The sequence below is a fragment of the Prionailurus bengalensis genome, chromosome A3 (assembly GCF_016509475.1).
Source record: "Prionailurus bengalensis isolate Pbe53 chromosome A3, Fcat_Pben_1.1_paternal_pri, whole genome shotgun sequence".
NCBI classification, from domain to species: Eukaryota; Metazoa; Chordata; class Mammalia; order Carnivora; family Felidae; genus Prionailurus; species Prionailurus bengalensis.
The window spans coordinates 25007870-25151643 of record NC_057354.1 but is presented as its reverse complement, the minus strand read 5'-3'; the positions used below and the strand labels follow the sequence as shown (position 1 = coordinate 25151643).

The window sequence follows — 143774 nt, the reverse complement described above, 5'->3', positions numbered from 1 at the left end:
GAATTGACATCTTTACTACATTGAGTCTTCTGACCCATGAATATGGAATGTCCCTGCAATTATTTAAACACTGGCTATCTTTCATCAGCATTTTATAATTTTTAAAAAATTTGATGATTATTTATTTTTGAGAGAGACAGAGAGAGAAAGACAGACAGACAGACAGAGCATGAGTGGGGGAGGGGCAGAGAGAGAGGGAGACACAGAACCCAAAGCAGGCTCCAGGCTCTGAACTGTCAGCACAGAGCCTGATGTGGGGCTCAAACTCATGGACCATGAGATCATGACCTGAGCCAAAGTCAGACGCTTAACCAACTGAGCCACCCAGGCGCCCCATAATTTTGTAATTTTATAATACAGATCTTGCATATCTTTTGTTAAGTTTTAACCTAATTCTTTAATTATATTTGGAGTTATACTAAATGGTATTGTGTTTTTAATTTCAGTTTCTACATGTTTGTTATTAGTTTACACAAACATATTGATATCTGTGTGTTGATCTGTGTGTTGATATCTGTGTGTATGACCTTGTTGAACTTGTTTATTAGTTCTAGGAGGTTTTGTATTTTTTGTTTGTTTGTTTTTTATATTTTTAGATTCCTTGGTGTTTTCTATATAAGGGACCATGTCATATGCAAATAGATGTGATTTTTTTCTTCCTATCTTTTTTTAAATTTTTTCTTGCCTTATTGCACTGGCTATAACTTCTAGCAGTGAGAACAGACATCCTTGGCTTGTTCCTAATCATAGAGAGAAATATTCAGTCTTTCATTATTAAGTATGATATTAGCTATAGGTTTTTTGATAGATGTTCTTTATCAAGTTGAAGTAGTTTCCCTCTATTCCCAGTTTGCTGAGAGGTTTTTTTTTTTTTTTTTATCATGAATAGGTGTATTTTGTCAATGCTTTGTCCACATCAATTGATCATATCACTTCTCTTTAACCTGTTGATATGTTGAACTGACTTGTTATTCCAATGTGTGTGTGTGTGTGTGTGTGTGTGTGGTCGGAGGGAGTTTTCCCCATACCAAAAAGCAATTCTCCCACACCAGCTGAGTGTCATACAGTTCATCTCAATTCTTTAAAAAAAATTTTTTTTAACATTTATTTTGAGAGACAGAGCAAGACAGAGCACAAGTGGGGGAGAGTCAGAGAGAGAAGGGAGACACAGAATCTGAAGCAGGCCCCAGGCTCTAAGCTGTCAGCCCAGAGCCGGATGCAGGGCTCGGACTCACGGACCACGAGATTGTGACCTGAGCCGAAGTTGGCTGCTCAACCAATTGAGCCACCCAGGCGCCCCTCAATTCTTTTTTTAAAAAATGTCTATTTATTTATTTTTGAGAGAGAGAGAGAGAGAGAGAGAGAGAGAACATGTGCATGCCAGTGGGGGAGAGGCAGAGAGAGAGGGAGATAGAGAATCCCAAGCAGGCTCTGCACTATCAGTGCAGAGCCTGACAGGGGGCTTGAACTCACAAACTGTGAGATCGTCACCTGAGCCTAAATGAAGAGTTGGACGCTTAACAAATTGAGCCACCCAGGTGCCCCTCAACTCAATTCTAACACTATCTGGAGATCATATCAGATTCCACCGGTTAAGTGTTCAGTCCCACAAGATTGCCTTCCATTTCAGATCCAGTCACAAACCCAGGTTGTTAATCTGTGTTTCTGTTTCTGACCAACTGTCTGTAAATCAGTGGTTCCTATGACCCCTCCGTAGGGTTGATTAATTTGTTACAGTGGTTTACGGAACTCAGGAAACCCATTTATGCAATGGATTACTGACTTATTGCAAATTATATTAAAAGATACAAACCAACAGCCAGAAGAGACTTGTTGAGTTTGGAGTCTGGAATGGTGGCATGTGGAAGCCTTTTGTTCACCAACCTGGACGCTCTCCAAGCCTCATCCTTTTGGGTTTTTATGGAGGCGTTACAAAGGCATTATAGGTTAAATCATTGGCTCTTGGTGATTGAATTCTCCAACGCTTCTACCTTAGAAGGTAGATCTCTTCTATCCCAGAGATCAGGGGGGTAGAACTGAGTGTTCCAATCCTCTAAGCACATGGTTAGTTTTCCTGACAGCTAGCTCCCACCTTAGGTGCTTTCCAAAAGTTACCTCATTAAGATAACAAAAGTTACCTTTATGACTCTCCTCACAGGAAATTCCAAGGGTTTTAGAAGCTCTGTGCCAGAAACTGGGAGGAAGATCCAATATATATTTCTTATTATAAATTAGGATACCACAATTGCATACCTGTGAGGAGGAGCAAAATACTGACCCAAAATATGACATGCGGATTATTTTGAGCTTAAGGCAATCCAGACCCAGCAAACTCAAGACAAACTCTTACCTCTCTCTTAACTACCTGAAAGTATTTAGACAGGGGGCCTGGTCAAGAAAGAGAGCTATTACCGGAGAGAATTTTTATCTGAAAGACCTGTCTGTATGGCAGGGCAAACATCAACCAAACATCTGTTCTAATTGTCCTGTAAATTATCCTCCTTCCCTTTGAAGCCCCAGATCCTTATCCCATTCCTTAGCTCAGGATGGCATATAAGCCTCAACTGACCAACTTGTCCCTTGGGTCTCATATTTCTTCCTGTATGTATGTAATTAAATTTGTTTTTCTCCTGTGAATACACCTTGCGTTGATTTGATTAGTAGACTAACCAAAAGAAACCAGAAGGATAGAATAAAATTTTTTCTTCCCCTATACCTCAAATAAATCCCAGTTGGGCATGGTATATAATTATTTTTAAACACTGCTGGATTTGATTTGCTAATATTTTGTTGAAGATTTTTGCATCTAAATTCATGACAGCTATTGGTTTGTAATGTATCTTCTCCTTTCCATCCTTCAGAGTCTTCTTATGCTTGTTGTTGTGTCATGTCCAGGGTTTTTTAGTTAAGCAAGAAGACTAGGAGAAATGAGGCTGTTTCATTTTGGTGGAGTCAGAAGTCCCACTCCTTCCTTTTTATAATTGTGTACCATTGTTTATATACTGTAAATTATTTAACCAGTTTGTTAATGAACATTTAGATTCTTTCTAATCATATGCTGTTATGAACAATACTGCAGCAAATAACCTTGTGCATTCAGCATTTCACGCTTACTGGTAAATGTTGCTGTTATAAATTCTCAGAAATGGAGTTTTGGGGTCAAAGGGTATATGTATTTTAAATTTTGGCATTTCCAATTGCGCTCGATAGGGGTTGTACCAATTTATGTTGTTCATTAACTTTACCACAGATGAATGAGACTGCTGTGGGCTCACTAAGAGTGTCATGTTAAGGTTTTTGCCAATCTGTTGGTAAAAATAGCAGATCAGTGTGTTTTGCACTTTTCTTACTCTGGGTTAATTTGAACATCTCTTCATGCACTTCCTTTGTTGATGAATTATCCATTTTTATCCTTGCCCATTTTAATATTTGGTTGTTTTTCTTTTTGCTTCCCAGAGCTCTTTGCATATCAAGGAATTAGCCCTTTGTCTGTGATATGAGTTACAGAAAAAATTTTTCCCAATATATTGTTTGCTTTTTAAATTTGATTCCGCGGGTGCCTGGATGGCTAAGTCGGTCCAACTTCAGCTCAGGTCATGATCTCGCTGTTCAGAGTTCAAACCCCACATCGGGCTCCATGCTGACAGCTCAGTGGCTGCAACCTATTTCAGATTCTGTCTGTCTGTCTGTCTGTCTGTCTCTCTCTTTCTGCCCCTCCCCCATCTGTGCTCGCTTGCTCTCTCTCCCTCCCTCTCAAAAATAGATAAACATTGAAAAAAATTAAAAAAAAATTGATTCTGGTATTTTTGCCATGTAGAAGTCTTTTTCCCTTTCTTTCTCCCCCCTCATCTTTCTTTCTTTCTTCTTTTTTCTTTCTTTCTTTCTTTCTTTCTTTCTTTCTTTCTTTCTTTTTATGTCTGCTGTCAAACTTCTTTGGAATTTTAGTCATGATTAGAGAAGACTTTTTCATGCCAACGAAATAAAGGAATTTATGTTTTCTCCTAGTATCTTTATTTTTTAACTTAAATTTTGATTCATGTTGAAATTATCTTGAAGAAGAGAGTGAAGAATGGATCTTTTTTTTTTCCCCCACGTGGGCTACCTTGCTGTCCCATCAACTCTCTTGAAATAGTCTCTTTTTTCTCCTCTTGTGTGAGATGCCACCATTATCATATACTTAATTCCTTGTATTTTGGGTGTATTCTGGACTTTCTCTTCTGTCCAAGTAGTTACTCCCTATCTATTCATGTGACGTAGCTGCACTGTCTTGTTGTGGTTATGTAATAAGTTTGAATGTCTGATGCAGCTGGTTTTTCTCATTCTATTTTTCAGAGTTTTACCAGATATTCCTATTTGCTTATTTTTATTTTCTTCTTTTCTTTTTAGAGAGAGAGACCACGAGTGGGAGAGGGGCAGAGGGAGAGAGAGAGAGAGAGAAAGAGAGAGAGAGAATCTTAAGCAGGCTCCATGCTCAGCACAGAGCCCAACATGGGGCTCGATACCACGGCCCTGGAGTCGTGACCTAAGCCAAAATAGGAGTTGGAAGCTCCTATTTGTTTATTTTTCCTATGGAATTTAGAATCACCTTGTTTAGTTTTTAAAAATAACTTTGTTGGTATTTCTAGTGGCATTAGGATAAATGTAAATATAGTAAAAATGACATCTTCGTGTTATTGAGTCATTTTATACAAGAACATGTTTTTCTATTCAAATCTTTGATGTTCTTTGCTTAAATAGATAGATGGTATAGATATATATTTTAAGTTTATTTATTTGTTATTTTGAGAGAGAGAGAGAGAGAGAGGATGCAAATGGGGAGGGGGCAGAGAGGGAGAGAGAGAGAATCCCAAGCAGTCTCTGCACTGTCAGCATGGAGCCTGATGCAGGGCTCAAACTCATGAACTGTGAGAGTATGACCTGAGCTGACGTTGGGTGCTTAACCAACAGAGCCATGCAGGTGCCCCTGCTAATATATCTTTTTAATGTTTATTTGTTTTGAGAGAGAGAGAGAGAGAGGGAGGGAGCACATGAGCAGGGGAAGGGCAGAAAGAGAGAGGGAGAGAGAGAATCCCAAGTAGGCTCCATGCTGTAAGCGTGGAGCCTGATGTGGGGCTTGATTTTATGAACTGTGAGATCATGACCTGAGCTGAAATCAAGATTTGGACACTTAACTGACTGAGCCACCCTGGTGCTCCTCTTTGGTAATATTTTAACATTTTCTGCATATAGGTCTTTTGTAAAGAAATGATTAAATAATTCCTAGGTATTTTATAAAGAAATTATTAAATCTCTTTACAAAATGAATCCTTTTACATCTTTTTTGTTGCTATTATAAATAGGATATTTTTTTCCATTAGGTCTTCTACCTGGTTGATGTTTGCATATATGAAAGCAGTGGCTGTTTATTAATTCTTTACCATATTATTCTGCAGAATTCTTTTATTGTTTGCAACAGTTTCTCAGTTCATTCTCTTGGTGTTTCCAACTACATACTCCTTTTCTTCAAATAGTGATAGGTTTATTTCCCTCTTTTCCAATTTATACCTAATAAGATGGCCTAATAAAAAGATACCTTGGTTCTCTACCTTTGTAATTCACCTAGGAAAGAGATATCTCAAAAATTTAACGGTAATGAAACATACAAAATGCAGAATCAAGATAAGGAACTCAGGTGTCTGGAATCCCAGTCCAGGTTCATTTACAGTTTACTGTTCAGCCTCCCAAGTGAAGGCCCTGTCTGCCTTATCATAAGTGTTACTTCTCAAATAGCCAGCTCAGAACTGCCTCTCAAAACCCAGCCATGATTTGTCCAGATTGGGCTGAACCAATTTAAGTAAAACTCTAATTTAGTAGGGAGGGGATGAGAGGAAGGGTTAAAATGCTGGCTTTCTTGCTTTTGCATGGTGGCTTCTGTCTGAAAAAAATTTTTTTTAAGTTTATTTATCTTTGGTAGAGAGGGTGAGACAGAACATGAGCAGGGGAGGGGCAGAGAGAGAGGGAGACAGAGAATCCGAAGCAGGCTCCAGGCTCTGAGCTGTCAGCACAGAGCCCGATACGGGGCTCAAACTTAACAAATCGTGAGATCGTGACCTGAGCCAAAGTCAGATGCTAAACTGACTGAGCCACCCAGGTGCCCACTGCCTGAATCTTTACACTAGAACTTGCCCCACTTTCCAGGGCATCAAGAGCTAGGAAAATCCAACAGAAAGATCCAGAACTTTTGCTGCAATATATGGCCAAGGTATATTGTTAAATAAAATGTTTTTGTTACAAAACAATATACCTGGGGCACCTGGGTGGCTCAGTCTGTTAGGTGTACAACTCTCGATTTTCGCTCAGGTCATGATCCCAGGGTCATGGGATTGAGCCCTGCATCAGGCTCTGTGCTGAGCATGGAGCCTGCTCAAGATTCTCTCTTCCTCTGTCCCTCTCCCCTGCTTGCTCATGTGCTCTAAGATAAAAACAAAACAAAACAATGTACCAAATGTGCCTGTTTTGATTTTTTTTAAGTATGTGCATAGAGAAAGAGATCTAGGGGAATAGTCACTATGAGTATGTTAACAGCAGTTATTTCTAGAAGTTGAGGCTATGAAGAATATTTATTTTCCAAGTTATTTGTGTGTAATGTCAGGCTTCTTTATGACAACCAGGTATTGATTTTGTCATTTAATAAAAGGGGTAAGGGTGCCTGGATGACTCAGTCAGTTAAGCATCCGACTTCAGCTCGGGTCATGATCTCATGGTTCGTGAGTTCATGCCCTGCATCAGGCTCTCTGTTGTCAGCACAGAGGCTGCTTCAGATCCTCTGTCCTCCCTCTCTCTGCCCCTCCCCTGCTGATGTTCTCTCTCAAAAATAAATAAACATTAAAAATTTTTTTAAATAAAAAAATGGATAACTCTAATACATACTAGAATGTTTGCTAATGAAATGATATGATGTCTGGGTTTTGCTTCAAAATAATTTGGGAGCAGGGTGCCTGGGTGGCTCAGTCAGTAGAACATGCAACTCTCAATCTCAGGGTTGTGTCCCTGAGTTCAAGAACTCATGAGTTCAAGCTCCATGTTGGGCATGGGGCCTACTGTATAAATAGATGATAGATAGATAGATAGATAGATAGATTCATAGATAGATAGATAGAAGGTGGATGTTGGCAGAGATGAAACTAGACTGTCCATAAGTTGGTAATCTTTGGAGTTGGGTGATGGGCACATGGGACTTTGTTAAATGATTTCTTCTACTTTTGTATATGTCTCAAATTTTCCACAATAAAAAGTTTTTAAAAAGAGATCATTTTATAGACACAGATGTAAAGAGATATCCGTCTGTGTTGTAGTTTTTTAAAATTTACAGAAATGTGTGTATAATGTTTTATCTGTGTGCCATGATACTTATATATTTATGTGAGTTGGTATATGTGGGGAAAAATCTGGAAGACTCAAGTAATAATAACAAGCACATATACTGAACACTTGAGTGTGTCAGCAGCATCTTAAGTATAGACACCTCTAGTTTCTTTTTTAAAATGATATATTTAAAGCCACCAGCTGTAGGTCTTTTGGAATTTAAGTATTTACTAGCTCTATAAATTCTTTGACATATCATCCATTAAGAGGTCATTTCTACATCCTTTCTTTTTGAGCCTGGGTGGACTTGAGTACAGCAGAAGTGATTCAAGGTGATTTCAGAGGCTGGGTCACCAAAGACCCTATAGCTGCTGTCTTATTGCCTGAAACACTTGCTCTTGGCATCGTGAGCCACTATGTAAGAAGGTGATTACACTAAGTCTGCCATGTTATAAGGAAGCCCAAGCCACATAGAGGAGCCATGTGTAGGTGCTGTGGTCAACAGCCCCTAGTGAGTTCAGCCTTTGAGTCATGCCAGCCTAGGTGCCAGACATGTGAGGAGAGAAGCCTTCAGATGATTTCAGCCTCTGCCAATTGAGTCACCTCCAACATTTAGAGTCTCCTTGATAAGTAAGGCCCTAAACATTGTGGCACAGAGAGAAATCATCCCCACTGTGCCCTGTATGAATTCCTGATCCTTAAAATCTGTGAGCATATGTCATTAAGTGGGAAGCTTTGTTATACAGCAATAGAAAACTGGAACATCCAGACTTTCCATTATGTGAGATCATTACATTTGGTTCTTAGGGTTTAAGTTACTATAAAGATTTTTTTTTCTTAGTTCCAGTTAATCACATCTAACTTATACATACTTGTAATCTTGTTTAAGTATATTTTTAAGTTAGCCTATTCTTTTTCTTTAGATATGTCTTTAAAGAGGAAAACCTTTTTTCTAACACACATTAGAAATAATTGCCACTAAAATTTAAAATAATGCTCTTTCACATATCATCTGAAATCATCTTGTGACCCACCAGTGATACGGCCTACTTTCTAGGAATCCCTGCACTAAGCTTTTCTTCTGATCACAAGGCTTCCTTCTAGCCTTTACATTTGAGAATTTATGAAGTTCCCTTTCCCAGGTTGGTGCCTCATATTTCCCCAGGGGGCCCCTGCTCTCTGGAGGAGTTCACACACTTCATTCCTGTGCAGTGCAGGGGACAGGTAACATTCATGGGAGGTGACCCATGTCAGGAGCTGGGAAGGGACTGAGATTTGACCCTACTTACAAGCTGAGAAGTTAGGTGCTGGCTGAAGACAGGCTCCTGGGGCAGAGACAGGAACAGAGAGAGAGGGTGTAGCCAGAATGTCAGGCTTCCACTGATTCCCCATGTCTCCTAAGTCCCAAGGAGGTGATACAGATAGGCTTGTGCACACAATGACTTGTGTTTATAGGAGAAGAACATTGCGCTTGGAGAATGTACTGCTTTTACAGTGAGCAGTAACAGGCCTGCACTTTGTTGGAGAGAAAGACATCACTTCATCCTTCAAGGTTGCTTGCCTTCAACTCAACCCTGAAAATGGCCTGGATAAAGGGTAATCAGGGCCTGCATTCTTGGCATATCCAGTAAGAACATGCATGAGTGCTCAGGGCTCATGGTAGATTCCCTCTTCCAGCAAATCACACCTATGGATATCCCAATAACAAGCCCCATGACTCTGATCAGATAGGTTAGGAGGTGCTATGAGGTCTCAGAGCTGAAACTCCACCATTCTTTCTCCAATTCCTGAAACCATAGCATAAGGTCAGTGAGTTGTGGGGGCAGGGGAGGGTAATTATATTATAGTGTTCAGCTTGATTCTTAATCAGTAATAATAAAATCAGTTATAATAAAAGGTTAAAGATTCACTCTATTTAGGTATTTGACTTTTATTAGTAAAATAACCCAAATGTTACCTGGGTTTGCCAGTTTGTATGTTTCAGGGAATTCACACTAACGCCTTGAATCAATTAGCTATTGCTATAGTAATGTCACACAACATCAACCTCAAATACCTGGTGGCATATGATATTTGGCTTTTAGTTTTTAGTTTCCTGGTCAGCTGGACATCTCTCTTTCACTCAAAAGTTGGCTTGGGTGGCTCTACTCCCATGTGTCAATCATTCTAGAACCAGAGGGCTAACTGCAACATATTTCTCCCTTGGTGAGGACTAAATTGCAAGAGAGCATGCCCAACTACCCAAATATATTTTAAGCCCATTAGCCAAAGGGAGTGTAATGGCCAAGCCCAAAGTCAAAGTGGTGAGGAAGTAAAGTCCACCCATGGAGGTGGAGGGAAAGGGAGGAGATATTCCTGACAGCAATCTAATCTATCATCTATCAAAAGCCTATGGTTCCTCTTGTCATTTTTTATTCACATGGGACCTCAAGCCCTCTTTGCAAAGCCTTCCCCATATTCTCCCTTCAACCCCAAAGTATCAAAATACAATTAAGCCTCAAATGATAAACATTCACACAGTAGGTTCCTCCCCCACCTTCCAGAACAGGGCTTTAAGGAAACTTACATTCACTTTTCTCAATTAACCAACATTTCTTCCCAGTAATAAAAAAGAAATAAAACATTGGTGCCAAGTTTATGTTTCTAAGCTCCCTTCTCTGCCCACCAGGCTGGGGCCTGTTCTTGGAGGAATTGACAAATAACACCAGTGCTTTATGTTGAAGCTTTTACACACACACACACAAGGCCTTCTGTTTGAGAGGAGATACACATTGTGCAATTCCTCATAAAGAATGGATCTGTTCTAGTTTTTATGGCTATTTAAAGTTATAAAAGGCAATACATTAATTTAGAAATAATTCATAAAAGAGAGAGAGAATAAGAGTCAGAACAGTGCTAATGTGTCCAGTTTCTTTGCTGCCTCATGTAGTTAGAACATACCTAGAGTCTGGGCTTTATGAAGAACTTAAATAATAAGTTCCTGACTCAGAGTGTTCTGTTATGGCAACACTTTTTCTTTAAAGCTCTTTTCCCCCTTTATCCCTGGTGTGTGTGTGTGTGTGTGTGTGTGTGTGTGTGTTCCCCAGAAGGTATTTCCTATATGCTTAAGTCCTAGCTATTGGCAGTCATCTCTATGTGGCCACTCCTCTGTTGTCCCAGCCCCTGACTGTGAGCATTTGTTGCCTGGGAGGCTACTTGAAAGTTCCTCACTCTTTTCCATTGCTAGGGATATTTGCATTAGTTAAAGATTCTTTGCTGGAAATTATAGAAACCCAGCTCTAACTAGTTTGAGCACAAAAGGGGATTTATTGGCTCACATAACCAAACTATGGACAGCACAGGGTAGAACTGATCCTAGTGGATTCAGATATCCAAATGCTGTCAGGCTCTTCTCTGTTTTACTTTTCTCTGCTGCTCTTTGCCTGTTGGGGCCATTCTTGCTTATCACAGATGGTCTTTTTCCCCAGGGAGGGGAATGTGGCCTCTAGCAACTCTAGAAGCCTTTCAGCTTCAGCAACTCCTGAAGAGAGCAACTCCTGAAGGGAGAAAAACTCTCCCTTAGCTCTGGTGGGTGAAATTCCAGGAGATGTCTCTAACTGGCCTAATTTGAGTCACATGCTCATGGCAACCATCAGGACTTCATTTCCAGAATAAAGGTGGGAAGCACTGGCATGGCCATTGGGGAAACCATTGGGAACCATGAAACCTCTTTAGTTTACTTGAACTATAGTGCTCCTTATGAGAACTAAGAAGTTGGTACTAGACCCTTTTCCCAGTCTGTACCTTAGGAGGCCCATCTATACACTGGCAGGGGGTGGGGTGATCTGGGAGACTTCCCATATGGATGTCCTGTGATCCCATTATAAAATAACACAATATTCTGGGAGGGAGTTCCCTCTCACACTCTCTTTGGGGGCCCTCTGGATTTGGTCTCTGTGGGTTACTGGGTGGGGCAGGTTCAATGCCACCGGGGTAGCTGTCCTGCTACATGAAACTGGATTGGACAGCAGTTGCCCACCTATTTGGGGCAGTAGGGCTGGGAAATATGGTTGCCCACTGTTCCTGGGCCCCTGGGAGGGCTGGTTCCTGGCTAGCTTCACCACAATTGTGACTGCTTGAAGCTTGGGGCATTTTGACCTTAACATGAGGGTTGGAACTCACAGCCTTGCATTCTAGAGCTGCCTCTGCCATGCCATCAATTAATTCCCTTCTATTATCCCCTTGCCTCTTCAAGTTCTCTTCAGGTATATCTCTACTCACCTAGAAGCTTTAGGGAGTAATGTCGAATTTTCTGAAAATTGGTCCTCTGTCAAAAGATTGGCATCTAACTGTACATTTATTTTAAAGTAAATGAAAATGTTTGAGATACATATGCATCATATATTATTAATTAATCCATATTTGGACTAATATATATATTAAAAATTTTTAATGTTTATTTATTTATTTATTAAAAAAATTTTTTTTCCAACGTTTATTTATTTTTTGGGACAGAGAGAGACAGAGCATGAACGGGGGAGGGGCAGAGAGAGAGGGAGACACAGAATCGGAAACAGGCTCCAGGCTCTGAGCCATCAGCCCAGAGCCTGACGGGGGGCTCGAACTCACGGACCGCAAGATCGTGACCTGGCTGAAGTTGGACGCCTAACCGACTGCGCCACCCAGGTGCCCCTTAATGTTTATTTTTAAGAGAGACAGACAGAGCATGAGTGGGAGAGGGGCAGAGAGAAGGAGACACAGAATCTGAAGCAGGCTCCAGGCTCTGAGCTGTCAGCACAAACCCTGAGGTGGGCTCAAACCCATGAACCGTGAGATCATGACCTGAGATGAAATCAGACACTCAACTAACTGAGCCACCCAAGCATCCCTGGACTAATATATTTTTTTAAATGTTTATTTATTTTTGAGAGAGAGAGAAAGAGAGCATGAGCAGGGGAGGGGAAGAGAGAGAGGGGGACAGAGGATTAGAAGCAGGCTCTGTGCTGACAGCAGATAGCCCAATGTGGGGCCCAAACTCATGAACTGCGAGATCATGACCTGAGGTGAAGTCGGATGCTTAACCAACTGAGCCACACAGGTACCCCTGGACTAATATTTTTGATGCACTGATCAAATATCTGTCTGGATAGCATGAGATTAAGGGGCTTCTACCATATTTGCTTATTGTTTATCATCACCCAATATGACATTTAAAAACTATTAAATGGATGATGTCTTAGGGTTTGCTCAGTTGCAGACCTTAGGGCAAGAATTTGAGACCAAATAGTTAATTTAGAGGATGATCCCAAGAAACATTGTTAGTAGGGTGAGCAAGGCAGCAAAGGAGAGGATGCCAATAAATTATGTGTGACTATGTAATTTAATTTACCACTGTGGGTAACTGGAGCTGATCCCACTGGGGAACTCTGGGAGACAAGAACACCCTTCTGAGTTATACAATGGGTGAGGACACTGGGGTAGTCATCAATTTCCCATCTGTAATTGGTCGAAAGATATTTCTGTGGGCATCATTGCTAGTAATTCTGCATTGTCTAATGCATGGGCCAAACATGATCCTGTGGCTGAGTCTTTCGGGTCATAGCTGTAGTAACCATCTTGGAGCATGGAAGTGAGTGCTGAGGAGATATGGGAGGGCTCTGGCTTTTGACTACAGATGGGTCTTCCTTTCCCTAAGCCATGATTTCCATTGAATCAGTGGGGAGGGGAGGGTGGTCCACATATGGGTCCACATGCTATTCCCCGACTTCTTGAGTAGCTGTCCTAGAGTGCAGCACAAGGATCCATGTGTGGAGTAGCTGACACTTAGATATAACCTTGAGTTGAGGAAGGGATGGGGGCCAAAGAAAGATGAGTTTTTAACTCAAAAGATACTAAATACCTACATGAGATTGTTTTCAACTGGCAGAGACTAAGTCACTGCTACTAATCAGGTTTATATTTTTCTCTCTTAATAATAGATAATAATAATAGATATTAAGTCACTTATAAAAAGTAACCTATACATTTTTGTGTGTGTGCCTATGAGTTGTAGGGGGTAGACTTCAATCCTCCCATAAATACAGTCCCCATGAAGGCAGGGCCTTTACCTGCTTTGGTCTTCACCATATTCATAGTCCATGCCATTGTGCTCAGCACATAAAAATGCTGATGAAATATTTGTTGCATGAATATATACTCTATACTTCCCTACCAGTGTCCCCTTCCCTTCTGAGATCCAAGCCATTTCATTTCAATTAGTTTATCGCTTCACCCAGAACTGGGCAGGAGTGCTGGTATTTTCTCTCGGACAATTAAGCTCTTTAGTAGAGAGCCAGGGTGTGAGGGGATGCTCTCTGCACCCCATGCAAGCATAGTGGGACTTCTAGAGAATAGTGAGGCTGCCAGAGCACTGGTTGGTAACTGAAGGACTATTTTGTGTCCCTTCAATTTAATGCCCTCTTAATTGATATAAATAATGGCTCAGTTGTCACTTGCTGCCACTACATTTCTGTCTCTGAAGCTCATTATGATCAGGGATGAACAGCCCTTCTCCATCCTCTATGTCCCCATAGTCATAGAGTAGAGCTCCATGGATCCCAGGCCCAGCACTGCCCCTTTATAGTTGGATGAACTTGGACAAGTTGTGTTCCCTCTCTGAGCCTTGGATTCTTTATCTGGATGGGGCAGCAGCCTTGAGGATGGTCCTAGGCTCTTCCCTTTACATAGCCTCTCATCATGATGCAAATATATGTGACTCTTCAACATTGAGGTCACACACCTCTTCACCAGCAGGGATCCCCTTAATGATATGGGTCTGAAGTCAGCCAGATCCTAATCCTGGATTCATATTTACCACCTCTTCCTAGCTGTGTGGCTTTAGACAAGTCACAACTTCTATGAGCTGCATTCTTTTTTCCAATTAAAACACACACACACACACACACACACACACACACATCCTCAGATGCCAGGCACTATCCTAAGACTGCTGAGGTCAAATCCTGGATCTGCTACTTGGTAACTATATGACCTTGGGCAAGTCTCTTAACCTCTTTGCTCTCAGTTTCCTCATCTGTTAGGTGGGAGTAATAATAATAACATTTTCCTCCAGGGATGCTGTAAGGAGTAAGTGAGTTAATACATATGAAGCACTTAGAACTGTGCCAGGAACATAGCAAATGCTGATAAATGTTTGCTGTTATTATGGCTACCCATCTCACTGAAACTTTATAACCCACTCTAGGAAGAGGTCTGACTTTCCCCACTCTAAATTGAGGGTAATAATACTCACAGCATAGGTGGTTATGATTATGAAAAGTAACATAGGCAAAATAACACTAGGTCATATTTATCAAGTACTATGATGAACCAGATATTATGCTGTATGAGTCAGAAATGTGCTTGGCAGCAAGAAGCATAAATTGAAAGTAACAGTGGCACAAATATATAGAGCTTCATTTATGTCACATAAGAAGTCTGGAGGAATCCAGGCTCTTTCTGTCTTTCTGCTTTACCATTCTTATCAAGTTAATCTTTGTTCTCAGGATTTCAAGATGGCTGCTATGCCTCTGTGCATCACATCTGTGTTACAGACAGAACACAGGGGGAAGTACAAAAGGCTGAAGGAGGCGAGTTGTCTGTCTCTAAAAACAAAACAAAACAAAACAAAACAAAACACCCCAAAAAGACCTTTTCTGGAGGTACATTTATTATGATGAGCACTAAGTAATGTATAGAACTGTTGAATCTTATATTGTGTACTTGAAACTAATATAATATTCCATGTTAATGACATTTAAATTAAAAAAACACTTATCTGGTAAGTAACACCCAGCAAATAACTTAAAAAAAATTTTTTTAATCTTTATTTATTTTTGAGAGAGAGAGAGACAGAGAGTGAGCAGGGGAGGAACAGAGAGAGAAGGAGACAAAGAATCCAAAGTCAGCTCCAGGCTCTGAGCTGTCAGCACAGAGCCTGACATGGGGCTCGAACCCACGAACTGCGAGATCATGACCTGAGCCGAAGTCAGAAGCTTAACCGACTGAGCCACCCAGGTGCCACCCAGCAAATAACTTTTTTAAAAAAATGTTTATTTATTGGGACACCTGGGTGGCTCAGTCAGTTGGGTGTCCAGCTCTTGAAATCAGCTCAGGTCATGATCTTACAGTTCATGAGTTCAAGTCCCACATCAGGCTCTGTGCTGACAGTGCAGAGCCTGCTTGGAATTCTCTCTCTCTCTCTCTCTCTGCCCCTCTCCTGTGTGCTCTCTCTCTCCTTCTCTTTCTCAAAATAAATAAACTTTAAAAAATGTTCATTTTCAGGGGCGCCTGGGTGGCGCAGTCAGTTAAGCGTCCGACTTCAGCCAGGTCACGATCTCGCAGTCCGTGAGTTCGAGCCCCGCGTCGGGCTCTGGGCTGATGGCTCAGAGCCTGGAGCCTGTTTCCGATTCTGTGTCTCCCTCTCTCTCTGCCCCTCCCCCGTTCATGCTCTGTCTCTCTCTGTCCCAAAAATAAATAAAAAAAACATTGAAAAAAAATTAAAAAAAAAATGTTCATTTTCAATGTGAGAGCCAGTGAGCAAGTGAGGGAGGGGCAGAGAGAGAGGGAGAGAGAGAACCCCAAGTAGGCTCTGTGCTGTCAGCGCAGAGCCCAACTCAGGGCTCAATCTCACGAATGGTGAAATCATGACCTGAGCCGAAATCAGGAGTCAGACACTTAAACAACTGAACAACCCAGGCATCCCTATACCCAGCAACTTTCACTTCATGTGAACTACCTTCATGGTGAGGTAGGCTGTAAACAATTGGGGGTAGCCAATTCACAATATCTGTCACATATACATTTTTCTGTTTAATTCCCAACAAAGAGACTGGAAACATTAAGATTTGTTTTAAAAAGATGAGTAAAGTAAACTGAGGCCAGGAGAGGCAAGGGACAAACCCAAGGATACGTAATTCACAAGTGGAAGAGTTAGGAGTCAAACCCAGGTCTATCTGGCTGGAAGGTCTGAGCTCTTCACTATGTGATACCATGAAGTGTCTACTCAGTAGGTACTGAGATATTATTTCCCTTCCACTCCTGGCCCTCTGATGAGGTTCCATTAACTTTGGGCATTTGAGGCTAAACCTTTGCACCCCTTTCCCTGCAGCAGAAGTGTGGGCAGGCTGGACTCCATGGAAAAACATGGTGGCTATGCCCAAGGCTTCCTTGCTATTCAGGCTCTATGACCTGAGTGGGATAGATGGAACTGTTATGTGTGTGTAGGACAGAGGTAGGACAGGTAGGCATCCTTATTTGATGACAGTGTAAGCTCTGGCAGAGAATTTTGAAATAATGTGGTCAAAAGGTTTCAAAACAGCAGTCTGAAGACTAAATGGATGTAATTTTTTTGTCCCACACAGTATTTTTTTAATTCAAATGAATTCATCACATTTTAACATTGGGGAACTTCATATTATAACCTATGTTTCCAGCCTCTCCAAGGGAAAAAAAAAAATCAGACAATCCAGCCATGCTGGGCCCAGATTCCACATGGTGATACCCCATTAGATGGGTGTGTGCCCACCCACCACCACAGCCTTCCCCTAACTGGCCTGCTTCCCTTGTTAGTTATTTGCCCGGTTCCCATGAGCTTCTGAGTTTGTTTCCCCTTTACTGAAACGTTGGAAAGACTGAGACTTAGAGGGGGAAGTGGTTAGAGTTGTCTAAGCTCATATAGCCAAGAAATGGCCAATTTCAAACGGGGCCACTGTGACTCCCAGTCCAGTGCTCCTCCTATATGACACCTCCTTCTGCTGCTGTTTACAAATTTATTCCCCTGGATGGAAGCCATTGCAGTGGAAGATGCAGTGGAAGGAGCCAATTCAGAAGTGTAAGAGTGGGGAAGCTAGGCTTCTGCTTGGCTGAGGATATAGTTTCCCTTTTTTGGGTCTCTGCTTTCTCATCTATAAAATAAGGATAATAACAATCCAACTCTCTGAGGTGTGGGAAGGCTTTGGGAATTGTATGGAGCTAGGAAAGGTTATTGAACATTATTGCTGTTTTTTAAAATTTTTCTTTTTTTTTTTTAATTTATCAGTTTATTATTATTTTTTTTAACGTTTATTTATTTTTGAGACAGAGAGAGACAGAGCATGAACAGGGGAGGGTCAGAGAGAGGGAGACACAGAATCTGAAACAGGTTCCAGGCTCTGAGCTGTCAGCACAGAGCCCAACGCGGGGCTCGAACTCACGGACCGCGAGATCATGACCTGAGCTGAAGTCGGCTGCTTAACCGACTGAGCCACCCAGGTGCCCCTGTTTTTTAAAATTTTTCAATGTTTATTTTTGAGAGAGAGCAAGAGAGAGCGAGAGTGAGCATGAGCGGGGAGGGGCAGATAGAGGGGGAAACACAGAATCTGAAGCAGGATCCAGGCTCTGAGCTGTCAGCACAGAGCCCAACACAGGGCTAGAACTCACAAACTGCAAGATTATGACCTGAGCCAAAGACAGATAGCTTAACCAACCCAGCCACCCATGCGCCCCATTATTGCTGTTTTGATTGTCCATTGCTATGTAAAAATGCACCCCTAAACCTAATAGTTTAAGACAACCATTTTATTTGTTCATGATTGTGCAATTTAGGCTGGACTCAAGTAGGTGGTTTTTCTACACTTCTTGCTGGTGATCATTCCGGTGGTTGTATTCAGCTGGCAAGTTGGTGGATGGCTAGGATTCTGACTCTTCATTTGGTCTCTAGACATTCTTCTTACATGGTTGTTCAGGACCCCCAGGAATGAGCATTCCAAGAGGATAAGCTAGTGTGTAAGCATCTATTAAGTCTCTGCTTGCATCATACTTGCTAATGTCCCATTGGCCAAAGTTGGTCACATGGCCAAGCCCAGTGTCAGTGTGGGAAAAGACTACATAAGAATGACTATTGGGAAGTTTGGCTCATTGGGGGCCTTAAAGTAATGGCATAGCACAATTATTTCATGGTGTCTGACCAATGGCTAGAATAAGGCAAGTGTGCCTTCACCTGCAGCATGAAATTTGATGGTCCATGAATCTCCCTACTCAGAATTCTCTCTCCTGATGAACTGGCCCAGAATCTGATGTTACCTTTGCTTTGCAGCTTTGGCCTGGCAAGACTAGGCTTTCAGAAACCAGATTAGGTTTTAAACTGTGGTACTAATCCAAGTGGTTGATATGGCTGTCCATATGTGGAGGATTCCATAGTGGGCAGGGGGACAGAATGTCCTGATTGGGCAGGCCAGGGTCGGGTGCCATCAACAGAGCCAGAGGAATGGAGTCAGACCATTCTAAACTTATAATAGTAATATATATATATAATATATATATACATATATATAATATATACATATAATATAATATATATATTTATAAACATTTATATAATATATATTTATATTTATAAATATATTACAAACATTTTATATTTATAAAATATTATTTATATTTATAATAATATTTATAATAAATAATATATATATATATTTTAATGCTTATTTTTGAGAGAGCGCAACAAAGCATAAATAGGGAGGGGCAGAGAGAGAGGGAGAATCTGAAGCAGGCTCCAGGCTCTGTGCTGTGAGCTGTCAGCACAAAGCTTGACGCTGGGCTCAAACTCACGAGTCATGAGACCATGACCTGAGCTGAAGTCGGACACTTAATCAACTTAGCCACCCAGACACCCCTATGATAGTAATATTAATAAGAAATGACTGTAGTGAGTGTTTACTATGTGCCAAGCACTCTTCTAAACACCTTAAGTAAATTAACTTATGTAACTCTCCAACAATTATATGAAGTAGATATTATTCTCTGTATTTCTTGTATGAGGCACAGAGAGGCTAAGAAACTTGCCCAGGTTCACACAGCTAATAAAGAGCCAGGATTTAAACCCAGGCAGTCTGACTTTAGAAACCACACTCTCTATGGCCTAGATCAAGAATGGGAGTGGAGGTTCATAGGAAAGACAGGTGCTGATATCAAGAAAAGGGGAAATGATACTGTGCAGGCAAAAATAGTATCTATAATCTACACCACCCATTAATACCCATAAAAAGATAATGTGCCATTTAGAGCACAATTTAAAGAACACTTTGTGTTCTTTATGCAGATACCTGAGAACTTGAATATCTTCCTGTCTCCTCCATTGTGATTCTTTAAGTCTCAGGGTCCCCTGGTTGGATCCCAGCTAAATTCTTGGGCCACCTGGTCAAGAATTCCTGAGGTACAGCAGCAAATAAAAACATCTGATCGAGAACTCTTTTTTTTTTTTTTAAACTCATTTTAAATTTTGCCACTTTATTTTTTATTTATTTTTTTTTCTGAAATTTATTGACAAATTGGTTTCCATACAACACCCAGTGCTCATCCCAAAAGGTGCCCTCCTCAATACCCATCACCCACCCTCTCCTCCCTCCCACCCCCCATCAACCCTCAGTTTGTTCTCAGTTTTTAACAGTCTCTTGTGCTTTGGCTCTCTCCCATTCTAGCCTCTTTTTTTTTTTCCTTCCCCTCCCCCATGGGTTCCTGTTAAGTTTCTCAGGATCCACATAAGAGTGAAACCATATGGTATCTGTCTTTCTCTGTATGGCTTATTTCACTTAGCATCACACTCTCCAGTTCCATCCATGTTGCTACAAAAGGCCATATTTCATTTTTTCTCATTGCCACGTAATATTCCATTGTGTATATAAACCACAATTTCTTTATCCATTCATCAGTTGATGGACATGATCGAGAACTCTTAAAAGAATATGGAGAAGTGGATTTTGAGAAATAGATGGAGAACATGAAGGGGAATGTAGTGGATGACTCCTACAGAAATACACATGGGAGGCAAGGGCTGAAGCAAGGTCGATGGGAAAGTCTTGGGAAGTGTGTGTGACTCTTCTGAATATTGGGGTTGGGAAAGGGGGTGGCATGTATCTGCCATTTCCTGGGCATTCAATCTTTTTTGAATAAGATGCTCTAGAGATGGCTTTTCTTGTTAGAACAAATGTCACAGACACAAAACCTTTCTTGTTTATATTTCTTCTAATGTGCTTCTGCTTGAGCAAGAGAGCCCCTAATGTCAATTTCTTTAAAAAAAATTTTTTTTTTCAACGTTTATTTATTTTTGGGACAGAGAGAGACAGAGCATGAACAGGGGAGGGGCAGAGAGAGAGGGAGACACAGAATCGGAAACAGGCTCCAGGCTCTGAGCCATCAGCCCAGAGCCTGACGCGGGGCTCGAACTCACGGACCGGACCGCGAGATCGTGACCTGGTTGAAGTCGGATGCTTAACCGACTGCGCCACCCAGGCACCCCTCTAATGTCAATTTCAATTAATGTCGCTGCATCTGATCTTGGTGTTGCAGCTCATGGATGCAATGGTGAGGGTGGAACTGGGGTGGTGGTGGAGAAGGTCACTGGGAAGTGGGAGGAGGTGTCCTCTCTTGTTAGGAGGCTAGAAGTCCCTGATGAAGGAGGCATTGGGAGGGAAGGTATGGAATGATTTGCTTCCTACTTAATGAAGATCATACTTTAAAGATGCCAGCCCGTTTACTATTGATAAATTTGGAGACCCAGTAGTGAGGAAAAGAGGAGAGATAGGGCTCTAGGGCTGAGCCAGTGAAGAATGAGACAAACAACCTTCTGTTGACCTATGAGAGCTTCCCCCATTACCTTCAGCCACCAGTAGCAGGGGTGGGGGCCATATGTTCCAGCCCTGCTATCTGCTGTCATGGTGGCGGGGCGGGGGGGGGGGGGGGGGGCGGAATCCTGATTCTGCTGCATGTACTTCCCCTCTCCCAGCTAGGATGGCTCAAAGCTGGTGGTCTCACAACAGCACTTATGTGACCTGAGCTCAACACTGCAGTGGGATGGAACAGAGTTTGGGGTAGAGGAAGGGCAAAGTTCAGGGGAAGGTAGAGACAGTGATAGCTTGCCCCCTCTCCCTCCTTCTCTTCCTTTCTTTCTTCCTTCCTAACAAAGGAGAATCTTTTGTTCGGGAAAGATACAGATTTATGTTCTCCAAGAGAAGAGCCTCAGGAACAATTTTTTTTCCTTTGAGAAGGCAGAGTTCTTGTTTTTTATCCTTTTTATCATCAACAATAATCATTAGAAGAGCTTACTATTTTTTGAGGACCTTCTGTGTGTCAGGGACACTATACACATTGTTAGTCTTCCCAACTTTCAAGGTAAATGTAATTTATGCCTATTTTACAGAGGAGAAAATTGGGGCTTAGAGAGCTTGAGAACTTGTCCAGTAAGAGGCAAGGTTGGGTTGGAACTGAGGCCTGTTCATTCGATTTCTGACTCTGATGTCATCAATTACTCTACACTTGGGAGGTTTGGGCTCCTGGCTAAGATTTGCCAATAGGGGTACATCCAAAATGAGAAATGTCCTCTATTAGTCTCAGATGTCCATACTGGTAAGGATTAAACACAGAGTTTAACCTGCCCTGGACTAGAAGTCAAGATGAGAGGTCTCCCTGACCTGGTTCTGCAACTCTTCTGATGGGCAGTTTTCAGCTTTCATGACATAGGAGTTACCCTCTCTAGGTCTCATTTATTTGTAAAATGGGCGAGTTGGACTAAATACCTACAAGGATCCGTTCAGTCCAATCCAATCGGATAGCACTTATGGGGGCTTCTTGTTTGGGTGTGCCGGAAGGATACAAAGACTGACAAGACATGCCTCCATTCTCTAGGTAAGCCAGATGCGTGTTCTCTAATAGCTATAAATAAAGGGCAACAAAGCATGGAGAGTGGAGCCTTTCATTTAAACTTAGCTAGTGGCAAGTGCGCTAGGGGCAAGTGTGTGTGGCGGGGGAGAGGAGATAAACTTCCTGAGAGAAATGCTCCTCCCCTTCTTTGACCCTGTGGTTCCAATGCCATCTTTGTATCCGTCCCACATCCTTATTGACAACGATTGATTACAGATTGGGCACCTGGCTCAAGCTGGGCCAGTCACAGTAACTGACCCCAGCAGCAGTGGACAATTGGTCCAAGGATGAGCATGCACTCATGTTGGGTCAAAGTTCTTCCCTGAAATTCTGTCATTAAGACCAGAAACAGAAAGCTTCAGGCTCTCTGGTGGAGCAGCTAAGAGTTGAATGCTGAGCTGCTGCAGCTGAGTGTCCAGCCTGGAGGAGAAAAGCTTACTTGCAGAGAGAAGGAGAGTCAAGGGCTAGGGAGGGTCCTAGCTACATCTAAGTCTCTGACCCTGTCACTTAAGTTCTCTGACCTCCCAATACCTTCCAGATAGATTCCTTTTCTACTTCTGTAGGTCTAAGTTCAATTTCTCCCCCTTATTGGTCACTGAGAATCCTATCTCTATGCCGGGATGGGGAGGGAGATTTGGGTCAATGCTAGGGGGGGCTACTCCTCACCCCAATCAGGGAAGGACCAAGAGAGAGTTTATTCTCAACCTGGTGGACAGGAAGGAGGGAATGCCATTCCCACTGTAAAGTGCATTAGTGTGGGAGGCAGGAATCCCTTCCTGTCACTGAACCTTCGGGAAATTTCTGTGCCTTTCTGAGCCTCAGAAACTGAGGCTGTAAAAACAGATTTTACACATCTGTAAAATGGGACCTGGAATATAATGATGATTCTCAAATTGTGTTCTGCAACACCCTGGAATTTTGTGGAGGGACTACAGCTTAAGGAGGGTAGTTTGTGGCTGGTGGGGGTGGGTGGGTGGTGAGGCCTAGTAGGCTGGACTCTGGGTTCCCCTTTCCTACTTCAAACAAAGCCACCTCTCTCCCCTGTTTTATGCATTGCCTTTCTGTGAAAGGTCTGGCTTAAAAGAAGGCTCTATAGCTTAACTGGTTTGAAACCCCCTGGATGAGATGTCTTTGAAGACCTTTCTAGTTCTAGTTCATGATTTCATGGGTTACAGGAAAAAGAATAACTCTCATACTGATGATAAAACTATTTTGAGTGTTTGTTGTACGTCAGGCACTGTGCTAAGTGCCTTACGTGCATTTATTTATTTATTGATTGATTGATTTATAGTTTATTTATTTTGAGAGAGAGAGTGTTCTTGAGCATGAGTGGGGGAGGGACAGAGATAGAGGGAGAGAGAGAATTTCAAGCAGGCTCGGCACTGACAGTGTGGAGCTACACGACGGGCTTGATCTCACAAACTGTGAGATCATGACCTGAGCCGAAATCAAGAGTTGGATGCTTAACAGACTGAGCCACCCAGGTGCTGCTACATGCATTTATTTTTAAAAATCCTTACAGCAACTCTATAATGTGGGGAATTAATTATCCCCATTTTGCAGATAAGAACCTGAGACTTGAGAGGTGGGGTAAATTGCTTAAAAACACACAGCTGATAAGTAGTGATGGGAGGTTTGGACCCAAATTGATTAGAAGGCACAAACTAGCAATCACAGGCCAAATTCGGCCCTATGAGGTATGTCTTTTGGCCAGGGCAGTGCTCTTGTTTTAAAGAATTTGACTTAGTTGCCAGCACTTAAAAACCAGATGATTTTGTATAAAACTTTGAACTTAGAGCTTTCCTTTTTTTTTCTTTTAAGACCTGGCAAATGGCAATACTGGGCACCTCTATCCCATATGAGTAGTAGCTGCCTCCTCTAGAGGGAGCATGAACTTGCTACAGGCCCTATTACTCATTATCTTATACCTAACCCACTTTGCTCATTTACTGTACCTGCTTGGTCCTGAGGCATCTGATTTTTCAACCTCTGTTCTAATGACAAGTCTTCCTCAATGACTTCTTACATCCCTCCATTTCCATCTGCTCCTTCTATGGGTCCTGCTAATTGTCCCCTGCCATCTCTCCCTCATCTGCTCATTCCTCTTCATTCACCTGCCTTCCTCACCTGCCTTCCTTCCGTGCCTCCAATGAAGACACCTGTTAGGTCATTCTGCCCTCCTCTTCTACATCCATCTTCCTAATCCTAGCTGAGGTAGCTTTATAAACATCATTGTCAAATTTTGAAGAGGGAGTCTCCTATTCAGGGTGAGCTCACAGGGCAGAAATAATTCCAATGGTGGGGAGAAGATGTGGTTGAATGTATGCCTTGGGGCTCAGAAGGCCTTGGGTTCAAACCCTGATTCCTTTGCCTACCATCTGTGAGACATTGGGTATGTTAAATTTTTTCATCTGTGAAATGAAGACAAAACGGACCCCAAAGTTGGACCAGATTACTTCTAAAGTTTCTTCCAACCTTGACACTTTATCTAAATGTTTATTTATTTTTGAGAGAGAAAACACAAGTTGGGGAGGGGTGGAGAGAGAGGGGGACAGAGGATCGATCTGAAGTGGGCTCTGTGCTGACAGCAGCAAGCCTGACACGGGGCTCAAACTCACGAACCGGGAGATCAAGACCTGAGCTGAAGCTGGATGCTCAACTGAGTAAGCCACCCAGATGCCCTTACACTTTATCATTTTAAAGCAACCTCTGCTCAAAACTTTTCAGTGCTTACCACAGTCTACTAAGTTGAGGGTAGATACCAATTCCTCCAGATCCTAGTTCTAGTCTACCTTTTATATCTTAACTTTCCCACCTCAGCTCATACCTTATGCTGCAGAAACCCCAAGCTCTTACATTAATTCCTGCCTTTATGTTTGCTATAATGTGAGGCATTATACCTCCAACTATTGAACCCTACTCATCTGTTAGGAAATCTGTTTTCTTCTTCTTCTTCTTCTTCTTCTTCTTCTTCATCTTCATCTTCTTCTTCTTTGAGAGAGAGAGAGAGAGAGGGAGAAAGCGAGCACAAGCAGGGGAGGGGCAGAGGGAGAGGGAGAATCTTAAGGAGGCTCCATGCCCAGTGAGGAGCTAGATCTCATGACCATGAGATCATGACCTGAGTCCAAATCAAGAGCTGGACACTTAACTGACTGAGCCACCCAGGTATCCAGGAAATCTGTTTTTCGTTGTAAGTTACAAAAACACCAATTAAAACTATTCAAACTATAAAGACATGTTGGTTCATGGAAAAGTCCAGAAGTAGGTCAAGTTTCAGGTATGTTTTTAGCAGGTTTCTGACTCATTTCTTCTATAGAGTTTTCTTAGTCCTGCCTTCCTCCACGTGATGGCTTTACTTCTTTGGCTGACTTTCCCTCTTGGTGGCTTTGATGGTCAATTTTGTGTGTCAACTTGACTGGGCTAAGGTATGCCCAGATAGCTGGTAAAACATTTCTGGGTGTGTCTGTGAGGGTGTTTCTGGAAGAGACGAGCATTTGAATTGGTACCCTAAGATCACCCTCAACAATGCAGGTGGGTATCACCCAATCTGTCGAAGACCAAATAGAATAAAAATGCAGAGGAGGGCAAACTTGCTCTTAGCTGAACTGAGACATCCATCTTCTCTTTCCCAGGACATTGGACATCACCAATCCTGGTTCTTAGGCTTTTGTACTTGGACTGAATTATACCACTGGCTTTACTGATTCTCTAGCTTACAGATGTCAGATCATGGGACTTCCTGGCCTCTATAACCATGTGAGCCATTTCCTATCATCTATCCCTATCTATATCTATATATCATATTGGTTCTGTTTCTCTGGAGAACCCTAATACAGTGGTTAAGAAAAAATTCTGCCACAACTCCAGGCATCATAGCCTATACCATATGTCCTGAAGGCGACAGAATGTTTCTGCTTCATTCTTCTTCTTTATTGGACCAACAAGAGTAGGTCCTTGATAATTAGGAGACAGGTTAGTATAGTGTTCAGTATGCAGGCTCGAAAACTGGACTCTAGCACTTAGTAGCTGTGTGACCTTGGGAAAGTTAACCTCTGTGCCACAGTCTTCTCGTCTGTACAGTAGGGATTATAATAGTACCTACCTTGAGGGCTGCTGTGGGAATTAAATACGTTTGAAAAGTGCTTAGCACATTTCCTGGCAACTAGTAAATACACTACATTAGCTCGTGTTGCCAGTGTATTCTTCAGAAACATCTCCCTTCATACTGTAAGCTTCAAGGATTCTTCTGGACAACACAGAGTATTCCTAACACGTCTCTGTTTAATTCATAGCCATCCATTCAACAAATATTAGTTCTAGGGACTGAGGAATGAGCAAAATGGACAAAATCCTGTCTTTGTGAAGTTCACAAAAAAAAGTAGTAGAAGGTGGGGATGGGAGAGGGACAACAAACAAATAAACAGTATTTAAGGTGGTAATGAATGGTACGGAGAAAAATACAGCAGGAAAGAGCACAGAGAAGTAGGGTGTTGCTATTTTTTTTATTTTATTAAAAAAATTTTTTTTAAATGTTTATTTATTTTTGAGACAGAGAGAGACAGAGCATGAACGGGGGAGGGGCAGAGAGAGAGGGAGACACAGAATCGGAAGCAGGCTCCAGGCTCTGAGCTCTGAGCCATTAGCCCAGAGCCCGACGCGGGGCTCGAACTCACGGACCGCGAGATCGTGACCTGAGCTGAAGTCGGATGCTTAACCGACTGAGCCACCCAGGCGCCCCAGGGTGTTGCTATTTTAAGTGTGGGCCAGGGAAGGCTTCTCTGAGGAAGTGACATTTGAATGGAAACCTGAAGGAGTGAGCCATGCCCACATCTGGGAGGAGGGCATTTGAGGCAGACACAACAGCAAGTAACAGAGGTCTTGCGGTTAGCAGAATGCTTGGTGTGTCAAAAGAACAGCAAGGAGGCACATAAGGCTGGAGCAGAGTGAGAGGAGGTGCAAGCAATACAATAGGGGATAAGTTTAGAAAAGTAGCAGAGAGTAGATCACACAGGACCTTTGAAACCATGAATATAATCCTCAGTGCCAGCAGAAAGAGGATTAACACCTGCACAGGGAGGGTGCAGCACCACAGCCAGCACCTGGTGGTGGGGCTGATGGGAGGGCAGAGAAAGCCTCTCAGAAGAGGTAGGTGTTCCTGAGTTGAGTTTTGAAGGATGAACAGGAAGTATCTAGGCAGAAGAGGAGGTGCAGTCCAAGTGGAGAATGTGCTACAGCAGAGGGTGCTGAGAGATTGTGGTGTATTCAAGTGCACATGGTAAGGCCAGTACAAAGGGAGGGAGGTGAGGAGCCAGGAATGGCCAGAAACAGAGCAGAGGAGATTGGCAGGGACCAGTTCCTTAATTGGTTGGTTGACTGATTAATTCACTCAAGTGTTTACTGAACATCAGGTCTATACCAGACATTGCACTAGGTAACAATTGCATCGTTAGCAGACAATGATGTACCCAAGCAGTCAAAGATGCTTGGTCTCACGGAACTTACCTTCTAGTGGGGAGACAGACAAAAAACGCACAAATAAATGACAAGACTAAGAAATACCATGAAGGAAATGAATAAGAGACTAAACTAGAGAACATCTTTAGCTGGGGTGGGAAAGGCCTCTCTGCGGTGATATTTAAACAGAGACTTGAGGCAGAAGAAGGAACCAGGAGTTAGAACATGTGGAGGAAGAACGTTCTTGTCCTTGGTCTCAGTATCACTATTTCTCCAATTGGACTTCTCTTCCTTTGAAGGGAGACACGGCGTCATCAAATAATACAAACGGAGCTATAATTGCTGGTTTCGCAGGGCGAGGATTCCATTCAAACTCTGCCCTGTTAGGACTCCCGTTCTTAGGTGGGTTCTGGGGCAAGCTATGTGAAAAACACGATCATGAAATCACAGGTCTGCCTCAAGATTTTGGACAATTCTCACCCTTTAGGGAAGTATAGCTGAGGACAGAAGGGCAACCTTCTCCTGTGCTCTTTGAAGGCCCCTCCGCCTGTTCCGTGGAGGCTTGAACACTGATTTGGGTGAGAGTTTACGACAGGAGAAATACTCAGGAGAGAGGACCACCACCCAGATCAAGTTATCTATCAAACGTTTCCCGCACCCTAGAAGGGTAAACGTACTTCAATTTAACCTCCTTTGTAGGTGGGAGTGGCGCCTCCTCTCCAAACCCAACCCAACTGCTGCCTCTCCGCCCCGTCCTAGCCTAGGCTGAGAGGAACTATCCTCGTCCTGTCCACGCACCTGGTTCGCTGAAAGTGAAAGGACCTAGGGCTCCTCCCTACGCCATCTCTTCCGCACCCTTCGGTACGGCCCCCCGCCAACTTGTTTGGGCCCTGTCTCCAGACCCCGCCCATCTTCAGCACCAGCCAGCCGCTTTTGCTTTGGGTCACGCCTCCTTCCGGCTCTTCCCCGGAGTGGCCACCTTTGAGCCCCCACCTCCCTGCTCGGCTTCCGGGCACGCCTCCTTCTGTCCCGCTTCAATTTTTCCTCCCTCCTGGGTTTCTCTTCAGCCACGCCTCCGGCCCCCTCTGCTAAGAGTGCCACTTCGCCCAGCCTCGCCTCGGTCTCCCTCCACCTTTGACTCCTCCTACGGGCACGGCCTCCCTTTAGCTCCACCCACGTCCCCTCCTTTCAAGCACGGCCCTGGCTCCCGGCTCGGCGCGGCCTCCACGGTCTTCCGTACCTGCCTTGCGCTTCTCTCCTCTCCGGCCTCACCACCCTCTCAGCCCTGCCCCGCCTTCGGCTCGCTTATTGGTGTAGCAGAGTCTCTCTCTTCTAGTCCTTAGCTCCGCCTCTCCAGCCTCCCTCCTCGGTCCCTCCTCCCTCAGTCAGGTCCCGCCCTGGCTCCGCCTGCCTCTTCTCCCCGCCGAAGCTCTGGACCTTTCTAAAGCGAGGCTGAGGGGGTGGGGAAAGCCCATGCGCCCGGGAAGCCGGGCTGTGTCAGGGTGGGGCTGCGGACTCAGCGCTTGGGTCTCGGTGTCCTTTCCTGGAGAAAGAGGCAGGAGCGTGGAGGGAAGGCCCAGGGCCAGGGCTGGAGCGGCGGGTGGGGCCAAGCTTAGGGAAACCGTTCAGGGCACCCCCACTCCCGCGCGCTTCAGTGGTGCCGGCCGAGGGAAGGACTCGCGGCTGCGGGGCTCGCGCCGCTGTCAGTGCGGCGGGGCGCGCGAGCGGCGCGGGCGCAGGGCGGGCTGAGCCGGGAGAAGCTGAGGGGGCGGTAGCGGCGGCGGGGGCGACTCCCGCGCGTGTGCTCAGCTCCTCACGCCGCGGCCGGAGCCGCCTTCTTCCTCCTTCGCTCCCTCCCTTCCGCCCCCGAGTGCGGCGGCACCGCCTCCTTCCGCGCCGCGCGGCTTCCTCCAGACCTCTTGGCGCGGGTGAGTGGGGGCCACGGGCGTCTCCTTAAGGGTGCGGGGGAGTGTTCCTCTTTCCTTTTCGGCCGCCCACCTCTTCACTCGAGTTCCTGCCTATTTTTAGAAACTCTTTTTTCGGCCATTCTGGGCGTCCCAGGAGCGGGAGTAACTCCCGGCCCCCTCCGCCCGCACCTCCTCCCCATCCCCGGGCCCGCCGCCCCGGGTCGCTAGCCCGGCCCATCCTCGCCTGCCCCCGGCCGCACGGCGTTCCCCGGCCGATTCCCCCTTGCGGGCCGGGCCTGGGTCAAGAGTTGGCGGGGTGGGCCCGCGCCCGCTCGGAAGTTGGAGTCTTTGTGCTCGCGCCCCGCCCCACCCGGCGAGGGGAGGAGGGAAGGGAGCGGAGGCCGCGCCGGGGAGGCCTGGGCGGGCTCGGTCCCGGCTCCGGCCCCGGCTTCTTCCGGCTCTCCTGCCCGATCCGGCTGGGTCTGCGGGCTCCCCGAGGTGCGCAGAACTGGCCCTGCCTCGCTCCCCCCCGGGCTTGAGCGCCGCCGCGGCCCCCGCCGCTGCCGTTCCTGGGCTCCTTGCACACCTTGGGGCTCGGAGAGGAGCAACAACCGGTCCTCGAGCTGGGGCAGTGTTCCGCAATTCACGCAGCCCTCTGTGCAGCCGAGCTTTAGTTTGTCCCTCCGTAAAATTTGGGAAAGAAAGTCGCCTCGCAGCATGTTTGTGGATTTAGGAAACTAATATGTGAGAGAAGTGTTTAATACCAACAGGTAACATTTAATGGACTTGACTAGGAACTTTGTCAGCCCTATTTCATTTAATGCTCATGACGGCCTTCTGGGGTTATCCCCCTTTCCAAAAGCAAAAAACAAGGCTCAGGGAGGTGAAATAATGTGCTGCAAATCATAGTAGTCATAGAAGTGTAAAGTCTTGGTACTAGTACCTGTTACTTATTTCTTAAGTGTGAGCTTGTGTAATCTCTTAGTGCAGAGAGGATTTTGACTTACCCTTGGGTCACATCGTTGGAGACGTAACTCCGTTTTCCCTGACTTCTAGGCTAGTGTCCACTATGCTATGGATGAAATCCCATTCTGGGGATATGAGGGGTCGGAGGGAAAGGAAATTACTGTGGATTTCTTGCTAGTATTGCCCGTTAGAATTTGATGAAGGTAGGGGACTCCAGATCTCAGGTACAACTGAAATTCTCTGGGATTTTGGCGCAAGGAAGGCTTGAGTCATTATAACAGTGAGGGCTATCCATTTTGTTTATAGTATGTTCCTCCCCCCAAACCTTGAGTGTTCTCCATAGTGTTTAGATTTATAGCTCCTGGTTGGGGGAGGGGAAGCAGGAAGTGGCTCAAGTCAAGTGCTTCAACTCTCTGCCTTCAAATAGGGTTTTATTTTCCCTATTTTCAGGTGAGACCAAGAGGGATAAAAGCGAACTAAAATTAACTTTGACTAGTGTTCTAGTTTTCCTGTGTGTTTGATCCTGGTGTGGGAAGTGTCAAAATCAGGTAGGCCACATTTTGAAAGAGCCTCCTGATGTTTGCATTAATTCTTGAGAGTCTGGAGGTCTGTTGTGCCCTCCTTTTTCCAAAATTCTGGATTTAGAACTTGTGGTATGTAGGAGCTGGAAGGGGTCTTACTATCTGGTCTAACTTTTTTGTTTGCCTTGTCCCTCTTCCCTGTTAATTGAACACTGAAAGGGGAAGTAAGTTGTCTAAATTCACAGACTGCCTTAGTGACAAATCGGAACTAGAATTCCCAGTCCAGTAGTAGTTATATTTCTACAATCCCTTGCCACCTTTTAAAAGAGCAGTAAATTACATAGGCAAGCCTTAAGACCAGGAATCCTGAGTAAATTGAAATCACGAGGAAGTTGTTTAGTTCCAGCCACTCTCCATGCCTCAGGTTTTGCATTGAAAGGAGGTCAGGTTTTGTGCACAGGTGTACCAGTTCTCATTACTTTTATTGTGTGGTACTTTATGGTTTATAGTACTCTTCTGGAATCATCTGATTTCATTTCTAATCAGTTCTGTGAGGGAGTTCTTAGAATTTGCTTTACATCTCCATTTTACAGCTGTAATTGAGAATGGAGACACAGCAAGGTTGGGGTACTTGCCTTTCTTATAATCACCAGATTAACAAGTGGTAAGGACAGGACACCTTTCATGGGCAGAGGATTTGATGTGGCATAATAAATTGAGGCACTTACTGTGACTCTGTGAACCTGTTTCCTTTTCTGTAAACTCAACAGGCTTGTGTGGGAGCTGTGAGAAATGGCCGTGAAAGTCTATTGCAGTAGTAGAAATAATAGCTAACATTAAGTACTTACCATATACCAGGTACTGGACTAAGGACTTTCTGTGGGGTATCTCATTTATTCCTCAGAGCAATTTTATGAATTAGGTATTATCCCTGATTTACAGAGGAAGAAATAGGCTTTAGAGAGGTTATATGACTTGCTCAGGATCATGTAATTGATAACTGCAGACAGTATAACTTTAAAGCCAGTGTGGGTGTTTTTTTGTTTTTTGTAAAAATACACGGGACATAAAATTAACCATTTTAACCAGTTTAAAATGGACAGTTCTCTGGCATTAAGTGCATTCACACTGTTATGCAGCCATCACCACTATCCTTACCTAGAAATTTTTGTCTTCCCCAACTGAAACTGTATCCATTAAACACTAACTGCCTATTCCCATCTCCCCCCAGCCCCTGGCAACCACCATACTATTTTGTGTGTCTGAATTTGACTATTCTAAGTACCATATGTAAGTGGGATTATACATATTTTGTCCTTTTGTGACTGGCAAAGTTGGCACTCTTTGTGCCTCCCTTGACCTCAGGGTGCTTTGTAAATGCAAAATGATCAGCCCTGATTGGCAGTAGGGTGTGGTATGCATCCCCAGAGTGGGAACAGAAGCCTGATTGTACCTTTGGTTAAGCTCCTTCCCCCCTTTTCCTCTATCACTGAAGCCTGTTTTGGAGATCTGTGCTAGCCTCTTTTGTGTCTTCCAAAGTGACCTCTTACCCTTGAAATAGAACCCAGAGGGCTCTCCACTTGCCTTGTTTGCACCTGCCTTTGTGACTATACAGGGTTTGGGCATATCAGGCTGCAGTGATCAAGAATAGCAGCGCTATGACAGCAGCTCGGATCAGAACTACTCAGAGGATGATTAAATGGATTACCTTTATGAAATGTTCTCTCTCTTTGCCCTCCTCTTTGTATATAGTCACACAAGAGGGATTAGCTTTGGTTTCCTAGAGGGTGTTTATGGATACTCCTTGTTTGCAGGTAGTTAAGATGGAGTTAAATGCATTTAGCCTTTCAGAATTCTCTTTGGTTTGACCTTTTCCCGTTCTATGTGTTTGGGAGATGGTGGGGTGGTAGAATGTGGTGTTTGTGAAGGGTAGTTGGAATTTTGTCCTGATATCTACAGGGGGTGGGAGTGGGAGGTGTTCCAGAGATGGGTTTAATAGGGCAGCAAACAGATCTGAGCATGTTGCACTTTCCTTAAAGATCTGATGGTTTAGCATTGCCTATGTATTAAGTCCAAACCCCTGAGTGTGATAATGTCAGAATGTGCTGAATTGTTTATTGGGTAGGATCTTGTAGTTGAGGAACTTTAAAGTCCCGTTCTGGCTACCTGTTGAGATTCGGTTTCATTGGACACTTCATTATCGGAAAATTTTTCATTTACAGGAAAATTATTAAGCATCTGCCATGCACAGTCCTAACCTTGGGGATTTGGGTCTATATAGTGTCGTGGGGAAGACAGGCAAGGAAACAGGCCGTGTGAGAAGTATTGTGAATAGGATAAACACTATGAGAGCATAGAGAAATGGTTACTTACCCAGCCTTGGAGGCTTCTTCAGATCTCAAGAAAAACAGAGAGACCTGAGGCAGGAGGAAACGAGATTTGGAGAGTTGAGGAGAGAAGATAAGACTAGGCAGAAGGAATTGCAAGTTTAGAGATGGTGGTGGTAATAGGTAAGACTTTTGGCCATTTACTGTATCTGTCAGGTACTATACTCTTAAGCATTTAACATGTGTTACTCCTTCCTATAACCACCTTGAGAAGTATATTATTATTCCCACTCCATAGGTGAGGAACAGACCCAGAGGGGTTAAATACATCTCTCAGTTTTCTCAAGATTCTTGAATGGATCATAAAACAAAAGATGGGTGGATGTGACCCGAGATGAGAGGAGACTGGTACAGTAGGTAGAGCAGAAGCCAAGTCATGAAAGGGGCTTGTTGCCTAGGTTGAGGAGTTTGAACTTTAAACTGAGATGAGGGGGGCCATGCTCCCCTGGGCATTTTAGAAGGCTCTCTGGCTACCTGTTTGGGGACTGGATTGGAGGGTTAGAGTACCATGGGCAAAAAAGACCAGTTAGGAGGAGGCTGTTATGGTACATACAGGTAGGAGATGATGATGTTTCCAATGAAGGGTGTGTGTGTGTGTGGAAGGAATTGTGAATGAGACACAAAGATGATTGGTGTGGAGAGTAAGCAAGAAATCAGGGATGACTTCTAGATTTCTACTTGGTGCAGTTGTACAGATGAGGATGCTTATTGTTGAGGTGCAGACACAAGAGAGAGGGTGGATTTCTCATGCAGGGTCCTACATCTGCTTTCATTTACCTTCTAGTTACTGATCCTAGTTCTCCATGGGGAGGGTGGGAGTGGGGGCATGGGTGAGGGAGAGATATTTCGCAACACATCTGGTAACTATTCCTGACTAAACTGGGTGATGTAAACGCTAGTTTCTTTTTTTTCTATTTTTTTTTAAATGTATTTATTTTGAGTGAGAGGGAGAGAGAATCCCAAGCACCCTCAGTGCTCTTAGTGCAGAGCCAGATGCAGGGCCTGAATTATGAACCATGGGATCATGACCTGAGCCAAAATCAAGAGTTGGATGAGCCACGCAGGTGCCCCAACACTAGTTTAGAAAAGGGGGAAATATTAAGATATCAGACACCCAGGCCCTCCGTAACCCTGAAGGTTGCTTATGTTAAGCCAAGAACAGCTTACATTTTCTTTAGACAATGTCCTTTGGTACTGCTCTGTCCATGTGCTACTGTGGCCCTCTCTAAGTCACTTGTGTTTACTACCTGCTAGGCACTGGGAAAACAAAGTTGAGTAAAACAGGAGCTTGCATCCAGAAAGGCAGCAGGTCTCAGTAGTTTAGCTAACAGTGGTGGAGGCAGAGGGTAGGGTGAGGCTGGTCAGGGTGGGACCAGATGCCGAGGGACCAAGAGCGATTTTTGTTACGATTCTAGATGATGATTTAGATAATATATCTCTTGGAGAGAGGCATTTTCTTTCTTCTCTCCCATTTCTTAGGCAGTGGGGGGGGGGGGGGGCTGGTAAGAGTAAAGATAGGAGGGTTTTCATATGAATGTCTATAAAAACTTTTTTTTTTCAATTTTATCTTGAGGTATAAAAGGTACAACTGGAGTGGGGAAGATGACAGCAGTAATGTTAATCTGCTGACTTACAACTGCCCATTAGGTGTTATAAGGAAAGTTTCAGACCTGAGATGGGGTACTGCTCTTAGACTCTCAGGATTAGAGAGAGGGGACAGTGGGATAAACTGGGAGCCTAATCATGAGCCCAAAGCTTATTCATTCTGGTCCCTGCTGTTAATTCAGCTTGCGGTCTTGCCTTTCCTTTTCTGGTGCCATTTCATCATAAAATAATCTCAGAGCTCCCTGAAATTCTGTAAAGACCCAAAGGGTGGGAGCTGGGGGCAAAAATTAATTTTGAGGTCCTTCTCTGGTCACCTTCCCCACCCTGCTTAAATGAATAACTAGACATAGGCATCTGTCCAAGTATCATTAGTTATCTTTTCCATTTCTATAACCCTCCCTTTTTTTTTCCTTCAGTTTTATTATCTTTCACTTCTTAAGGACCTTCATGTGGATAAATGGCCATAGCTCATTGGAGGATGGGGGGAAGTGTGGAATATATCACTAGGTTCTATTCTATATCTCCAGAAGGTCATTTAGGCTGTCCACTGCTCTTTCTACAGGGTTAGGGGTGGGGAGATTGTGGTTGAATACTTATAGTTTCTTTCTTTCTTTGATTTTTTTTAAATTTTATTTTATTTTTTTAATTTACATCCAAATTAGCATATAGTACAACAATGATTTCAGGAGTAGATTCCTTAATGCCCTTTTAGCCCATCCCTCTTCCCACAACCCCTCCAGTAACCTTCTGTTTGTTATCCATATTTAAGAGTCTCTTATGTTTTGTCCCCCTCCCTGTTTTTATATTATTTTTGCTTCCCTTCCCTTGTGTTCATCTGTTCTGTGTCTTAAAGTCCTCATATCAGTGAAGCCCTATGATATTTGTCTTTCTCTGACTGACTAATTTCGCTTAGCATAATACCCTCTAGTTCCATCCATGTAGTTGCAAATGGCAAGATTTCATTCTTTTTGATTGCCGGGTAATACTTCATTGTATGTATGTATATATATATATATATATATATATATATATATACACATATATATGTGTATATATATGTATATATATATATATATATATATATGTATATACCACATCTTTATCCATTCATCCATCGATGGACATTTGGGCTCTTTCTATACTTTGGTTATTGTTGATAGTGCTGCTGTAAACATTGGAGTGCATGTGTCCCTTTGAAACAGCATACCTGTATCCCTTGGATAAATACCTAATAGTGCAATTGCTGGGTTGTAGGGTAGTTCTATTTTTAACTTTTTGAGGAACCTCCGTACTGTTTTCCAGAGTGGCTGCCCCAGTTTGCATTCCCACCAGCAGTACAAAAGAGATCCTCTTTCTCTGCATCCTCGCCAACATCTGTTGTTGCCTGAGTTGTTAATATTAGCCATTCTGACAAGTGTGAGGTGGTATTACATTGTGGTTTTGATTTGTATTTCCCTGATGATGAGTGATGTTGAGCATGTTTTCATGCATCAGTTGGCCATCCCGGATGTCGTCTTTGGAGAAGTGTCTATTCATGTCTTTTGCCCATTTCTTCACTGGATCATTTGTTTTTTGGGTGTTGAGTTCGATAAGTTCTTTATAGATTTTGGATACTGACCCTTTTTCTGATATGTCATTTGCAATATCTTCTCCCATTCTGTTGGTTACCTTTTAGTTTTGCTGATTGTTTCCTTCGCTGTGCAGAAAGAAGCTTTTAATTTTGATGAGGTCCCAATAGTTTATTTTTGCTTTGGTTTCCCTTGCCTCCGGAGACGTGTTGAGTAAGAAGTTGCTGCGGCCAAGATCAAAGAGGTTTTTGCCTGCTTTCTCCTCAAGGATTTTGATGGCTTTTTGTCTTACATTTAGGTCTTTCATCCATCTTGAGTTTATTTTTGTGTAGGGTGTAAGAAAGTGGTCCAGGTTCATTTTTCTGCATGTTGCTGTCCAGTTTTCCCAGCACCACTTGCTGAAGAGACTGTCTTTATTCCATTGACTATTCTTTCCTGCTTTGTCAAAGATTAGTTGGCCATATGTTTGTGGGTCCGTTTCTGGGTTTTCTATTCTGTTCCATTAATCTGAGTGTATGTTTTTGTGCCATCTTTCTTTCTTTCTTAATGTTTATTCATTTATCTTAGAGGGAGAAGGAGAGGGAGAGGGAGAGCGCGCACATGTGACTGGGGAGGGGACAGAGAGAGAGAGAGAGAGAGAGAAAGCGCGCGCGTCCCAAGCAGGCTCCATGCTGCCAGCACAGAGCTTGATGCAAGGCTTGAACCCATGAACTGCGAGACCATGACCTGAGCCAAAACCAAGAGTTGAATGCCCAACCGACTGAGCCACTCAGGTACCCCAAATACTTAGAGTTTCTGAGGCTCCGACATATGTATTTGAAGTGCTCCACTGACTAAAGTGCACATCTGGCTATTCTTCTGACACGCCCAGTGTTGCTCCACTGGGGGAAATAGGCTTTTTGATGCTTGCCAAAGTCATGTAACTTGTAATTACCTGATATTCTCTGGGATCTGTCTTCCTGTCTAAAACAAGGGGGTTAGGGCGCCTGGGTGGCTCAGTCGGTTGAGCGTCCGACTTCAGCTCAGGTCACGATCTCGCAGTCCGTGAGTTCGAGCCCCGCGTCGGGCTCTGGGCTGATGGCTCAGAGCCTGGAGCCTGTTTCCGATTCTGTGTCTCCCTCTCTCTCTGCCCCTCCCCTGTTCATGCTCTGTCTCTCTCTGTCTCAAAAATAAATAAAACGTTAAAAAAAAAAATTAAAAAAAAAAATAAAACAAGGGGGTTGGACTAGATAATCTTGAATGATATTTTTACCTCTTAATAGTATGAATTTCTGGTTTTATGGAAGTGACTTAAGAATTCATTTCTGGAAGGAGAAACAGTTTTGTTAGAGCATTGAGAGTATGTCGGAGGGTTAAATTCCAAGTTCACGGGTACCTTTCAGTATATAAACAGATGGATATTGCTTTTTAGAGTGGACAGATTGCTGAAAGATTGCTTGTGAGATGAATTTATCAGATTGTCTAAGCAGCTCCATTATAAACTTGGAGCTGTTGTCCCATGGACAAACTTGGAGTCTAAGGACTATAAAAAATTATATTTAAATGTTTGGCAAACTGTTTAAAATCATAGAATAAAGACAGATAAAAACAGTATAAGATTCTCAAACAGTACTAGGACTGGAAAAACACTATACCCGGAATTTGCATTTCCTTAGAGCTTTAGCTTTATGAGGTAGATGCCTCTACTGAGGTTACCTGTCCCTTGAAATGCCATCTGTAGAGACTGAATAGTTCTGTTTGTTAAGGTAAGAGTCATTGCTTTATTCCAAGTAAGTATTCTCTTTTAGAAGGCCAGGTTAATACGTTTAATGTTATTGGCCAGGTTTTCTTCATTCTAGAGGTATTTATCTGGTATTTAGCGGTCTCCTGTTTGTTTTATTAAGGATTTTTTTTTTGTAATTTATTGTCAAATTGGTTTCCATACAACACCCAGGGCTCATCCCAAAGGGTGCCCTCCTCAATACCCATCACCCACCCTCCCCTCCCTCCCACCCCCAATTAAGGATTTTACTAAACCTAGTTAAAGGTACTGTTTGCATGGTGTCTGTTGATCTGTTTGTCTAGTTTCCTTTGTAATTCTTTGTGCTAGTGAAAGCAAGCTCAGCAGTAGATTTAAAAGAATCATTTCTATAACTCATTATTTCTCTAGATCTGGGTTTCCTTTCTGGAAGTAGGATCATGCTATACTGAGAGGTCAAATGTTGCCTGCTTACATGGACCTTTAGGACTTTGTTCTTCCAGATAGCTGTAAGCTGGCAATGAGGAATGGTATTGTCAGTATAGTAATAATAGTGATGCCTGAATCAGAATCAGTTGAACACAAGAATAACTTTTCTTAAGGCCTTAAAGACTCACCTTAAATTGGTTTTCACATAAATTAAAATAAGCTCTTGATAAAATTAGGGTCTTAGTAGAGTTACCATACTGAGTAGGCTACCTAGCTGTGATAGCATCATTATATTTATGCAGCTGCCTTTCATCCCAAAGTTCAGTCATTCTTTTCCAGGAATTTGGAGTACCTGCTATGTGTTCTGTCTATGGAGAACATAAAAACAAAGCAAGACCTGATTGCTGCCCTCAAATTACTTTCAGTTTTGAGAGAAGTACAGTGGATCCTAGTTTCTGCTTACTCCTGCTGCCCTGGCCCAAATATTTGGGTTGAGGATTCAGACTAGAAATAGCAGAATTGATGGATGTATCACTAGGCAAGGAGACCTTTTTGAAGATCTGACTTCCAGTGTTTGCATATATTTTTGCCCCCCTTTATCTATTGGTGAGGTGCCCCACACACAGTGTGTAAAGTCAAGAACATTAGGGTAGGGGACAACATTGTCCTTCAGGCTTGGGTGTCCAGACATCTGTCTAGTGCTTTTCCTAATCTCCTCACATCAGTTCTCTGGCTGGCTTCCAGAAAGATTTGATACTGTCTAGCTTCTTATTTAGGAAGTAAGAAAATGAAGTTTCATATTGAATTATTTGAAGTTTTATTATACTCAGTTTTGAAATAGCTCTCTATTTTGCTTGAAAGTGAATTATATGAAGTGTGGTTTCTGGCATTTGCTCAATTTGTGACTTATTAATTGTGATTAAATTGTGGTTCTTGAAGCCCACCACCACTGTCTCTGCCAGTCTTCTTTGAACACTTTGCAGCATGGAGCCCTAAGGAAATGGAGGGAACGTTGAGCTTACCCTGATCTTGAAGGGCTCTTCCTCTTTTCTGGTTTCTACACTCAAAAAAGAAAGGTTTTTTGGATGTTGTGTTGTGTTCCAACAATTTAGCATTGCCTGTGAGGTTTAGAAGAAGAGAAAATATGCCTGTGCCTGTCCTTGAAGGTTGGAGATAATATTGAAATCAGTCATCCAAACTGTATGGAGCCCATTGAATGCCTTCTTGGTGCTGTGAGGGATGTAAACATGTATAGCATATTCTTGACTTCAGGGAACCTATGGTCTCTTTGGGGAGAGAAGATGTGTATCTGACAATAAGGCAGTTTGGTGTAGATAGCTTTGTTTGGATGACTAAGGTCTACTCTGTTCTTTGGCACTAATTTGGCCAGGTAAACTGAAATAAGTCATTTTTCCTCTTGGACCTCCATTTTGTCATCTATAAAATGGGGTTAATATTCCATATCTTAACTTCTTCACAATATTATTGTGAGGAACAAGTTAATTTTACTAAAAATACAAATGATACATTATAAAACCAGATGATGCAATTTATATGTGAATTTATATATGAACTTTATATATAAATGTATTATACATGAAGAACACATGAGCTGTTTGTCAGAGTTAATGGGTAAATGGCAGTGTTTTCCATAGAAGGAGAGATCTCTTTGGGCTGGAGTGATCAGAAAGAGCGGTCTGAATCAGCCTCTAGGACTGGAGAAAGAATGATGGAAGCATTTAGACAGGGGCATTGATGAGGCAAAAGACTAGGAAAAACTTAAGGGGAGCAGGTTAGTGTTTTCCAGCCTCAAGTCACAGGGTAGGTGTATATTCAGCATTAGTTACCAGTTTTCGAAGGCATACCAGATTACACTCTTGTTAGTGGTATAGGAGAGATTCCTGTTGCTTCGCATTCGGGTCAACACTTAGCATTGTCTTTTTCATTTTAAGTCCTGTTGGTTGATAGTTACAGAACTGAGTTTAATGAACGTAATATGAACTCTCAGGTAGCAATGCCATGAAAAAGTAAGATTGGGATTTGTGGTGTGTGGTGCCCAGGGAGCATTTATGGTGGAGTGAGCATTTCACTGGGCTTTGTAGGATAAAGATAGTGACCATATATTATCTGGGACCACTTCAGTTTCTCATGTTCTGTCTGGTTGTGCTTAATAAATTATGAAACACCAGTATTTCTGTGTCAGGACTCTATCTCCTTGATACCCTGAAATCTCTTCTCAATTGCTGTGCCCCACTCCCTTTCCCTACCCCATTTTCCCAGAAAGTACGGTCACAGGAGATTTTAGGCTATGGAGATGGAGAGAGGACATTCTGTTGAACAGAAACACATGAATGACTAAATTGAATGGCATCCCTATTCTTGCTAATGAGCTGAAGAGGGGAGGATGTGTCCATACTTCAAGGGGTGGATGGTGATGCCTTCTCATAGCCCTCTGGAGCAGGTGGAAAATGTCTACTGTTCCCAAGCCAATTGTATTTAAACTGGATAGAATGAGAATGACCTCTTTGCCTGAAATTACATCATTTCAGGAAATAAATTAATCCAGCAGTAATACTTGAAATATATCAAAAGAGAGTTTGTCTTTTAAAAGAAGGGGGAGGTGGCAAGAGGGAATACCAAAACCTAAAGAGCTTAGTCTCTCAAAGCTCATCTATTACTTGTATATTTGCTCAGGGAAAAATTGCCATTTCTTTATCAGCTTTCATCCTGCTGGGTGGACCCTAGCTGGGTGTTTATTTTCTGTAGTTTTACCAAATCACTTTGAAGGCTGGTGTGAACATTGATCATTTCTTAGAGCCTTTCCTCTTTGTTCTGTCAGCAAATATTAGAAAATGTACCTTAAATTACCTGGTTGGGGGAAATGAGGTGGCCCTGCCTGCTCCCAGAGAGCAGTACTTCCATGTTAAACATTAGTTAGGTCCTGATCCTGTTTCAGGTCTGGGGTATTTGTCAGGAGAGACTGACACTGATGCCACTGAGGACATATACTAGAGGGTATTTAGGCCTTCTGTCAAGTAGACTAGTTGAGTACTTGATTAAAAATCTGATCTCGGTTCTAAACCTAACTCTGTGTTTGTTATTAATAGTTGCTGCCCTGTATCGGGTGCCCACTGTGTTGAGATACCATGCTTGGTACCTTGGTTCAAACTAATAGGGCTGATGTTTATTTAAAATTACTGTGTGCTAATAAGCTCTTTGTGTATGTATAGAAATCTTTATAAATCCTATAGTACAAGACCTATATAAGTAAATTTATGTATCATTTACATATGTTATATAAATCTTGTATATCATGCGTAAGTCTGTCTATATATAAAAATCATTTATTCTTACCTCAACCTTAAGAAGTAGGTTCTGTTGATCCTTATCATATAGATAGGAAACTGAGATGCCAGGAGGTTAAGAAATATATTGTCACACTGCCAGTAAATGAAGTTGCCAGGAGTTAAACCTAACCAGTTATTTATTTTTAATATGAAAAACTTTATTTTTTTTTATTTTTATTTTTTTCAACATTTATTTATTTTTGGGAGAGAGAGAGACAGAGCATGAACGGGGGAGGGGCAGAGAGAGAGGGAGACACAGAATCGGAAACAGGCTCCAGGCTCTGAGCCATCAGCCCAGAGCCTGACGCGGGGCTCGAACTCACGGGCCGCGAGATCGTGACCTGGCTGAAGTCGGACGCTTAACCGACTGCGCCACCCAGGCGCCCCAATATGAAAAACTTTAAACATACCCAAAATAGAATAGATTAATGAAGCCTGATTCATTACTGTACCTATCACTCAGCTTCAATTCATGGTCAGTCATATTTCACATAACCCACCCCTACCTACTTCTCATAGTATGCTTTGAAGAAAATCTCAGCTATCATATTTTGTCCTTAAATATTTCACAACATATTTCTAAAGGATGATTTAAAAAATAAAACTTCAGGGGCACCTGGGTGGTTCACTTGGTTAAGTGTCCGACTTCGGCTCAGGTCCTGATCTTGTGTTTCATGAGTTCAAGCCCTGCATCGGGCTCTGTGCTGACAGCTCAGAGCCTGGAGCCTGCTTCAGATTCTGTGTCTCCCCCTCTCTCTGCCCCTCCCCTGCTTGTGCTCTCTCTCTCTGTCTCTCAAAAAATAAATGTTAAAAAAAAATTAAAAAAACTGCAGTGGTGCCTGATTGGCTCAGTTGGTACGGCATGCAACTCTTGATCTCAGGATTGTGAGTTCCAGCCCCACACTGGGGGAAGAGTTTACTTAAACAAAACAAAATACAAAACACAACTACAGTGCCATTTTCATACCTTGTAAAATTTAACAACTCCTTAATACCATCAAAATTCAGATTGTGTTCAAATTTCCAGTTATCTCATAAATGTCAAAATCTTATTTTTACAGTTTGTTTGACTTAGGATTTGTATAAGATCCACATTTTAATTGGTTCCATCTTTTAAGTCTCTCTCTCTCTTTTTTTAAGTTTATTTCTTTATTTTGAGAGAGAGCATGCATGAGCAAGCAGGGGAGGGGCAGAGAGAGAGAGGGAAGGAGAGAGAATCCCAAGCAGGCTCCGCACTGTCAGCCCAGAGCCTGATGTGAGGTCTCATCCCATCAACCATGAGATCATGACCCGACCTGAAATCAAGAGTCTTATCCTTCAACTGACTGACCACCCAGGCGCCCCCTAAGTCTCTTTTAATTTGTAGTTCACCCCTGTGTGGTTTTTGTGTTACCTTTATTTGTTGAAGTAACTGGATTGTTTTCCTTGTAGAGTTTTCCATGTTCTGAATTGTCTATAAATTGCTGGTTGTATCTAGGGGGCAAATATGTCTTAATCCTCATGGCAACTACAAAAAATAGGTATTTTTGTTTTGCAGATGAGAAAACAGACTGAGAAAGATTGGGTGACTTGTCTAGAGCCTCCCAGCAACCTTGGATTTAAGCACAGACCATTTTGTCTCCAAAGCCTTTGTTCTTTGCTTTTTTCCACTCCCCCATTCTGTGAGCTTGGGCAAATCATTTTAAGTTCTCTGGGCCTTAGTTTCTTTGATACATACACTGATGAATCTTATAGGAGTAGTAGTTTATGTGTCGATGACCATTTGAATGCCTACCATGTGATGGCATGGTACTAGATGCTGTGGATGATACTCAGGTGAATATGTCTTCAGTGAGCAGGTGGTCAGCCAGGGACTGTAGGACTATACCCTGTTTCAGACATGGAGACTGTTTTGGACATGATGGGGCTATAGGAGCTTCCTAACTAACCTTTCTGTCTTGTCCTCTTTCATGCCATACTCCTCCCTGCTGCCAGGTGCCTTTTTCTAAAAACCATTTTTGTTGTGTACTCCCCTGCTTATAAATCTAATTTGAGGACTTGGTAAATAAGAAACAAAGTTTTTCCAGCAATAAACCTTCCCTCCTTGGATTGAGTTACTATTTCAAGGGCAGCTGGGGTTTTTTTTTCCCTTTTGTTTGGCAAAGGTGTTATTGCTTTTATGGAAATGCTGAGGGAATCTGGAGATGATAGAAAAATGGTGGAATAAAGCATGGGAATGCCATCTTGATTCAGGGGAGAGCATACATTTAGCATTGTACTGTTGACTCTCAAGGACATCTGACTGTAATGGAGCAGTTGTGCTCTTTTGCAAAGAAAAGGTACTTTTAGTTACGAAGTTTAGGGACAAAAGTTTTAAAGATATTCCTTTAAGGGGAACCAAGCTGCTGAACTTTCATTTTACTGGCTAGCCAAACCATTAAAATGGATGCAGTATATAGAATTGAAGTCATGTAGAACAGTGGTTTGGGTCTGTAATTTGGGTAGCAGGCAGTCAGCACTGGGGTCCAGGCCAACATACAACTATAAGTAGTAAAAGTCCAAAGTCCAGAGTAGTAAGTCTCAGGGCATTTGTATCCCTAGAGCGCCTTGTATGTAATAGGTACCTAATATCATTAAATCTTTCTTAAAAAATATTTTTAACAGTGGATTAAGCTAAAGAAGGTATGGAATCGTGGGTTCTATTTAAGTTCATTTTGATTTATTTTGAGGGAGTGTGAGGGTGCAAGTGGGGGAGGAGTGGAGAGAGAATCCCAAGCAGGCTCCACACCCTCAGTGCAGATCCTGATGTAGGGCTTGAACTCGTGAACTGTTGAGATCATGACTTGAGCCAAGAGTCCGATGCTTAACTGAACTACCCAGGCTCCCCTGGAATCATGGGTTCTAAAGCTCAGGAGCCAAGTGGTCCAGAACTCTGGATAGCTCCTTGGAAAAACAGTTCCTCTGACAAAAGTTAGAAGTCCTTAGGGGACTCCTAAATCCTTTCTGTTCAGAAGTATTCAGAAGATCTTACCCTCTAGATCAGGGATTGCAAACTGGCAGCCCCTTGGGTTGACTCTGGCCTGCATACATATTTTGTTTGACTTTACCTGTACTGTTTTTCTGTTTTGTTTTGAGTTGGACCCCAGCCTGGGGAGATTGGGGCTGCCTTTCAGTGGAGATATCTTGTATGAGATCAGAGATCCTGGCATGTGGGCTATGAGGGTGACTGATTTCTCCTGAAGAGGGAATAGCCCCCTGCTGTTCTGTAGACGGCTTTAGTCCCTGAGCCCTCTACCAGGGACTCCCTGTATTATGATTCCTTGTGCACTGCCTGTTTAAAATTTTTTTTTTCAATGTTTATTTATTTTTGGGACAGAGAGAGAGCATGAACAGGGGAGGGGCAGAGAGAGGGGGAGACACAGAATCGGAAACAGGCTCCAGGCTCCGAGCCATCAGCCCAGAGCCTGACGCGGGGCTCGAACTCACAGACCGCGAGATCGTGACCTGGCTGAAGTCGGACGCTTAACCGACTGCGCCACCCAGGCGCCCCTTGATATATTTTTTAAAGTTTATTCATTTTGAGAAAGAGAGAGTGAGGGCAAGTAGGGGAGGGGCAGAGAGCAGGAGAGGGAGAATCCCAAGTAGGCTGTGCACTACTGGGGCTCTATCTCACCACCGTGAGCTCATGATCTGAGCCAAAATCCAGAGTTGGACGCTTAACCAACTGAGCCACCCAGGTGCCCCTAGAAAACTAATTTTTTTAAAAACATGAGATCTGATTTGAAATGCTAACAGTTAATTCAGAGGTTTTTTTTTTTTAATTTTTTTTTTTAACGTTTTATTTATTTTTGAGACAGGGAGAGACAGAGCATGAACAGGGGAGGATCAGAGAGAGGGAGACACAGAATCTGAAACAGGCTCCAGGCTCTGAGCTGTCAGCACAGAGCCCAACGCGGGGCTCGAGCTCACGGACCGTGAGATTGTGACCTGAGCTGAAGTCGGCCGCTCAACTGACTGAGCCACCCAGGTGCCCCAATTCAGAGGTTTTTAAACAAATTTGTGTGGGTAAGACAAAACACATCCTTGGCTTGAGCATTTGTTTGTGACCTAGTAGGTAAACAGGTCTGGGGAGCAACTAGACTTTGGATAGGGTCAAATAGAACTGTGTCAGGGACAGCTGCCATTTTGGGCCTGGCTTCTTGGCTTCAAACTGGCCATAGTTTGGAGTGGAAAGAATGAAGTTACAACTTGATAGGTTAGGAAAATTCTCACATTAAATATCACCGTCTGGGAGGCTCTGTCATTTGAGCATCTGATTTCAACTCAGGTCATGATCTCATGGTTTGTGAGTTCGTGCCCCACGTTGGGCTTTGTGCTGACAGGTCAGAGCCTGGAGCCTACTTCAGAGTCTGTATCTCCCTCTCTCTCTGCCCTCCCCTGCTTGCACTCTGTCTCTCAAAAATAAATAAACATTAAAAAATTTTTAAATTCTCTGTGGGAAGCAGCTTCTATAAAGCTATCTCAGCCCTTAAGAGAGCTTCACCTTTACTCCCCTTGTTTTGCAGTTGAAACTGAGGCCCAGGGAAGAAAGCAGAGCTTTTCTTTAGGAACCTAAGCAGCAGCCATAGGTCCTGGGCAGACCCCGCTTCAAACTGCAGATCTTTGTTGGGTGCTCCTGCCTCACACACTCTTAGGGCATGAGACGAGGTGTTTTGGCATACTTTGGGATGGTTGGTAGAGCTAGGCAAACTCTGTTTCTTGGCATAGCCCTATCATCCTGAGCAAAGGGAGGGTTGAGGTGGCAGTTAGTAATGTGCTTAGTTTCATCTTAGCCCAAAGGGTCTATTTCTGTCACTAGCATCAGATTGACCTTATTTTTTCTACATAGAAAGATGTAGAAGATAGTTCAGCAACAAGGAGCCTCAGTGCCAAGATAGATCCATCCCTCCTTGTGTTTCCTCCCTTCCAGCTCCTTCCTCCTTGAGCCCTCCCTTGTTCATCACCTACCTTCCTCTTTGAGCCCTCCCTTATGCATCACCTACGTTCTCCCACCCCCCATCCCCACTCTTTTATTCTTTGTATTTGTCTCATTGTTGCCCTTCTCCTCCATGGGGAAATTCTTGTAATCCTCTGCAGTAGGCAGAGTCTGGGATTGGACCTGTTTCCAGGGTTTTTAAGGGGACTTGCTCTCAAGTAGGGCAACTAAATAAAGGAGAATAGACATTTTTAAACTGCCCCCTCTTCTCCACCTCACCCCAGATTGGAAAGGATAAAATCTCAACTCTGGGCTTGGCTGCAAGGCTCCTACAATCTGGTGCCACCTCACTTTGCTACCTTCTGTCAGCAGCATGGTAACACCACTGTTTCCCTGTGCTCCTGCTCAATTCAGAATGACTTTGTTATTTGACTGTTTATCTGAGTAGAAAGCTCTCAGCTCCCTGCCCCCTTTACTAGACAAGCTCCTGTTCATTTTTTCAAAGCATTTCAAATGCCATCTTCTCAATGAAGCTTTCCTTGATCACTCCATAAGCAGAATTAATATTGGTCTTCTTTGCACTTTGCTTCTACTTCTGTAGTTGTACTCTGCTGTTGTATCACACTCAGATCTCCTCTCATTCATGAAATTAAGATCTTATGGGCCAGGGGACAGTGTACTACTTAACTGTTTCCTCTGTGTCTCTGTAACAGGCTTGGCATAAATAGTACTTGCAGAATGAATAACAGAAATGTTTGTGTACTGATACCCATGGTATAAACTTGAATATTAAATGCTACAGGTAAAATGTGACAAAGTGCTCTGAACTTTATGGGAGAGAGAGGGGGAGGGACAGAATCCCAAGCAGACTGCACTGTCAGTGTGGAGCCTGATCTGGGGCTCGAACTCACAAATCTGTGAGATCATGACCTTAGCCGAAATCAAGAGTCAGGCACTTAACGGACTGAGCCAGCCAGGCACCCCCCCACCCTCTTTTTAAAAAATTTACTTTGAGAGAGCACATGTATTGGGGGGAGGGGAAGGAGGGGGCAGAGGGAGAGGGAGAGAGAATCCTAAGCAGGTTCTGCACTGTCAGCGTAGAGCCTGACACAGGGCTCAATCTCACGAACAGTGAGATCATGACCTTAGCTGAAATCTAGAGTTGAATGCTTAACTGACTGAACCATTCAGGTGCCCCCCTTTTTTATTTTAGAGAGCATGAGTTAGGGGAGAGTGGTTGAGGGGGGCAGGAAGAGAGAATCTTAAGCAGGCTCCATGCTCAGTACGAAGCCTGACACAGGACTCAATCCCACGACCCTGGGATCATGGCCTGAGCCAAAATCAAGAGTTGGATGCTCAACTGACTGAGCCACCTAGATGCCCCTGTGGAAGTTCTTGAGAACTAACTTCTAATTGGGAGAAATCTTGGAAGTTTCTAAAAACTGGTAGCATTTGAATATGTCCTTGAAAATTCAGAAGAAATTCAACTTAGCAAAGATGGTGGGAAGAACATTCCAGACGGAGGAAATGGTTGGAGTAAAGGCAGTGAAGAAGTACAGAGATTCAGGCCACCACGTACTGCACCCATCTCTTTAGCCAGAATCCTGTTAGAGTGTGTGCTAAGTTTCTAGACCAGCCTAAAGGAAATTCTCTCTCCTGTCTTTTGTACCTTTTTTCTTTTGTGTTCTTCTTTCCTTCTCTTATCTCTTTTTTAAATATCCTTTTTTTAAATGTTTATTTTTGAGAGAGAGTGTGAGCGGGGGAGGGGCAAAGAGCGAGGGGGACAGGATCCAAATCAGGCTCTGCACTGACAGCAGTGAGCCCATTGTGGGGCTCAAACTCAAGAGCTGTGAGATCATGACCTAAGCCGAAGTTGGACGCTCAACCGACTTGATCACCCAGGTGCCCCCTCCCTTTCTCTTACAACCTACTTGACGCCCCCCCCCCAACCTTTTCCCTTTCTTTTATCTTCCTATTTCTTCAGTCCTCCCCCCCGCCCCCGCTTTTTAACTTTATTGTTGATCTTTTTCCACCTATTTTCTTCTTTCTTGCCCTCTTCCCCAAGTTACCCAGGAAATCCAGTACTTTGGGTTGAAATGTGAATCAGCTATACAATATTTAACTCCAAATAAACACTTCCCTTTGTGAAGAAGTAATTATGGCATAATTGCTTCTTATGTGTCTGTTGTGTTTTATTGGCGTTTTTTTTTTTAACCTCCCACGATGCTGGGGGTGTTGTTACCATTTTTTTTTTTTTTTTAAGTAGTTGTCATAATGTCAATTTTAATGAGAAATTTCTGCAGACAGTCTTGCCCTTGAGTGGTATGAGCCTTCAGGCAAAGCTAGGGCTGGATGAGTCAGATACGCTCAGGGATCTGTTTGCTCATGCATATGAGTGTCTAGGCCACACACACTCCCTCCAGTCCCTATAAGTTCATATGCTTTGCAACACATAGACACAAAATTGAGTTACAAAGGTGCACACATTGCTTCTCTTCCATACACATCCATATAATCTCTCTTACACCTTTGAATTATGTACTCCCCACCCCCCCTCCTGCCATGTACCAACACATTTATCCTCCTGTACCTCCAGTTCTGTTCTATTTTCTAACCAGGTACTCAGTATGTGTTGCAAAGGTATCTGCAAGCCTGTCTCACAGACACCACACTGTTTACTCCCTTACATATCCACATAGGTCTTCCTCTGTACACAGACACATCTCCCTACAACTTGGGTCTCATACATTCCACACCACACCATCTCCCACTATTGCCTACACCCCTTCCTTAGGTATTTCTAATCTTCATAAGAGACATTTTACTTTCAGACTAGTTTTGAAAGGAAATGTCTTTGCTCATAGCCAAACTAGTGGACCACTAGGAAGTCTGAACTATTACTTATGACAGACCCTTCTGAGGCCCCTAGAATAACTTTGTTATGGTTGGGGTGGGGGAAGGCTGGATCAGACAATAGCTGATTTCTTCTAAATGGTACTACTGTGACCCAAGGTGGATTTGAACCTAGCTATAAACTGGTCCTGTGATTTCAAGGTTCACTTCTATTGGAAGATGATCATGTACTTCATAAAAGAACCACTGCATATGTTCTAAATCAGGTTCTCTAACAAGTTCCTGGAATGCTTCTGTTGTGTAGCCAGGTTGGAGGCAGTTATCAAGAGGAAAGAAATAGAAGTAAGATCTGCATTATCTTTTTGTACCACCATGGACAAATTATCTTTTCTGGACCTCAGTTTTCTCACTTGTAGCATAAACAAAGCTCACGCTCATAAAGGACCCTTTTGGCTCTAAAATTTTATGCTGCTTTATGAGTTCAGTCTGGGATCCTTTTCTACAACAAAAGTGTTGGTTCTCTGGGTCTACCCTGGGCAAGAGTATTTTAGGCTTTGGCCAGAGGCCAGCAGAGGCAGCCTAGGCCCTGACTTTCTGTCAGAAGCACTGACACAGGTCCTAATTAGAAATGGATCAATATGGGCCGGTAGCCAGGCCTGGGGAGCCTGGGAGAAGCCTCCCCTAGCTAGGGAGAATCTGATTACCATGAAGTAAGTGGCTTCGGTTACACTTGTCAACACTTCAGTTCTGCTGGTATAGTCCTCTTCCCCTGGGACCAGTGGGCAGGGCTGCCCTGAGCAAACAAGGAAATGGTTAACTTGTATTCCCTTTGGTATGTTTTCCTCACCTCTATAAACTTACAATATGATGCTAGGTTTGTAGGACAGGTGTCCTCCTCAGTTGGAAAAATCACTTATTGAATACCTACTAAGTGCTCAATACTGGTTTAAAGCTCCTTTGTGTGTTTATTTCTCCTCTAACAGCCTACAGGGATAGGTTCGAAAAGGAAACTAAAGCTCAGAGAAGTGAAATGACTTGGCTGCCCCATGTCACATAGCATGTTCTTTATTGTACTACACTACGTTTCTAGTATTTGCAACACTGATTCCAAGCTGATGAACTGTTTTCTACTGGGGCCATCCCTTACCTTTTTACCTATTGAACTGGAGCTCAGGCCCTCTCCCTGGAGCCCTTCAAAGACTGGAGGAAATTCTTCAAAATCATTGATGAGGAGGAAGGGAGGAGATGCTCTGCTTGCTTTTGCTCTCCTTTCCAAAGTCCCTAAGGAATGAACAGGCTCTAATGGGAGAGATCAATCATCATTTGGGATCAATGGGAGGACTTCCTCTTGCATGGAGTGCAGAGTCAGGTTTCTGACCAGGCTGTGTGCAAGGAGGGGGAAGGGACTCATGACTGGCTATTTCTAGGTGTTGTAGAATCTGGGGGCTTAACATGTTCAGCCACCGGTGTGGCCATTCAATTTGTTGAGTATTTCCAATGTCTCAGGGCTTGTGCTAGTGCTAAGGATTCCCAGATGAAGACCCAGTCTCTGCCCTGAAAGACCTCACAATCTAGCATCAGAGTCAAACAAGGAAACCATAGTATTCTGTGTATGCCTTAATGGAGGTGTGTGCAAGGGATTCTGGGATTACAGAAGCATGAAGGCGGGCTTTCCTGGGAAGATAGCTTTGATCTGTTCTTTGAAGGAAGAGGATGAGTTGAGGCAGGCAAAGCAAAGAGCGCCACTCCATACTAGGGAATTAGCACAAAGAAAAGCATAAAAATGTGACGAGCAACTCCTGACAAAGGGGTGGACATTAACTCAGTCCCTAACATGTAGCAAATCAGATTGACAGCCCTAAGCTCTCCCTCCTTGCCAAAGTTGGGGCTATAATCCAGCTACTGTGAATGGCAGTAACACAGGAGCAGCAGGCAGGGAGGAGGAGGTAGATTTATTAGCAGGTGCTGACTGAAACTTAGTTTTAGGGAGGAAACTAAGGAAGGAAGCTGAAGAGCAGCAGCCCTGTCGTCTGGGCCAAGCCTACAGAGGTGCTGGGGGTTCTAGGCAGTGGTTTGAAAGCTCATCTGGCCCAGGCACATGTCTTTGGTTCTCCCATGGCAAAATCCTCTGCTCCACTCAGACTGCCCCTCCTTTCTATGTTCTTTTTAAAAAAGAAATTAATGGAATCTGTTCAAAATACCCCTGAAATGAAATTACATTTTTAACTCTAATTACCCTAATTAAAACTTGACAGCCTTAATCCTGAAATGGCAGATATGCTAAGTACCCCATGCCTGTGACAAGCTCACTTACCCAGATGGAATGTTGTTCTGTTCTGGGCTTAGGAGAAAAATTCTTTTGTGTGTTTGTTTTGTTTTTTTCCCATCAGCAATTTAGTCTTTGTTCTCACAGCTTCCCCAAGCTAGGATAGCCATACTTGTGGGCTATAGGCTTGCCCAGGACTTTTAATCTCCATAGAGATCCCTTTGTATTCAGAGGTGATACTCCTGATGATTCTTAGCACATACCTTTGAATTTCCTCTTCAGTTGAGGTTGGACTTCATGCTGTGAGCCTCTCTCTGGGTGAAATCCTCTGGATACCAGGGAACTGTGCTTATTAGAAGACTGCTGATCTAGGGCTAAGTATGGGTCTAGATCAGTTTATGGCTGGTATTGAGGATAACAGTTTGAGGTCAGGGACAGGGAGCTCTGAAAGTAAGATCTCTCGTCTCTTCACATATCTTGCACAGGCTAGGGCCATCTAGTAAAATGCTTGGTCTTAACTAATTACCCGTGAGCCCCAGGGAACACAATGGGGAGAGAGATGGGACACCCCTTGAAGTAGACTGAAGGCTTTGATGCTCTGAGTCATCTCACGGTTCTGTTAGAAACAAAGTTCTTCCCTGTGTTCTAGTGACCTCCTTTCAGCCTTAGAAGCCTGTTCAGTCAGTGGACACTGGACAGTGGGTGCTATGTGAGGTACTGCAAGGGATACAGAGTTGAATGTGACACAATGCCCCCGAGAAGCTGACAATGTAGGGAAGTGGGGAGGGAGTGGTGGGTGAGGGACAGCCATATAGATGACTGATTACATAAGGCAAGCAAAGATTTTTCACAGGTGTTGGTATTTGAGCTTGTTCCTGAATAGGTAATATTGACAAAGGAATGGAGGGCATTGCAGGTGTCAGGGAATATCATGGGGGAAAGGTAGGAAGTTGCCAGGTGACAGTTTGCTGTGATTGGAGTATACTGTGCAGGGGAAGGATATGGTAGAGGATAGGGGTAGAGTTTAAACTTTATCTTGTAGGCAAAGGGGATCCATGAGGGTTTAGGGCTTGTCATATGGGTGTGTGTGATGGATTGGGCAACAGGGTGATTGGAGACAGATTAGTTAGAACGGGTGTCAGCAAACTATGGCCTGTGGACTGAATCCAGTCTGCTGCCTCTTTTCATAAAATTGTACTGGGCTACAGCTACACTTCTTTGCTCCTCTGGGATTGTTTTTATATTACAGTGGCAAAGTTGAATACTACAGAGACTGCTGTAGCCCACAAAACCTAAAATACTTACTATCTGGCCCTATACAGAAAAAGTTTGCTGACTTATGAGTCAGAAAGTAATTATGAAATTTCTGTAAGAGAAGATAAATGTTAGGACTAGGCCTGGAACGGATTGGAAGTATCCAATGAGACTTCTCAGAAGGAATGACTGAATGCTTTAACAGAGGACACTTGCCTTGCCTACCTCTAAAAACTTTATGAAGGTCAAATTTGCTGAAAGTCACCATGGTTACAAAAGGACTCGAGATGCCAACAACTCCCAATTTGCCCTTATTAGCTTTGTGACCTCGGACAAATCACTTAACTTCCCAGAAGTTCAGGTGAGTATGGTGAATAGACCAAAGAAAAGACTCGGTCCTGGCAGATTCTCCGCATGGTGTAGGGCTCTTGCCACTTTTGTGCTTCAGTCTGAGCGCCCTCTAATGGAAAAGACCAGTATCCTCAAATCTGGAACGTAGTTTGAGTTGAGAGGTTGGGGATCTGTGGGCAGAGGGTTTTGATCACCCAGAGCAGCTGCTGTTATGGGAGAGGGGCTCATGAGTCTTTGAGGACACTGTGTACCATTCTTCCTTAACTGCTGACACTTGTTCTAGTCAGATTGAACTTTGCATCAAGAGCGTTTTAGGCCTGTATAAACCTAAAGGCTGGATTTATTTCTCAGTCACCTCTCCCAGCTAGAAACTGCATAAGTACCATTTGGCATCCTTTATGAATTTCTCCCTGCCACTAGATTGACACCCCTCCCGCCATGCCTCATTCCCCTTTTCCTAGAACATTGTGCATCTGCTCTATAGGATAGGAAAAAACACTACATGGGGAGACCACAGTGGTAGGTTCCAAACTCGTTTCCCTTTAGCTTTCTTTGTGACTGAAGTCACAGTTTGTTTCATGTCTCTGGTCCTTCTGTAGGCTTCAGTACAAATGGCTTTAGCCATTTCTTGGAATTTGAGATTTTTTTTCCCCTAAGACCATAACTTCAGAACACAGCATTCCCCTACCTCCTACTTTCCCTCCCTCCTTTCAATCTAGAATATTAGTATATTCCCACACCCCATTTGCTTGAAATTCACAGCCTTTGTGAGGAGAGTAGTCCTATCTCTAGCTGTTTTTACTGGCAGGTTCTAGGAACTGTCACTCAGTCTAATTACTGGCATGGAATAGGCCCTGGAGGTCAGGTCCATGTGATCCTAGAGGTTCAGCAAGGCATGGTGTTTCTAGGATGGGCAGTCTAGTTCAGTACAGGCAAACATTTGGCCCTGGGCATCCATGATACAGTAGAGGAAGGTGTTGATCCAGGCAATTTGCAGACTCCCCCCCCCCCCCCCCCCATTTAAAACCTCACAACTCTGAGATAGGTGATATTCCTATTCCTATTTTACAGACGTGGAAACTGTTTTAGAGGATCATTCAGTAAACATGACTCACTCATTGAGGGTGCAGGGAAACAAATATTCCTTGTTCCCAAGTAAGGGAGAATGGTAGAGGACATAAACAAGTAAACGTTGATCAAAGCTCTAAGAGGATACTTGAGAGCAAGAGAGCGAGAGCAGTTAAAAGTAACTGTGTTTAAGGATACCTTGTTTTGGTGGCAGAGCCTGGGCTCAAACCCAGGTAGATCTGCATTCTATTTATACTGTACTGTGCTGCCTTCCCTGCAGAAGGGTGGGGAGGGCAGCAAACTCAAGTGCAAGTCCAGATTTGTAGGCAGTCTCTGGAGAATGGCTTTAGTCCTACAAGGGCCTGAATTTTTAGGCAGGTGACTAGGGCAGGGGTTATCACATGGACTTGGGCCCTTTTGTAAAATAGAGCACATAATTTTGTAACCTCTAGAAGGTGAAGTCTGGTGGTCAGCACTGGCTGACCTGGTATCCTGGAATACCACAGGGAGCCCATAGTCATCTCTGCTAGGAGAATGGGAGGAAACATTGATATCCAGGCCCTGTGGGTAGGGGATGGAGGTTGCTGTTCAGAGTGATTTAAGTATTTCCTGCCTGGAGTCAGAATTAGTTTGAGGACTGGATTGGAGTTGCTGATCCCACCTGAAATGATAGAGCTAAGATAGACACTGAAAGGGAAGGGAAGAGATTTTAGAGGTTGACAGGAGCTGGCCTTCAGGCTAAAAAAATAAGCCTTATTAGATTCTAACATCATTACAGCTTAAAAACTTAAGCCATTTTCTTCTTAGTACAGCCTTTGCAAATACTGGCTCCTTTTCCAGGAGACCAGGCCATGGCTAGCTCTAGGCTGTAATATCCTTCAGTCCTGCTGCTTCACCTTGGGTCCTCTCCTCTGAAGCTCCCAATAGTGCTAGATTTGGTTTCTTCATTTGTGTCATGGGGATTGGACTAGCAGACTGAGGGCTTTTTTTTTTTTTTTTTTAACTTTTTGAAGTTTGTTTATTTTGAGAGAGAACAAGTCAGGAGGGGCAGAGAGAAGGAGAACAGAATCCCAGGCAGGCTCTATACCATCTGTGCAGAGCCTGATATGGGCTTTGAACTCATAAACCATGAGATCATGACTTGAGCCAAGGTCAAGAGTCAGGCACTTAACTGACTGAGCCACCCAGGCATCCTTAGCAGACTGAGGTTTAAGTGTACTGTCCTTAGCATCTCTTTTAGCCACCAGATCTGAAGTTCATTTTGAAGGCTAACTTTGAATCTCACTGTTGATACCTACAGTCTTCACATAACTGAACTGAATACCAGCTAAAATGGCACAGATTCTTTTTTTTTGCCTGACCATCTACTTGTGATTAGTTATTTATTTTACTTTTTATTTATTAAAAAAATTTTTAAATATTTATTTATTTATTTTTGAGAGAGAGACACACAGAGACAGAGCACAAGTGGGGAAGGGTAGAAAGAGAGAGGGAGACACAGAATCCGAAGCAGGCTCCAGGCTCTGAGCTGTCAACACAGAGCCTGACGTGGGGCTCAAACTCATAAGTCATGAGATCATGACCTGAGCTGAAGTCTGACGTTCAACCAACTGAGCCATCCAGGCACCTTTTTATTTATTTTTTTAATGTTTATTTATTTTTGAGAGAGAGTGCAAACGGGAAGGGCAGAGAGAGAGAGAGAAAGACACAGAATCTGAAGCAGGCTCCAGGCTCTGAGCTGTGCACATGGAGCCCGATGTGGGGCATGGATCCATGAACTGTGAGATCATGACCTGAGCTGGTCAGACACTCAACTGACTGAGCCACCCAGGTGCCCCCATCTACTTGTGATTTTAATTTGGGGGTAAAATTGGCATTATCTCTCAGATCCTGGCTTTCCACCCATAACTGAGATTCTTGGGCTGAGTCCATATCTACAGAACCTTGCTTTTTAAATACCTATTCAAAATCAGTATGTGAACTTGAAACTTACAGTTCCTGGTTCCACATTGAGGAACCTCCAAAGTCATTCTGAACTGTAGGAAGAGGAAGTGCCCTGATTGGAAGTAGGCATCTAGCCTTGCCACTGACTTCTTCTGTGACTCTGGACAGATCCTCTTGCCACTCTGGTTTTACTGCCCCTTGTAAAATGGTGGGGTGTCTTCCATCTCTGGTCTCATCAGGGACAGAAAGCCATCTTTGTATACAGTTCAGTTGCAGAGCACTATCTGGCCCAAGCGTTGGTGTGTGGGTTACAGATTATAAACCTTTAGATTCTCCCTTTCAACTCAGACGGGGGAAGGGGGAACCATCCAACTGTCTCATTAGCATGGAGAAAAGAAAACAGTAATTACTTGTTCCTCCCTTGATGATTCCTGCGGGGTTGGTTCTTCTAGGGAAGGAGGAGGGGGAAACTGGAGACAGCTCCAGCTGAAGAAGAAGAGCTGTTAGCTGTTCAGAAAATGCAGAGGCAAGAATGATTGTCTTGCACATCTGTTGTATTCTCTGGACATTCCTCCAGGCAGCCTAGAGACTGCCTGGATTGAGTTTCATCTATTTATGGCACAAATACTGTTCTCATACACGGACATGGATTAGGCTCAAGAGCCCTAATGTCACCTGTCATAAGAAGCCAGCTGCCCTTGAGGGCCTCCTTTTGTGATATGCTGGGCATCCTGACAACCTGTCTTTGTTGGGGAGTAGAGGAGGGTTTTACTGAGCTATTTTGTGACCTGGCTGCATTTTTATTATGTTGTGAGTCATCTTTTTAGCCCCCATGGCAAACCACAGCCAGTTGGTTTATTATGCCTGGGCACAGGCAGCTACACAATAGAGTCAGTCACAAGAGTCAAGGTCAGGTATTCTTGTGAGTGGGAGGGGTTTAGAACTGCAGGACCATGCGGTTTGGTCAAGGCTAGGAAAAGCAGGCCTCACAAGGATTGAGGCAGTTAGAGTTTTGAGGCCAAGAGGGTTAGGGGCAGCTAGAACAGAACTAACAAATAAGGTTGGCAAGCATGGCTCCTGGGACAAAGGCTATTTGTTCAAGGGCCAATCTTACACTCTCTGGATATGGGCATTTTGCACCCTCAAGTGCTGATCATAGCAGAAGTGGGTCTGAGGCCACCTGCAGGTGAGCCCTGCCTGATTGAGCTTGGAGCTCTTATGCTATGATTATTTCCTGGGGCTGCTCATTCTTGCCTTGGTTGCTGGCCTAGAGAACCCAGCTTCTATTTTCCTTTCCCTCTCCAGAGGAAAATATCACTTCAGCAATACCTTTCAGTCAGTCTTCCTGTAGGCCCTGGAGATTGCTTTTCTCTAAACAGCAACGTTTTGATAGAAACATGCTATTAAAATTTTTTTCTTTCTTTCTTTCTTTCTTTCTTTCTTTCTTTCTTTCTTTCTTTCTTTCTTCCTTCCTTCCTTCCTTCCTTCCTTCCTTCCTTCCTTCCTTCCTTCCTTCCTTCCTCCCTTCCTTCCTCCCTTCCTTCCTCCCTTCCTTCCCTTCCTTCCCTTCCTTCCCTTCCTTTTCTTTCTTTCTTTCTTTTCTTTCTTTCCAAATGTAGATGATTTCTTCTATCACAATCTTTCCTTAGCCCCCTGAAGCACTCCCTTGTCTTGTTCCAGGCCTTTTGCTTGGTTCCCCACTCTCCCAAAAGCGTTTTATGTCCAGGACTCAGTTCTTCCCCCAATTTTCTGTTAATTCACTTCCTGGCTCCTCTCCCCTAGTTGCCAGCTGTAGTTGTACTCCTGTAGAACGTGCTATTGTTTATTTAAAATAATGTCCTGTGGGAATGCAAGCTGGTGCAGCCACTCTGGAAAACAGTATGGAGGTTCTTCAAAACTCTAAAAAGAGAACTACCCTACAACCCAGCAATTGCGCTACTAGGTATTTATCCACAGGATACAGGTGTGCTGTTTCGATGGGACACATGCACCCCCATGTTTATAGCAGCACTGTCAACAATAGCCAAAGTATGGAAAGAGCCCAAATGTCCATTGATGGTTGAATGGATAAAGAAGATGTTGGAGATACACACACACACACACACACACACACACACACACACACACACACACACAATGGAGTATTACTCGGCAATCAAAAAGAATTGTATCTTGCCATTTGCAACTACATGGATGGAACTAGAGGCTATTATGCTAAGTCAAATTAGAGAAAGACAAAAATCATATGACTTCACTCATATGAGGACCTTAAGAGACAAAACAGATGAACATAAGGGAAGGGAAACAAAAATAATATAAAAACAGGGAGGGGGACAAAACAGAAGAGACTCATAAATATGGAGAACAAACTGAGGGCTACGGGAGGGGTTGTGGGAGGGGGGATGGGCTAATTGGGTAAGGGGCATTAAGGACTCCTGAAATCATTGTTGCACTATATGCTAACTAATTTGGATATAAATTTTAAAAAATAAAAAATAAAATGAAAAAAATAAAATAAAATAATGGCCTGACCCAAGGGAAGGACTGCTTCTCTTCAGACTAACTTATAGTCATCTGTGCCATTGTAAAGTGCTTCTCAGAAATAGGGACGATATGCACATCTAGGACATAGTACATGCTGAATCTTGCAAAGGTGTTCATAGCATTGTATTCCCTCCTGGTATTAGGTTTTTTGTAATTTTTTAAAGGTTTTATTAAGAAAATTTTTTTTATGTTTATTTTTTATTTTTATTTTTTTTAACATTTATTTATTTTTGAGACAGAGAGAGACAGAGCATGAACGGGGGAGGGGCAGAGAGAGAGGGAGACACAGAATCAGAAACAGGCTCCAGGCTCTGAGCCATCAGCCCAGAGCCCGACGCGGGGCTCGAACTCACGGACCGCGAGATCGTGACCTGGCTGAAGTCGGACGCTTAACCGACTGCGCCACCCAGGCGCCCCTTTTTATGTTTATTTTTGAGAGAGAGTAAGAGAGAGCGTGAGTGGGGGAGGGGCAGAGAGAGAGGGAGACACAATCCTAAGCAGGCTCCAGGCTCGGAGCTGTCAGCACAGAGCCCAATGTGGGGCTCAAACCCATGAACTGTGAGATCATGATCTGAGCTGAAGTTGGACTCTTAACCAACTGAGCCACCCAGACCCCCCCTTTAAGATTTTATTTATTTATTTATTTATAATTCTATTTTTAATTTTTTAAAATTTACATCCCAATTAGTTAGCATATAGTGCAACAATGATTTCAGGAGTAGGTTCCTTAGTGCCCCTTACCCATTTAGCCCATTCCCCCTCCCACAACCCCTCCAGAAGATTTTGTTTTTAAGTAATCTGTACACCCAATGTGGGGCTCAAACTTAAAACCCCGAAATCAAGAGTTGTATGTTCTACCAACTGAGCCAGGCAGGTGCCTCTTTATTAGGTGTTTTGATCCGGTATTTGAGTTCAGCCCAGGCTGGACCTGTCATGGCTTCTTGACTGATACAGTCCTGGAACATCTTGTTCTTTAGGGTGTGGTATCTAGTTTGGAAATCATCCCTCTTTCCTTCCTTACTATAACAACTGGCTGAGAGCTCCTTGGGAAGGCCTGGTAAGCCAAGTCCTACAAGTCTGGAACTTGATGGTACACTTGCATTCCACCCCTGCCCATCATTTCCCCAGGCATCTGAAACCAGTAGTTGCTTCATGAAGTATAAAATGGGAGAATTTGGTCCATTTCCTAAAACTTTATTATTGGTACCTATATGGGGGCGGGGAGGGGGTTCTCCTTATTTTTGAGCAGGAGAAAATGCAAGGTACATGGTAGAAAGAACACAGTCTTTGGAGTCAGACCTTGGTTTCAGTAAGTTCTGTTTTCTAGCTGTGTGGTATTAGACAAGTTATTTCTCTGAGGCTCAGTTTCCTCCTTTAAGATAGAGATAATTCTACTAACCTCAAAAGGTTATTGGAAATAAATGAAAATAATTATGGTTTTGGGCATAGGACATGATACATAATAGGTAATGGCAAATGTGCATTTTTTTCTCCTGGGTCTTTTTATTGCTTCTGATTTGTCCTTTTGTGGTACTTAAGTGGAATAATAATAACTATCCTTGAGTCACTTTTGCCAGGCTCTGAGCTGTGGGCTTTCCCAAGCTCTCACTTATTTCTCCTAATACCACATTTATGAAGCAGGAACTATTTTTAACAAATATAGGAAACTGAGGCACAGAAGGTCAGTACCTTGCCTAAGGTCACAAAGCTAGTAAGAGACAGAGCTAGGATTCAAACCCAGGTGTCTGATTCTAGAGCCTGAGCTCTTCACCACTGATCATTATTGATCATTACTACTTTTACTTTTCCTGAGTAATACGTTACTTCTAGTGGTTCTTATTTTCTCTCTACTTGGACTTACGGGGATTTGCGTGCATGTGGTCCATGATCTTTTCTTAGTCTTTTTTTTTTAATATATATATTTTTAATGTTTATTCATTTTTGAGAGATAGTGCAAGTGGGGGAGGGGCAGAGAGAGAGAGGGAGACACAGAATCTGAAGCAGGCTCCAGGCTCTGAGTTGTCAGCACGGAGCCTGACATGGGGCTCGAACTCTTGAACTGTGAGATCATGACCTGAGCTGAAGTCAGATGCCTAACCAACTGAGCCACCCACGTGCCCCAGGTTTTCTTAGCCTTGGTTGGTGCCTCATTTGATGGAAGTATAGACAATGACCCTGTTTGCTCCAGTTCTTCCTAATTTTTCCACTCAGAGCAGATCCCTTCAACTGAAGGGTGGTACAGCCCTCTTTCTTTCTTAAGAGACCATCCCCTCATTCCTTCTTTACCATTTACATAAAACCAAGTAAATTTACAGTTAAAGTGTTCTTGCCAATCTTTCTGATCCCTCTGAAGATCCTTCAGAAGAGCAGATGCTGTCTCCCTCTTACAGACATGGAAACTAAGGTCCAGGAAGGTGAAATGACTTGTCCAAGGTCACACAGTGAATTAGAGGTAGAGCTGGAACTAGCTGTTACGTTTTCTGCCTTTCTCTACTAAAAATATAGTAAGGAGAGGTGGTGTGTATAATTTGCAGATCAGACCTAAAGAAGGTTAAGCTTTATTAGGACCCAGATCAAATGAGTTCTGAAGGGACCCTGCCTCCATCATCCACATCTTCACCTTAGTTCTTTCATACATATTTGAGGAACACAGCAGAAAGGGAGAATCACTTTCCCCTTAGGGTTCAACAAAGCTTTCATGACAGTTTGCTGTGGGGAAGCATTCAGAGGCTGCAGTGTCTCCTCATCCATAAGGAAGGTTGGATTCCCAGGGCTTACTAGCCTGGAATGACCCTTGTGAAGGAGCAGAGGAATGTCAGAACCTGTATGTCTTCTGACTTCTGCAGGTTTTAGCTTAAGCCAGGTGAGGGTTGGGCTGGAGCAGGATAGTGGTAAGAACTGAGGATAGGAGCCCTGAGGAATTTCATTTTACCCCCCCTGCTGGTAGATTTTGTCAGGGGGTTTGGACAAGCAATTTGAAATTTATAAAGAGGAATTCCTACTACTCCTCTTAAAAAAAAAAAAAAAAATCCTTGGTTTTGGCACCAGAAAAGAAACCTTTCCCAAAGTCTAGGCCTTGGACATTTCAGTTGTGGCTGAGACATTACCTTCCTTTTTATCTTCTTCCTTCTCTCCTTTCACCCCTTTCTTCTCCCTCCTTTTTCTCCTATCCAGTCAGCTTCCCATTTCTTTCCTCACCTCTCCTTCAACTCCTGAAAACAAGAATGGGGAAAGGGTACCTTCAGACAACAGATTAGTAGATAGGTGGTAATATAGATACTGGGGCTACAAGTCATAACTTGGAGCTTGACATTTTGGACATTACTTCTGGACCTCAGAACAATGGTTGATGGAACAGGTGCTTATTCATTTATTTGCTTATGTACAGTGTCTTCTAAGTATAACCTGCCAGGCTCTGTTTCAGATACTTGGGCTATTCTAGTTAATAAGACCCTAAACCTGCCAATAAAATTATAGTCTTATGGGTAAGACATAGCAACAGTAAACCTCCTCCCCTACTCCCTCATTCAAATCATTGAATTTTAAGGTGGGAAGAGCTTTAGAGTTTATTTGGTATTCCAGACCATGAAGTAAGTAAACATACAGGCTTTGGAATAAAGTAAAGCAGACCTGGGTTCAAATTCTAGCTCTGCTACTTACTAGCTGTTTGACCTTGAATGGCACACTTAGCCTTGCCCATGTTCAGTTACCTTGGGTATAAAATGGACCTGCCATCACTTCTTCACATTATGAGGGTTAACTGCACAACACCTAGCTCAGTGTCTGGTGCATAGTAGTAGCATGTGTTTTTCTGTCATTCTGCATCAATGCCTGGCTTAAGTCCTTGCTCCTTTGAAACTTCTAAGGCCATCTCCTGTCAGCCTAGTTTCTTTCTCCATTTTTATAACAGATGGAGCACTCTTTGAACTGTTGGATCCTACCTAATATTATTAGTCGTCCTTTACAGGAAGTTCACAGAGTCCCACCCTGGAATGCAAGGAGGATAAGAACTGTTCTTATCCATCCCTCTGTCTTCTATAACCCTAACTTAGAGCTGTGACCATGACCAGCCAGGCCCAGGAAGTAGTTTTTTGATTGGCTAAGAAGGCTTCTATAAATAAACTTCCGAGTGTTTCGCAGTGAAAAAAAGAGCTATTGAAGACCTGGCCCAAAGTCTCCCATCCTAACTCTTCTCCCACTCCCCTTCTGTTACCACATTGATTCTCACAAAATCCCTGTCCTGTAATCAGGATGGGGATTGTATCTCCATTTTGTAGAAATCTGAGGCTCAGATTAGAACCCAGGTCCTTTGTTAGGTGATAGATCCAGAGTAAGGTAAGAGTAGCAGAAATGAGAACAGAAATCTTAACTGACTAGGTCTTCGTTCTCTGGAAACAGCAGGAATCTTTACAAGGAAGAAGGAACAGAAGAGTTGGTTTTGAGGCCTTACCTGATGATGAGGCCAGAGTCAGGTCTAGTCACAGTTAGAGATAATTTGAGAATGTGACAGAGTGGTGAGAAAGGGTTCAGAATAACTTCATAGATTTGCTAGGCCTTGAAGATTAAGAAGGATATGAATATGTACAAAATTCCAAGTGAGATAACAGCATGGACAAAAGGATGAGAGCTGGAAAGCCCATAATAGAGGTAAGACAGATGATGACTAGATGAAGGCATACCTAGAGAGCAAAGCTTAGGTGATTGGTAGCTGTGATATTTTTTCCTCTTTTTTTCTTAACTTTTTTTGAGCAGGAAAGTGGCCTTGGGAACATTAGTCTGGCAGTGTTAGGCCCAGTAGTTAGAGCACGGAGGGGTAGGAGATTAGTGAAAGAGAGACTGGGGAAGACACTACTGTAACAGTCCTTGTAATGTCAATTTAAAAAAAATTTTTTTTTCAACGTTTTTTATTTATTTTTGGGACAGAGAGAGACAGAGCATGAACGGGGGAGGGGCAGAGAGAGAGGGAGACACAGAATCGGAAACAGGCTCCAGGCTCTGAGCCGTCAGCCCAGAGCCCGACGCGGGGCTTGAACCCATGGACCGTGAGATCGTGACCTGGCTGAAGTTGGACGCTTAACCGACTGCGCCACCCAGGCACCCTGTAATGTCAATAATTTTTAAGAAATATTCCAGCATTGCAGGCAAGAGATAGATCCTGAACCAAGAGGAGGTTGACACAGTAGGGAATAAAGAACAACAGTTTAGATGTAGAGCTCTTAGCATGGCAACAAAAAACCCACGAGGATTTGGCAATTGAGGGAATGGGGCATAAGGAAAGGAGAGGTTGGAGAGCATTAACATTTGGAGTCTCAGTACTTGGGAGAATGGTTATATCATTTGCTGAACTGCAGAGGCTGGGAACAAGGAGATGAGTTCAGTTTATCAACATGTTGAATTCGAGGTGCTAATAGTTTATTCCCCTTACTGCCCACCTCCTAGTGCCTCTGCCTTTGTCCTTTGATCTGGGCCTACAGAGATCCTTCAGTTCCATGTATTTCCTGCTTTGTTTCCAGGCCTGGAACCCCCGGGGGATCCCTCCACTCATGTCTTGGAGCAACTGTTTCTCCCTGTCTGAAATAAGATAGTGCATGTAAGATGCTTAGCCTGGTACCTACTCTTTCAAAGTGTGCATTAAATGTTAGTGGCTATTAAATGGCTGTTGTGGTTGTCATCATATCTTTGTGATCACAGTAGCTAGAGATTTAGAGAAACGTCTGGAACCACCTGGCTAAAGGACAGTCATTTAGCTGGTATTCAGTAAGAAGTCTGGACTGCAAGTAAATGGAGAGGATTTCAGGCTGGGTGTAAATGAGGGCTCTGAGCCATATCAGCTAGGACTAGGGTATGAGTATGTTTCCTGTCTTTTTCTTCTGTTTTTGAGAAGTTGGTATAATGTGGTTAAGAGGACAGGGCAAGCCCCAGAGGTTGGACTTCCTGAGTTCAGGTCTCAACTCTACCTTCCTCCTTCTCCTCTTTCTTTCTTTCTTTCTTTCTTTCTTTCTTTCTTTCTTTCTTTCTTTCTTCCTTTTTCTTCTTCTTCTTCTTCTTCTTCTTCTTCTTCTTCTTCTTCTTCTTCTTCTTTTAAAGTTTATTTATTTATTTATTTTGAAAGAGAGCATGAGTGGAGGAGGGGCAGAGAGAGAGAGTCCCAAGCAGGCTGTGTACTGTCAGTGCGGAACCTGACGTGGGGCTCAAGCCCCACATACTGTGAGATCATGTCCTGAGCTGAAATCAAGAGTCAGACACTTAACCGACTGAGCCACCTCATTGCCCCTCAGCTCACTGCCCCTTCTGTTAGCTGTGTAACTTGGGCAAATTTACTTCTCCGTGCCTCAGTTTCCCCAGAAGTAAAATGGGGAAATAACAGCAATCTTCTGAGATTGTTGAAAATCTTTTATTTGTATTAATCTTTACAACAGTGCTTGACATGTGCTACTGTTCTCCACAACCCTAGAATCCCCTCTGTTCCACATTCCAGGTAAATATACTCTTTCTTCCCACCCAACAGAGGAAGGGATGAGTAGAGGCCTGAAGCCAGTTGTAGAGTGCTTGAAAGTTTGTCCCAGCTGGGATCCAGGTTATCTAAGCCTGGAGGAACCTGGCCCAAGATGGAGGCAGAGAGTTGTCCAGATGACCTGAATTCATTTCCAGTTCTTTTTTTCCTTTTTTTTTTTAAGATTTTATTTATTTTTATTTACTATTTATTTATTTATTTATTTATTTATTTATTTATTTATTGGGAGCATAAGTTGGGGAGGGGCAGAAAGAGAGGGAAAGAGAAAAATCCCAAGAAGTCTCTGCACAGACAGTGCAGAGCCTGACTTGGGGCTTGATCTCATGAACTGAACCGTGAGATCATGACCTGACCTGAAATCAAGAGTTGGGTGCTTAACTGACTGAGCCACCCAGGTGCTCACATTTATTTATTTATTTTTAAAGATTTTATTTTTACGTAATCTCTATACTCCCAATGTAGGGCTTGAATTTACAACCCTGAGATCAAGAGTTGCATGCTCTACCGACTGAACCAGCCAGGCACCCCTCCATTCCCAGTTCTGCCACTGATTTACTTTGACTTTGGGCAAGTCATTTAACCTCTGAGCCACAGTTTTCTCATATATAAAATAGGGGTCATAATTAATTCCTCCATATATACTTAATATCTCATTCTTTCCCTCACTACATTCTAGCTATATTGACTTTCTTGTTCCTTTAAGTATAACAAGCTTCTTCTTGCCTATTATTGCTGCAGGGTCTTTGCACTTGGTATTCTTCCTCTCTGAAACAGTCTTCCCTCAGACCTTTGCAGATCTTACTCCCTCACTTCATTCAGGTCTTTTTTTTTTTTTTTTTAATTCTGAGAGAGCATGAGCGGGGGAGGGGCAGAGAGAGAGGGACACACAGAATCCGAAGCAGGCTTCAGGCTCTGAGCTGTCAGCACAGAGTGTGATGTGGGGCTCAAACTCACAAACTGTGGGATCATGACCTGAGCTGAAGTCGGACACTTAACATACTGAGCCACCCAGGTGCCCCCATTCAGGTCTCTTTCTGGTGGTCACCCTTTGGAGGTTTCCCTGACTATTCTCACTCCTTGTCATTTTTCCTCCCTTACTCTGGTTTATTTTTCCTTATAGCATTTAGCATGACCTAAAATAATGTATCGTCAACCTATCTTTTGCAAAGATATAAGACGTGTGAGAGCAGGATCTTGGAATGCCTGCACTGACCTAAGTTCATCCCTATTCTGAGCAGGACCCTGACTGACTTCTCTCTTTTTTAGGTGAGCCCTATTCCCAAAGGCAGCTGGTGCTGACCCTGTAACCCAAAAGAGGAAATTGAAGGCTGGTGAGTGAGAGTCTTTGGCAACTCTGGGCAAGCTTGGGCCAAGATATAGGGTAACTAGTTTGGGGCTTATTTTTACCTTTAGTACAGGTAACTTATAGGCAATTGATTATTCTCCTACTCCATGTTTGAGATATTGGCATAGGCAGTTTCCTGTGCTAGGAGGAGAATTGAACTTGGCTCTCTTGGAATTGCCATAAGATGGTTTGGGATCATTTACCATGAATAACGCAAAGCAGGCTCAATTCTTTTTGGCTTCTGCCAGCTTTGTGTTGGGGGTTAAACTCATTCTCCTATAAGCTCTCTTAACATGACCTTGTAGCCCTTAGAAACTTTCCTGATTTCAGTCTTGACTGGCCTACCAAGCCCATAGGTCAGCTTCAGAAACTAGTTTTATCAGTCCTGGAAAATGTGATTATAAGTGGTGAGGATGGAGTGAAAGAGTTGGGGCTGTGTGAAGGGGAAATCAGGGGAAACTTAAAGGAAAAACCAAAGATGCTGAGACAGGAAGGGAAATCAACACATTAAGAACCAGTTGTGTTATGGGTCTCATTTAATCTAGACAAAATTTATGGATGAGGGAATTGAGGCTCTGATAGCTGAAATACGTTGCCTGGAATTCACATTTGGGAATCCATAAAGCTGATGTTAGAACCTGGTCAGTGTAAACACCATTGTTCTCCTTGACTTGGCAGACTTTCCTTGGGCTGTTAATCTCCCTGGAATCTTGATTTTTCTTATAAAGTTAAAAAAAGACCTCCTTAGGGATTCAGGAAGGAGATCCAGTTATTTGAGGGGCCCAGCAGGGAAGGCAGGAGTTTGGGGTTCCTTCTGAGGCAATGGCATTTCTAGTGAGGGGCCCAGGAGACTAAAAGTTGGAAAGAATCTTCATGCAGTTAAAGGCCCAGGCGCCAGCCATATGATTATAAGGCGGAGAAAATACCTATAACACATAATCGTAAACACTGGGATCAGCACAGATAGGGACCTGGAGAGCTGGGTTGGAGTTGGGAAACCTGGTTTTTTTCCTCTTCTCTCTCAACATCTGCCCTTGGACAATCTCTACTTCTGTATTTGTAAAATTGGACTGCTTCCCTGCACCCCCACATGTCTCTTGTGTGTACACCAACCCTGCAGGATGTCGTAGAGAATCAAATGAGAAATGCAAGTTGGAAAGCTTTGTAAATTGTGAAGCAGCATGACTGAAATGAAAGAAAGTGAGAATAAAGCACTATAAGTATCTCTGGCACCTCAGTCCCTGACCTGTTTGCCACCCCACTCCCCAAAGGAAAAAGGGAAGGTTTTCCTTTGGAGATTTGTGCTGTAAATCTTCTCCCATACCCTTCTCTTCCTCTCCTTCTTGTGCAGGTTCTGCCTGAAACTCAATCTTTCCACAAAGGAAGGGATTCCAAGGCACACAGACAAAGCCAGGCAGCATTGGCAGCATGATTTGCAGCATGGGGGCTACAGAATGCAGGTTTAAATGCACTCACACATCCTGGCTCTGATATTAAAGCACTTTTCAAGAGCCAATCCCCAGCATGTGTCTGCCCTCACTGACTAATTCCACTTAGATGTTGCCTTGTTTCCTACTGTCCTGTCAGAAGAGGAAGGCTATTCCTATTTTGGCCCTAAGATCTTTGTCCATCCCCACCTCTCACCCTCCAACTAGTGAAAAATGAATTTATGCTAGAGCCTCATAATCTTATCACAGGCTATGCTCATCCAGTTTTCCCCACCATCTCTCTCATGTCTGTGGTCAGTGATACAGGCCACTCTCTTCACATTCTGTAACAATGGACATTTTGTTCTCTGTTCTGTTTGCTGGAGGGTGCACAGAGAGGTCTGTCCCCAACCTGGTGCTTTTGGAATCCATATTAGCCAACCTTCTGTCCTATTCTGAATCTTCAGGCTCTTGATGGCACCTCTTTTTGTCTGGTTAACCTAAGTTCTGTAGCTTCTTGCTTTCCCATGGCCTGGTGCTAAGCTTGGACCTTACTGTTACACCAACTGCCTTGTGAAGAATTCCATTATTGATTGTTTCAAACTATGAATGATTCCACGTGATAAAGTGTCTAGCTTATTTATCTAATGTACTCAAGTTTCTATTAAAAACAAGTTTCAGCTAAAAAAACAAGGAAGCAAAGCATTGTCATCCTTAAGCCCTTATACAGCACTAATTTACTCCTATTTTTATGTGTTGTTGTAACAGGCTTAGTAATCTGGTTTCTAAACTCCCATAAGATTCAAAGCAGCGTATCAAAAAGGGGGGAAGAGCTGCTACGTTAACAGCTAGAGGAGAGAGCTGAAAGGTAAGGATAAAAGAAGAATGATCAGAAAGAGAAGTTAAAATGAGTATGGAGGCCATTTAGTTTAGGGGCAGCAGTCCTACAGACATCTATGTACTTCAGTGAAGTGGGGCTAGGTAATTTTTAAGGTAGTTCTAGGTCCTCTTAAAGGCCAGGGGTATCAGAAAATGTTAAATTATAATGTCTACTATGTTATCAGATGCTGTACTGAATCCTCTACATAAGTTGATTTCATTTTCATAGCAGCTTGGGAGGTAGGTGGTGATATTCTCATTTTAGAAATTACTGAGGCCTAGAGACAGACAGTGATTGGAAGAGCTAAGCTTAGAACCCAGAAGAACCCAGCTCCAGACAACCAAATTTTTTTCTATTATCCTATATTGGCTCTTCCCTGTGACCTAAAACCCTGGTCTTTCTCAGCCTCTTGAGCCAGTGATTTCTTCCTGCTCCCCTTTTATTCACTCTCCTTTATAAAACTTTATTTTTAAAGATATTCATTCATCCAGTGAGTATTGAGTGTCAACCATGTGGCAGGCACAGTTTTAAAATATAGCAGTGAAGAAAATAGTTTTCTCTCTTATAGTTTACATTCTAGTGGAGGAAAATAAACAAATGAATATGTATGAAGACAAAGCAGGGTAAGGGAATGGAGTGGGACTTCATGATGAAAAAAAGGCCTCTCTTGAGAAAAAGGCCTCTTGAGAAAATAAAATCTCTGCAGAAATATACAGGAACTGTAGTAGTGAGCTATGCTTAATATCTTGGGGAATAACATTCCAGGCATAGAGTACAGCAAGTTCAGAGACCCTAAAACAGGGAGCATGCTTACTGTGTTTGAGGAGCAAAAGGGAGCCAAGTGGCTAGAGGTGAAGTGACCAAGAGGGAGAGTGGAGTATGGAGAAGTCATAAGGGTATACAGGGACCCAGATCATATAGGGCTTTATTCTGAGTGAAATAGGAAGCCATTGGAGTGTTTTGAGTAGGGGAAAGATATAGTCTGACATTCATTAAAAACCTGATTGCACCAGTTGAGACCTCCAGCACAATGTTGAATAGAATTGGTGAGAGCAGACACTCTTACCTTGTTCCCAATTTTAGGGGAGAAATTGTTTAGTCTTTCACTGTTAAGTATAGTATTAGCTATAAAATTTTTTGTTGATGCTATATATTAGCTATAGATGATGTTTATCAGGCCAAGTGAGCTTCCTTCCATTACTAATTTACTGAGAGTTTTTTTACCATGGATGGATGTTGGATTTTATAGATTGTGTGTTTTTTGTTCTTTATTCTACTAACATGGCACACTACATCAATTGATTTTTGGCCATCAAACTAACCTTGTATTCCAGAGTAAATCCCACTTGGTTAGAGTATATGATATTTATTTATTTATTTATTTATTTATTTATTTATTTATTTCCCTCCCCCCCCCCCCCCCCCATCCTCAGAGCGTATGATCCTATTTAGATGGTGTTGGATTTGGATTGCAGTGTTTTTTTTAAAATTTATTTATTTTGAGAGAGAGCAAGTGGAGGAGGGATAGAGAGAGAGAGGGAGGGAGGGAGGGAGGGAGGGAGGGAGGGAGGGAGAATGGGACTACCAAGCAGGCTTCATTCACTCTGTCAACGTAGAGCCTCATGGGGGGCTGGAACTAATGAACTATGAGATTATGATCTGAGCCGAGATTGGACGCTTAACTGACTGAGCCACCCAGGTGCCCCTTACATTGCTATTTTGTTGAAGATTTTTGTGTCTATATTCTTAAGGATTATTTACTTTTTGAATGTGTTACAGAATTTGCCAGGGAGGCCAGTGTGGGCCTGGGCTTTTCTCTGTTGGAAGATTTTTAATTACTGATTTAATTTGTGTGTGTGTGTGTGTGTGTGTGTGTGTGTGTTGTTGTTGTTGTTGTTGTTGGCCGACTCAGATTTTCTGTTTCTGTTTGAGTCACTTTTGATAATTTGTGCCTTTCTTGGAATGTTTTCATTTCATCTAAATTGACTAGTTTCTTGGTTTAAAGTTGTTCATAGGATTCCTTTATAATTCTTTTAATTTCTGTAAGATCAGTCATGATAACCCTTTTTAAATTCCTGGTTTTGGCAATTTATATCTTCTCTTTTCTTGGTCAGTCTTGTTAAAGGTTTACCAATTTTGTTAATCTTTTCAAAGAAGCACCTTTTGTTGCATTGTTTTTCTATTCCATTGATTTCTTCCTATAATCTTTATTACTTCCTGACTAGCTTTCTTAGGGGTAGTTTGCTCTTCTTTTTCTAGTTTCTTAAGACTTAAGTTATTTAAAATAAAAAATTTTTAAGTTTATTTATTTTGAGAGAGCATGCTAGTGAGCACATGCAAGTGGAGGAGGAGCAGAGAGAGAAGAGAGAGAGTCGCAAGCAGACTTTGCACTGTCAGTATGGAGCCTGATGCAGGGCTCGAACCCAGGAATTGTGAGATCATGACCAGAGCTGAAAGAATCAGATGCTCAACCAACTGAGCCACCCAGGCACCCCTGACTTAGGTTATCTTTTAAAGGCACTTTGCAGTTCCTAAGAGTCATCTTCAGACTTGACTGATGTGTGGGCTGTCAGTGTGCTCCTGACGTAGTCTTTTCAGAAGTATCTGGAGCTTCACAGAGGGCCTAACTCAGAAACAGTGGAGTAGGCAAGTTGTCCACATTGTATGTGTTATCAACTGGGAGGGGGCAGGGCTAGACCCATAATGCTGGGCAGCCTTGATCCTGCCTATCTTAAGTCAGGATTTGGGTGAGGCCTGAGCCTCATGTAGAATATCGGGGTGATGCAACAGGAAGTCAGGTGATACATGGAAAGCCAGAGCTCCCCAGGCTTCTGAGGAGATTTTGCCTGATACAGAGCTGGAGGAGATAACTGCCCACTTCACAGATTTTAGAGGCTTCAAGATGGCTTTTGAGACCTTGCAGAATACCTCTGTTGCCTGATAATGATGAGATTCTAAGCAGAAATTTAGTTCTATTAAAGAAATATGGCTTAAATGTAGATCTCTTAGGTAACATTGAGGCGTTAGAGCTCTGAGGAATACCTGGGCTTGTTGGTTACTTATTTGTGGCCTCTAGTTCCCACATCTGTGAACAAGGAATAACAGCTTCTACCTATCCAACTGTGTAAGGCACATTTCAAGTAAGTGCTGTATAAAACTGTTAAATACTGTACAAAATGTAAGGGACTATTAATGTTAGTAATTATGGTGATAGGGACTAGGGACAGAGTCTGAGAAGGTCCAGGGGCGGTAGCAGTGCATTCTTATCCTTCAAGGTGTGGGATGAATGTCTGACCTAAGTGGGCTTTTGGCTTAGTAAGGCAGAAGGTTTCTTATCTGCCAGGGTAATCATCACATGGCTCCTAGAGAATTCTGTGGAGAACATCTGAGGGAGGCTACCAGGGCAGCTCATATAAGAAGCAGCTGTCCCTGTTTTTTTCCCCCACCCAGGAATTTTGCCCACATTTTATTACTTTGGTTCTAGAAACAGCTGGCTTTCTCAAGGGTTGTTGTCACAGGAAAGCAATAAGGTCCACCTCACTTAGGGGGAAGGAATAGTATGTAAAAGGGCTCTGGGCTGTATTGGGCCCTGTGTCTCCCTCCTTCCTTCCCCAGTTTTCATTAAAACCAAAGAGGGTCTTTCTGTCCCACTGGAGCAGCAGGCCAGACAGAAGAGGGACTGATAGGTCCTTTAGGTCAGATCAGCTAGAGGGCAGTTCTAAGGATGTTGGCTGTGGCAGAGAGGCAGGGTCCTGAGCCTGAGCATAAGGCCAAGAGATCAAAAATCCAAGATGTGAAACTGGGAAACAATAGATGAGGAAACCGAGGTCTATCAGGAGCTGTGGTGCTAGACCCCTAAGATGAGTAGGACATAAGTTGAGGTGACTTAGGATTTAATGAGACAGATACAGAAAAATAATGAAACTATCCTACAAAAGCTTAAATTGCTTGTTTTGAATTATCTGTCATTTTGTATTGTCTGAATTTCCACTCTTTTCCCACCCTCTTTGCCTCCCCCTGCCCTATTAGGATAATCTGTCAAGAGTTATTGCACTAAGTGCATAGGGCAAGAGACAAAAGTTACCTGCAGTATAACTGGTCTTTGGAAGTTTAATTACACCCTTCCTGTGTACCTCTGAGCTGTAGTTTCCTCATCTGCAAAATGGGAACAAAAATTGGGATGGTTATTGGGATGCTAATAGGAGATTATGAAGAAAAAAAAAAGTGCCTGGCCTGGATTGGTGTTCAGTCACTAGTGATTGAAATAAATTCTGATACCATGTGTTCAGTGTCAGATTATAATAGAAGGTGAATATTGCGACCCAGGCTCTTAACTCTGTTTTACTAACTCAGCCTTGGAAAAGCATTTAGTATGTCTCAGCCTCAGTTTCTTCTGCTCTGAAAAGAAGGAATGAGATAGAAAGTTGACCTATAATTGCTGATGTCCCTTCTAGTTCTGTGCCTCTAAAGGCACATTGATCTGTGGTTCAAAGGCATCAAAGAGCCAAGAGGAAACAAAAAGTCAAGAGGGGGTCAAAGAAGCCTTCGAGTCAGTCCTGCTCGAGGCTGCAGCAAGGACAGTTACAATGAAAGCCATTATCTACAATGAGCAGATGTTGGAAGTGTCTGGGAGTCTGCTGCAAGGGCAGGGACCAGCATGTCACCCAGCATTTGGAAAAGAAATATCAAAGAGTGAATCAGAATGGCCCAGAAGGTTGGAGACAGTAGATGCCAAGTATGAGAGAGATCATGAGACATAGGACCCCAATTTGTGCTCCATTACCTCTTTCTGGGTGTTCCCAGTCAAGCGATTTCTCTTTCTGCAGGCTTCATACCCCTATCTTTAAAATGAATTAGGTGATGTATTCTCAAAGGGCCTCTTTAGGGCTTTCTAAAATTTCACTGTTCACTTTCTTTTGGCTCTCCTTGGTGTTGAGGATTTCATTTATATGCGAAGGCTTAACAAGTCACGCTTTGTCTAGCCCTAGAGTATTTAGAATCCTTTTGAAGCCACAATTTCAGGCCACTAAGAATCATAAATTTTCAAGCTGAGGAATGCTTTGGTCCACCTGGTCCAACCCCTCATTTAACATTGGGAGATAATGCAGCAGAGTAGAAGACTATAGGCTTTGACAGCAGACTTTGAATTCAAATTCCTTCCAGTACTTGCTTGATCTTTTGGAGCTATAGTGTCATCATCTGAAAATGATGAGATAGAGTGATAATAGAGTAGGAGGCACATAGAGAATTACCATTATTTGGAGGAGGAAAGAAAAAATTGAGGAGAGAGAGATTAAGTCACCTGCTCAGGGTTGAACTCAGACCAGAACCTAGGTCTCTTGTGTCTCCATCTAGTTTTCTCCTCTCTGGAGCCAAGGTCAGTTGTAGTAGCAGAGATGAGATGTGCGTGTAGTAGCAGAGATTAGAAATGAAAGCATGTCAGCTTTCTTAACATATTCGCCAACAGCCTTCTCAATTCCCCTGTGGCATGTGTCAATAACAGCCCGCACTTGTTTTAGAAACAAGCGCTCTATAAGCACTTCTCTTTGATTTGCTTTGGCTGGTACAGGAGCCAGATGCTCTTAGAATAGCACATCAGACTCTCCAAATCAGCCCATTCCCATTCTGAGCAACTTTGATCAGCAGCTCTGATCTGCTGCTGGCTGGGGTGTTTGTCCCCAAGTCCTCCCTACCTGGCATGTGAATCACATTCAGTTGTTTTTTGCTATTTGCCCTTCCCTTCTTGATGGAAGTAACACTTATTGAGGTGTCTACTATGTGCCAGATATTGTGATAGGTACTTTAAATTGATTATCTCCTTTAGTCTTTGCAATTCATTAAGTTATTAATAGTTCTATAGGGAAAAGCTGAGGCTCAGGGAAGTAAATGAATTTGCTTGAGGTCATATATCTAGTCTGTGAAAGAGCTGGGGTTTGAACTCTGGTCCTTCTAACCTCACAGATCCCATAGCAAGCTCTTCCTTGAGTACCATACTGCCTCTCTGGCCTCCCGGCAGGTAGAGTATTCAGAAGTGCCCAGGAAGGGGCATTTAGTGGCTTTAGTATAATGGGAATATTCTCCATGCCTTCAGTGCCATTTTCCCATGAGTTTTTTTCTCTGCCTGCCTCAAACCAACTTCTTTAGGACCCAGGTGTGTGGCCCAAAGATCCAAGCAGGAGGCCGGGTTTCCATCTTCAACATGCAACACTGAATCCCTTGTAAAGAGTGTGCTTGTCATTTTCAGAGTTGAATGAGGGAACTATTTCAAGCAGTAAACCCCTATTTACAACAGCAGCTCTGAAATGCAGGGAAAGAAGAAAGAGGGTCTATATATCTCAAGTTTGATAAGCTTCCTTCGGGGATCTGGCAGGAGAAGAGACCTACATTTAAGAGATTAGGAATAAGATTGTTCTAATAGGTCCTCAAATCTGTACTCGGTTTTCAGTTACAAAGCACTTTACTTGAAGAGATGTTACTGTGAGCAAACTGAAGGCACTTGCCTTTATGTGGCAGAGCCAGTAGCTAGTCTTGGTGAGAACAGTGAATCTAAGCCCTTCCTGAAAGGGTTCTGTCCCTGGCGTTGGGCACCACCCAGTCTTCAGCTGCAAAATGGGCAGACTTAGTTTTCTGCCCTTTTCTGAGTCCTTCTCTATTTGTCCCCTTCCTCACCCATTCTTACTCAGTTACTAGGGCTTCTTAATGAGTCACCCTTCTAGTGATGCATTTTTAGGAATAGGGTAAACAATATTTTTGGCTCTGCATTTTCCCCATGATCATTTCTAAAATGATGGAATTTTAGGATGTCAGAGTGGGAAGATGACCGTAACTAACAGTCATCAGGTTTACAGAGGAACCCTTTTAATTATGAAATTGAGGCCCAGCAAGGGCCAATAAGTTATATGCCAAGGTTGTGCAGTGAATTAGTGGCAAGTCTTCTGACTCTCAGCCTGGTGCCCTTTCTACTACACTGAGCTTTATGTCAGTTCCTAAGTGGCCACCTGGTCAACTTCACTAACTTACCTGTGCCTGGATGTCAGGCTTTTTTGTGTCTCCTTGGGTCTGTTTCCTGTGAGATAGGCCTATGGGTGTTTGTACTTTGTCAGGGCATAATTCTCCTGCATATGGTGAGCATGTGTCAAGTTTTGTTTAACTCATTAGTGTGGAAGCCAGAAGAAAGAGAATAGCTGAGAAACTGGATTTCATGTTGTTAGTAGAAAAAAGGATTGCTGAAATTAGATTGCTTAGATTTCAAAATTGATTAATCTCCTAATGAAAATGTAAACTTTGGCATTATCCTCTGCTTAGAATTGAGCCTTTTCTGTTTTCTACACATTACCCTTTAACTTCGCAGTTTTGAAACATTTGGGTTCTAACCATTTGTGAACAGTAAGTCAGACAAAATTCCATTCTCCAAAAGTATCAGAGGAGCATCAGATGACTCTCAGATGCATATTAAAAAAATGTTCTAGGGGCGCCTGGGTGGCGCAGTCGGTTAAGCGTCCGACTTCGGCCAGGTCACGATCTCACGGTCCGTGAGTTCGAGCCCCGCGTCGGGCTCTGGGCTGATGGCTCAGAGCCTGGAGCCTGTTTCCGATTCTGTGTCTCCCTCTCTCTCTGCCCCTCCCCCGTTCATGCTCTGTCTCTCTCTGTCCCAAAAATAAATAAACGTTGGAAAAAAAAAAAAAGAAAGAAATAAAAAAAAATGTTCTAATCTGACTTTAAAAGGTCACACAACTGTTTCTATGCCTTATTTCCAAATTTTGGATAATTTTCCTTATCATATCATCACTGAAAATGATTAGAACCTCTTGTATTAAAGCTAGCTAGAGCTGTTCCAACCCAGGAGGGCACCTTTCTGTTCAGGGCACAGACCTTACTTCTTTGCTGAAGCTTCTGCTGATAGCAGCCATCAGCACAATCTTGAACTCTCTCCTACAGCCCTACCCACTGGCGTGGAGCTTGGCCTTTACTGATCCTAGATTTGCTCCCCCGCCCCTGTGTCAAGGAAGCTTTCTCCTTGCTCCTGGTTTCCCTCAGGGCCATCTTGGATGCCAAGAGCTTATATACTTCCATCTGGAGGAAGTTGGTTTTGAGCACAGAGTTCTATTTGGGTGAAGTAAGTAACTGCTTTCATTATGTGGTTTTGTCTCTGAACATGTTTTACCCATCTTCTCATCCTCATTGCTACCATCCAAGGCCAGATCTTAATCCTCTCTCACTGGGACTATTTTCATTGTCAATCAACCCCTCTCCCTACCTCCAGTCTTTGTCCCTGAAGTATAACCTCCTTTCTCTTGCCATAGGTTTTAAAACACATTCCTTATTTACTACTTCCTGCTCATAAAATGTCTAGTGGAATAAGTCCAGTCTCCTTAGGATGACATTCAAGGCTCTGCAAAGACTATTTCTTCCCTTTCTTTCTAGCCTCTTCTCCATCTCCCTCTTCCTCAGGCTCTTTGTTCCAAAGGAGTTCATACTAGCAGGTAGAAATATTAGAGAAACCAACTTTTGGACAGTAGAAGGGAAGAACTACCTGATTGAGTCTATGAGAGAAGGTTAGGAAATGTTCTTAGTTGTGGAACCACACTAACACTCAATTTGATAAACATTTGTGGCAGGCATAGGGATATAGGTCCTTAGGGATATGGAGAAGGCAAATGCATGGTCAAGGCCTTTGGAGCCCATAGTTGATTTAAGAGGACAGGCAGGTAAAGTAAGTAGACTACAGTGATGATCACTATAATGGAAGTATATAGTTGTGAAGGTCTTACTGTGCAGTGCTTTGGGAACATGGAGGAGAAGGGGATACTAACTGCCTGAGAGATGAAGGAAGGTTCACGAAGATGGTATTTGAGTTGGACTTCAAAGATGAGATAGATATTTGACATTTGTGAAAGAAGTATTTGGTAATTGTGAAGGGGAGTCTGCAGCTTCCAAGTGATGAGACCAGTGAGGATAAAGACACAGAATTTAGGCGTATGTCTCAGAGAAGGGTAACTAGTCCAGTGTAACCAGAGTATAGGATTTCAGGAATGGAGTGTGGTTAGGGTTAAAGTTAACAGTAAGTTGGGGCTAAACTGGGTAAGGTATAATATTCTAGGCTAAGGAAATACTATGTGAGTATTGTGTTTCTTATATAGCATGTAATTTACCATCTTTGAATTAAGTGATACACATTTATCTATTTGTGTGTGTGTGTGTGTGTGTGTGTGTGTAGCTATGTGTTACGGTGTATATGTTACATTTGGAAATAATTTGTGAAGAGCCACTGAGGCAAAGTGAATGTTAAAAAATGGAGCCAAGAGGACAGGTTAGACCTAAGCTTACTTGAGCTTGAACTTCTGAGATGTTTCTCCATTTCCATAAGTCCGTAAGTTAATCATAGCATGCTAGAATTAGAGTGGACTTCTCAGGACCAGTGGTCGGTCAGTCGGTCTGTCTGTCCGTCCATCTGTCCGACCATCCATCCATGCAGTCATGTATTCAGCAAATGCTTGATGATACTCTTGGAGCTGTGATATGGTAGTGAATAAAACAGACTACCTTCATGAAACTTGTAGTGGGGGAGACAGAAAATGAGTAAATCATTAGTTATTCTATCATTTTGTATATGAAGAAAGATAAGCAGGAGTGAAGGGTTAAGCCCTTTCTAACATTTTCAGCGGATAGAAGAGCAAGTGAAAAGTCCCCAAGGCAGGAACACGTTTGTAGAAAAACCAGAAGGCAGACAGTGTGGCTGGAGCAGCAGCCTGAGGGGGCAAAAAGCAGGAGATGAGGTTGGTGAGGGCCAGAACATACAGGGCCCTGAGGTCCAATTGGCCAGTGAGAAAATGAGGCTGACCAATAAAGAGCCAGGGCCATACAGCAAGTTAGCAGCAAGGCCAGGATTGGTATCATCCTGGTTCAGCTTCCCTTCCTTTGCCTCCCTGCTCTTTTGGCTTTGACCCAAGATTAACTTGAATCTCATTTAATCCCTCCCTTCTCCTCTCCCTCACTCAGCTCTTTCCCTCTTCCTGTTCCCTGGGCTCCTGTCACACCATTGTAGTATTTCATTTCTGGCTACTTTTCTTTATCACAGCATTAGCATTTCCCAGACCCACTTTTGCACACGTGATCTGATAATACAGTGATTCCTGGAAGGTCAAAGCTAGAGAGGTTCTTGGACATCCTTTTGTTTCAACCCCCTGATATTAGAAATCCAGAAGAGGACAAGTGATTTGCCCAAGGCCACCTATCTACTGAGTGGCAGAACTTGATTTCCTTTGCCACCCAGTCTCTGTTTATCTAAAGCTAACACTTAGGGGTTTTTCTGTGTGCCAGGCACTGTGCTAAGTGCTTTTAAAAAATAATTACAGCATGTGAATCTATAGTTCTCTCAAAGTTAAAAAATTTTCAAAACATTCATCTTTTTTTTTCTATTTCTATTTATTTTTTGTATATAAATAGATGTCAGGTTAGGATTCGGTGCATACCTATGTTCTAGGGTTTCTGTTTTCTAGCTGTGTAAACTTGGACAAGACTCTTGACCTCACTCTTAAATGTTTTTCCCACCAGAGCCCTAAAATTTCATCCCCTAACAATTTGGAAACCTGATATGCTTACCTGCTCACCTTGGGAAATGTGTCTCCATTGATGACTGAGCAGCAGTAACAGGCTGGCCCTGTGTGATTTGAAGAGGAAAGGATGAGGAGGCAGAGAACTGGGTGCCTGGGAGCCACTAGATCAGGAATTGGCAACTCCTCTCAAATCAAATAAATCAAAACATATCTAGGGTAGGAGCCTCGGGGTAGTGTTGATGGTGACTCTGCTTGGATTGTGTTCTGAGGATGAGGGGATTGCCAACTCTGTTGAATGAGAGGAGCAGCAATGCATAGCGACCCTTGTTTGTGCAAGGGCAAAAGACAGTGTGTTGGTGGCAAGTGTCCCAACATGGCTGTGGCTGCCCATAGGCCATTTCTGCTATTCATGACATCAGCCATTGACCTTGTGTCAGCCCCTGGAGAGGGCTGCTGTGGTCTGATACAAAGAGCCCAGTCTCTGTAGTCACACAGATTGAGTTCAGACCGCTGTCTACCAGTTATAATTGTGTTTTTTAGTCTAATTCTTTTTTTTTTTTAATTTTTTTTTCAACATTTATTTATTTTTGGGACAGAGAGAGACAGAGCATGAACAGGGGAGGGGCAGAGAGAGAGGGAGACACAGAATCGGAAACAGGCTCCAGGCTCTGAGCCATCAGCCCAGAGCCCGACGCGGGGCTCGAACTCACGGGCCACGAGATCATGACCTGGCTGAAGTCGGACGCTTAACCGACTGCGCCACCCAGGTGCCCCTAGTCTAATTCTTACTTTACCTCTCAGAGCCTCCTGTCTTCCTTGTCTGTAAAACAGTGTTGTTGATAACGTTTTGGGATTTGTTGTGAGGATTCAGAATACCTTAGGTAAGTAAGTGTCTCACAATACCTGATACTTAGTTGAGTGAATGGCAAGTTGCTCTGTTGTGATTAGCTCTGTGAAGACTAGTATCTTTAGAAGGTGGCATTAAAGTCAGGTCTGCTCTGATTCTCTGACACTCTCCTCCCCATATGCCCTGGATCCCTCCATTCTTTCCTCAAGTTCCAGCCCCAGAAATGTTGGGCAAGTGGGAGCCTCTCAGGCTAGTCTGTCGCTCCAGGTGGTATATCTGAGTAAGCACGATTGTTACATAGCAGACATAGAAGGCCCGGCAGGTAGCTCAGGCAGCAGTTGATGAGCAAAAGGCTTCTCTCTGTTCCCAATAAATTGGTCCTTGGGGATCCTAGCTTTGAAATTCTAATTGACACAGGAAGGAAAAGATTCATTAGGCTCTGGACTCATTAAAATGCTCTGCTGCTCACCTACAATTTATTCTTGGCACTTCATCAGGAGGAATTAAGTAAACCAATGGGTTGGGAGCTGCTGACAGAAGAGTCTGCTTGTGGAGTAGGGATGTTGAGCTTCCCATATAATGGAGCACACAGTTGGCCTCTGAAGTTCCTCACCCCTAGGACTTAGCACGAGTCTAAGACTCGTATACTGTTAGTGCCGAAAGGACCTTCTGAAAAGACAGTAGCTCATTTATGGGTCATTCAGAGAAGGGCTAGGGTTTGCCCAAGATCACCAAGCACTGTAGTCGTGGAGCTAGAATTAGAGTCCATCAAGCCTCTTGACTTCCAGGCCAGGAACCTTTCTCCTGCATCACTTTTGGATTTCTAGATCCAGTATTTCATTCATTCAACCTTGAGCTGACACTTTTGACATGGGAATAGTCATGGGAGGAGAGGGGACACCTAACCCAGTATTAGATTAGAAAGTCTCCAATCTGAGGGGTGAATAGGAATTAACTAGGCAAAGAAGCAGATGAGAAGTGTTTAAAGTTGGCAGACAAGCACATACAAAGGCCCAAAGACTTTCCAGGAATGGGAAGTTGAATCTTGCTTGAGTGGGGGAATTGAGGAAGAGAAAAGTTAAGATGTCATATCTATGAGGTTTAGGCCCCTTCCTCTTTGGTAAGAATCCTAGACCCGGGATTAGTCCTGGGTTCTAGGTGTGTTTCTGCTACCAATGTTAGTTATTCAGGTAACATTTCTTTAGCATGGAGGTACAAAATGCATAAGATGTATGTAGTCCCCTTCCTCAGAGATACGTCAGTTTAATGAGGCAAACAAACTAATAAACAACTCCTATAATAGAGCAAAGGAAAAATTACCTCTGCTGGAGGAAGTCACAGTAGAGCTGTATGTTACCGTCAGTATTTTCTCTGGGCTTTGATTATCTCACCTGTCACGTGGTGACAAGTACTGTTCTATGTTAGCTTATGAGCTGATGGGAAGACAGCTTTGTAATAACTGGTATTTATGTGGTGTTTTGTGGGTTACAAAACATTTTTCCATCATTAATTAATCTTAGTTATAATCTTATCACTTAGGAAACTTCCCCCTAGTTACAGATGAGGAAACTAAAACAGAAAGACTGAGCCTTGTTCATGGTTTCACAACTTTTGTTTAACAAAAGCTAGAGTTATAAATACAGTGGATCCAAACAGACTTTTGAAAGTAGAAAGATGACAACCTTTCTGTCCCTTGCTTGTGTGGCCCATTTCCTTCTCCCATCACTAGAAATACAAAGAACATCTCCAGTGTGAGAAAGACAGATCTAAGTTGGCTGGGGAGGAAAAAAGGGAGCTTATTTCAGTCTTTTGTAGATTGGGCTCTGAATTTTTAAAAAACAAATTTTTTTAATGTTCGTTATTTTTGAGAGGGGTGGGGAGGGTCAGAAGGAGAGGGAGACATAAAATCTGAAGCAGGCTCCAGAGTCTGTGCTAACAGAACCCTGACGCGGGGCTCAAACCCACAGACCCCAAGATCATGACCTGAGCCGAAGTCAGACGCTTAACCAATTGAGCCAACAGGCGCCCCTGGGCTCTGAATTTTTTTAAGACTGTATGTCCCAGTGTTCCTTCACTTACGGCTGTTCCATCTCATGCCATGTACAGAGTGTTGTCTCAACCATTATCTAATTAGGTACACATATCACCTTATGGGGGTAGACAGAGCCTGCTGTACAGATGGGTAAACTGAGGTTCATAGAAGTTAAGTAATTTGCCCGGAGTTCACTGAATTATTTATGCAGACCAAGGACTGGAATCCAGGGCTCCTGACACCAAACAGGTACTCTTTAAAAAAAAAAATTTTTTTTTTAATGTTTATTTATTTTTGAGAGAGAGAAAGAGAGAGAGAAGGAGGGAGGGAGACAGAGCTCGAGAGGGGAAGGGCCAGAGAGAGAGGGAGACACAGAATCTGAATAGGCTCCAGGCTCCGAGCTGTCAGCACAGAGCCTGATGCGGGGCTGGAACTCACAAACCGCAAAATCATGACCTGAGCCGAAGTCGGATTCTTTTTTTTTTTTTTTTTTTTTTTATTAAATTTTTTTTTTTTCAACGTTTATTTATTTTTGGGACAGAGAGAGACAGAGCATGAACGGGGGAGGGGCAGAGAGAGAGGGAGACACAGAATCGGAAACAGGCTCCAGGCTCCGAGCCATCAGCCCAGAGCCCGACGCGGGGCTCGAACTCCCGGACCGCGAGATCGTGACCTGGCTGAAGTCGGACGCTCAACCGACTGCGCCACCCAGGCGCCCCCGAAGTCGGATTCTTAACCCACTGAGCCACCAGGTGCCCCTAAACAGGTACTCTTAAAATTATAGAATGTAGGCTCCTTTGAATTTGTTCAGTTCACACAATTCTTGAATATACCCCATGAGCCAGAGACTTTGCTATACAAGAGAGTCTCTGGTTAGGTTCAGGCCATCTTGGTGCAGTGCTTTCCTTAAGAGCAGGGACTTTTTGTTCTTTACGTCTCTGTCCCAAGCCAGGGCCTGGTTTCAAGAATGCTTTGCTGTTGTTTTTGGCCTTAGTCTGCCAGAAGCTGGAGGGAGCAGATGGCCATAGCAGTGTGGATCATGAGGGTGTGTGTGATCCCAGGCAGGGACAGAGGATGAGTTGAGAGCCCTACACATATACTCCTGTTCCTGTGCATAGGCCCCTGCCAAGGTATTGTTCCATCCCAGAACAAAGTGAAGCTGGCCAACAAAGTGAAGCTCCCATCTCCTGTCACCTGGCCTCCATACACACATGTACTTGTTGGTCTCCTGGATGTATTTCATACAGATGCTTCTAGGTCCTGCTGTCCCAAAAGACCCTTTGGACCTATTTCCCAGGGATATCCCAAAATGAAGTTAAGGAGCCTCATCCCACAGCCATTCTGACATCTCCTCTAGTTATAGGACTCCAGCAGGCTACCACCCACTCTGCTGTTTTTACTCCTAACTCCTTAAGCAGATTGGCTGCTTAGTGTGACTTTGACAAAGAGACTAAATAGTAATCAATACTGAGAAGCTAAAGTTTTAAGGATTTTCTGGGGTGGGAAGTAACTGGGATAAGGAAGTTGACTTGCATGATGGGAAGCCTGTAATAACCTCAGGTACCTTATAAATCATGGAAGAAAATATCAACATTCATTCACAGTGTTTCAGATGCCCCTCATATTCGTATCTTTATACATCACAGAGCTCTTTCATGCACATCACTGCCTTTGAGTTTTAGAGAAACTCTGTGAGGGAAGCAGTGCAAGGATTACCATTCCCACTTGACAGTTGAGACCAGGGAAGGTTAGTGACTCTGATTGTCATGGTGGCAGAGCCCTAAACAAAATCACGACCTGAGAGACAAGTAGTCCTGGGTTTGAAGTCTGGTGGTCACCATTTGCTGATTGCATAACTGGGCAAGTTAGCCCCTCCAAGCCTCAGTTTCCTTCTCTGTAACAGGAGGATAATAATATTTACTTCTCACGGTTGTCTAAGGATTAAATGGTATAATGAATAAAAAAAAATGTCAACATGGTGTAGAACAAGTATTAGAAGCTCAGTACCTGCAGGTTTTCCATCTCAGGTGTTTTAAATTCTTGTATTCTCAGTCTTTGAAAATTAGTACTCTCATTACAGTAAAATGAGCTACATGTAATAAATTTCTGTTAACCAGAGTATCATTTAAGTGCCTCATTGGGTTAAGAGAACTCAATTAGTGGGAAGCAAGGTTGCTGGGGTATTCTGGCTAAGTACTTCTTTTTTTAAAACTTTTTTTTTTTAACATTTATTTATTTATGAGAAACAGAGTGAGACAAAGCGTGAGCGGGGGAGGGGCAGAGAGAGAAGGCAGAACAGAATCTGAAGGAGGCTCCAGGCTCTGAGCAAGTGGTCAGCACAGAGCCTGATGCGGGGCTCGAACCCACAAACTGTGAGATCGTGACCTGAGCCGAAGTCGGACACTCAACCGACTGAGCCACCCAGGCGCCCCCCAGCTGAGTACTTCTGATACAAACCACAGTGGGCTAGACCTGATAGGGACTCCATAGGTGTGTGCTAGTGTGTCTTCCTCAGAAAAGATGTTAATAAACTGGGAAAAGTCAGACTGTGTAATGTGAAGCACATTTCTTTCCTGCTGACTTCTCAGAGCCATAGTATGCACGTGACTCTGGGTGGAGTGATGTGTTGTGGGGAGATGGAATATGCCAAGTTTCCTATTTGTATTTGACCTTGGAGCCCCTTTTGTGAGGAACTCTCATTAGCATCTTGAGGAACACTGGTCATCCATGGAAGAGTTCATGCAACACTGAGCTGATCCAGTTCCTCTATTTTCTGACTAAGGTAATAGAGGTCTATAACCGAGGTTTACAGAGCCAGTCCATAGTGGAATCAAGTTTGAAGATCAGGGTGCCTGACTTCCATTTGGGCCACACTACTATTTGCACTCCACCATTCTTCTTTAGCCAACAAATCATGAAATTACAGAGGATTCTGCAACCCACTAATCAGAGTATTGTTAGAGCATAAAGCTTTCAGTTTGATGTGTTTATCCCAGTAAACAGAAAGATTATGAAACAACAGGCTTAATGGCCACCAAATGTTCCCAAGCAGTGGAGGGACTCGGGGTTGGGTGATTAGCTCAATGTTTGGAAAGGTTCCTCTAACCCAAAAAGTTTTAAGTCTGTTCTTGGTTTAAGAAGTTTCCTTTTGTATCCAGGGGCTCATCCAAGGGGCTCACAGTGCAGTTCTCCATGGTGAACACTCTGACATCAGTAACTATGGGGAAGATCCTAAGAGGGGTTAGGAGAGAATGTGTCAAATTTCTGTTCCTCCATTGCCATCTCCACCACAGAATTCAGTGGATAGAAATATGCTGTTGGTGGGGCGCCGGGGTGGCTCAGTTGGTTAAGGGTTTGTCTGACTTTTGATCTCAGCTCAGGTCATGATCTCAGCGTCCTGAGTTCAGGCCCCTCATTGGTCTCTGTGCTGGATGTGAAACCTACTTTAAAAAAAAATGTGCTGCTGGGTTTCTATCTAGACCCTGGTAGAAGGAGTTGTTCTTGACATTTAATAGGGGCTATCTTTGCATTTTGCTAAGTCTTCTGGTTCAGATCTAGTAAATATATCACCTTTGCATTTGCAGAGTTGTACAGTAGATTTGTTCAGACCACATCTGGTACTCAGAACAGTCCAGTGACAGAGGTTATACCCTTCCATGTGTATATGAGGACACTAAGGCTCAGAGAAGGGACAGTGACTTGTTCAAGGTCTGGATAGCAAATTAGTGATACATTCATGGTGGTATTATAGGTCCCTAGTGCAAGCCTGACCTATAGTAGATCCTCAAGAAATACTTATTAGATGAAAAATTTGTACATTCTCAGGAATAATCTTCACGACTTCAAACTCTTTGAACAGTGTTCTTTTAACAAGCCAACATGGTGGGGGCCCAGTGGTTGGGCGTACTCAGGGTCACCAGATACTTCAGGGTCTCCCTCGCTATGTTGATTGCTGACCAGGGTGGAGAGTTCTAGCTTTTGCTTGGTAAGGACCTCATACATCTTTCCCCACAGAAAGTCCAGATTTAGCAGTCTCTGGGCTGTAGTTTTAGCCTTTTTCTCTATTTAAAAAAAAAAAAATTAATTTCTATACCCAACATGGAGCTCGAACTCAAGACCCCAGGATTGGATGCTGTACTGACCCCAGTTGGATGCTGTACTGACTGAGCCAGCCAGGCACCCCTCAGTCTCTCTTTTGAGCCTCTGCTCCCTTTGTCTACTGAACAAAGACACCAGTGGTCCCCAGCTTTTTGCTCTGTCCCTCCTTTGTTTTCTCTCCCGTCACTGTCTTGCCTGTTCTTTTGCCATAATGATGGGTGAGGAACTTGGGCTCATCTCACGAACACTGACTGTACAGTTTACTTTTGAGGAGTTGCCATGTCAGGAATCCTGGGTAACCATTTACTGAAGCAGCACCCATCTAGGATTCTTTCACCTGTTCATTAGCAGAAATTCACTGAACATCTACTGATTGCCAGGGCAGTCTGGGAGCCTGGGATTGCAAAGATTAATAAAGAGTCTCTGCCTTCAAGGAGTTCAGAGTAAACTGGAGAGAGACAGGTGTATGAATACAAAAGTGCAGCAAATGTTGCTGCAGCAGAGGTCTGTAGAGGATATGGGGTTCCAGAGGAGTGAGTGACTGCATCTTCCTGGGGGATGAGACACAGGAGGCTTTTCTGAAGAGTTTTCATCAGGGGCATCACATCAGTGGATGTATGCTCAAGAGAACTCCTTCTTGCCCTAGCCTCCATCACCAAATCAAATAGGCTCTGGTTCTGCTTTACTGATGAAGTAAACTCTCTCTTAATCTTACTCAATGATAAAAGTGTGGTATTTGGAACAGGGGGGCCAATACTAATAGTTTTTTCATTTAGAAAATTCCTGAATGCTTAACTTGATGGTACATTATCTCATTGAATTCTCCCATCAACCTAATGGGGAGGATACTGCAATGTTATTCCCATTTTACAAATGAGAAAACTAATTCCCAGAGAGGTTAAGTCATTTACCCAGGATCATATAGCTGATATATGGCAGAGCTGGGATTTGAACCCAGGTTGTCTGATGCCAGAGTCATTCTCCTAAAAGGGCCTCAGAAAGGGCTATCATGATCTTGATACAATTCTTACCTCAAAGACTTGTAAGAATGAGAAAATACTTAGCAGCTCATCTATCACATAATAAGCAATTAATAAATCCTAATAATCATTTATTACATTATAAAACAGACTTCCCTAAAGGTTGGGTGGATTAGGCCCCTGCAAAGATGCCTCCTTTCCGTCTCACTCAAGTGTCTTCTGGCTGTGTTATCTGTACAGCCTGCTTTAAGAGGAATGGATGGTGGAGGTGGCAGGGGCAGTGGTACGTGGAGTTCAGTTCAGCAGGTACATCTGAGCTCCCACTCTTGGCCAGGGCCTATCCTGAAAGGCAGAGGGGATGCTGAAAGTGCGGTCCCTGCCATCAGGAATTCACAAGTCAGTGTAGGAAAGGAGATGACACAGAAACAGATTATTTTAATACAGTCTCCTCAGATGGATGTTAGGCAGCACATCAGACCCCACTGCCCATGGCTCATACCACAACCAGCAGGGTAGGAATCACTTACTATTATATTAATTGATTAAATAATCATCCTATTAATATCCTTGTAATCAATTAAAGCCACTTTTGTTAATGTAGAAAGTAGGTGATACCATAAAGAAGGTCAGCAGCTACTTAAAGGAGACTTTTAACATGCTCAATTGGAAAAACCCATTTTATTTTTATGAGGGGGGTGGTGGTGGTGTTCCAAAACTGCCAGTAGAGCTGAGGGAGTCCTTGGCTTGAGGAGTGTACTATGGGGAAGGATTTATGTCCTTCAGATTTCCCCCTGGTCACCCAATGTGCTCCGTAGTTATCACTTACTTTATAGCTTCTTGTACCCAAGCATATATTTTTTTTTTTTTTGTCAGAATGAGCAAGAAGGGGGAGGTAGCTTTCTGAGGCAGGACATCTGCCAAGAGAGGAAATGACTGAGCATCTGCTGGGATTGGCAGGGGCTGTGCCAGGGAAGCAAAGGCATTGTGAGTTGTGTGTATTATTGCATGAGGTACCTCTAATTAATTGGTTCCATGAGCACTTTTGGAATTCCTGCCATGTACCTAATAATATGCTAGGTGATGTGAAAAATACCCCAAAGTTTTATGGTGCTTGGTGAGAAAAGACTAACACATAAGACAAAAAGGAGTCCACGCAGATGGGATGAGCAGGGGTTGACTTGTGGGGTTCAGACTCTCAAGAGCTATAGAGACTTAGGACTGCCTCCTTACAGAGCACTGTCCTGCCTGTGACTTAGGAGTGGGTCATGGCTTCCATGAAGTCAGGCTCTTCAGCAGCCCACACGGCCGTTTCTGATCTGGCCTCTGCCAGGTCCCCGGCTTTCCTTGTACTCCAGACAAACCACAATACATATTATTGTTCCCTAAATATAGAAGCTTTATTTATTTATTTACTCACTCACTCACTCACTTACTAATTAGCTTCCACAGCCTTGCTTATGCTCTTTCCTCTTTCCGAAATGTTCTCCCTCTCTTGTTTGTGTTTGGACTAACTTCTTTCATCCCTCTGGACAAGATCAGGACTTCTTGATGACTACTTTCTGACTTCTCCTTTCTCTTCTCTCCTGTCCTTTTGGTAAGTGACATGCTTTTGAGTTCTTCATGTCATAGCCCTTATCAAGATGAAATATAAGTTCTTGTTTTTCTTTTTCTTTCTTTTTTTTTTTTTTTAATGTTTATTTATTTTTGAGACAGAGACAGAGCATGAACGGGGGAGGGGCAGAGAGAGAGGGAGACAGAATCGGAAGCAGGCTCCAGGTTCCGAGCCATCAGCCCAGAGCCCGACGCGGGGCTCGAACTCACGGACCGCGAGATCGTGCCCTGAGTCGAAGTCGGACGCTTAACCGACTGAGCCACCCAGGCACCCCAAGTTCTTGTTTTTCTGAGATCACCACTGGACTGTGAATTCCTCCAGGGCTTGTCTGTATTTTGTACAGTGTCAGACAGTAATAGGTGCTCAATAAATGATTTTTAAATGAGTAGATAAATAAAATTTTCAGCATATTATTCCTCTGCCTAGGAGCCTATAAAACTTCTTTGTGGCATTCAAAACTCTGTAGACCGAAAAACAAATAAACACAGGACACTATTATCTCATGTATACATGAAAAAAACAATGATTTGCCTTTTTTCTCCTAATTAATTCTCCCCCCCCCCCCCCCCGCCCCATCATAATACATGATACTTGTGAGATTGCCATGAAAGTGACATTCATTGGTGATAGGAGAGTAAATTGGTAGGTACAACATTTTTAGAAAGAAATTAGTGTATCTTAAGAGACATAAAAAAATCATACATTTTGACATAGTAATTTCACTTCTGGGGATCTGTCCTAAGGAAATAATCAAATATATAGAATAAACTTTACCTTAGATGTTATTTATAGTCATGAGAAATTGGGAAAAGCATAAATGATCACTTGACTACAACCATTATAAACTATGATAAAGTCACTCAGGGGAAAACTATGAGTTATTTAAAACAGTCACAAAAAAATGGGGCTTATTGAAAATTATGCAACAATAAGGACAGATATGTTATATATGTTATAATGTTAATTGAAAAAATCAGGTTACAGAATTGGATGAATGATTTAACTATGTAACCCAAATATAATGCAAAGGGAAAAACTGGAAGGAACTATACCAAGATGGTGACAGTAGTTCCACTCTAGAGAGGAGTAGGAGTTTAGGTGATTTCTTACGGTAATTTCAAAAAGTAAACATACTAGTACAAATACCCAAAATTTTGGCTAAGAATTTTGAAACAGTAAAGCAAAACTTTCAGTTTTAAGCAAAGGAGTGATATGGTGTTATTATTCCAGTAACTGTGTGGAGGATGAATTTGAAAAGTGATAGTAAGAATAGAGAGACAGGGTTACATTCTAAAAGTTTTAGGAGGCCAAATCAGGCCTTGGTTCACTGTGTCAATGAAGGGATGGATGATTCAGTGTGGAGGGAGTATATATGCCAGTAGTTCAGGGATTGCCTGAACTACTACCAGTAGTATATGCCACTGGTTCAGGGAGTTGATGCTTTGTCCAAGGTTATGTGGCTAGTAACCTGGAATTAAATCCTGGTCTGTCTGTTCCACAGCACATGCTCCTGCTCCCACAGCTGAGACCTCTATTACAGTTTTGGGGAAATACCAGCTATTATTGGACTGTAGAAACTTGTTTAGTGTAGTGTTTTGTTTTTGATGGGAAAGGGGACAAGAAAGGGTTAGTTAATTATTTCTAAGATGATGACTGGGGGGAAAAGACCATAAAGTTGATTCTGTCATGATCAGTTGAATTGACTAGAGGTTCATTAGGTATTGGGTATGTTACGCGTGTTTTCTTGGGGGCTTCCCCCCTCCACCAACTTGTTGTGGTTCATTAGTTGGCTTTTATTTGATGCTTGTGGCATCAGTGCCTCTTGAGCTTTGGTATGCAAATGTGTACCATATTACATGCAGATGAATATTTTGGTCATTATGCCAAGTTTATTCATGATGCTGTAGCTGGAGGGTGGAAGAGGTCAGATTGGCAGCCTCCAACAAGGGACAAATGTCTAAGCAGCTCCCTGAAAGGAAGGGTTTGCCTGAGCCATTTGATGCCCCATCCCCACACCTGTCTCATATAGCTTTGTCCAAGAAAAGTTGGCTTCAAACTTCAGTCTATACTTTGGAGTCTGATACCCAGCCCTTTAGAAGAACCCAGTTCATGTTGCTTACTGTGTGACCGTGGGCAACCGACTTTGCCTGTCTGAACTGGAGTTTACTCACCTGTAAAGTGAGTATGACTTAATAACCCCTTAGAGTATCTTTGTGTGTGGATTTGATAGCCTTAACTCATGAAGGGGCTTCTAAGCCACATTAAAGGTGTTGGACTGTATTCTTGGTGGTAGGAAGTTGCCGGAAGATTTTTAAACAGGAGGTGGCAGGGACGCAGTTGCTTTCTCTCAATCAAGGTAGATGCTTAGTAATGTTTGTGGAGTTAATATGTTATCAGAGGGACAAAAGCAGAGTGACTTTGACTGACATCCTTCTTAGTGGTCCTTTTTGGGGGAAACATGGCACTGTGAAATCATGCTTAGAGTAGGCCCTCAGATACATTTAGATCAGCACCTTGGAGAGAGGTCAGCTTTCTTCCCTTTTCTGAATGGGAAATTAGAAATATATATATATGCCAATGCATATGCTGTCTGTAGGATCAAGCTTTTGAGGGGCTGTGAGGGTGGCATTCAGTATTTTCAAGGAGAAGGATTGTTGTAATGAGCAAAATATTGATTGCACATGAAAGGATTTTAATCAGCTGCCCTTACACCTGAAGGGGGCACAGTGCTTGGCTGCAGTGCCAAGTTGTGCACCATCCACCCCCTGCTTCCAGCTGATTGGCTTCCTGCCCGGATATCTCTGTCTAGGAAGATCTGCAACAGCAGTCCATCCAGGCAATATTCCTGTCCATATTTATGAAGCACATCTCCTGTAAAAGAGTACACTCCCATATGTTATCTCCTTTGACCTTCATAGCAGCTTGCATTGCCAGTGGGCAGAACAGGGATTTTTATCCCATTTTACAGATGAGAAACCTTGAACCTCAGAAGTGAAATGCCTTCCCAAGTTCACACAGCTAGTAGAGGTGAGATTCAGGACCAGGACTCCACAGGCAAACAAATCCAAAGCTAGCAATCCCCTATTGCTATTTTAGGGCAAGGCCTGCTTGGAAGGGGTTAGGCCTCTCTTTCTGTTTTCCTCAGAATCACCTACTTCTACTTTTTTAATATTTTTTAAAAAATGTTTGCTTATTTTTGAGAGGGAGAAAGAGAGTGCACGTGAATGGGGGAAAGGGAGAGAGAGAGGGAGACGGAGGATCTGAAGTGGGCTCCATGCTGACAGCTGAGAGCCCGATGTGGGGCTCGAACTCCCGAACCGAGAGATCATGACCTGAGTTGAAGACAGATGCTTAACCAGCTGAGCCACCCGGGTGCCCCTCCCTTACTTCTAAGATAGTCTGGAAAATGGGGACTCATGCACTAACATTGCACAGCCTTCTGCAGCCTTATTCAGTATAGAATAGCCACAGAATGTGGAGGTTATATTGGAGATATAGAACAGTGAGCAAGTAGAGGTTTCTTGCAGTATTCGGCCCCTGGGGCCCTATTGCCCAGAAGAGGAGCCCAACCTGCCTTCTGGGTCTTTGAGGTACAAAGAGGCTTTTTGTAACTTTTACTTAGGAAAGGACCTCTTCCTGACCCCCTTCTCCAGTTGTGTTTTCTTGGAAGGTGGGGAGCTGCTTTATTCTAGATACTCATTTATTCATTCAACACTTAAGTGCCTACTCCTTGATTCCTACACATTTCCAAATACTAGAATTTTGTGACATGCTTGAAGAGACTGTTGCATCCACAGTGATGGTATTCCTTCCTTCATCACAGTTTAGTTCTGGGAGTATTCCTTCCTTCATCACAGTTCAATTCTGGGTGACATTATCACAGCAGAATTCACCACCTTCCCTTTGATACTTACAAGGTAACAATAGTGGCAGCAGTAGCTAATATTTGCATACTTTGTAATGTACCAGATACTGTTGTAAACACATACATTTTATCCTCCAGCAGCCCCACAGATATTGCTGTCCCCATTTTACAGGTGAGCCAACGTGTCACACAGCTAGTGCAGTGGCTGAGTGAAGACATTTTGGCTTCAGAAATTGCTTTTTTTTTTTTTTTTTTAAATTAAAAAAAATTTTTTTTAATGTTTATTTTTGAGAGAGAGAGCGAGCGAGCATGAATTGGGGAGGGGCAGAGAGAGGGAGACACAGAATCCAAAGCAGGCTCCAGGCTTTGAGCTGTCAGCACAGAGCCTGACGTGGACCTGAAACTTGTGAACCATGAGATCATGACCTGAGCTGAAGTCAGATGTTCAACCGACTGAGCCACCCAGGCGCCCCTAATTTTTTCTTTTAAATGTTTATATTTGAGAGAGAGAGAGCAGGGGAGGGGCAGAGAAAGAGAGACGGAGACAGAATCTGAAGCAGGCTCCAGGTTCTGAGCTGTCAGCACAGAGCCCAGTGTGGGGCTCGAACTCACAAACTGAGGTCATGACCTGAGCCAAAGTTGGATGCTCAATCGACTGAGCCACCCAGGTGCCCCGAGAAGTTGCTCTCTTGACCAGATTACATGGCCTCTTAATGTGGGAATAAACATGCAGGCTTTGGCTCCTGCTTGAGGACAGTCTCCTCCTCACAGCAGCAGGTTATACTCATTTCTACACCACATCATATGACCCACCTATTTTTGGTTGTGCTGAAAGATAGGCTAACCACATATGCTCAGTTAGAACAAACTTTTGTACAGTGATGATAAATTGGCCATGCACCTGCAAGATTCAAGGTACACTATTGTGTCTTGGTTGCTCATCTGCTTCAGCCAGTCATACTCTTCGGTATATTGTGGCATTCGGGAATGAATCTGTCCATCTTACTTTTAAGAAACTCTTACTTTTAAGGAGAGGGAAGACTACTGTGTAAGCAGCCATGATACAAGACTATGGAAGTTACACATGCCCCCTTTTCCTGCCTAGTTTCTTTTCTTTTTTTTTTTTTTAAATTTTTTTTTTTCAACGTTTTAAATTTACTTTTGGGACAGAGAGAGACAGAGCATGAATGGGGGAGGGGCAGAGAGAGAGGGAGACACAGAATCGGAAACAGGCTCCAGGCTCCGAGCCATCAGCCCAGAGCCCGACGCGGGGCTCGAACTCACGGACCGCGAGATCGTGACCTGGCTGAAGTCGGACGCTTAACCGACTGCGCCACCCAGGCGCCCCTCCTGCCTAGTTTCTTAATGTAGTCTAGTGTCGAGGGAGAGAAGGTCCAGAAGTACCAGCCTCTTCAGGAATATACCATCCTCTCATATCCCCAGGCCTCAGGAAGGCTGTTAAAGTCCCAGACAGCCTAGATCATCTTCCCTTGAAGGATATAATATGAGCTAGAGTAGATGACCAAGATAAATTACCTGAAGTATTTGGTAGCAAGTCCTTAAACTTACCCTTGGCCTGCTTACCCTGTTCTCTTTCTTGATGGAAGCAAAAAGGTTAGGATAGTTTTTGTAAATTGGTCTAATACTGAAGTCTAAAAGAATTGGGCTAAAGGACTTGAAAGAAATAAAATAAACTCTTCTTTCTTTGCTTTGGTTTCCATGGAGGTTGACAAAGACGGGTGAGAGTTGCTTCCAGGGTAGCGTGCTGAGTGGATGCCGGTCCACAACTCTTGCGGGGTTGTGAAAAGTCTAGAGATGGAGAGTAAGTGCCCAGAAACTAGTAATTTGACTTTTTTATTGCATTTGACAAATGTATTTGTCTGCAATGGATTGGAAGTTTAAAAAGCAAAAGAAAAAAAGTAGTTCTTCGTCACAATTTTGAGAAGTACTGTTTTGTCTGTAAAATGAGATTGATAATACTTACCTGTTGCATGCTCCTCAGACTGAGACAGCCAGGAGCCCCAAGAGCTGGCACTGTAACCATTATGGCATGTTCTGGATGAAAAGCCTGACACAGAGGAGAGGGCTCCCTGTCACTCTACTTTTTCTACCTCACAGGAGGTCTGGAGACGTGCTTTCTCATTCCACCACTGACCCTAACTTATTTTTGTGACCTTGGGCAAGTCACTTCTTTAGACCTTAAGTATCTCATCTATTTTCAGTAGCAGGGACTATGTTTTATTCATCTGGTTCCTCAGCATTTAGCTGGACAGGACTTGGCATGTAATGAGTATTGAATACTGAGGCAGTGATGACACTAGTTGATCTGTAAGGATCCTCTCAGTCTGAACATCTTAGTTACCTTATCGTCTCTCCTTTCTCAGCATCCTATTCCCTACCTTCTCCACCTGGTAGCATACCTCTATTTCCTCATGTCTGTTTGTCTAGGCAGTCTTGATCCTAGTACTTTGAGACAGCCCACGTGGTGTCCATGTTTTGACTCATTTGTGAAGTGTGTCTAGGATAAACCCACCAGGGATAACACAAAGGATAGTAAGAGCTGGCTCACAAAGTCAGAAACATGCTCTTACTCCATTCTTACCCAGTGGGGCCTGGGCCTAGGGTAACCCTGCTGGCAGCCCTGCCAGACCTGAATAATGGCCACAGCCTGGAACAGGGTTTTCCATGAGCTCCATCGGGGTCTCCAGTAATTGGAACATGGCACCTTCCGACTTTTAATGGATGGCAGACGAGAGGAGCATTTGTCACTGCCTGACTTCCCTGCGGGAAAGAGGCTCATAAGTCACAGCTGACAGACCCTTTGATGACTTTTAAACTTCATTTACAGAAAAGAATAGCTCTAATCAACCAACAGCAAGCAGTGACTAATCTTGCCACATTATCACTGTGAGGAGCCAGCCCTTTAAGGTGTAGAAAGGGGAGGGGGAACATGCCCCGGCTTACAGCAGGTGCTTATTGTCCAGCAGGTTCTTGGACTTGAGAGTATGCCCTCAGCAAGACCCCATGCATTTATGCCCAGAGGGCCAGAGAGTGTTAGAAGCTGACCTCCTGGCTGGTACAGGGCACACCTAGCATGAAGCCATTTTGGGCCAAGGTTAAGAGCACCACAGCTCTAGTCTCAGACTGATGGATTGCAGCTCTGCCATTTCCTGGCTAGTGTAAGACTAAGTTCCAACCCTTAGTCTCCTTATCTGTGAAATGAGTACAATGTATACCATCACCTACCCTGAAGCAGAAGACTGAGTGCAGTAGTAAGTGCTCAGGAAGTGTTGGTAATGATTATCATGGTTAGCCCTAAAGGGGCCCTTTTTTGTCACATGCTCCAAAACCCAACATCATGTGGCACATCAGCAGCAAAGCCAGAATCAGTCTTCTATGGGAACAGGGGAAGTCAGTGGGAGCAGTCTAGTGGATTAGGAAGAGCACAGACTTCAGAACCAGATTAAGATTAGGGTCTTTTTATCCTAATCATGCCACTTAAATGTAACTGTGGACAAATTATTTAAGTTCTCTGAACCTTAGTTTCTTCATCTGAAGAGTGGAGATGATACTTAATCTCACTGGGTTGTGGTCAGGATTATGAGAGATTATGCCTGTAAAATTTTCAGCACAATGCCTGGTATAAAGCTGCTGCATATTAAATTGTGTGTTTCCTTTTTGTTCTTCCCCAAGACAAGAATTGGTATGCAGCTATCAAGGGAGGAAGAAGCAGCACTGAAGAAATTCTATTTCAAACATTTATTTCCAGCCCTGCCTTGCATATACTTGAAGGGGGAGCAAAGAGGAAAAAGTGGCATGTTTTGTACATTGTTATTGCAGTTTTTCCTGCCAAGCAGAGCCTCTCCCCATGTCACCACCCAGTTGAAATTAGCCTTAAACATACTCTCTTGTCGTGGAGACTTCTATGATGCTCCTTCCCATTCTCTGATACCCCAGACTGCTTTGTTTGGGCAGCTTCTGGAGCAGTGAACTCCAGCCCAGGGCACATGTGCTTGATGGTCATGGTGCATGTACCCTGATGGACTGGGAGTTCCTTGAGATCAGGTACCAGACCAATTCCTGGATGAATGAGTTGGCCTTATTCACTTATGAATGAGTACTGACTATTTGGATAGCTGTAATTATGACTGAATGCATAGGTAAGTGTTTGGAGGACTTCTTTGGCAAAAATGAAGAGGTTGACAATTATTTTTAGATTCCTAACTGTAATTTAGTATTGGGGATTATAGGGCCAGGGTTCTACCTACCCACTCCTTGCTGCCTTTCTTCCCTATAGCTATAAGGACTGCTTGTCACAGATGCTAAGCCTCAGCCTAAGGCCACAATCAGGGGTAGAGTTAGGGTACAAGATACCCAGACAACACTGTGGGGAAAGGTGACTGAGGCCCCAGCCCTGCTTCTGTCTGCTTTGGGGTCTCCCCTCAGGGCCTGTTTGATGCTGTTACCAATGTTATAGTTTAGGAATAGAGACCTAATGGTATAGCTGAGGAGTGAGTCACTGGTTCAGCAAGGCCTAAACCCCAAACCCCTCCCAGCTAGCGTTCTTTCCTCTCCCAGCCCCTTATAGTATGATTTGATAGGCATGGGTGGAAGCACCTTTATGAAATTTCTAGGTTTAGTTCCAGACACTGGGACAAGGGAGAGAGTATGCGTAGGCCCTCTACCCCTGACTCACTCAGGCAGAGTATGGAGCACTGGGAGATGACAGATGGAAAGAACGTAGGGCTGGAATGTGGATGATCTAGACTGCTGGGCTAGATTCATCTGTTTTCATGGGGCCTAGAGCATTTGAGTTTCTTATGTAAATACCTACTGGTCTTAACCATTATATCAGGCACTTTGTACATGTTATCTCTGATCCTAACAATCCTGGAGGTTGGTATAATTCCCATTTTGCATTTGAGGAATCTGAGGTTTACCGAGTTTAAGGGACATGTCCAAGTTTACATCTCATAAATTGTAGGGCTGGAATTGGAACTCATTCCTGTCTGACTCCAGGGCCTGTGCCATTTCTGCTCTTTCAGGTGCATTCTTTCCTTTGTTATTAGGAAACAGTTAAGAAACAGGTTCCTGGAGAGAGGGCTTTGTTGAAAAGCTAGTAGAAGATAGTGCCCTTGAGCATTCTTCCCCAGCATCTCCATAGTGCCTGCACAGAGGGGAATGCTTAAGAAATGTTTGTTGAATGGGTGAAGGGGTTAGGAGTTGGGTAATAATAGCTATAATCCTCTATCCTTTTATAGTATGTTACAGATGCAACAGAGCACTTTCATACTGATTAGCGTATTTGATTTTATATCAGATTTGAAAGGTAATCAGGACAAAGATTATTTGTTTTCAGAATAAGGATGATAAGGCTCAAAGAAATTATATGACTTGTTGCAGGTCATATGACTAAGAACAACAAAGCCCAGGGCCAGGCCTCCTGAACAAGGAGAGTACTCCTTATACTCTCACCCATTCTAGGAGCCCTCAGTATTCACATCCTGGGAACTGGAGTTTCTCATGGGAGTGGGAATTGTCAGGAACTAAAGAGCATTCCTTGGGAAATTAGTCCTCTCTGACCAGTAATTATCATTTTGGGCAATGCTAATGAGCTGGGGCCTGGTGAGTTGAATGAGATTAATAGATGTTCTGTCATCCTTGGCCGCCTGTTAACCAGGAGCCTCTGGCCTCTGGACCAAGGAGGCCCTGGGCACTGATCAGTCTAATTGCTTGGCTTTCTCCAGAAATAACCTCACCATCACTGATAGCTATTTTCCTTCAAAATCATTCTCATATCCCTAATGTTATCTAAGGGCAGAGGTCTGGCCACAGGCTGGTGTGACCCTCATCTGCACTTTGGAGAATGAGACCAGAAGTGTCAAGCAGGGCTGGCCTAGACAGAGGCTGTAAATGGCACTGGGAGGCATCAGGACCAAGACCAGCAGCTCCTCTTTTGAAATTAGTGCTTGAAGAAGAGATGCAGTACCAGGTAGGATTTATAGAATTGAGGCAGTGGGCATTCTGATGGCTAAGTGCCTCAGAGGTTAGGCTGAAGACTAAATTTGATCCTGATAGCCAGGATTATGAGGGCTGACATGGCAGAGTCAGAGCCTTGGGACAGTTGGTGGAACAGTGGTGTGTAGCAGCCTGGATTCTAGTCCCCTAGCTGTTCTCTTTACTAGCTGGATGACCTTAAGTAAGTCACTTACTTTTGCTGAGCCTCAGCTTTTCATTTATAAAATGGAACTAACAACATCAGGATCAAGGACATAAACTGGTTTTGTTCATGAAAGTCATTTAAAGTCCTTACCTTGGCAATCAGTATCCAAGACATCTCTTTGAATAGGCTTTTGGAGTCAAACAGACCTGGGTTCCAGTTCCAACTTTGCTCTATTAACCAATAACCTGGCCTGAGTCTTCATTCCCCTATTTAAAACACCTCACAGAGCTGTTGTGAGGATTAAATAAAGTGGCACATATAGAGTCAGAAGCTCTTTTTACCTTCATGGTTGTCTGGGGGTCTCATTTACCCAGAGTTCAGGGGTCGTCATACGTTTTAGGGTATTTCTATCTTTACAAAGCCCTGTCACTTGACCACATGTTCAAGCTTGGGTTCTTGGCTTCTAAAACATAGCTTCCATCTGAAATGTTTCAACTGGGAAAAACAATTTGTTTTTGCCAAATTTCCTCTGTTCTTACTAGCTTGGAGAAGTGAGCCCATCTCTTTGAGCTGTAAATTGCATTTCAAAGCCTGTGTCTCTGGTGGGTTTTAATTAGCTTAAGGGCCTGGCTTTTATGCAGCAGTTGTTTCACCAGCAGGTAAAGGTCAAGACCCTTACTTGGGAGCCAGTCCCCAGTTTTCCTCTAATAGCATATCTGCCCCTTCCCAGCCCCTCACTGTCCTGAGGGGCAGTCTTTCACCAGCCCAAAGGAAAGATGGAATTTAAGAACTTGAGGACTAATGGGGTTCTCGGCCTTGCCACTCATGGGCTGGGGCATTGTGGCCAAGTCCATTCCCCTCTGTTCCTCAGGGTGAGAGTATATAAACCCCATGTTCACTGAAGCCCCTGCTAATCTGACATTGTAGAAGTTTCTGTGAAGAAGTCTGGTCCCTACTTCCTCTTCCCACCACCACGAAGAATCATCTTTCTACCCAACTCTCCTTGGCTCCGTCCTTCTACCCAACTCTCCTTGGCTCATTGCTAAACATGGGGCCTCTGGGGGGCTGCAGACACCTTGCTCTCAATTACACAGCTAATCTGTGAGGCAGAGCTTGGCTTGGGGAAATAGCTTATCAAATCAAGCAGCTTCTGCTGAATAGGATGTCAATATTTACTAAGGCTCATACTCTAAGCTAGGGGGAAGCCTGGAAGAACCAAGAAAGAATCGTGGGGGGAGTATTAAATTGGGGATGGTTGGTCTGCAGGGGGTAGGAGAGTGTTTGGGTCAGAGACTCTAGTGTTTTAATGAGATACCTGGGGGACCCCCCGCCAGCCCTGGCCATACATACTTAGGGCTACAGCTAGCCCTTCTCAGCACCTCCTGGGACATTATTCTTATTGCTTCCTCCGTAATTCTTATTGGGCACTTACTGTGCCCAAGCCTTCATCAGGCCTGCCTCTACCATTTGCAGGACAGGACAAGAGTACAGGTGGAGACTTACATGCCATATGTCTAAATATTTGTTTGGAGGTTATAAGTGAAGCTAACAAATTGCTAGGTTCGTAACAACCTGGAAGACTATGTCTGAATTTAGAATTCTTGACTCTTTGATATTCTGTACCTGAACCTAGCAGTTCTGGAAGAACTGGTCTGGGCACCTTTTCATTTCCTAAGCGCAACTTGGTCCCTCACTTTGAGGAGCCTCATAAACATGTGTTTAGACACTGAAGCTTTTCCATATTCCTGTAGATAGCTATTCCTTTGGGCTTAGAGAGTATGCACAGTAGCAGCACAGCCTTCCCTTGGAAGAGTTTATAGGCCTTGAAAGCAGATTAAGGGCTGATTAGATGGGGTGGGGGAGTGGGTGGAGTATAGGGGTTGGTGCCTGGAGCATGCTTCAGATGGACATTTCTTCATGGCCCTGCAGATTCCTCACCCAGCCTGGCCATACGCATACGTGTCCCTCTTTGTGTGACATGGCTTTTATGCTTTTATACATGCATTCATGTCCCCCTTTTATACTAACCTTTGTGTGACATGGCTTTTGTCAGCCTTTTCTTGACATTATTCAGAATGTGCTCCAGTCTGACCTTCATCTCCATCTAGAATGGGCCTTACCAGTGTTGGGCAGTGTTGTCAGAACAGAGGAATTCAACTAGTCAGAGCGTAATTAATAGATCCTATAAAGAGTTTCACTGTTTGTAAAGTCCTTTTATGTACATTGTCCCAAACCCCAAGTGATGAGAGAAAAGATTGAGTACTGCCAAACCTGAAGAACTTCTCACCAGCCAAGGAGTGAATGCTGATCCTGCTGTAGAACTAAACATAGTAGCTCAGCAAATGCTTCCTGCTCAGTGGTTGGTATTAGAGGCTCTTGCCAGAGGTAGGAGGGAGCCCAGCACCTGTTATGCCCATGCCAGGTCAGTGGCAGAGGTAGTAGACATCAACAGGTCTGAACCATCGCCCCCCTTCTCTTTCCATCTTGGTCTACAACCCAGGCCAGTGGTTGGTTCCCTTCAGCCACAGCAGGTGGCTTCTCCCTGAGCCCAAACTTCATTTCTCTGAGCTGAACCAACCAGGAGAGTTATCTGATGCCTGTGGAGGAGCCCCACAAACTTCTTATATATATCCATGGATGGATGAAGAATTAACTTTTGAATGGCTTGTCATCCAGCTAGGCGAGGGATTATCACAGAGGACTGGGCGGGGGGTGGTGGGCAAGGGAACCCACATACATGGAGCATTTTCTGCTGCACATGGACGTTATGTTAAGTGTTTTCATGGATAATATCTTTTATGTTCCTCACTGCTTAATAAATGATGACTGGACGTAAAAGTAAACTGAGCACCAAAGAATCCTTTCCAGGCCCTTTCCAAAGCTGGCACCAGCTCCTTCATCAGTAGCAGTGCCCTCTCAGCCCCTGTCCTTTACCTAGGATGGCACACACTTGAATTCAGTATATCCATCAAGCTACTGCAAGCCTACCCTAGGTAGGAGTAGGTTTTTCCTCAGAATTATTTATTCTCAGGTCCAGCCTATGGTTTCCTTGCAGTGAGTGCCATCTGCTGGTCAGAACATGCCAGCTTCCAGACTGGGAGGATTGAAGAGAAAAGGGTCTCTTACCATAGTGGAACAAAAGATAGCGCTTTCTCTGCCTATACTTAGCTCTGCTCTAATTCCCTGAAAAGAAGCTCCCTCTGCCCCCAAAATATTAGCTTTGTGAGCAGGTGTTTACAGTTAGCCTAGGTTGATGAGAGGTTTTTTGGTTTTTTTTTTACATACTGCTTAGGGTCTTCAGCACCTTCTGTGATAGCTCTACAATGGGGTATTGAGATAGGAAGGTTCCAAAGGGATTTGTACAAACCCATGCCAGTGAGCAGAGAAGTCTGGGCCAGTAAGTAGAAATGCCAGTACTTACTGTTAGACTTTTCCTACTGACATCAAGCCTCCTTTACCTTTTCCTCTGGAGCCTGTGCTCTGTTATAGCATGTCCAGGGTTGGGGGTAGGAGAGATTTATATGGCCCCTTGGGGTAAAAGACATTGCCAGGATGTAGAGAGTGAAGTGTAGGTACAATATTATCTCTAAGCAAACAACAAAATTTGAATGAGTTAGTATAAAAATAGATAATATGCTGACTTAACTATAATATTTAAATTGGCTTTAGCTCTGGGAAGGAGAGTGATAGAGATGAAAAAAATGGGCTGTGGGGACCAACTGGCCTGTTTCTGACAAGTCAAAGAACTTATTAGAGTCTATTTCTGGTAAAATATGAATAATAGTAATAATATTTAATGGAGTCTTGTGATTACTCAATCTTGCCTGCCACCCTTAGCCTGCCATGAGTGCTCAGTGAGGCTTATTTCACTCACCTTTTTAAAAATGGTTGGTACCAATAAAGACAGCCATAACTAGGTCAGTGTCTGCATCAAACTGAGCAATTTTCATAATGTGGTGGTGTTCTAGAGCAGGTATTACCCGCAGTTACCATATGACTTCCTCACCATGGTTATACATTGAAGGAACAGAAGAAAAACTATGGAAGGTCTTCAGATTTAGATCCTGCATGGTGTAACATTTGAGATAAGCATTAAAGAATGGGTTTAAAAGAATTAGAGTCCAGCAGACCAGGGTTCAAATCCCAGCCCTGCTGCTCACTAGCATTGTGACCTCTGACTGTGCATTTTCTCCCTTGTGAAACGTCTTGGTTCTGCGTATCATGTCAGTACCAAATGAGAGAACATATATAAAACACCTGGCCATGAGGTCAGCATCCCAGTGAGATGTTTAAAGGGGAGGCTGAATGCTGTACGGTTGTGTGTATGTAGCAGGGCACAGAGCAATCCAGTTTAGCTAGGATTTGTTCCATGGGTAGCCCTTGAGCCCAACTGGGAGACCCAGTCTCACAGTGGCTCTCTCTCTCTCTCTCTCTCTTTAGGTGGCCACCATGTCCTTGAAGATCCAGACAAGCAACGTAACCAACAAGAATGACCCCAAGTCTATCAATTCTCGAGTCTTCATCGGAAACCTCAACACAGCTGTGGTGAAGAAGTCAGATGTAGAGACCATCTTCTCCAAGTATGGCCGTGTAGCCGGCTGTTCTGTGCACAAAGGTTATGCCTTTGTCCAGTATGCCAATGAGCGTCATGCCCGGGCAGCTGTGCTGGGAGAGAATGGGCGGGTGCTGGCCGGGCAGACCCTGGGTAAGCGTCTCTCTTTGGCCCTGCTCCTGGTATTCTCCTGAGCAGGTGCTGGCCTTCACTTTCCAGCTCCCCTCTTAGATCTTTCTTTTTCCCTTACTCTACTACTTGCTACCCTGCCCCTATCTGAAATGTTATAACTAAATAGTTATAAATTATATTTAAGTTATAAATTAAGTATTTATAAAATATGCAGGGTTGAGTTTTAGAAGCTTCTCAAAAATGGTTCTGTCTTGTCTTTGCTTTCATAGTGACTCTTAATGATAAGCTTTATGATTCTGGTTAAAATGCAGATTCCTAAGGGAAATGGAACAGAGTGGACTAGCATAGCCTGTAACATTACGCTACAGATGTCTTAGGTTAGAACTCTTTTTTTTTTTTTTTTAAAGTTTATTTATTTTGAGAGAGCCAGTGAGCTCTCTAGAGGGGTAGAGAGAGATGGAGAGAGAGAGAATCCCAAGTAGGCTCCATGCTGTCAGTGCAGAGTCCGACACGGGGCTTGAACTCATGAACCATGAGATCATGACCTGAGCCAAAATCAAGAGTCAGATGCTTAACCCGACTGAGCCACCCAGGTGCCCCCAGGTTGGAACTCTTTATGAGAGCCGGGAGGAGGGGCTAGGAGCACAAGGTGAAGTAGGTGCCTTTGGCCTTGGTGCTATGTATATATGATGTGGCCATGTGGTAGTCTACCGTGGAGTGTGTACAGTGCACCTACTTCTGTGTATATGTATGTTCAAAAAGGGATATTGATAGATGTATTCCTGAATGTGTGATATGTGGATGTAACTAAACATGTGGAGAATATGTGAACACATCTTTAGAATGTGTATATGTGAAGTGTATGTGTCAGAATGTACTAAGTGTGTGTAAGAAGATATGCATATTTATTTGTCAGATATTGAGATCCTGTCATAGGCTAAGCATCATTCTAGGTAGAAAGATGTTTGGTAGAATATTTGCTTGAATGTGGCTCATTTGTAGATAGGCAGTTATGTATATGACATCGGAGCCAAGTCTCAGTGTACTTGAGAGTCTATATGTTATTTTTGTGTGTGACTTGGTTACCTGGATATGTGAACAAGTATGTGAAGATATGTATCTGAAGTACTTATTTACATCAGTGTGCTTGAGAATGCTTACATGTGTGATGTCCATGGCATGTATGTGTGAGTGATGTGTGTGTGAGCGTGCGTGCATCTGAATGTATACGAATTTGTAAATAGGCATATCTCTGTGATGTGTGGGTAGGAGTCTAATGTGTGAAGACCTCTGTTGGTTGTATTAGTTAGGAGAGTCCATTGTCCCTCACACATAGAAATTGCTGCTACTGTGCAGGAAGGTGTAAGTGTTTGGGCTCCCTGGTACCCTGCCAGCATCTGACTGTGCCTCCTTTCTCCACACAGATATCAACATGGCTGGAGAGCCCAAGCCCAACAGACCCAAGGGACTAAAGAGAGCAGCATCTGCCATATACAGGTGGGGCGCTCTGTCTCTTCTATCTCTCTCCATCTGGGTGGGATTGGTCCCTCTTTCCACAGAGGGAGTGAACATTGGTTGGTGACAGTGTGCCGAGCCTAGAATTTGGGGAGGTGTTTGGAGATGAGGGCCTGTGGAGAGTGGGCTGAGTGGCTGTCCCTAAGCCCTGGCCCTCTCCCCTTTGTTTCCCCAGTGGCTACAGCTTTGACTATGATTACTACCGGGACGACTTCTACGACAGGTGAGCAGGGAAGGGGCGTGCCCAGGCATGAAAAAGCCAAGCTGGAAGGGTCCTGAGAGATTACTGGTGTAGCCCACTCAGTCCTCCATGTGGAAACTGGAGCCCAGAGGTGTGGACGGGCATCTGCCCAAGGCTGTTCCACAAGTTGGTGGCAGAGCTGTAACTAGGGTCTAGTTCTGCAGGTGCCCAGGTCAGAGGTTCCCCACCCCACACTGTCTCCCATTCTGACTGCCCTTCCACCTCCTAATCCTGGGTTGGGACTCAGTGGGACTAGACAGCAAGGGACAGATAACCATAGCAAATTGGATTATAGAAAAGGTTACTAGAGTAGGTGCAGGGAGTTTGAGCCCTCATGTTCCTGCTGTTTAGTCTCCTTACCTATTTGAGGTGCTCAGCCAGGTGGAAGGAGCCTCAAAATCTCAATGAATACCTCTTGGCCTTTCATTTATAGCCAGGAGGCCAGCAGTCCTTTGGAGGTCTGAATTAGTTCCTGGTAGGCTATGTGGCCCATCCCTTCACCCTCAAGCCTTCCCAGACCCCAGCCTTGAGCTGTGGGCTCCATTCTATGGCACTAGCCACATTCCCAAATGGAAATCATGATGGGGGCTGTTCCAAAATTCTCCCTTCCTTCGTCCTTTCCATCCTGCCTGCCTCAGTCTGTCCAGGAAGAACAGAACCTCTCTGAGCCTTGGTTTTCTCACCTCTGAATGGTTTCAGGAGACAGTGCGGTGTAGTGGAATGTGCCCTAGCCTGAGAGTCAGTCAGAAGACTGGGTGCTAATCTCAGCTCTGCCACTGAATGAATTGTGTGACTTTGGGCAAATCCCCTCCCGGTCTGTAAAATGGGTTTACACTAAGTAATCCCTCAGGGCTCTTCCAGCTCTGGGATTCTGTGGTTAGTGATTCTGACCAAGGCCAGAGCCGCCCCCTCCCCTTAGGGGCAGAAATGCAGGGTCTGGGACTGGATCCATTCCCAGAGACTCTCCATCTCCAGCCATCCCCACCCCAGGGCAGGGGCTCCCTGAACAAAGGAATGCCAAGCCATGGGGCATTGCATTGTCTAGTGATGGCATGTTTCCTGGCTGTCACCAAAGTGATTCCATAGCATACCCCAGGGCTGTGTTTCCCTGAAGAAAGGTAATAGTAGCAGATGTGGTGGGAGATACCCCTACTTAGCCTATTGAACTTCTCACTGATGAGCAGGAAGAGAAACTCTCTTGGAGAGGGCTGGGTGATGACACTGGGGACAGCATAGTCTGGGAGCCCAGGGATCTGATCGGTTGTCCCACCTTGATATTCTAATGGATCTCCTCCCCTCCATCTCTGAAGTGGAGTAAGAGGGCTGGGGTGATTAAGAGGGCCCAGAATTAGAACAGGTGTTTGGGACTCCAGCCTCATGCCTCTGAGGCCATAGTCTCCTGGTTTGAGAGTCTCAGTACCCTGGCCTTCACCTATCACACCTTTTAACATGTGTGCTTTTAACCAAGTTTTCTCATGCCCTGCTCTCACAATAGCCTTGGGGTGGGGAAGGGTGGGGGCCTGGCACAGAATTTGAGGTAGTCATCCTCATTAAGCAGATTTTGGGAAAACTGAAGCTCAGGCAGGCTTAGGGATTCCCTATCTTCCTACATCTTTTTGTTCCCAGCTGGAATTTTGCCTTGCTTTAGGGACATTTGCAAACTCTGACCAGAGGTTGGGGTGGCAGTTGACTGAGCAGAAGCAGAAGCCGGCAGGCCTGGATGATAGGGGGACGTGGGGAAGGTTCTTTTCTGGGGCTGGTCTCTGTTTGCTCCTTCCTTGAACCAGGGTTGAAACCATTACCACCTGCCACCTCACCTGCCCTCATCTGACCTGACTGGTAGGAAAGGTGGATGAAATGAGAGTCCCAGCAGCTTTTAAGGTGCCAGAAGCCCATCCTCTTCACTCCCAGGGCTTGTTGGGAGCAGGCGGAGGTGTGTAGTACAGGCTGCCCAGCCCTTCACCAGCACGTGCTTGTCTAGAGTCGCAGTGCCTTCTGGTGGCCACAGGCCATGCTGCAGCCTCTGGCCCATTTGCCCCTACAGGCTCTTCGACTATCGGGGCCGCCTGTCACCTGTGCCAGTGCCCAGGGCAGTCCCTGTGAAGCGACCCCGGGTCACAGTCCCCTTGGTCCGGCGTGTCAAAACCACCATACCCGTCAAGCTCTTTGCCCGCTCCACAGCCATTACCACCAGCTCAGCCAAGATCAAGTGTGAGTGACTGTATCTTCTTCCTAGATCTTTTTTGTTTTTTCTCATTAGCAAAATAATAGAATCATGTATTTTTACATTGGAAAATAGATGAAGGAACAAATCTCCCACAGTTCTGCAGCTCTAGCACAACCAAGTGAGTATTCTTACTGCATTTGTAAGAGGAAAAGCCTGACCTATGAGGAGGAGGGGCTTGGGTTGGGCACAGAAATGTCCAGTGCTGTGACATGGAGCCCAGTGAGGAGAAGGTGTCCTCTTTCCTATAATAAGGACAAGTTTGCACAGGCCCACTGCTGGTGTGCACATTCATTCTGGTGTACACATGTTGCAGCCAGGCACCCAGGAAATCTGATGGTAAAACACCCACATCCATCCATACACCTTGAAATCTGGGCACCACCCTATTTAACATAAGGAAGAACACATGATTGCTCAGGTGCACGCCACACCTGCATTCTCCTCCATCTCCAGTCCCTTTCATTGTTGAGAGGTCATGGGAAGAGATCCAGGTGCAGAAGGGTGGACTGGTTACTATAGGCATGGTCTCAAAAGTCTCAGAAGCCACGGGCAGCTCCAGCCTTTTTGCTGGCAAAAGAACCATGGATGAAGACAGTTCCTGCCACTGGCCTGCCTTCCTGGTTGACAGAATGGGACTAGGGAGGATCTTACGTTAGTGTCAAGCTCCCAGCCCCTGGGTGACAACGTATACTCCCTGTGCTCCCAGTAAAGAGCAGTGAACTGCAGACCATCAAGACAGAGCTGACGCAGATCAAGTCCAACATCGATGCTCTGCTGGGCCGCTTGGAGCAGATTGCCGAGGAGCAGAAGGCCAACCCAGGTCAGCTTCCATGGGTCCTTGCCCAGCTCGGGGACCAGGGGCACAGGGCAGAGTGCGGGGAGGTCAGCGCACAGGGCAGAGAAGGGCTGTGGCCTCCAACGCCACATGGATCCGCCATGCCGAGGCCTAGCTGCTGCTAAGATCCTGCCTTGGGCAGCTGCCCCAGGCTGAGTTCTATTCCCCTCTTCCCACCCCTTTCCCCTCAAGATGGCAAGAAGAAGGGTGACAGCGGCAGTGCCAGTGCCAGTGGCAGTGGTGGGGGCAGTAGTGGTGGCAGCAGCCGGCCACCAGCCCCCCAAGAGGACACGGCTTCTGAGGCAGGCACGCCCCAGGGAGAAGCACAGGCTCGAGACGACGGCGATGAGGAGGGGCTGCTGACACACAGCGAGGAAGAGCTGGTGAGGGCACAGCTGGGGAGGGGTGCATAGGAGGGGAGCAGGGGAAGGGGGAACCCTCTGAGCTGCTGAGTGTCCCTGTTGAGCTCCCTCCTTCCTCTTCCTGGGAAGGGGGATACCTATTTCAATTGCCAGTCAGAAGTCCCACTGAGGACCAGGGTAGACCTCTCTTGAGTCAGGGCCCATTCTAGACATGGTTTCCATACAGGTTGGACAAGGGAAGAGTCAGGGGCTGCAGGGAGCACAGTCTGCAGAGTTTCAGGGGGCAGGACTAGGATTGCCTGGGGAAGCCTCAGGGAGGTTGGGTATCCACTTTACCTGAGGATTTTCTAAAAGCTATTCCTGCCTAAGCATAAAACACGTTGTCTCATGAGAGGCATGGAGGGAGTTCTTTGTTATTGGAACCCTTCAGAGTGAGGCTGGGAAGTCATTGGCAAGGAGCTTATGTCAAGTAGGAAGGTAGACCAGACTCTGAGTATGTATGATAACTGTTGTGTGCCTTCTACTTGTTTACCTAATAGACACTCACTGAGCACCAGGCCCTGTAGTTTCTAACTTTATTTAACCTTAACAACAGCGTCGCACTGTGCAAAGTTACTACTCTTCCCACGTTTTAGCCAGTGAGGAAACTGAGGCTCTGAGGAGTAGAGTAACTTGCTCAGGGCCTTATAATTAATAGGGGATGAGCCAGAATTAGAGCCCTGACTTCTTCACTAGGTCTGGGACTTTCTCCTTTTCATCAGTGCTGGGTTCTGGCATGAAGACAGATGGGCTCATGGCCACTGTAGTTAAGAGATCCTCCTCCTTATGTCCCTAGCTTGTCTCTCCTTTTTTGGACCCATTTACTCTCTTAGGCATAGTAGTCTCCATAAAGGCCCTAACGAAGGCTTAGCTGTCCCAAGGATAGGGAGCTCACCCGTCCACCAGGCTTTCAACCTGCTACAGTCTAAGAAGGTCTTTCTACGTAGAAATGTGCTCCCCTGCCACACCTAGAACACCCTTGACTGGTCCCGTCTCTCTTCTGGGGGATGGGCTCGGACCATCCTGTCAGGATCCCAAGCCAGCTGTGTTGAAACTGGTCCCATAATCATCCCTCTTTCGGAGTTTGGTCTCCAGAAGTGCAGTGGGCCCCAGGGCATGACTCAGAGTTGGTAGTGAGTGATGTATGGTCTCTTGTTGCCTCCTCCCTATCAGGAGCACAGCCAGGACACAGACGCGGAGGATGGGGCCTTGCAGTAAGCAGGTATGGGGCTCCTGGTGGACAGGGGGTGAAGAAAAGTGGCAGGCATGCCATGAAGCAGACCTGGCAGGGTCTTGCTATGCCCAGCAAGGGCAGCCCCTCCATCCTGTCAGCCATTTGACCATGCTCCTTTGTAGCAGGAACTTGCTAGGCTGTCGGAGCAGGAGCCATGGATGGGCTAGGCAGGCCAGCCCTGAACGGGTTCCCTCAGTGCACTCTGAGGCATGTTGTCCAGCTCCACCCTTCAGAAGTTCAGAGTCTGGTGGAGGAAGACACAAACCATGACCACCCAGTGTGAGCAGGATGATGGGGTGTAGAGGCAGGGTGTCCATAGGGGTGTGGTGGAAGAGTTGATACTTAGCTGAGCCTATTCAGGATTGAGGGAGAGGTATCTGAGGGAACAGCTTTAGCAAAATACAGGGTTCTGATGGTCCTTGGTATGTGGGAGATGGTCAGGAGTCTCCTGTGGCCATAGTCCTAGCTCTGCATGGTAAGGCAGAGGGAGCAGTTCATCATCAAAGTGATGTTTGTGCCAGGCTTAGGGGCTAGGACTTAACCCTGCAAGGTTGTGATTGTATCAGTGTAACACATGGGAACTGAGGCACTGAAAGGGGCAGGGAGGTAGCATATATCTCACTAGATCCCAAGGTGGTAATCGGTGGAGCCTAGGTTTGAATCCAGTGGTGTATGGCGTCCCAGCCTACTCTCTGGCCAGTGCTCGCCCCCCTGCTCTGCCCCATTTCTTTGGGGGTCGTGTTCAGGGTAAGACAGGCTTGGGTGGAGGAAATCCTTGACCTCAGAGGTGTCTTTACACCTGACACGTTCATTTTGTGAGGTGCTCCACCAGCAAGAGCTTCCCAGACAGTTTAGGAAATTGTATATATGGAATCCATCCTCTTGGAGCTTCATGGTTGGTTTTACCAAGGAAGCTAAGTTTTACCTTGTGAAGCCAGTTCTCAGATGAGGTGCAGGGCTCAGGTGAGGAAATGGAGGCTCAGGGAGGGGGAGAGACTCACCCAAGATTGTATGGCCAGAAAATTAGGAGGCGAGAGCCAGAGCACAGGCACATCTCTGTCCGCAAACAGTAAACACCGTTCTGCCCTTTTGTCTTCCCAGCCTTAGTAATCATGGGTCCCAGGGGCTCTTCCTGCCAGCCTCAGTCTCTCCTTTGTCTCTCTCTCTCTCAGCCTGACAGGAGCAACGGCCAGCGGCAGGAGAAGGGCGTGCACTGTATCAGGCCTCATGTTGGGCACCCACCCCTGGATACCACCCCCAGCGGGTCCCAGGAGAGCTGGCAGCAGGCACCTCCTCCCCCACACGTCCCAGCCACTGCCACATCCTCTGCAGGTGCAGTTATCGGCCTCCCCTCCCCACGCACCCTCCCTGTTGGCACCGCCCAGGCCAGAGGACAGAGGTTTCCCTATACTCTACCTCCCCTCCCAGGACACTCCCAGGCTTGGGGTTTTTCTATAGGTTTGGAGAGGGGAGGGTCACGGGGAGGGTACCCTGACAATAAAGAGATTGGATCCCAACTTGCTCTGAGATGGGATGGTTTGTATTTATTTTCTTAAGGTACCCTAGTCCTCCTGCCCAGCCAGAGTCTGGTCTAGTCTGCTTCATGCCAAGAGTCTAGTCTGGTTTGCTTTACCCTGTTCTTTTTCCTCTTTCACTTCTCCCGGTTAGGGAGCATTGTCTCGGGTGCATACTGCTGGGCTGTCTAGGCCTTAGTTTCCACAGCTAAAATGGAAATAGAAATGGCCAGTAGGGTTCTTGGGGGAGGGTCAGATGTCCCAGTGCCCAAGAGAATACTTTGGTGGCTGAAGTGCCAAGCAATTATGAGCTACTTGGTTAGGCAGTGGTAGGTTCAGGTCTTAGCTTCTCATTTAGTCTGGTCTTTTCCAGCTTTAAGATGATTCTGGAAACTGCCTCGTCCTCTCTTCTCTGTCCTAGTTTAGGATGCTGTGTTTTTTCACTTGGGCTCTGTCCTCTCACCAGCTTCCCAGTCTCTGGCTTCTCCCTGCCCCATTTCCCACTAGCCACTATGGTGCTTTTTCTGAGTCATGTCCCTTCCCTGTAAAACCCTTACCTGACAGCTCACCGTTGGGACAAAACTCCCAACTCCTGTACATGATCCTGTATACTTTGGCCTCTCCTGTCTTTTGTCACCTGCCCCACACAAAACAAGTCCTTCCCTCTCATAGGCAGCAAGTCATAGAGCCTCACTCCCATTAACCTCAAGCATTAGGAAGTTGGCATCAGGATACCTGTGGCTTCCCTGTACCTATTCTGGGCTGCCTGTCTAGATGTTTGCTTTGTTCTCTGACAACTGACAGTGTTCCTTCAAATTTCCTCTTCTGTCCTAATTTTACTCCACAAGTTGACAAATTTCCCTGCGTTCAAATTCCTAGGAGAGGATCACCTGCCACAGCGGATCTTTTTGATTCACTCATAGGTTATATAAGTACCCTCCCCAGTCCTGTGAACCTGGTGACAAAGGTGTGGTCAGTTAGTCTGGACTCTCTGGTGTGGGGCTTTGGTGGGCAGACACCCAGAAACGTGCTTTGCTCCTGGTCTGGCACGTACTCTTGCTCCTTTCTCCATCTGAGAGATACCCACTCATTATTAAGCTGCTGTTCCAGTGTCAGGCACCTCTGAGAAGTCTTTCTTCTCAGCTTACTGCTCTTCAAAAATTGTTCATTCTCTCTTCTAGACAAACTTTCCCAACACCGAGAATTCGGTCCCATCATCAGAAAGGGGTTTGGGCTCTCCAGTCGTCTTTGCATGTTCCTCAGAGTGTCGGGCCTGCTGGAATTCTTGTTGAAAATCCCATTTCAGACCAACTGTTCTACAACAGTCTCCATCAAACTTTCCCCAGACTTTGGCCCCGGGTTTTGGTGGAGGCTAGAGGCTGGGCTCGAGACAGTGTTCAAGCTAGGCCACCCTGGGTGTGGAATCACCCAGGGAAGTTTTTGTTGTCTCGTGTCTGCCTCCCTGGGCAGCCCCTCCTGCCTGTCATTGGCCGGCTAGCAGTCTGAAGCCTGAGTGTGGCTCTGCATTCCCAAGCTGTGCAGGGGCCTGATTAACCCGCCCTTGAGGCAGCCCAAGTTCTGGACCCACAGCTGAGCCCCCATCCTCGCTTAGCCATTGCCTCATAATGTGATGTGGAGCAAAGTTTCTGCCTTTTTGGCGCTTCAGCTCCACAAGTGGGCTCACAGTCCCCATATGTGTGCCTGTCAGGGACCCTGGGCAGCAGGGGGAGAGAGGGTAGAGGCTGAGGCCTTAGTGGACTTAACACTGAGGGCTGGCACCATGTTCCTGAGTCTCCAGAGCCTAGTGCTCTGTGCCCCTTGCACTGTAATAACATTTTCGGATTCTATATGGCCATAATAGTGACCGAGGCACTCACTTTTCAGGTTTGGGGTCAAGTAGAATAGGAGGGGCTGTGAGCTTCTGTAGTATGCTAGGCAGAAGAGCAGGGAAAATCCCTTCCAGGGCAGGAAATGTCTGCCCTACAAGGAGGCCCTGCCTAATCACCCTAGCACCAGGACGTCCTGGACAGATGGAGATCCCCATCCTGGCATCCCACAAAAGGCCCTAAACTACTTAGCCCCTGGGAAGATTTGAGTGGGAAATTCACATCCACAAAACCCTGCTGCATACATCTGCCCAGTCCTCTCTCATTCCATTGCTCATCGGTTTTCATTTATCTGTTCAACCTCTGAAAATCAAAAGGAGATGATGAAGAAACAGGATACCAGATTCTACCCAAAGGGCTATGATTCCATAGATATTTTGAAGATCTGAAGCCTCATTTGTGATCTTGGCAGCTGTTGAAGGAATTATCACAACCAGTGGTTTTATTGGCTTTTCTCCCTGTACTGCTGCCAATAGTTTGTGATGCAGGGCGAGTCTTATTCCTTGCTAGGTCTCCTGTTTCCTCATCTGTGCAAGGGGTTGGCCTAGATCTGCGATAGTAAATGGGCCTCTTATCATCAGTTAACTTGTATAACAAGCCCAAAATGTAGTACTTTTAATAAACATTTATTACCTTCTGATTCAGTGGCTTGGAAATTTGGGCTGCACTCAGCTGGGCAGTTCTCCTTATCTCATCTGGGCTATGATATGGCTGAAGTGAGCTGGCAGATTGGCTGGGGGGCCATGGGTCCCAGATAATCTCACCCACTTGTTAAGGAGTTGGCTGGGCAGCAGGGCAAGTGGGCCACATGTACCCAGAATCTAGCAGGCAGACCAGGTAAGCTCCAGTGTACAAGTGCTCTTCCAAGTTCTTGCCCATGGCATGTTTGCGAGGTTCTTTTGGTCAAAGCAAGTCATATGGCTAAGTCCAAACTCTTAATTTGAGGAGTCTCAAAATATGGCCCAATTTTGTTTTTAATCTCTCTCAGGCCTCGTTTCATGTGCTGACTCAGAATGTTTTTAGTAGCAGCTGCTGGAATGCTTTTTGAGGATTTGGAGCAGTTTTTAGATAGCTAGGAAATAGTAACATGATGATTTGGGGTTTTTTTTTTTGTTTTTTGCTTTTTTTTATGGATGAGGAGTTGAAATGAGAGTACATGAGTGTCCATTCAGTATTAGCCAGGCCTGGCCAGGTCATCTCTAATCCTATCAGGACATTATACACTCTACAGTGGACCATCTGACAAGACCACAGAAATACGGAGTATAAAGCTGGGCAAGATTCTGATCTAGGTTTCCTGGGTTTGAATTCCAGTTCGACCATTGATTAACTTTGGGCAAATAAAAATCCCTATAGCCATGGCCACATTCTTTATAATAAGATTATTCTATAATAACAGTAAATAAAACTTGTGAATATGTGCTGTGTAAAAGGCACATTTTACATTTATTTAATCTCTATAACCACCTTTTAGGTGGATGTAATATGAACTTTCTGTTACAAGTTGTAGAAACTGGACTCAAATGTGCTTAAGCAGGGGGAAGTTTACTGTTTCACCAATTTAAAGTTCCAGATACAGTTATGCAGACCCAGTGGATGCAGGGCTTCAAGAGTTGTCATCAGGAATGTATTTCTTTATTCTTCAGCTTGGTCTCCTCTCTTAGCATTGTTCTCAGGTTCTAAGTGATGGCAGAGCATGGCCACAGGGCCTATGAGTGTGGACAGGGAAAGGGAAGAATCCCCAAAAGGAAAATAGGAGTTCTGCTGCTAGAAGAAGGGAAGTTTGGCATGACAAAAATAACAGGTCTTCATTGTGCAGTTATGTCCATCTTACAGATTTTATAGATGCGGAGGTTCTAAAACTTAGCCCCATTGACAGCTGGTATTTCTGTCCTCTCCCCTTTATCTGGACCCTAATCAGTAGGATACAGTGATGGTGATGCTAGGCCAGTCTCACAGTTGTGTTAAGAACTAGTAGTTTCTACTTCTGTGTCTTGAGACCCGGCCACCATGCTGTGAAGCCCAGGCCACATGGAGAAGCCTGACATGACAGCCCTAAGTTCCAGCTGATAACCAGTATCAGCTGTCAGACATGAATGAGGAAGCCTTCAGGATGACTCCAGCCCAGCCACTGACTGAGAACCAAGACAGAACTGCCTAGCTGAGGCCTGTCAAAGTCCAGCACCATGAAGGATAATAATCAGTGATCATCATTTTAAGCTAAGTTTTAGAGTGATTTGTTATATATCAGTAGATAATCTGAACACAAACTGAGGCTCAAAAGGTTAAGTGGTTTGCTTTACTTTAGGGGGACTGGGCTAAGAGTATAGACTTTGTGTAATTGAGTTCCAGTGCAGGTTATTTGCTGTATACCTTAGATAAGTCAGTTAACCTCTCTGAGCCTCATCTTCCTCATCTGAAAAGTGGAAAAGAGCACACTGTTATTATGACAATACCTAATGAGTTCACTTATCACCTAATCCAGATTTAGGTGATTTTTCTCTTAAAAAAAATAACAGACCATAATTTTCTTTTCTCTTATTTTTATATTCACCCTTTCCCAAAGTGTATTTCAGTATGTATGTAATATTTAATTTCTAAATATTAGATATAAAGTTAAACATTAAATAGATTATAAAAAGACAAAGGAAGATAATAACAAGAAGGCTTTTTCCCCCTACATCTAAAGAGTTACTGCAGTCAAGAGCAGTGTGTCCATCTGGTCACTAAGCCTGTGGGGCAAGCCCAGCTGGCCCTCCTGCATGTATGGATGGATGGACACGATACCTGCTTCCTCTGACTGGTGAGTGGACCCCTGGTGCACACATACCCCTCCCTGAATCCCTGCCTCAGTCTACCTCCTGAGGGAGCCAAGATGATCAGGGTCTCCTCATAAAAAAGGTGCAGCAGCCAGGGCTTATTTGGGCAAGTACATGGGTTTGGCTTTTCCAGGTGCACAGAACACAGGGTCATCCATCCCACTTTCTGACATGGACCCCATTTCTTGTCCACATCCTAGTGCCTTCTAACAATAAGCCCCCTTTTACCTCTAAAACCTACCTGCCGTTTCTCCTCTACCCCCTGCCCAACCCCAGTGTTCAGTTCCATGACCACACAGGGAGCTGTCTTAAGGCCAGAGACTGTCTCATTCATTCTTGCCCATAAGGGTTTTAAAAAGAGTTTTAAAATCGGATGTGTAGCTTAGTCAAATAACTATGGAGCATATGCAAACAATTCAATCCAGTATCTACCTTTGTGGGTTTTTTTTTTTAACTTTATTAAAAAAAATTTTTTTTGATTGTTTATTTTTGAGAGAGCATGAGCAGGGGAGGAGCAGAGAGGGAGACACAGAATCTGACCCAGGCTCCAGGCTCTCAGCTGTCGGCACAGAGCCAAACACAGGGATTAACTCACAAACTGTGAGCCAAGGTTGCTTAACTGAACCACCCAGGCGCCCCTATTTATTTTTTTTAAGTAATCTCCACACCCAACGTGGGTCTTGAAGCTATGGCTCTGAGATTAAGTCACTGAGCCAGCCAGGAGCCCCTACCTTTGTGTTCTTAATTATACATCGCTTATCCCCCACTGCCCCCCCCTCCCCCCGCAGCATTGGGCTTTAGAAAGAGGGATATAACATATATATGTATATATGTTTGCATTTCTGGGTGCTCTAGTTCTTGAACATGGATCACATTATTTAACTCTCAGAATAATCTCTTAGAGCTGGAGATACTCCTCTCATGTTACAGGTTTGGGAAATCATGAACTTTGGTTGAATAGTGTGCCAAATAACATGTCCCCTGGGAAGAGGGGAAGGCAGGATGCACACCTGGGCAGTCCTTTCCCACATGCCCTGTCGCAACCTGACTCTGAAATTTCTCTCCTGATTCTTGTGACGGCATGCTCTCCTGGCTTTCTCCTCCTCCTTTGTACTCTGCTCCTCCTCCTCCTTATGCGAACCTCTCTACCCTCTTTTTCTATACAGCTTCCTGGCTAACCAAACCAATGGCTTCAGACTCCACAGTAATGCCTCCCTATCTCCATCTCTAACTCAGTGCTCCCCAAGAGCACCACAGTCCAGGCCTGCCCTGCCCAGCTACGAGTCTTTTTCTTCAGGCGTCCACATCTTGGGAATGGCACCACTGTCCACCTGTTACCCATGTCAGCATTTTCTCTCTAGTCATCAAGTCATGTTAATTTTTCCTCGGTATGTCTTGGCTCTAATCTGTCTCCATCTCATTGCCTTAGGTTAGGCCCTTCTTTCTCTCTTACTTGAACTTTGTAAAAGTCACCTCTCAACTAGTCTCCCTGATGCTTGCCTCCCACGTCTGTCTTCTTTAGCACCATCATTTATTCACTGCCCAGTGGGTAAACTCCAGACCCCTTTCCTTTCTTTCTAACTCAATGTCTTCTATCTCCCAATCTGACCCCTGTTGTCAAGCACATAGAACTAATTGTGGAAGGAACTATCTGGGTTCTGTGTCTTTATAGCTCCAGCTGCTTTTACCTGGAATGTTCTGTCTTCATCTGGCTCATTATCTGGCCTTTCTGGCCTGAGTTAGTCACCTTCCTGGCCTGAGTTAGCTCTGGCCATCCCTACTTCTGTCACCCCTCTTACCAGACTATATTTACAGCTGGTTATTATTATTAGCACACCTATTGTCACGAAACTATAAGCTCCTGGAGGGCCGGGACTGCCTTTTGCTGCAGGCATTCAGGTAACACTTTTGAACATATGACATTGTTGCAGAGAGGCAGTGTTGCAGAGGCCGGGCACAGGCTCTGGAGCTTGAATGCCTGGGACTACAACCTCTTGGGCAAGTTGCTTATCCTTTCTGAGTCTCTGTTCCTCATCTATAAAATGGGAAGAATAGTATACCTTCCTCAAAGAGTCGCTGTGCTGATTAAGAAAGCGCTAGAACAGGGACTGGCACAAAGTTGGGACTTGGTAGTGCTAGCCACTTAGATAACAGATTATTTAAGAATATTTAGGAATAGCTTAGAGTTATTTAAGAATATTCGATTAATAAATTAAAAGAACAGAGGGGTGCCTGGCTGGCTCAGTCAGTACAGCATGTGAATCAAAATCTCAGGGTCATGAGTTTAAGTCTGTTGTTGAGCGTGGAGCCTACTTTAAAAAAAAAAACAAACGTTGAATATCCATTATACTTAGCCTTTACAACAGCTGGTCTTCCAGTGTTGTATTAATAAAACAGAAGCCAAGCTTAAATCAAGGGGCAGTGATCAGAAGAGCTCGGTAATACTTTGTTGTCAGGGAAGGTTTGAAAGGACAGGAGCCATGACAGACACAGGTGACCCAGTAGGAGTTTGGTCCTTTCTTCTCAAAAGCACCATTAATGTGACAAAGCTCCAAGTACTATGCCTCTGTTGCACATTGTTGGGAGAGTTTGATGCACCTGTGGCCAAAGGTTTATCAGGATCACTGTGAGACAGGCAACCATCCTGAGAGCGTCTATAATAGGAGCCCAATAAACCCACCATCACCATAAAAATAGAAGCAATACCCACAGTTCTCAGGATTTGTACACTTGGCTAAAGTCTGCCCATTGACTCTAGAAAATCAGTCTAAGAAGTATTCAACAGAAGGAAAATAGTTCCAGGTGCCAGACAGGGTTAAGCACTTGGCATATACTGTCTCACCATCTTTGAGGTAGGCATTTTCATACTTTATAGATGAGAATACAGAATATAATCAATGGCAGAGGACTGTCACTCCAGATTGGTCAGAGCTCATACTCCTAGTATTACCAAGAATTAACAAACACGCATCATCTGAGCACTAATTTAATAAACTATGGTAGAACATGGAAAACTCTTTGCAGCTTTAAAAAATTATGAAAACTGTACTAACTTGGAAAACTGTTCTTGGTACTAAAAGGTTCTATGTTGGTAGGATTATGGGGATTAAGTTTTTAATTATAAATCCATCTTTTCAATTAAAAAAGTACACCACATGCTACAAAGCCCAACTTCTAAACATAATGCAAAACCCAATATTCTGTTCAAATGTGAAACCTTAGAATTGCCAGTACAAAGGATCGGGGTGGGGGAAACCAGGTCAGACTGGGCCTCATATACCACAACAGCATTTCTTTCCAGATGTCCAGCCCAGCAGTTATTTTCTGCCAGAACACTTAGACTGCAAGATGTTGGGGTGGGGGAGAGAAGGGACTATAAAAGTCTGCATATTCTATGCTTTTAAGCAAACTCATTCAAGTATTGGAACACCTACTACTTGGCTCTCAGTACTTGGGGGAGGGGTGCATGAGTGAACAAAAACCTTTGTTCTCGGTGCCTACATTATGGTGGGCTGGGAGGAGAAACAGTATTTTACATGCAGTGGGCAGGTGGGAATGAGCCAAGATGGAGTCAGAAAGGTTTTTCTGAAGACTAGAGATATAACTGCCCGTTTATGTTGTCATGAAAACACCTATCAGCGTACTAAAGACTTTTCCTAGGTAGTCATGGAACCTGTTCATCTAGTCTCAAACTTTTTTTAACCACCAATGGAACCCTTTTTCCCCCCTTTGCATAATTAGGAACACTCAAGACACACTTTGGAGATGGTGGTCTGGTTCCCCTCTCACAACCAAAACGTGGATCTTGATCAAAAACCCTCAGTTGCCTTTTGCTTTGTCACCCTACAGAAGGTTCCTTGCTGCTGAGCTGGTTAGCGTGAGGTAAGAGAGATGAAGTTGATACTACTGTGAATGGGTAACTTAGTTTTGAATGGGTTAATACAGAGTTAATCCCATTTCAATTCAACAATCTTAAAAGGTTAGTATTAGTCCAGGGACTGTTTTGAGAATGAAGTTAAAATTGGGTTGAAACTGCAAATATAACTGTCCCACAGGTAAAATTGTAAAATCTTATCTTCTCTAAGGGGTCCCACTAAAGTAAATAAATGAATTAAACACATATATACACACACAAAAGCAATGGAGCGCTAATTACACAAGAGGCACTCATCCTTGCTTTATTCACGCAGTAACATCCGACATTGGGAACTATGTGGGCATAGATACAAAACAAGGAAGATGGCATCATAAACAGTTGAGTTCATCAGGGCAGTGGTGGCAGCTCAGCCAGTGTGTGGTTTCCCTGGGACCTATTGAGTCGAGGAAATACTCTCCTCCCTCCACCACTTCATGGCCAAGATGTTTTACAACACTTGGCCTGTACTTTAAAGGTCACAGTGATTAAAAACATGGGTAAGACATTCAGGGCTGAGTGACTGCTCCTGGGGCCACTTAGGAGTCTGGCAACAAGAGCGTGAGGAACAGCGATATGCCCTTATCCTCTGAAGTGTGTGCAAGACAGATCACAGACACGTGAAGGGATCTTTCTCCCTGTGCTGAATGGAGAAATAACCGTTCGGCCAAATGCTTAGAAGGCGGAACTGGAGGCACCAAAAACACCACACAGGCAGCATCACCTCTTGGTTTCTCATGGTCACACCAAAAAGCTACTGTTAATATACAAAATAGAAAAACATTTGTAGTGGGCCTTTTTCAAACCCAGAACACAAGTTAGGGAGGAAAAAGAAAAGCTTTCCCTAGGGTCATAGGTCAGACTCAAGTTCTCTGTACAGTACATGCCACGCTGCTTCCTCACCAATAGATTCCCAACTAGGGTTTTTTCTCCATGTGCCAGTTATCATACTTAAAGGCTAGGTTTCTAAGATCTTCTTAGTGGTCAATAAGAAAGGGAATTCTGAGGGGGAGGGTACCTTGCACCTTGTATTCCTTCATATGGTAACAGCAGGAGGATTTGGCAGTCAGGCGGTAGCAATAATCCTCACATGAGAAGAATTCAAATCTATGAAATCGTCCCCTGACACTGAAAAACAGGCTGTCCTCCCAGATCTCATGCTCCAGCCACCCTCTCTCGTGTGAAGCTTTATCTCCAGAGAAGTTGAGAAGAAAAATGGCTGCCCAGCTGAAGCACCTACCAATCTCCAGTTTCACAGGATGAGACTATAGAGCCCTCACTGGAGCCCAGGCATAAACTGTTTTTGCTAAATTCATTTTAAGCACAGTTTTTATAGAAAACTGAAGGACAAACCAAGTTGAAAGAATCACTGTTATAATAACTTTAATTTATCTTGCATTTTACATAAGTCTATGAACGATTTTAAAAAAGCACCGCCTTACCCCATCATGTTTTTCTGACAGTTGTTAAAGTAGGCAATGAGTAGGTCAACAGCTTGAGCATCGGCATCTTGCAAAGATTTCAGACCAACCAGCCACAAGCCAAAAAACTTGGCAGCTTTTCTATCTTGTATTTAATACAATGATATATCCACTTTGATGGTAAACCTGTCCAGCCAAATCTCCACAACACACTTTGAAAATCAGTGGTGGTTAGCCAATTAGTTAGCTTTGGCACGGAGCTGTGCTCGCTTGCCTGTGACAGCCTGGAAGCCGGTCTTGATGCTGGCAACAGAGCATCGAGAATGACAAGTTTCGCACTGTAAGAAATAGAGTCGGGTGTCCTTTTGCAGGATTGTGTCCGGTGATCGGCATGTGTGACAGGTAACGTATTCCTCTGCAGAAAAAGCAACAGACAGAATTACCTGTTGACTGCAGTGAGCCAGAAGTTTCTTCTCTCAAACATATTCTACACAGAACAACGTAAGCCCAAATGGTACCCAGACCAAAGAAAACTTTAGCTAAACTTAGATATTCTAGGGGTAAAGACACAAGGTGTTTGCTGTGATACTTCAGGTACTAAATCATGGGCTGAAAGACTCCAAATGTCCAAGGAGGTAGGGGTGCTTGCCAGATGCCACTCCTGGATCTGTCTACAGGAGAGCCACTCAGAACTTACTAGGTTACCTAGGTGGGAACAGACCTGCCAACTTTAAGTCATTAGGAAGATGATAAAGACAGGCCAGGCCTGAATGCAAACAGATTTCTCTGACTGGGCCTTCAGCCTACAACCAACCAGCAGCCTTGGTCTGCTGCGCCTTAAATCCAAACCCTTCTCCCTGCTACACAGCTGCCAAGAAGTCACCTTGCTGTCCCACCTTCCCATCATTATCATTCTCCCTCATCCACAAAATACTGCAGCCTGATGAGAACATTTCAGAGTGAGATGATGGAATTATGCACTTACTGATATATCTTCTCAAAACATTTTCTATCTGTTTCTGTTGGAATCTTCCTTTGATTACAAGTTGATTATTACCATCTATAGAACCACTATGAGAGAAAGCAAAAATATTTCCATTATTGTTTCCTGTAAGGAACCAAAGGACCTTTATACCCTTGATGAATTTAAAATATATTCAGTGGCATAAGTTCTAGAGCAGTCCGATACCACCTGGTTTCTCAAAATTTATTTTTAAGTAGTTGGTGCCTGATGACCTACCCATATTTCCTAACATTAAATCCAATTTCAACCAACCAAGTCTCTAGTAACCTTTAAGTCTAAAACAAATTGATTCTGTCTGTGATGGCTTATTCATCCAACAAAGAAAAACACTTTTACTGAATGTATACCATGTACTAGACAGTGAGGACAGTGAGGGGGGCTATAAATATAAAAATAGGGAGTTGTATCTCTAAAAATTTTAAGCACTAAATGTTTTGATTCAGTCACATAGTTGATAAAATATTCTAAGATGGGTGGCGGTAAAGGTTGTTCAACTATGTCAACATATTAAAAACCATTTGTACATTGAATGTGTGAACTGTATAAAGTTACCAATAAAGAAGTACAGTTGAACTCACAGGCCACATATTGTCAATGGTGCTTAAAGAGAAACTTTCTGAAAAGGTGCTGACAAGCACTTTTGGTAAAGCTCTGGGCTAGACATTTGTTAAAAATTACAAATCACAAAGTGAAACAAAATTCAGCCAGGTAGCATTAAATTTACATTTGTTTTATATCTCATTATAAAACTGCCTTTTGTAAGAACCTCTCCTGTGATTCTCCTTTAACTATAAGGCTTATTATCCTCCACAGATTGTAACCCTTAATCTCAGGCTACGGTGATCCCAATGCTTGATGTGAGGATTTTTTTTTCCATTCACTGTCAAAAGAAATGGAATTTTCTCAACAACGCCATAATATTTAGCCCATTGACCATAAGTTCACTGGTCACAACTTGTTTTAATACCCCACCTCTACAAAAACTAAAATTATTCTGAGTAAGAAAACCACTGATAGCTTTTACTGTATTAGTTTATGTAAGTTACAAATAAAGTAACAAATTTACATTTAAAACACAATTCTACAACAGAGCCTACGTATCCACCACTAGTTAAAATAAGCCACTCCTTAACCCCAGAGCAAGTGTAGCCAATTGCATCAAACGGTTTTAAGAAGAGTTTTGAGTAGGAAGAGAGCAGAACACCTTGGTTATCTCTGTAAGCCTTTTAAGAGTTCAAGCTCCAGAGACAGAGTTGAGTTTGCCATCTTGGCTATGATATTAACTAGCTATGTGACCAACTACAACTTCAATGAAACGGTTTCCAAACCTGTAAGACGGTATTAATTTCTGTTTACAGTTCATAAGACTGTTAAAAAGACTGAGACAGTACTCAAAAAAGTGCTTGGCACAGTGCCTCTCACACAGCAGGTACTCAGCATGTGTGAGTTGGTATTATCATACTGCTCTTAAGTCTACATCACTTATCTTTAGTATTTATGGTCATACTCATTGGGATGGCCTCCCAGGGATTCTGGTCTCCCTGAATGGGGAGGGACTGGCTTGGTGCCTTCAACAGGTGAGCCCTGAAGACAGGGAAATAACTAACTAAGGCTCTGTCTGTTTCAGTGTTTCTCCTGTGCCACTCATCAACTTCTAAAGCTCTATTTCTTCATATTAACAATTTAGAAAATAAATTCTGATTTAAGAAAATCGTTTCCTCCAAAAATATTTGCTCCATAAAAAGACCCAGGAATTCCAGTTAATGACAGGAATACCAGCAGGCCTGTACAGATGAGCCACTGAAAACTCTGTTCTCTATTCCTCAGCAGCCAAGCTCTCAGAAATCATTTCCCTCACTGGCCTAAAATTTCCTCTGATTATCAGGTGAATGTTCTAAGGATGTTATGTATCCTTTTCAAGTTAGGAGAAGTTCCTCTGAAACATCCAGTACTACTATATATATAACTGTATATAAATGTGAATATAGTTTCTTACCTTGTACCCAATTCAGCCAATAAAAATGCAAGGAGATGTTTGGGCTGACGATGTAATCTAAAAAGAAAATGGAATATATAAACCTTATCTCATTGGAAATGGAACCAAATGTCTAAAACACCATCCTGTTCACTGTTTTAATCTGATTACCTAACTATTCAGTGAATTTTAGTGACCAGTTCATCAAACCCTGAAATAAAGATATATAGGATACCATTTATTTATATTTAAAAGCCCATATAACAACATGTTATTTATAAATACAGATATATGAAAAAATGTCTGGAAACATGGACAGGAAAGTAAACACCAACTTTAGAGGTTAACATCTTTTTCTGAGAAGGAAAATGAAGGGATCATAAAGAGATACAAAGATGTCTGTAATTTTAATTCTACAGCCCTCTTTAAAGAAAAAGATCTGAAGCAAACGTGTCAAAATATACCAACCCCAGGCAATGGACACTTCAGTGTTTGTTATGGTAATCTCTATATATTTCCTATTTGAAATTTTTCATTAAAAGAAAGCGGGGGGGGGGGGACAATATATTGGGAGGGAAATATTTCATGGTAGCACAACAGTAGAAAAATTGGTAACAGTTTAAATATTCACCAACTGGGGAGCAGTTAAATAAGTTAATGATACATCCATTCTATCTATGTAACAACAACAACAACAAAAGTACACATAGGAAAAAGTACAGAGCAATGCCAGTCAGTATTTTAACTTTTAATTCTATTCACTTGGCATTCTTTGAACTTGTTCCAAACCAGGTACTACTATTACAATTTTAAAGTTATTACAATTTTAAAGTAGTGAGGGTTGGTGAAAAAACAACAAAACAGGTAAGCTCCTACATTGCTAGTGGGAGTATAAATTGGTACAAGCTTATTAGAAAGCAATTTGTCAATGTTTGCCATAAAAAAATATCCATTCTTTTTAACTCAGCAATTCCATTTTGGGAACTTTTGCCCTAAGGCTATATTCTGAGTTATTGTCAAGATACATGTATCAGAATGTTTCCTGAAGCTTTGCTGATCATGGAAACACGGAAGCAACTGTATCCACCTAAGAGCTGTTAGAGTATGTTGTGTAGCTACTAAAAACATTTATGAAGACAGTTTAATGACATGGGTAAATGTTTTGTGATATACTAAGAGAAAAAAAGATTAAAAACCAGTATGACACCAATTTATTTAAAAATAACTATATGCACAAAACTAGCTAAACATAAAAGTATTAAACTATGATCTCTTAATGGTGAACTTACAGATGATTTTTCATTTTCTTGCATGTCTATGTTTTCTAGTTTTCTAAAATAAAAATATACTACTGTTGTCATCAGCAAAAAAAGTCTAAAATCTTTTAAGTAATGTGTATAATGAAAACCAGTGATTATCTCTGGGTAGTAGAATTTTTAGAGATTATTCTCTTTTCTGTCCATCATTGTTTTGCCTTTTATCTGCAATAAGCATGTACCATTTATGAAACTGAATAACAAACAGTAAATGGATAAGATTGGTTGCCCTAAGAAGCCTCTCAGAAGAGATGCAGTTGAGCTGTGGGACAGTGACCTGGCGTTAAAATACACATGGAATGTGATGGTAATTAAGAAATCTAAAATCTCACTGATCGTGTCTTGGCAACGGCCATCCAAGAAAGCAGCACATCAAATTCAGCTGCTTTCCCAGAGCTCATTCTTGCACCTGTTTGTAAGACCTACCCCAGCCTGATGAGCCTTTCCACCTCCCTGGGCTCCCCAGGTTCCTGTCTGAGGACTACATTCAGCCTCCTCCCTTTTCATTCTATAGTTAGGATCCACTCTCATGGGTCTCTCACCTCTGGATGCCTAATAAAACAAGCTCTGAGACCTATGAACTGAAATATCTATGGATAGGACAGACTTGAACGGTGACCTCCCTCAAACCAACCCCGACATTCTTTCTACCTGCAACAAAGTGCACAATAAAAACATTTAACATATACTCCTCTGAGAATCTGGTATTTGGGGTGGAGACTCTCCATTAACCAACTTACAGTTTACAGATATCTGTAAAGTTGACAAAAGAGGTTTTCTTTGTTCCTACTCGGACAACCTGTGGAGGTTTCATGACAAATTTCCTTTTCTCTCCAGCAACCATATCTGGATTCTTTTCCCTCATGATGTTGAATACTCGATTCAATAGCTATAGAGAAACAATTGGTATTCATGTACATGCTTATTAATAGGAATATAAAGTTCCCACTTGAGTCACTGTTTTACTTCAAAACAAACATCACTTTTTACTAAACACACACACGCATCACTACATGAGAGCAAGACTCATCCCTTATGGATGCTGAGCAACAACCTGTTCACAGTTAAATGAATGAATGAGACCCTACTAATTCTGCAGCTTCTATGGGAGAGAGTATGATATATAGAAAAGATTCAGGAAAGCCGCAACAAGTGAATTCCAGACTTACTCTGGCCCCAAAACTCGTCACCCCTTCCTTTACTCTTCCCCCAAGTCCAAGGGGCTCCATGTCCTCAGAAGTTCATGGATTCAGTTGGAACAGTGAATACCATAATGACTGCCAAACTCTGGGTAGCTGCCCCATATGAGGGCATCAGGCAACACTGTGCACTGATTGTGTGACCTCTCTAGGTCTGTTTCACTGTCTGTTCTTCAACGGCCATTCCAATTCAGTATAAATATCTTGCTCTTCGTAACATCTTAGCCCTTTTTCTTAACAGAATTTGTCTTACCTCCTCATATGTGTAGTCTCTTTCTGAGCCTGCCCAAGCAGGTCCTGTCTGGTTACTGAAGGAGATACCATCATCTTTTTTGCTGTCTTCATCTTCTAAAGCTATAGATAACAAAGACTGTAAGAATGAGGGGTAGGCAGTAACAAAGTGAGGGGGGACAGATCTAGAGAAATGAAAGCTTCAAAGACATTTGTCTTCCCTCCCACAGAAAGCATAAAAGCATCAAGGATTAGAAACAACCTGTCATTTCTTAAAGACAGGGATGTTACAACTTTCATTAACAGACCACTCCAATTAGAATTTGTGATAACAGACATACCAAATTATTTCCTGATATAACAAACACAAGAGAAAATAATGCACTAGGATAACGAGAGGAAAAAAGTCCAGCTGTTCTGAAGCACTTAAGAAACATCCACATCCATAAAAACCCATCTGCTGACTATACTCAAGTTCTCTAAAGACTTTAGTACTTAGAATTAATAAAACAGCACTTTTAACAAAAAATAATAATTTTTAAACTATTTAAAATCCAGTTACAGGGGCGCCTGGGTGGCTTGGTCGGTTAAGCGTTGGACTTCGGCTCAGGTCATGATCTCACGGTCCGTGAGTTCAAGCCCCGCGTCGGGCTCTGTGCTGACAGCTCAGAGCCTGGAGCCTGTTTCAGATTCTGTGTCTCCCTCTCTCTCTGCCCCTCCCCTGTTCATGCTCTGTCTCTCTCTGTCTCAAAAATAAATAAACGTTAAAAAAAAAAAAAATTAAAAAAAAAAAATCCAGTTACAGTGATTTTCCCAATAGTCTTAATCAGCATGCCTTCATTGTAATCACAACTACCAAATTCTTCCCCCATGAAATCTTTAACAGTCATTATCAAGTTAGATACTCTTTCCTTTTAGCTTCCAGGCAGTGGAAGGAACAGGAAATAATAAAAAGGGACCAAGACACTAGGTTAAAGTCTTGAGTAGAACAGAAATGAGCTGCTGAGCCCCAATATTACCTTCATCTTTCTCTAGTATTTCATCCTCATCTGGGAACTTAACATTCTTCTTTTTCTTCTTTTTATTGCCAAGCATAATGTCAAGGTCATCCTCTGGTTCAGCTGCTTCTTGGATGTCACTTTCAATCTTAAGATCCTGAGAAATTAAGTAAGAGTCTCAACATTTTGATACTAGGACTATTTTTTTAAATGATACGGGCTGGCATCATTTTGGAGGAAAAAATAAAATATTCACAACTGAAGTGATAGATAAGAAATGTCTTGGGGCGCCTGGGTGGCTCAATTGGTTAAGCGTCCAACTTCAGCTCAGGTCATGATCTCACAGTCCGTGAGTCTGAGCCCCGCATTGGGCTCTGTGCTGACAGCTCAGAGCCTGGAGCCTGCTTCAGATTCTGTGTCTCCCTCTCTCTCTGCTTCTCCCTTGCTCATGCTCTGTCTCTGTCTCAAACATAAATAAAAACATTAAAAAAAAAAATAATAAAAAGAAATGTCCCTCACAGGTGGGCCAAACTGGCTCAGAGAGTCTTTGTCATTTAAACTAGAAATTGTCTAAGACACTTTTTTAAAAGTTGGCTCCACGCCCAACGTGGGCCTTGAATTCACAACCCCGAGTTGAAGAGTCACATGTTTTTCTGACTGAGCCAGCCAGGCACCCCTCTTTAAGACACTTCTGTGGGACCTTTTCCTTTCTTTTATCCATCAGCCTGGAGATCTTACAATTATTGCCCATATTTCCAAACCAGGCCACTGTCATAAACACCTGAGAATCTTTAAAAGACTCCTAATCTTCTGACTAACAATCTTTAGCAGGAAAAGGAGTATTCAGGAGTATTTTAAGGAAGTTTCTAAGTATTTTGATGCAATCACTGGGAGGGGTTTTTTTTCCTCCTACACCAAATACATATTGTTTTCCACAGTAATTCTCCAACTCTCTGACATTAACTAGGTGGCCTATGATTCAATTCAATTCTGACACTATACGGGCTCAACGATAAGACTCCATAGGTTTAATGGCTCAGTCCAAGACTGTCCTTACTTCAGAGGCAAATGCAAGGATAGGGTCCCCATGTTTTGCCCACATAGTCCGACAAGACTACAAATTTACAACACCCCTCCACCCCATTTAATAATTTGCTATGATGACTCACAGAATCCAGAAAAGCACTTCACATAACCATTACCAGTTTATTATAAAGGATATAATTCAGTAACAGCCAAATGGAAAAGTGCACAGAGCAAGAACAGCAGGGAGGGAGATAGGTGCAGAACCTTCCCTGGTTATATCATTCTCCCAACAGCCCATGTGTCTATTAACCCTGATGCTCTCCAACCCCCACTGTTGAAGGGTTTTTATGGAAGTTTTATTATGTAGGCAGGATTAATTAAATCATTGTCCACTGGTGACTGACTCATCTCCAGCCCCTTTTCCTGGAGGAGTAGGTGTGTGTGTGAAATTTCCAATTCTCTAATCGTGGCTTGATCTTTCTGACAACCAGCCCCCATCCTGAAGCTATCCATGAACTCCCCTAGTCATCTCAAAAGACACTTTTGTCACTGCAGAGATGACAAGGGTTTTAGGAGCTGTGTGCCAAGAACTGGGAACAAAGACCAAATATTTATTTTTATTATACCACAGTCAGCCTGGCACCAAACTGTAAAGAGGTCTTTGGGCATCATTTCAATAGATGACATCATGAAAGAGGGAAAAGGCAGAACCCAGAGAATTAGGGTCACCTGATGAATGGAAGGAGACAAGGTAAAACTTATCCGAAGATTGGCTGCTATAGTTATGGAGGTAAATACGGCACTAGAAATGAGACATATACACCCCAGAAAGGGCCAGTCTCAGTCTCCAGCCTTCTAATCTCCTCTGTCCTTTCACCAGCTTGTCCTGCTTCCTACCCTGAAGTATGCTGTCAGTATTACCTATCATCATCTATTTTTGTGTGTCTGCATCCTGAATTACTGACATTAGCTACTATAGTTTCATAAATCTTCACAGAAAAGCTGCAAGAACTGGAAATAAATGAAGCTCAGCCTTGAGATTCCAAATCCAGCTGTGTAGTTTGCTGGGTTTTTTTCCCCAGCTGTGTAGTTTCAATGCCACATTTGGCCATCAAAGACCAAATCAGCCCATGTGTATTAGTCTCTGAGATGACAGTCAGTAAATGAGAAACTTGGATATGCTGACATAAGTTAGCACACAATAGCCAATTTCTAGTCTTATACTATTATTTATTTCATCCCAGTAAGATCTACTTCCAAACTGAGGCTAAGACCCAGTGAAACACAGAAAATGGCAGTGTTTTTCAGTATTTTTCTAAAGTCATGTGATGGTCTAAAAATTCAGAAGAGTAACCCAATATCTTAAAAACACTTTAGTGTTTGACGGCCTGATGAGGATACTTTTAAACAAGCTCTTATGTTTAGGACTTGTCAATAGCAGAGGAAATTGTATTCAAGCACTTAGTAAGAATAGAGCTCATAAGCAATTCTTCAGGACAAAAGCTACTAGAGGAAATGCCTCCAAAAAAATCTTGTTAACCAAGACCTTCTGTAGCACATCTCGGATATGTCACCTTGATACCCAGGATATTTAAACCTCATTTATTCAGTATAATCTGAACATTTCTTTCTCAATTTCCTTACAATAGTAGGAAGAGAAGAGAATCCTCAGGGAGAGAATAGATGAATCCAGGTAAAATCATCTTGTTCTAAAGGACTCTAAATTATCCCTGAACTAAAATAATCTCTGAAAATAGGAAAAATATCTTGTTCATTTCAGTACTCTAGCAATTAGCCTGACTCCCTGTAATTACCAATGCATATTTGCTGAATTAACCAAGTTATCAATATTATGGCACTATTTCTAAAACTGAATGAATTACTGTATACATTTCTTTGTTACATGTGGGATATACCTTATTTACTTCAGTTCAAGCAAACCAAAGAAAAATTGGGGTAGAAGGCATAAAATAGGACACTTAGTACATGTGCATGTGTTCTCATGCTTGCTCCTTCTCACTTGTATATACATAAAATTGCTACTATCCTGGAATTTTTTAAAATAGATGTGTGGACTCTGCTCAAGATTCCTGGACAGTCTAAAATAGTAGCTCCAGGGGTGCCTCTTAATTTTGGTTCAGGTCATGATCTCAGAGTTGTGAAACTGAGCCCCACATTGGGCTCCATGTTGGGCATGGAGCCTGTTTAAGATTCTCTCTCTCTTTGCCCTCTCTCTCAAAGGAAGGAAGGAAGGAAGGAAGGAAGGAAGGAAGGAAGGAAGGAAAGAAGGAATAAAATAGTAGCTCTAAGTGAAGGAATAACAGACTTTCATCTCCTTCCTGATCCACCCTCTTATTTACCCCCCTACTCATACATTTACCTATCCCTGTACAAAAGAGTTTTGAAGTATTTACATTGGAAACTGATCCAGTAACAAGACAATTATAGGGCCTCATGTCCCTATAAGATCAGAGAACCCCATAAAACCAGGCTCAGTGCTCCTGTTCTCCTATAGGCCATATGATCATCAGCCACCAACCATCACAAGCTGGGGTTCATTTTTTGCTGCTCAGAGGCACACACATAAGTTTGTGTATCTTCAACATGCTACCAAAAGTTTAACAGAAGAAACCATAGGAATATATACTCCATAGGATTTCTCTTACAGAAATATCTCTTCCTTAGCCAATTTCAGTGTGGTTAATGACAAGGGGCTTGTAACCACCTTAATGGCACACAATACAATGTGTAAAACCTAAATTTATATTCCTTTAAACCATAATCCCTTTAAGACACCTAGTCAGACCAAATCCCAAGAAAATGACCTCAACAGTGATTCAAGTACTTAATAACAAAAGCAAAGCTGGTAAGAGACAAGACAAAGGGAGGGAAACATCAGTCATTAGCAACCTTTCGAGAGGTCAAATTTTACCTTCAATAAGAAAGCAATACTACCTTTACACCTTCTTCAGCTTCATCAATATCAAATATCTTTTTTGTTTTTTTCTTCTTTTTCTTCTGATTAAAGAAGTTCAAGTCATCTAAATCATCAGAAGCATCTAAAAAGACAGACAATTGAGATTAAAAATTATTAATAACTAGCAGAAGGCATAGCATCAGAGTTAAACCAACATTTTAGCTATTAATTAGTCATCAGAATGGAGATCGAGTATTAGTACAGTGGTCTCTCTACAACCACAAAGATTATGATTCTGGAAAACACAATGGCAGGTCAAGTCAAAGCTCTGTAGGAAAAACCCGGTTAGGGGACCATGTTGGGAACATTTATTTAGTAATCTAACCATATTGTGCCTCATTGTTCCCAAGGCAAAGTCAGGGTTCTAACACAATTTTCAAAGCTCTCTAGTTTTCTCTCTCCATTTCTGTCTACCCTCTCATCTCCCTTACTTTAATCCTTGGTTCCAGCCCAACTAATTATTTCCACTTCTTAGTAAACTTTATCCATTATTAGTGAGTAAATAATGGGTTTATTCAATCAGTTTTCCATTTGCCCTGCCCTCTTGTACACTAGGAATATTTTAGGATCCCTCTACTACAAAGTTTTTCATGGAGCTATTTATGAATTTGTTTTGTCTTATTATGAGAATGCTTTACTTTTCAAGTTTGTTTTAAACATGTAAAAGATGCTTACTTAGCACATAGGAGATGCTCTATAAATGTCAGGTGTCCCCATCACTAGCAGTGTCTTATGTTCAGCAGACATAAATTTTATTTACAGAATCATTTATTTCTAGTAGTCAAATGGTGTCTATGTCAGTGTGCAAGAGGGAATAACTAGTGCTGATATCTAAATCCAAACATTTTAGGTTATAATTTTAATCTCTTCTATACATTTTCAGACTTGCTAAGACACAAAACTATCAGGCCCTAAATCTTTTTGCCTACACTCAAATACAACCACAATTAAAATCGGAGAAGAGACTTGACAGGTTAGACTGGAAAAACCAGGCCTGGAATGATGAGGTTTTGTCATTTCTACAAGTTGTGGATTCAGTAGCAATTTCTCTGGAACAAGTTTATCAGAAATCTGGCAAGATCCAGTGTACATGGCCTGTTGATAGCCTCAACTTCACTGGAACAACCTTATCAGGCTGAGAGGTCACTGTATGTAAAAAAAAAAAAAAAAAAAAAGAAAGAAACACTGATGGAAGAGAACAAGGTCTCAGAAGACAACAGTGACTCTTTCATATCTACCACTTACCTTTTTTCCTACTGTCCTCTTCATCGGCTTCTACATCTCTGTCCTCAGTGGGCTCTGGTTCTACTTCTTTTGTTTCTGAGGGCTGGGTTTCTTCTGTCTGGGCATCCCCTTCCTCATCTAACATAAAAGGCTTCTTCTTTTTCTTTTTCTTCTTGCTCATAGTAGGATCAAAAATCATCTGTTTAAAAGACAATATAGAAAAAGGAACTAAATGATTGTTTTTTTAATGATACATTCCAAACATGTTGTATTTTCTTTTTTTTAAACTTTTAAAAATGTTTATTTATTTTTGAGAGAGAGAGAGAGGGAGGGAGGGAGGGAGAGAGGATTTTACACACACAAAGTCCATCCAACCTTCCTTGTATTATTAAATAGGGGTGGAGGTGGGATTCTGAAACATGTGCACCTGCCTTTACGTAAACTGTCACAAGATACAGTAACTTCACTTTTAAAATTCATGAGCAAATTTGGAGACTATAAATGCATCATGGAACTTAGGGAAGGGACCGTAGAAATAACCTATTCTATGCCCCCCATTTTTTGGAGAAGAAAACCAATACCTAGGCAGGTTATATATGTTTTATTTAAGGCTGTAACCTGGGGTTGCTATACCAGACTTGACCTGATTTAAAAAAAAACTGTTTTCCCCTCCAAGTTCAGATAAACCTTTATAAAAATCCATCAGCAGCCTTTCCTATAGCTAATCTCTATCTGAGTAAGAAAAACTTCCATACAACCTTTTACTTTGCTTTTTGTTTCTAGAACATTCAAAGTTTTCTTAGGTCATTTTAAATCTAATGTCTACTAGAGAATAAGTGAAAAACTAATTTATAACTTGTTTTAGATGATTTGTGTACACTGATCACTTGGGAAAAAATACAGATCATTATTTTAGACACAACAGTTTAAGAACATATAGGGGAGATGCCTGGTAGAGTGGAAAGAGGTCTTTGAAGTCAAGTAGAATTGGATTCAAATCCCAAATAATTTTTCTCTAGGTCCCTTACCAATCTTTGTCCAAATTCTACCATGCTTAAATTTAGCATTTTGCCCAATGAGCTTCTGGAACACTTTAGTGGAGTATTTAAAAGCACAGGTTTGGGGGGTGCCTGAGTGGCTCACTCAGTTGCACGTCTGACTCTTGATTTCGGACTCAGGTCCTGATCTCACTGTTCATGGGTTAGAGCCCCGCTCCATGCTGACAGTGTGGAGCCTGCTTTCTCTGTCCCTCCCCCACCTCTCTAAACAAATGCACAGGTCTGGAGTCCAACTGATTGAATTAAAATCCTGACTCTCACTGGTACTTGTGTTACTCCAGGTAAGTTCTTGACCTCTCCATGCTTCAGATGTAAAATGGAAATCAGTAGCAGAAGCAAAACCGAACCTCACAAATTTACATAAATATGTTCATATATATTTAAACACTTGGCACAGTGCCTGACACAAAAGTACTCAATAAATGTTAGCAATTATTAGAATTTATACAACGTTTCATGGTTCACAAAGCATGGTATCTCTTGATTCCTATCACTCAAATTTCATCAATTCAGGGTGATCAAATTTCTAAGACATCATAAAACTCAAAATCCCAAAAACTGATTCTAATGTACCCAAGTACATTAGAGAAATTGAGCTACACTGAAATCAAACTAAAGTTTGTAATGAGGTAGGGTAGTTACTGTCTTCACCCAATAGAGAAGGATCTTCAAGACATTCTGGAGGGGCGCCTGGGTGGCGCAGTCGGTTAAGCGTCCGACTTCAGCCAGGTCACGATCTCACGGTCCGTGAGTTCGAGCCCCGCGTCGGGCTCTGGGCTGATGGCTCAGAGCCTGGAGCCTGTTTCCGATTCTGTGTCTCCCTCTCTCTCTGCCCCTCCCCCATTCATGCTCTGTCTCTCTCTGTCCCAAAAATAAATAAACGTTGAAAAAAAAAAAAAAAAAAGACATTCTGGAAATTGATACAGCCTTCTTTCAAAGACTTCCTCTTTTACTTTCACAAAAGATTTAATTGTATAGCAAATGAATAATTCTGAAATGCAGTCAGTCTGAAGGACATTACTTATTAAACTTTGAAAAAAAAAAAAGAAAGAAGACAGAACAGGAGGAAGTTCCCCACTGCTGATCCATCAGGCCTTGAGTCACCCTACATGGAGTGTTGCAATCTATTCCAGGGAGGTTATCTAGTTTATCCTCATTACTGAAATATGGAGGTTTGGCAAAAAGACAGCAATCTAGGCACTAAAAATTTGGATGTCTGGCAGGGCTTACAATTTACTGCATTTTTTTCAAGTATCAAGTTCTCTGGAATATTAATTAGCCTTTATTATCCAACAAAATAGACCAAAGATTTGAGGGATTCTCAAATCAGTGCAGCCTTACAGTTTTCTTATCCTATGAAAAACATTTGTACTTAAGTCTACAGGGAAACAGTTTGGTTGTAGCCTTGTAAAGAGTAATAAACATACAGGAAATTATACACTGAAATAATTACCATCTCTCTCAATTACTGTCTCTGGATGTTTAAGACACATACTCACTGCCTCATTATACTCCCACCACCTAGCAAAGTCGATTTTAAAAATAAGGAAACTAGGGATCCCAAAGTAGTGCCCAGAGAAGGACTACCCCAAAATATAAGGCCAGGTCAGCCCTGAAGTGAAAAAGTCTTTGTTTTTTTTTTTCTTTTTTAAGATTTTCATGTCTGACTTACAAATTATTACATTCAAAATGTTTTATGAGACTAGTTTGGCTTCAAGCAGCAAATAGTTGCTGACAGTGCACTTATGGAAAACCACAGAATCTCTTGAGTTTTTTGTTTTTTTAAGCCCACAACAAAGCTTTCAAAAAGTTTCCTACTTGCAACTTCCTGGGTTGGGCTGGAGGTAAGGAAAAGGGATACCAGCAAAAATTTATGCTGATAATAGCCTAAAATGCTTCAGGAAAGTGGTAACCTACTCTCATCCAACAGAATTTACCCAAGATGCTAACTTTATGACCACATCACACCCAGGGGACAAATGTTAGTTACAAAAGAACCTAGAGAAGCAAGGTGAGAACAAAAGCTAAGCACTGTCATGTCTGGGTGACAGGATCCTGGAAAATTTTAATTTTTTGTATTCTTCTGTTTTGTAAACTTTGTACAACACACATCCATTTTTAACCAGAAACTTTTTTTTTTTTTAGTTTAAAGCTTCTTGTGTAAAAACATCCTACCATGTTGTGTGAAAACCCAATGGTTCTGATACTTCGTGAATGGGGCCTACTAATAAGCAGTAATCTTTGCTACTGACAGCACTTTTTAAAAAAAAAAAATTTTTTTTTCAACATTTATTTATTTTTGGGACAGAGAGAGACAGAGCATGAACGGGGGAGGGGCAGAGAGAGAGAGGGAGACACAGAATCGGAAACAGGCTCCAGGCTCTGAGCCATCAGCCCAGAGCCCGACGCGGGGCTCGAACTCACGGACCGCGAGATCGTGACCTGGCTGAAGTCGGACGCTTAACCGACTGCGCCACCCAGGCGCCCCAAGACAGCACTTTTTTTAAAAAAAGGTGTGAAAAACAATGAATGCCTGCAGATTAGGGAATTTTTCCTTACTAGGTAGCACCCCATAATTCTAGAACACTGCTTTATCAGGGTAAAGGTTATATATCAGTGAGTTTCTGGCCTAATTACCAGGCTTAGAAAGAAACGTGTGCAGTTTGTTTTATGTCAATTATACATCAATAAAGTGTTTAAAGAAAAAGAAATGTGAAGAAAAGAGGAAAAAAAATTTTAATAGTAGGTTCTTTAACCCTCTATCCTAGCCCAGGAATTCTACTCTTGGGGAGTCCCTGGCAGTTATAAATCATTTCCATGTACAAATTTTAACCTGATCCTCACAAGTCTGTAAAGTAGTCCAAAGTTAAGGGCTGGTCTAAGAGTATTTATCTAGTCGACAGTACTAGAGGAATCAGATCCTGCACATACCTCCAGAGTGGAAGCCAAAGGCTGAGAGGTTCTAGTCCCACTAACTTGCTGTGTGATCTTGGGCAAGTTAACCTCCCTACGCCCTTGTTTCCTGCCTATAAAATGTAGTTGGACTGGCAGACCTGTGAAGTTGCTAAGCTGCTTAATACTTTATTGGCTTCCAAAGCCTTCTGTAGGAATGCTGGTTCTGCCATTTCTGCTTGATAAAATCCTGCTCACCCTTCAATAATGTATTCACATTCCACTTCCTTCAAAACCGGATCCCACTGTTAAAGCTGAATCCTCCAGCTCCCCAACTCGCTATGTTGAAATGGCCCTATTTCTTCTACCTCTTGTAACAACTAGTAGATCTACCTCCCTTACAACACTTGTGAGTACTTTACCATAAAACCCATACACAGAATAGTACCCCACAGTACTACACAGGCACTGTTAAAGGTTATGAGAAGCTTAGAATATGGGTAGAAAAAAAGCATGACGCTGCTACTCTCAGAACTTTTGAAATAAAGTAGTCAGAGCATGACCTCCAAGCAAGAACCACCTACTTCATTTAGACTCTCAGTTTTCTCTCCTAACAGACCAAGAGCCTGTTAGTTATCTAGATGGAGGTAATATTGCATAGATCTGGAATTCTACTACTGGTTCCACCAGTTACTATTTAATCATGGACATCATACAACTCTCTAAGCCTCTGTTCTCTCATCTCTAAAATGGGCATAACAATGATACAATCTTACAAGGTTTTTGGGAAAATCAAATGCGAGATTGGAGTCCCCTCCAGAATAAAATCAAAATTCCTTATTTTGGTCTTCAAATCCTTCTGTGAATTAGCCACCACTATATTTCAAGGGGGATCAACCTTAAACAAATTGCAGAATATTCTTTCTGTGATTACATGTACTTGCCTTCTCAACCACTCCTTTACCCTGTGATCAGGCCTTTCCACTACTTGTGGAAATTCTCAGCATCGTTCAGGGTCTACCTAAAACACCAACGCTCGAGGAAGCCTCGATTTTCTCCTCTAACTCCTCTCCAAGGCGCTAGAGGCCAAGCACCCCAATATTTATAAAGTGAATTATAAATTCAAGAGCATTGCTTTTGGCGGGGAGACCTGGCCGGTAAGCCGTAGCTTTCCCCCCCAGTGTTGATCAATACCTACTGACAGTACTTAAAATCAAATTTCATCATAAGCCGTTTGATTTTAAATGAACTGGAACCAACCTGGCTAAAATGGATTTGAGAAAATTTGCTGAGGTACAAGCACGACGGGAGAAAACGATCCAGCCAGCTTTGCAGCCGGATTTTCCCGCTCACGTCTCAGAGCTCTCCGTTCAGGAAGGCTCAGGGACTCCCGCCCTAAAACTTTCCGAGGTCAGTCACTTACTGAGGCTGAAGGATCTTTTCCTCTCGTCCTATCTCCCTCACCCCTCGGTCTTTTTAAGAAATAATGCTCATTATGAGCATGAGGGCGGACACCGGCCAGGACAAGCCAGCCTGCAAAGTTTTCAACGAGGGCGCTCCGTCGGAGCTGAGGAAGGCTCCTCTCAAAACGCCTGGCGCCCAGCGAGGAGAGTTGGTGCCCCAGTGTCAAACCGAAAGGAATGCAGGGGTCGCCAGCCTCAATCTCGTTCTTTCGGGGCATTACCCAGGCCCCCTTCTGGGACGGCGACTCAACGAGCTCTCAATTCTGGAAACGCCGGCCAACGAAAGGACGCAGGCCTCGGCGCCGCCGCCCTGAGGAAAGCCGGACGCGGCCAGGCCCGCGGCTCCGAAGTCCTCACTGGCTCTACCGCTCCCGGCCGCCTAGGCCCGGCTGCTCCACATGGCGGCGGCCGGCTACTAGGCCGCAGGCCCGGTCTCCCACACTGGGGTGGGGTGGGCTCCCCGCCTCAGTCCTTAGCCCTAGAGCCAGGCTCAGGCCCTCACCTCATCCCCGGACATGGCGGCAGCTCGAGTGGGCTCGGCACAGACGGGAAGTCGGACGGGTCAGCCCCAGGCCCCAGCGGCAGCGTTGCTCCGGCCGACACTTCTCCCACCACCGCACTAGGCTCTTGCATCAGCGAAAGGGAACGACACCCCGCCCTCTCCTCCCAAGCGTTGGAAATACGCCTGCGCAGAACCTGCCAAAGCGCAGGCGCGCCGCGGGGCCAACCTGGAGCGCTCCGTCTGGCGCGAGTTACCAGGCGACGGCGTGGCGCCGGGCAAGCCGGGACTTGTAGTCCGCCTGGAAGAGGCGGGCACTTGAGGCACGGCAGTCCCGCGATCCGTGCGCTTTTGCTACGTCTGAGGAACCTTGCTGGGAGATTGGTTCTTGTAGGTGGCTGCTCTTACCTTAGTCTTTCGCAGCGCAGAGGTTTCTGCGATGTTCTGCACGGCTTGTCAAGTGAATTCGGGGCCATTTGTCCTAGGTTAGGGTAGGAGGTGAGAGCTCAATAATATGAGCCCGTTAGGGTTTTAGTTTCCTTGCTACTACCTCCACTATGCGCCCTCGAGGTGTTCTAACGTTTGAGGGACTCATTGGTGCTAGAAGCGCGCACCTCACTGAGGAGCTTTTACTAGGGGCGCCTGGGTGGCTCACTCGGTAAAGCGTGGGACTTGGGTCCGTGGGCCTTGGGTCCGGTCACGAAGTCGTGGTTAGCGTGTTCGAGCCCCACATGGGGGCTCTGTGCTGGCAGTTAAGAGCCTGGAGCCCGCTTGGGATTCTGTGTCTCCCTCTCTCCCTGCCCCTCCCCTGCTCGCGCGCTGCCTCTCTCTCTCTCTCTCTCTCTCTCTCTCTCTCAAAAATGAATAGACATTTTTTTAAAAAAAATTTAAGAGGTTTTACTTAGTGGGATTTCTTTTAAGTTTATTTATTTTGAGAGAGAGAGGAGAACATGAGCAGGGATGGGGCAGAGGGGCATAGAGAGGATCCCAACCAGACTTCGTGCTGATAGCGTGGGTCCCACCGTGGGGCTCCGAACCCACGAACTGTGAGATCATGACCTGAGCTGAAACCAAGAGTGGAGACTTAACCGACTGAGAGGCGTCCCTGCTTAAGGAGAAATTTAACCTAACAACAGGCTAGATTTCAACTTGGGAGGTCCAAAACCAAAAGTCTCTCCTCATGTAGTCTTGAGAGATGTCCCCTAAAAGAAACAGCCCGCTAGCAGTCTGTCAGGAATCCTGAAAATACTTATTTATGAAATCCCTGCTTGAACGCTGTGGGTGCGTCATGCAATTCCCCTTGAGGCATAATAATAGCAAACAAAACAAAACAAAACAAAAAACCTGTTTGTTTGTTTATTTATTTATTTATTTATTTATTTATTTATTTATTTATTTTGAGTGAGGGAAAGAATGAGCAGGGGAGGGGCCAAGGGGAGAGAGAGAAAGAAAAGAGAGTTCCAGGCATGCTCCCAATGTGGAGCCTGACCAGGCGCTTGAGCCCACCAACTGTGAGTTTGTGACCTGAGCCAAAATCAAAAGTCAGAGGCTCAACCGACTGAGCCACCCAGGTGCCCTAAAAGTGGTTACCTTGTAAAGAGCTCTCACCATTGTCAGTGCCCTCCAGCCAAAGACCACTGAGAACACAGCTATCGTTGAACAAAATTGGGCTTATTGTCTCCTTGACAGGAGGGAGACACACCACGAAGGATGGGGACACTCAGGAAGAAGGTCCCGGAAAAAAAATTTATATATGGGCTTGTGTTAGGTAACTTCAAGGAGTGTTTCAAGGAAGCAGGCCTTCTGTCTAGATTGGTTACTGTTTTGAGGTGGTGGTACTTCTATGATGGGGTATTTTAATAATTCTTATTTAAAAAGGGAGAAGAGCCAAGAGAAGCTGAAACTATGATTGGTTATGAAGCAGTCCCTCCTGTTAGCCAAGACAGGGAGATTTGTTTTTTGTGTGCATATGTGATTGGGACAATGTTCTTTGTTTGTTTGTTTGTTTGTATTTAGACATGATTATGGAGTGGTTTTGTTTTTGTTTTAATTCATCCTGACCAGAGTGGCTTTGTCCGATTTTGGTGGTCTATAAAATTGTTTATGTTCAACGGGGCAGCACATCCCAGTTTATGGTACCAGCCTAATTCCCACTATCAGGGGTTGCCTTTCTCCTTTTCACTGTGCTGCATATCACTTAATACATGTGTTCTACTTTAGGCCTCAAAACAACCATGTGAGACAATCCATAGACATTTAGTACTCTGCATTGGATGCTAGTCCCTAATCTAAGCTTGGCAGGTAAAATTAGGTCACTGCCTCTAAGGAGTTTACAGCTATGAGAACACTTTATTAGCCCCTTTTTTTGAATGAGGAAACTGTGCTTTCATGGCGCTGATTAGTCCAAAATCACAGCCAGCAAAAGAGGGAACCTGGGAATCCAAGTCCAGACAATCTGATGTCAGCAGCTGCCCCTTTACCATCCTGAGAATCGGCATCCCTATGGAGGCTGCAGTAGCTGAAGATGACTGAGGAGGCACTGCAGCCTCCTTAGGGCCAGATAATTCTTTGTTGTTGGGAGTTCTGTGCATAATAGGATGTTTACCAGCATCCCTGGCCTCCATCGTGTCAGTGGCACCCTGCCCCTAGTTGTGACAACCAAAAATGTCTCCAGACATTACCAAATCACCTGTGGTTGAGAGCCACTGGTGTCTACCATTTATCTCCTCCTGGGTCTTTGAGAGGTAACAAACATTTGGGGCATGAAAATCCCCAAACCATTTTGAATGGGGAGATCTTGAAAAGAGAGAGAAACAGTGTGCCTTAGGTTTTGGAAAGCCTATTCAACTAGAAAAATGAAGACTGAGACAAAGCATAGACAAAGGAAGTGGGGAAAAAACAGAGAAGTGATCAAAGTGGAGAGGAGCTCTTAGGAAATCACCCTTCAGTTATTCAGTTCACACTAACAAAGACACAAAAAGTCTTAATGAGGCCTCATAGGACCTCTGATCCATGTTTGGGAAATGCTAGTATGCTTAGCAAATAGTCTTGACCACTTTTCTGAAAAGATTTCTTTTCCATTACAGCGTGGTCCCAAATCTGACCTCCCTGAGCTGGCAACTTGCAAGAGACTCTTCAGAGATTTCAGGTATCCCCCAAGGTAATAGCTTGTTTTTCAGGAAAGCCAAGATTCCCTGGGGAGCTGACAAAAATCACAAAGTAATGGCAGCTAAGCTTTTCCAGGTTTTCGAAGAGATAGATCCTACTTAGAGTAAGCTAATAAGAGTATCAACACAAATAATCACTTGTGTCTTCCTAACCTCTTTCATCTAAGAATCTCTGCAAAATATATAGACATTTATTAATTTCCTTCTCATTACAGTGAGGGAAATCGTTGTGATTTTTCTGTTTTATAGATACAGAAGCCAAGTTATGGAGTCCACAACGAATAGTGAGAAATCCAGAAATAGACTATTGGTATATTCACTCTGGGCCATTCTTGATGCTCAGTACCACTCCAGATCTCCAGCTACTCAATATAAAGGTAATGATAATCCTCCAAGTATATACAAAATTTTATGTTTTCATAGGCTTTAAAATAATCCATAGTGTTGGGGCACCTGGGTGGCTCAGTTGGTTAAGCATCCGACTCTTAATTTTGGCTGTCATGGTTCATGGGTTCGAGC

At 43.5% G+C, this 143774-nt stretch overlaps 2 protein-coding genes across 13 annotated transcripts; one reads left to right on the top strand and one right to left on the bottom strand.

Moving 5' to 3' along the window:
• The first annotated feature begins 28998 nt into the window (after positions 1–28998).
• On the top strand, positions 28999–114693 carry RALY (RALY heterogeneous nuclear ribonucleoprotein). Of its 11 annotated transcripts, none has more exons than XM_043602555.1 (10): positions 29188–29423; positions 66978–67042; positions 69252–69351; positions 103957–104221; positions 105625–105697; positions 105891–105938; positions 108001–108167; positions 108890–109003; positions 109211–109401; positions 111826–114693. In XM_043602555.1, exons 4-10 carry the CDS (start codon positions 103966–103968, stop codon positions 112207–112209), a joined length of 1233 nt encoding a protein of 410 aa, XP_043458490.1. In that variant the 5' UTR covers positions 29188–29423; positions 66978–67042; positions 69252–69351; positions 103957–103965; the 3' UTR covers positions 112210–114693. The 11 variants fall into 11 exon arrangements, with proteins under 11 accessions (XP_043458496.1, XP_043458493.1, XP_043458490.1 ...); XM_043602560.1 differs by lacking the exon at positions 69252–69351 and adding an exon at positions 110593–110641 and having other exon boundaries at positions 111826–112011; XM_043602557.1 differs by lacking the exon at positions 29188–29423 and adding an exon at positions 29999–30172.
• A 7458-nt stretch (positions 114694–122151) lies between these two features.
• EIF2S2 (eukaryotic translation initiation factor 2 subunit beta) lies at positions 122152–140282 on the bottom strand. 2 transcript variants are annotated; one of them, XM_043602551.1, is made up of 9 exons: positions 140092–140282; positions 134198–134375; positions 132931–133034; positions 128971–129106; positions 127974–128074; positions 127262–127410; positions 125227–125283; positions 123192–123277; positions 122152–122621 (listed from the first exon to the last, which is right to left on the bottom strand). In XM_043602551.1, exons 1-9 carry the CDS (start codon positions 140104–140106, stop codon positions 122446–122448), a joined length of 1002 nt encoding a protein of 333 aa, XP_043458486.1. In that variant the 5' UTR covers positions 140107–140282; the 3' UTR covers positions 122152–122445. The 2 variants fall into 2 exon arrangements, with proteins under 2 accessions (XP_043458486.1, XP_043458485.1); XM_043602550.1 differs by having other exon boundaries at positions 139550–140251.
• Between the last annotated feature and the right edge of the window lie 3492 nt (positions 140283–143774).

What these genes read in the sequence shown, in the direction of transcription:
- RALY (XM_043602552.1), top strand. Translation starts at nt 103,966, where the DNA reads ATGTCCTTGAAGATCCAGACAAGCAACGTAACCAACAAGAATGACCCC. An exon ending in CGGGACGACTTCTACGACAG is followed by an intron (nt 105,939 to 108,000) that starts GTGAGCAGGGAA and finishes TTGCCCCTACAG; the next exon opens with GCTCTTCGACTATCGGGGCC. An exon ending in CAGCTCAGCCAAGATCAAGT is followed by an intron (nt 108,168 to 108,889) that starts GTGAGTGACTGT and finishes CTGTGCTCCCAG; the next exon opens with TAAAGAGCAGTGAACTGCAG.
- EIF2S2 (XM_043602550.1), bottom strand. Translation starts at nt 139,807, where the DNA reads ATGCCCCGAAAGAACGAGATTGAGGCTGGCGACCCCTGCATTCCTTTC. An exon ending in AGAGGACAGTAGGAAAAAAG is followed by an intron (nt 133,035 to 134,197) that starts GTAAGTGGTAGA and finishes CTGTCTTTTTAG; the next exon opens with ATGCTTCTGATGATTTAGAT. An exon ending in TGTTTTGAGAAGATATATCA is followed by an intron (nt 122,622 to 123,191) that starts GTAAGTGCATAA and finishes CTTTTTCTGCAG; the next exon opens with AGGAATACGTTACCTGTCAC.